The sequence below is a fragment of the Tiliqua scincoides genome, chromosome 3, assembly GCF_035046505.1.
Source record: "Tiliqua scincoides isolate rTilSci1 chromosome 3, rTilSci1.hap2, whole genome shotgun sequence".
In the NCBI taxonomy this organism is placed as follows: Eukaryota; Metazoa; Chordata; class Lepidosauria; order Squamata; family Scincidae; genus Tiliqua; species Tiliqua scincoides.
This window is the reverse complement of record NC_089823.1, coordinates 22493917-22616384: the sequence shown is the minus strand read 5'-3', so window position 1 is coordinate 22616384 and position 122468 is coordinate 22493917. Positions and strand designations below refer to the sequence as shown.

The 122468-nt window shown below is 44.1% G+C and overlaps 1 protein-coding gene across 1 annotated transcript; it reads left to right on the top strand.

Moving 5' to 3' along the window:
* Nucleotides 1–11776: 11776 nt before the first annotated feature.
* On the top strand, nucleotides 11777–71104 carry CRYL1 (crystallin lambda 1). The gene is made up of 8 exons (XM_066622021.1): nucleotides 11777–11886; nucleotides 21070–21177; nucleotides 28281–28407; nucleotides 39164–39325; nucleotides 41131–41325; nucleotides 58288–58393; nucleotides 62969–63075; nucleotides 66805–71104. The coding sequence occupies exons 1-8, from the start codon at nucleotides 11846–11848 to the stop codon at nucleotides 66928–66930; spliced, it is 972 nt and encodes a 323-aa protein (XP_066478118.1). The 5' UTR covers nucleotides 11777–11845; the 3' UTR covers nucleotides 66931–71104.
* Nucleotides 71105–122468: the final 51364 nt, after the last annotated feature.

The following is a 122468-nucleotide window of genomic DNA, read 5'->3' as shown; positions in this document are numbered from 1 at the left end:
ATGAGCTGCTGGAGATCTTTGGCAGAGTGGGTAGTGACAGCTGCATCGTCGGCAAAGAGGAAGTCACGCAGACATTTCAGCTGGACTTTGGACTTTGCTCTCATTCTGGAGAGGTTAAAGAGCTTTCCGTCTGATCTGGTCCGGAGATAGATGCCTTCTGTTGCAGTTCCAAAGGCATGCTTCAGCAGGACAGCGAAGAAAATCTCAAACAAGGTTGGTGCAAGAACACAGCCCTGCTTCACTCCGCTTCGGATGTCAAAGGGGTCTGATGTGGAGCCATCGAAGACAACAGTGCCCTTCATGTCCTTGTGGAAAGATCTGATGATGCTGAGGAGCCTGGGTGGACAACCGATCCTGGTCTCTGCTGACCAGGTCGAAAGCCTTTGTGAGATCTATGAAGGCTATAAAGAGTGGCTGTATCCATAATTACCTTTAAACAAAGAGATGTCTTGGGAAATAGAATAATTTTTTGGGAACATGTTGATTGTTTTGTGCAAATTATTGAAAGTGCACTGTTCACTTGGATATTCATTATTATGGTGCCATATTACATGATGTTGCTTTGCTGTACTTACATAATATGAAATACAATGTAGGGAAACTGGTCTATTTTAGAAGGCCAAATTCTGTGGTGTATCTAAAAAGCATCTTTATGCCTACATCAACAGAAGTTCATCCAAGAAAAGTTAGAAACTTAGGGCCCAATCCTAGCCAACTTTCCAGCACCAGTGCAGCCGCAATGCAGCTTCCCTTACCTTGAGGGTAACTCTGTGACTGCCTCCCCACCAAAGGATGCAGCTCACATCCCACTGCCACCACTGCACCAGCCCTGGAAAATTGGATAGGATTGGGCTCTTAGGCTGCATCCTCGTATACACACTTTTCTGGGAGTAAACCCTAATGAACACATGAAACTTACATCTGACTAGACATTAGCCCTTTTCTGTTTCTAAATAGTTATATGAACTGACATATGAACTATATTTTCACTACAAAAGTGCTCATCCTCCTATTGACTGTATAAGTGGGGGAAAGGTGTCACATTAAAGATTAGCATTTTTATCAAATTCTTTTAAAATCACATGTGAAAGTACTGGTAGGATACCACACATACATTCATTAACTAGGGCCCCAATCCTATGGACTCATTTCTGGTAGTAAGCCCCACTAAAGAGATTAGGACAGGGGTGTCAAACTCATTTCATACTGATGGCTGAATGACATTCATGATGCTTGCTGAGGGCCAGAAGTGATGTCTTAGGCAGGAAGTGATGTCATTAAACAACTCAAAACCAAAAATCAGCACTTTTTCTCACTAAGGAATTCATTAACTACAAATGACAGAAGAGAAAACACACAAATCTTTATCATATTTCAAGATATGGGAGAGCCCAATTTTTGTGGGGCTGCCCTTTTAAGCAGTAACACCTCAGCACTGCTCAGCAGCTGAGAGCTGGATAAAAAGCTTCCAGGGGCTGCAGGCCTTACGTGTAGGTGTGTCAGGCAGGCTGAGGAAGAAGGCAGCTTCTGCTTGGGGATGGTCCCAGTCTGGGGCCTTTCAGGAGGCCTCACAGGGAGGGGGTTAAGTCACCCAGGTGGTCCTCCTCCCTGGTGTAGCCCTTGAGACTGAGTCCTAGGCAGGCGCTGCTCAAGCCACAGCCTTCTATCTCTCCAGTCCTGGCTTTCTACCCTCATGGTGGGCCTCCAGTCAGTTATATAGGCTGCATCCTCCTCCAGCCCCGCCCCTTCCTTACTAAGGGCATAAAAGGGACCCTGCCCAGGGCCTCTCTTCCTGGTGTTACCTCCCTTGTCTTCTCCTTCTCCCTGACCCCTTACTGGGTCAGGTCCTTCTGGCCTCCCACCATCTCCAGGTGCTCTAGTCATGGAGAGGTGCCCTGTCAGCAGGCCTCTCCCCACAAGCTGGGGATGTAGGAGGCTGTTGGGCAGACTTGCCTGAGCCAGGCGGCTCTCCCTCTTGCCTGGCCAAGCTGCCTTCCCCTTGTGCCTCCTTGGCCCCCTTGCAAGGTAAGTCTGGGTCTGTCGGGGAGGAGGGCATCCTGACATTATGTTTGACACCCCTGGATTAGGACTTCTGAATAAACATATATAGGCTTGTACCATTAGGCAGCAATCCTATATGCACTTACCTACAAGTAAACCCCACTGAACTCAATGGGATTTACTTTTGAGTAGCTGTGTAGAGGGCTGCACTGCAAAATATTTCAACTCTTTTTATTTTTATCCATTTAGATCAGCAGTTCTCTTAGATGTTCCCCCCATCCCATTAGTGTAAATCACTGCTGTCCCAACCACACAACTTGCTCAGTTCCAGTTGGAAGCTCCCTTTCTGACAGTAATGGACTATATTAGAAAAGTTATTACTTTAATAAATAGGATATGCAAGGGCAGTACCAATGAAGTACTGTACTGAAAATGCCATCCCTAAGTAACACATTACATTTGTCTAATATTTAACAGAAGTGAACTATGATACCTTTTTTTGGCCCTCCTAAGTAGCAATATTTACTTTTTAACTTGACTCTCTGTTCTCAAGACAGATGTACAAATGTTACATTCTGCTTTGCTTCTGTTTCTTGAAAGTACAGTTTATTTTCACTTTTTCACCTTCCCTTTTTTCCTTCTCTCAAAGTAAAACGTCTGCCCACTATCAACAGAAGCCAATAGAAGAGTGGCTGATCATAGGTTTATAGCAATTTGTAATAGCTGAACACATAACATGCTAAGAACAAACCTTTTTTGATTTAATTTTGGAAAAAGTATGCCTGCTAGTGCAAGCATATGAGGCATGGCAGATCTGTGATTAGAATCTCCCATGTTTTTGCTTAAAATGAAAAGCAGTAGAAGGAAAATTAGATTGGAATTTAACCCTTTCCTATAGGTTATTTTTCCCAGTTCAAAATTCTTTCCAGCACTGCTTGCCTCATGAGAGGTACCATACCGGAAAACATGATTAAATTGGGAAAGTGGTGCTAGGAGAAGTTTTAAATAATCTCTCCTACCACCATGATTCTGGTCCAATTCAGACAACACTCCCCATGGCTACTTTCAACAAAAACACTGCAAGAGAACCTCATCATTGATCTCCAATTCTTGTTTTCATGTGTTTTCAGTTATTCTTTTTTCCCCTTTTGAGTTAAATCTGAAAAGGCTTACTTTTTGCATGCATTAGAGCAGGGGGTTGTCAGACATAAGGCCATGGTCAGGATGTGGCCCCCAGAAGCTCTTTATCCAGCCTTTGGGCTCTCCCAGCACCACTGTCAGCTACTGAGCTATGCTGAGGTGTCACAACTGAAAGGGAAACCCAAATGATAATTGGGCACTCCCATATCTTGAAAATATAATCAAGATTTGTGTATTTTCTCTGCTGTCATTGCAGGTAACAAGTTCCTAAGTGAGAAAAAGGAGCTTGTTTCTGATCATGACCTGCTTCATTAATGCTAGTTGGCCCTCTAGATCAGGGGTCTCCAAACCCAGGCCTGGGGGCCAGATGCAGCCTGCGGCAAGCCTCTATCTGGCCCACGGCCAACCTCTTGTCCCCTGAAAGCCTCTGGCCCACTCAACTGAACATGATCAGAATTGTGCTCTGATTGTGTCTGGAGGGTGTTCTGAGGGCCAGAGAGGTGGAATGAATGAGCCCATTCATTCATTTATTCACTCATCTAAGTTCCATCTCTAATTTATTTATTTAAATTTTATATTTAAATTTTTTTCTGGCCCTCAAAACCATGCCAGATATTTGATGCGGCCCTCTGGCCAAAAAATTTGGAGACCCCTGCTCTAGATTAAAGGAGTTTGATACCCCTGCATTAGAATAAAAATTGCTTTTTGTCAGAGGAGAGGCCCTCAAAGTTACTTTTCTGCTCATACTTGCAAAGTGCAAGGAGGCAAGTCCCAAAGTAATGACTTATAAAACAATGCAACAGGGAGTCACTGCTGCTGTGATGAAATTTTATAGCTGCTTCTGCATATCAGGAATGTCGGTTCCTACACCTGCAGTGTTACCCAAGGCAGAAAGAGAGAGAATTACCCCATCTTCCACATGTGATTGGAAGGAAGAGAGGCCTGAGCAGTGCATTAATCTTGCAGAGATGCAGTGGGCAGCATCTGGGCTTTATTTATTTAAATTAAATTAAATTAAATAAATAAAGTCACAAGACAGAGTATCAGTTCTCTTGAAGTGCTGACTGAGAATGTGGGGTGTTCAGTAATAGAGCATGCTAAATAAAACATGCACGCACGCACACACACTTTTTAAAAAGTGTACTCTGAGCTCTCAACAAAATTGAGTTCACTAGGACTTATTCCCAGGTAAATGCATATAGGAGCCAGCCAGCAATGCAATCCTATACATGTTTACCTGGAAATAAATTGCACTGTGTTCAATGAAGCCTACTTCTAGGCTGCATGATTGCAATCTAGGAAAGTGTTTTCTTACCTGCTGTTGCATTTTTAAAAAAAATTTAAATTGTCTGCTTTGGTGACAAAAGGAGACTTAGAGATGGCAGAGAAATTAAATGAGTTCTTTGCATCTGTCTTCACGGCAGAAGACCTCGGGCAGATACCGCTGCCCGAACGGCCCCTCCTGACCGAGAAGTTAAGCCAGATAGAGGTTAAAAGAGAAGATGTTTCAGACCTCATTGATAAATTAAAGATCAATAAGTCACCGGGCCCTGTTGGCATCCACCCAAGAGTTATTAAGGAATTGAAGAATGAAGTTGCTGATCTCTTGACTAAGATATGCAACTTGTCCCTCAAAACGGCCACAGTGCCAGAGGATTGGAGGATAGCAAATGTCACACCTATCTTTAAAAAGGGTAGGAGGGGGGACCCGGGAAACTATAGGCCGGTCAGCCTAACATCTATACCGGGTAAGATGGTGGAATGCCTCATCAAAGATAGGATCTCAAAACACATAGATGAACAGGCCTTGCTGAGGGAGAATCAGCATGGCTTCTGTAAGGGTAAGTCTTGCCTCACGAACATTATAGAATTCTTTGAAAAGGTCAACAGGCATGTGGATGCGGGAGAACCTGTGGACATTATATATCTGGACTTTCAGAAGGCGTTTGACATGGTCCCTCATCAAAGGCTACTAAAAAAACTCCACAGTCAGGGAATTAGAGGACAGGTCCTCTCATGGACTGATAACTGGTTGAAGACCAGGAAACAGAGAGTGGGTGTCAATGGGCAATTTTCACAATGGAGAGAAGTGAAAAGCGGTGTGCCCCAAGGATCTGTCCTGGGACCGGTGCTTTTCAACCTCTTCATAAATGACCTGGAGATAGGGTTGAGTGACGTGGCAAAGTTTGCAGATGACACCAAACTTTTCCGAGTGGTGAAGACCAGAAGTGATTGTGAGGAGCTCCAGAAGGATCTCTCCAGACTGGCAGAATGGGCAGCAAAATGGCAGATGTGCTTCAATGTCAGTAAGTGTAAAGTCATGCACATTGGGGCAAAAAATCAAAACTTTAGATATAGGCTGATGGGTTCTGAGCTGTCTGTGACAGATCAGGAGAGAGATCTTGGGGTGGTGGTGGACAGGTCGATGAAAGTGTCGACCCAATGTACGGCGGCAGTGAAGAAGGCCAATTCTATGCTTGGGATCATTAGGAAGGGTATTGAGAACAAAACGGCTAGTATTATAATGCCGTTATACAAATCGATGGTAAGGCCACACCTGGAGTATTGAGTCCAGTTCTGGTCGTCTCATCTCAAAAATGACATAGTGTAAATGGAAAAGGTGCAAAAGTGAGCAACTAAGATGATTATGGGGCTGGGGAACCTTCTTTATGAGGAAAGGCTACGGTGTTTGGGCCTCTTCAGCCTAGAAAAGAGGCGCCCGAGGGGAGGCATGATTGAGACATACAAAATTATGCAGGGGATGGACAGAGTGGATAGAGAGATGCTCTTTACACTCTCACATAACACCAGAATCAGGGGACATCCACTAAAATTGAGTGTTGGGAGAATTAGGACAGACAAAAGAAAATATTTCTTTACTCAGCGTGTGGTCGGTCTGTGGAACTCCTTGCCACAGGATGTGGTGATGGCAACTGGCCTGGACGCCTTTAAAAGGGGATTGGACAAGTTTCTGGAGGAAAAATCCATTATGGGGTACAAACCATGATGTGTATGTGCAACCTCCTGATTTTAGAAATGGGCTATGTCAGAATGCCAGATGCAAGGGAGGGCACCAGGATGAGGTCTCTTGTTATCTGGTGTGATCCCTGGGGCATTTGGTGGGCCGCTGTGAGATACAGGAAGCTGGACTAGATGGGCCTATGGCCTGATCCAGTGGGGCTGTTCTTATGGTGGGAAAATGCTGAACATTTAGATGCCCCAAATGGAAAGTGAAAGGGCAGGAAAGGAATGTTGTTTGCAGTCAATAGCATATGGCAGGGGTCCACAGAAACCTTGTTGATATGTGCTTATCTCTGGTCTATCAGAGTAAATATTGGCTGTTTCTTAGCATGTAGATGTCACTTTCACCTTCCTCTGTCTCATCAGTGGAAGAAAGGAACTGGTTTGTGTAACCTATCAGTACACAAACGTTACCAGATTTTTGATATTTTTTGTAATAGATCAACACAGCTATTATTTTTTTTCTATGGGATCAGGCTCTCTACTGCTGGGACACAATAAGTAGCCCCAAACTCTTTATTATATATTGTCCAGCTCACTTGCAGCAATGAGTATTGGAATTGTAACGAAGTAATTTTGAATGTTTTATTATGCTATTTGAAATTTGGACCATGGATTTAATAAACAGGATAGCAGGTATCTTTCCTTTGGAATCTTTTCAAAAAATTTACCACATAAAGATAATTGGAATCAAAAGTACATAATCCTTAATACAAGAAAAGAACAGCAATCATGTTCTGCCTAAACTTCACCTTTTGAAAGACTTGCATCTTGATTTGGAAAGAAAAAATGGGCTATTTGTGTTAGTATAGCTCAACATTTGGGGGGGGGGGTAGAATTTGGGTAGAATTTCAAGAAAATAGAAATTTTCAAGAAATTCTACCCTAGCAAATAAGAATACAGGAATACCTTGAGACTTTTGTTTCAGAAATTCCATGTTGCACCTAGTGTGTGGTTAGTGCCTGGTGGGAGAAAGCCAATACACAACAGATTGGAAAAGTTAATGATCTTCATTGTTCCGTAAAAGATAGACAGTATGTCCTGCAAATGCCTTAGAGCCCAATCCTGTGGTCCGTGGCACAGCTCCGTGCCGCAGACCACAGTTGCAAACATGCCGTAAGTCACGTTTGCGGGGCTCACTGCCGGGGCTCACTGCCGGGCTCCCACTGGAGCTAGCCCAGCAACAGCTGGAGCTGGGCTAGCGCATGGCAGTCGCCCAGGTTCCGTGGAATGGGAGGCGGGGGTGTGGCCAGGGGCGTGGGGGAGGCGTTTCAGGGAGGGGGAGGTGTGCCAGGGGGTGGGTCGGAGGCATCTGGGGCGGGAGGGGGAGAGGCGCATCCGCAGAGCTGAGCTCTGCAGGATCCAGGGCGCTCGTGGAGGGCTGTGCGCCCTACATGAGCGCCTTTACTTTAGCGCCGACCTTTTGGTTGGCACTAAAGAGAGTAGCCCCATTGCGGGGCTGCTTCCCTTATTTGGGGGAAGGGGACGAATGTCCTCTCCTCCCGAGGTGCCTCCTGCGGTAGCGCGGGAGGTGCAGGATCCGGTGGGAGCCCTTCACGGGGCTGCCGAGCCTGGGTGCTGTGGGCAGCTCAGGCTTGGGCTGCCTGGGCGCAATCCTAACCCCTTATGTCAGTGCTTCCCAGCACTGACATAAGGGTAATGCAGCTCTGAGGTAAGGGAACAAACATTCCCTTACTTTGAGGAGGTTGCCATGAGTGACACCCAACTGTAGGATGCAGCACATGCCCCATTGGCACCACTGTGCCAGTGCTGGAAAGCACTGACATAAGGGGTTAGGATTGCATCCTTCAAGTACAACTGCTCTGTCCTGAGCAGAGGTACAAAGTTTTTCTACTTATATATACCCATATATCATGACCATATATGGGTATGCCTCTCATTCAGCTCAGGGTGTTACCTCAGACCAGGGGTGTTCAAAGTTTTTGGCTGGAGAGCCACATCATCTTTCTGACACTGTGTCGGGGGCCAGGGGAAAAAAAGAATTAATTTACATTTAAAATTTGAATAAATTTACATAAGTTTACATAAATAAATATATTAAAGATGAACTTATATGAATGAATGAATGTTTTGCAATAGCTCAAGGCCTATAAAAGGCCTTGCACAAAGCAAGACTGGCCTTTCCTTTGCTGCCGCTACTGCATCACAGATGTGAAACAGCAAGCAGTGGAGGAAGCCCTCATCCCACAGCTCACTCGAGAGGTCAAACAGTTGCCCTCAGGCTGAGAACAGTTGCGTTGGGCTAGTGCAGGCTCCAACAAATCTCTGGAGGGCCAGAGGCTCATTGGAGACTGGGGGCTCCCTGAGGGCCGCATTGAGAAGCCTCAAGGGCCGCATGTGGCCCCAGGGCCAGGGTTTGGGCACCCCTGCCTCAGACCATGACCATATAAGATCACCCCGTTTTACCCCAGAGATAAGTTATCATTTCACATTTCTCACTCAAACCATCATTCTCCAACCAGTTTTCCCAGGTCTTCAGCCATGTGTTGAAACCCTTGTGTCGCATAATCTTTACATAACCTTGCATAAACCATAAGTCCTTCTTTTCAAGATGGAGTCTTTTCTCAACATGGCATCGCTTTGGTTCATCCAATACTTACATTCACCTGACTTGCATTGCTGTGCTCATTCTGCTGTTTCAAATTATAACCACATTCCAAATTCCATCCATGTGCTTTCTTCTTTTGTCTGATTTCATCCAACATTCCACAATGTTCATAATGTTTTTATGTTTATTTTTCTTTTGTTTCTGTTTATTTAAGTTTCTGTTTATTTACTGTGTTCTACAGTACATAGGTTACATTTTTTGCTGGCCAAAATAACTTTGTAAGCTAAATAAGGCCATGCTTTGCATTTATCTATTTTTTACTTTCATCCATGCTCTGGTCCCTAACCAGACAAAAGTGCAAGGTATTGCTGTATTTTTTATTTTTAATTATTTTTTTTTTAAATTACAAAAAATAGAATTGGCAGCCCAGTCCACAACTCAGGGAAGATGAAGTACTTTGATTTAGATAGTTTTAAATCGGACATGTCTACAGAATTGCACAGGCTTATTCATTATACTTTTACAAAATATAATTTTGGCATATGGGATTTGGTGTTTCTCAAATTTCATGAAAAATCATGCCACTAGTTGACTATACATTCTGCACTCTACACACTTGACCCAAAAACCTTGTTGTGTATCTGCTTGCCATCTCCTTCCCTCCTTTGCCAACTCCTATTCCCATTTTCCCTCTGGGTCTTCTTTAGTCTGATATAATTAGGCCTAGAGCAGTTGAAAACTTATGACTATGCAGGGGCGTAAACCACATTTTGAACCTTGGCAGTTGACAGTCTTCCCTCCTATTACTAATGAGTTGCTGAAAACTCCTCGGGAGTTGGAGGAGCTTTCTAAAGCAAGATTACTAGCAATATTTACAACTGGGCATCATCACAGGAACACTGGCAAGTACATTGGCAGGACTGATATCATCTCTGCAGAAAAGATGACAGATTCTGCCCCCTGCAGTGCTGAAGTGAAAGAGATCCAAGAAAGAAAAAAGCTGGCAGATACTGACTGAGCAGAGGGCAGGAGTGTCTACCTTTATTTCTATGTTTACAAAGGAGGGAGTTTCCAGATTACGGAGGTGGCTTAGCCCTTGTGGTCCTGTAGAGGCCCAATTATTCCTGGCATGCTGCCCAAAGCCAGAGACTGAGCAAGAGGTGGCTGCCACCCCAATCACTTGCTTGCCTGTGTTCTCCCTCTGGTGTTGTAATGAAGGGGACTGGGCCCAAGTGTGTCTGCAGTACTGCCCACAAAGATGATATGCAAACAGACAGACACAGCAGCTACTTCATCCTTCAAGGAACTGCTGCCTCCTCTTGTCACTGATTCATGTGCACTCTTTGGGTAGCCCTGCTGGGCCCAATCCTGTTTGCCATGCCATTCAGAATAAGAGAGCAAGCAAGCGGGCAGAGGTGGTGATTTCTGTCACTTGCACATGTGCCCTTTGGACATCCCACCTGGGCTCAATTCTCCCTGTTGCATTACAGAGACCGAGTGTGCACTATTAGGCAGACCACATCATCTTCTCCAGACCCTCTGGGTTCAATCCTCCCACTGCGCCACCCAGTGGGAGAAGGCTAGGACAAGCAAGCAACAACAGTATCTTCCGCCACCTTTCCCTTGTTCACATGTGCTCTCAATGTGGTCAGCACTGTGGTTGGAATCAGGCCAAGTGGTCCCAATCCTCCCCATTGAGTCACTTAGGGTGCAATCCTAACCAACTTTCCAGTACTGACATAAGGACAATGCAACTCTGAGGTAAGGGAACAAACATTGCCTTAACTTGAGGAGGCCTCCGTAACTGCTCCCCAACCGCAGGATGCTGTACTTGCCCCACTGGCACAGCTATGCCAGTGGTGGGAAGTTGGTTAGGATTGCACCCTTAGAGAGGGAGGTCATGCCAGTATATACAGTAGTGATTTTCACTCTTTTTCATATCACTGCACACTGGCAAGGCACTAGAATGGTCAAGACACACCATCAGTATCTTTTTAACAATTGACAAGGCACACCATGCTGCCAGTGGGGGGCTCACAATCCCCAATGGCTGGAGTAATAGACCCTCTCCCAAATTCCCACAACACACCTGGAGACCATTTGCGCCACACAAGTGGACCATAGCACAGTGGTTGGAAATGCCTGATGTACAGGCAACAGCTGATCCTGTGGCACTGGGATCATTTGGGAATGTGACTGTGTTTCCATTTTTGCAATACATTTTTGCAATGTTACTTTGTTTCCATTTTTGCAGCACAGTCTCAGTGGGGAGGGGAGAGAGGCATGCAGGGAGCCATCAAGCCAAAGTCAGGGCACCCAGACTTTGAACAGAATTAATGGCTTTGAATAATTTCTGGGCTTTGAACATTTCTGGTGCCTCTCCCACTTCTGTATGCATAAAAACATAAGAAGAGCCCTGCTGGATTAGGCCAAAGGCCCATCTAGTCCTGCTTCCTGTATCTCACAGTGGCCCACCAGATGCCCCAGGGAGCACACAAGACAACAGACACAACCTGTGGCCTCGTGCCCTCCCCTTGCATCTAGCAATCAGAGGCAGCCTGCCTCTAAAACCAAGAGCTTGCACATACCTGCTATGACTTGTAACCCGTAATGAACTTCTCCAGAAATTTGTCCAATTCCCTCTTAAAGGCATCCAGGCAAGATGCCATAACTACTACTTGTGGCAAGGAGTTCCACAAACTAACTGCACGTTGGGTAAATAAATATTTTCTTTAATATGCAACCTCCCCCCACCCTCCCGACTTTCTTCCACAGGGAACCAGGAAGAAGGAAACACTGTAATGTGTACATCCTTCCTTCACACTTCAGCTGAAGAATCCGGGTGACTGGTTGTTGCGCCCGCCCTCCCCTTTTTTCCTTTGGACTGGGACACCCCCGGACTCCGGAGACTTCGGCAGCAGCTGCCGCTTGGGCCTCCCGAACAGCCAATCAGAACTCGTCTTTTCCTGAGAGCCAATGGGAGCCGCTCCCATTGGCTGGGGTGAGGAGGGCGAGTTTCCCTTTAAGTAGGAGGTGGTCCTGGCAGCCCAGAAGGCGCTTACTGCTGGGATCTCCTCCTCCTGCTGTGGTGGGTGCAGCAAGTGGTCCAGCAAGATGAATCCTATACAAGAGGGACGAGTTGTGATTGTTGGCAGGTAAATCCCTTGAGTGGCTCCTCCTGGGCACTGTGTCTGGAGGGAGAGCCCAAGCCTATGCATGTCTACTCAGAAGTAAGTCCCATTATAGTCACTCCCAGGTAAGTGTGGGTAGGATTGCAGCCTCAGGGCCCAAGCTTAGCATGCCTACTCAGAAGTAAGTCCCATTAGAGTCAATGGGGCTTACTCCCAAGTTAGTGTGGATAGGACTGCAACCTCAGGGCTCAAGCCTAGGCATGTCTACTCAGAAGTAGGCCTCATTATAGTCAATGGGACTTACTCCCAGGTAAGTGTGGCTAGAATTGCAGCCTTAATACCCCCAGGGGGTGCTGCTGGTGTTAAGCAGAGCAGAAGTTGTATATTCCTTCTGCAAATGGCTGTGCCAGCAAAAGAGAGAAACATAAGAGAGTGTTTCTTACCTGGGAGTAAGCCCCACTGACTATGATGGGACTTACTTCTGAGTAGACATGCATAGGATTGGGCTCTCAGTGATTGCCCACTGGCACCTGTTGCTGCAGCAAGGTGTTCAAAACAAACCAGTAGCTTTCCTGAGAGTAAAATAGAACACTTGGCTATAAGATTCAGTTATATATAGCATCAGCTATATATACACATTGCAGTACAGAGAAAAGCCTTTATAAGATTGGTTGCTTCTGCTTGTAAAAAAGAAAACACAATCTTACTGGACTACAAGCTTGAAAAGTTGTATAAAACAATAAATACAGTAAAAGTTGTACAGAACAAGAGCACTGCTATAGCCTTTGCTAAATCATTTTGCAACCATGCATGCACAACTTCTTTGTAGTGACTTGCCTCAAATATGAGACATCATAAATATTGTATAGTGTATTACCAAGGCAAAGTTTATGCACCTGCAGGAAAGCATGGTTGCATGCATTGCTCATAAATAGATGAACTTTTTCTGCAAGTCGGCTACAGTTAATTGATAAAGCAATGGTAAATTGTTACTGAAACTAATGCAGTGCTGTATTAAAACTTAATTTGATGTGTACCATGTATGTTTCTGTTTTCCTTTTATTAAAAGATCTGCTGTGCTCTGTGGTTTTAAAAAATTATTATTATGGGAGATTTCAGTTCTGTTAATCATCTAGCCTTATTCTTCAAATGAAGGGGTTTGAACACAATGGCTACCCACACAGTAGGACTTGGAGGTGGGAATTGTGTTTTGGAGCATGTGTATTTAAACTGTCACATGATCTTTGGTCAGGACATGGGCTGTACTTAGTTATGCATCATTCACCAATGGTATGTAGAAGTAAGGTCGCATTTTGCCTAAATGGTAGGACCAACTGATAAACTAGAAACTGAAAGACTTAAGCTAGCATAGAACAAAGGTCATTCACCAGTTCCTTCTGAACCAGACTGATGTGATAGTCAGATAATCTGAAGAATATTAGAGTTTGGGTTATGAATTGCTATATATGTGATGGCAAACCAATAAAGACACCTTTATAAGCCAATAAAATACTTTATTCTGGATATTGAATATATGTTAGAATAAAACAATACAGTAGGACAACATCTAACATTAGTAACATGCATAGAGGTTTGTCCTAATTACTCATCTGAAGTTTACTGTTAACCTGTTACGAGAACAAACAGTAGACAAGTGTTAACTGTCAATCATTTAAAATACAACTTTTAATTGTTTCAACCCTACTGAAATCAGCAAGACTACAGTGACCATCAGCTTTCTCTTGTGTCTGTTGTGATAAAGGAATTTATATAAAGTACTTCGGGGGGGGGGGATTTAAATGTGTTCTGTAAATTCATCATTCAAAAACTCTTATATGCATGTTTGCTCAGAATTAAGTCTCATCATATTCATTGGGGCTTATTCCCTAGTAAATGTATTTAATGCTGCAATCCTAAAAGCTTTCTGTAAATGTTAATTAATAGAGTATAGGTATACATTTAACAGTATAACTGACTGTAGTTGGTTTTGGACTGATGTAGTTTTTCTTCTGTCAGTGCTGATATATAAACTCTATCTCAGCACTTCATGTTAAGTATCCTTCTAGTTTTAGACTTCATGCTTTTATATCTTTTGGTTTATTCAGCAACATTTGTCATGTACTTCCACTTATTTGTTCCTGTTAGTTCCACAGCTGACTGATAGCTTTTCCTTTAATTTTTTTTCTGGCTTTCTTTGTCAGTGTTCTTGGGCCATGTGACTTCATATCACTTCTGACAGGCACAGGGTTGATATTTAATGGCTTCCTTATGGTTGTCCTGGCAGATTTGCAGATGCATAGTAAATATAATGTCACAGTGGCCCAGTTGTGACTCTCTTGACCAAGCCTGTGCTTCCCTTACGTGTCTGGCTGAATCAAACTCTCCCTGGTTTCTTTAACCAATGTTACTGATGACATTTAAACCAGAGGACTTTGGTCTGATATACTGGTTCACTGGGATCTCTTAAGTCACTGTTGTGGAAAGCTGATTTAAGAAACCAGGAAGTGATCCTTGCAGCTTGTATGGGGGGAGTCATACAAAGGAAGGGGGAGACAGGTGTCAGTTTGCTTGCAATTCAACAAATTTTTTTTATTGGATTGTCTAACAGGGACCGTGTCTTGCTTCTCAGGTTATTTCCCTCACTCTTTTAGTTGAGTATTGTGAAATTCAACTCACAAAAATGCAGTGGGATCTCTTGATAAACTTGGGAAAGTGAGTGTAGGCTTGAATCCAGAGAGCCGTATCATTAATGCAAGGGAGGTTTGGACGTGTTTTAGATGGAAGCTCCCTACCACATGGCAAATTCTTTTGAAACTGAGGGGAGTCTGATTTGTCACATGGCTTAGAGAAGGGTGAGGTCTGCCAGGAAGAAAAATCAAAAATCCCATAGTGGAAGTCCCAAGGCCGCAGTAGCATCTGAAGTAGTTCTTCCTTGAACTTGGCCTCCTTGCTTAATGTACAAGTAAGTTGACCCTTGAACTCCAACTTATAAATGCTTACTTGTCTGTGGCAAGTAAACATCTCAAGGCAAACAGGGAGGTAAAATTTTGTAAACTTGATATTTTTTTCATATTTTTTAAGGCATTCAGTTTGGTATAAATGCTTCATATGTATAAGTGAGCAAGCCAATTTAAAAAAAAGTCTGTATGTGCAAGCATGTAAATTGTTGTAGCCCATTTCTTTTCTTGAAGACAGAGAGGACAGTTGCTTAACTATCCCATTGGAGTAAATGGAACATGTGTGCATCTGGTTTTAGAAGATCCCTGCTTGATCAGACCAAAAATCCAGTATCCTGCTTTCTGCAGTGGCCAACTAGATACCTCTAGGAAGCACACAAGCAAGGCATGAATTGCCAGTTCTCTGTAGCTTTGGTTGAAAAGTGCCCATGAGCATATGCTGTATAATTGTGTGTTCCTTTCCATGTTTGTTCTGTAGCAAGTTGTTAAAAATGTATATCAGGCAGCAGTATCTTTTTCTAGCTTCTGCTTAGTGAGAATGATATAAAAATATGCTTCTGGAAAACTTCTCAAACCTTCTTTCACTATAAAAGAATACAAGTCCAACCTTGTAATACACTGATTTGACTCGACACAAATAGCCACTGCAAATGAGAAGGAATGTGGTGATCCCTGGAAAAGGGGAAAAATTTGTTCCTTTAAAGTTACAGTTTAAAAAATTGCTCCTCTTACTGTTGTATTGAGGCAGTCATTCCATTCTTCAGCTGAGCCATGCAAAGGCTGGGGGTCCTTTGCATTTCTAATTGCTTACTGCAATTAGAATTCCCTGTAATTCCCTACTACAGTAAGAAAAGCTGTTTTTAAACTGCAATTGTAAAGGGATGCATTTTTAATTTTTAAACTGCTTTTATTTAACACATTTTATGGTATTGGCAGAGAGTTCCAGAATCAAACACCTGCGGATGTTGAGGCAAGACTTTATTGCCTCAGGGGTGTCCAGAAAATGGCCCTGGGGCCACTTGCAACTGTCAAGGATTCCTTGTCTGGCCTGCAGGGAGCCCCCCACTCTCCAGTGAGCCTCTGGTCCCCCAGAGACTTGCTGGAGCCCGCATTGGCTGAACGCAACTGCTCTCAGTGTAACTGTTCAACCTGTCGTGTGAGCTGCAGGCCGAGGGCTCCCTTCGCTGCTTAATGTTTCATGTCTGTGATGCCGCAGTGGCAGCAAAGGAAAGGCTGGCCTTGCTTTGTGCAAGGCCTTTTATAGGCCTAGAACTATTGCAAGACCTTTATTCATTCATATACGTTTCATCCCTAATATATACATTTATGTAAATTTATTCAAATTTGAAATGTAAATTCCCCCCCCCGGCTCCCAACATACGTAGTGTCAGAGAGATGATGTGGTCCTCCTACCAAAAAGTTTGGACACACCTTCCTTATTCCATTAGGAGCAATGGAAGAGCAAGAAACCTGAAAGTGGGTCTTTAAGTCCCACTTTCCATTGTTTTTTTTATCCACTGATTTTTTTAAATCCACTAGGGCTTCCAGAACGGAACCCCAGTTGATATACAAGGGACAACCTGTAATAATAAAAGCAGGTTAATTGAAAGGTGGTTTCATTTTTCATGACACATTCTTGCATTTAAATTCTGTCCCTTGTGCAGACTGTCTGGCTATAAAGTATATTAAAATTGTGGGAGTATTCTGTATGTTTCTGTCAGTGACTTTCAAGTGGCGACACCCGCACACTTGAATTGCCCTGATTATATATTCCCCCTCTCTAGTAGATTTCTATCTTACTGCCCTGTGTTGGTCACTGCATTAGTCAAAGGTGGGGTGGGCAAAACATTTCTGTTTGGCTGGGAAAATTAACATTTCAACTGTGAATAAATTTACATAAATGACTACATTAGACACTGAACTTATATGAGTGAGTGACTTTTACTGAGCTGATTTATAATACACTTGAGAACTATAATATAGGCATGTAGAACCACATGAGATCTATGAACTGTAAAAACACAGTGAAGCACACGGCAGCACAGTGAAAACATGCAGACCAAGCCAGAATCACATGGAGACATAAATTGGTCAGAAGCAATTGGGGGGGAGGTAGGTAAATTATTACCTAGGAAAAAGCAGAAAACACATGGAGACTATAAAAGGCCTTGCTCTGACTTGGCCCGCATCTCACATCTGGTGGTCACGACTGGCAGTCATGGGGCAGAGTGGGCTCCAACTAACCAGAGGCTCATTGGAGACTGGGTACTCCCAGTGAGCCAGATTGGGAGTCCCTGAGGGCCGAAAATGGCCCATGGGCTGGGGTTTGCCCACCCCTGGTCAAAGGCATCAGCTCCAGGAAAATCTGTTCAATTACAGGGGACTGTGATGACTGTTCTTTTTGCCTGGCCCCCACAGCTTGTAAGCAGTCTAGTATGCATTTTATGGTGTAATTGAAGCGAGTAGTTCAAAAGGATTGTGATACTGAAAACTACTATGTAATCATTTTTATATGCATAATGCAACTGATAAAGAGCTGGATATTTATCCAGATGCATCTTCCCTTATATACTACCTGATTAGCATGGGTTTGTCCTAAGCCTCCACTTATGATAGAGCTCTTATTAACCTGCATAATTTAAAAAAATGAACTAGACTTGGGGAGGGTTTTAATGCTGCATGTTGAATGTCTTGAACCTGTTTATAGACTTATTGTTACCCGCCCTTGGTCTGTTTTTGGGAGGGGTGAGGAAAGGTGGGATATAAATGCTGGTAATAAGCAAGACTGTAAAACACTCCTGACATTCAGAGTGGCCTGTTTGCAGAAACCTGATTCCATGTTTGCATTCATTGCAAGTCATACATTAGTGCCTAATATGTACTAGGTGTTGCTCAGAAATAATAATAAAAAAAGCCAACACTCCTGAATCAATCCTTGCCAGATTATAATCTAAGAACATGAGACAAAAGGAAAGAGGAACTGGAATGGAAGGGAAACTTTGCACAAATTGGAAAAGCAGAAAGAAGGATGGAGTTGGAGAACATTAGAATTAAACTTGGAAGAGGGAAGATATAAATAAGCTAAACAGCACATCAAGATGGAAATGGAGAAAAACAGAAAGATGAATGTTTTAATATTTTCTTAAAACGGAAATGGAGAAGAGGCCAACTGAGTATTTTAAAGAAAGACAGTTCCACACTCAAGGAGTTGCAAGAGTGCAAGAACAGAGATAAGAAACAGGACAAGGGAACAGAGGTTTAATGGGAAGACTGGTATCTGATGAACCAATGCTGAGAAATGCTGAAGAGGAGACTAGAGAGAAGGCAACATAGATAAAGAGCTTAACAGATTAAAAGGCTAGGGGATGGTGTTTAAACTTGATACAGAAAGTTGAGGGAGACATGCAAAGAGCTTTAGCTGTTTTAGCCGAACAGGAGCAGGTTCGGCTAGACAAGATGACAAGGCAATCAAGTGAGCTTAGTAGTTGAGCAGGGGATTTGACCTTTGCTTTATTGTGTCAGACAAACAATATAGCCACATTAGCACTTGGACCCTGTGGCATTGCTTGGGAGGTGCGGGCCACACTGGGTGACGTGTGCAGGGGGGTTGACACCACTACTCATCAGAATTTTTAAAATCTTGGTATTTTTGAATAATACAATCATGTTATGCAATTGAGGTGTATTTTCATGCAGAATGCAATGAAAGAAACCACATTGAAATATCTCTATTCTATCAAAAGTTATAACCAAAAAAACAATGTGGGCAAGTTGATGGTACATCACCATACCCACTGCTGGGGATTTCGCCCTGCCCACTGCATAGGAGAAGGTCCATCATAGGAGTGATGCACTGGCCTCCCACACCAGGTGACGCAAACCCTAGTGAGGCCACTGCTTGGACCACAAGTGTGAGCAATGGTTTGGGTCTGAAATGGAGTGTGGGATGGGATTTTCCTCTTCATTTGAAGGAAAAACATTGGACTTGGCAAATAAATAAGAGCACCGTCCTGGTATGTTCTGGTGCAATTGCTGCTTTTAATACATAAATGTGTCGGATTTCTTTCTCTATAGCTGAGGATTCAAGGGCATAGAAGAGTACTACAGTGTGTGTGTGTGGTTTTGGGCATGATTTTTTTAAATAGCTTTCAAAATATGTGTATAAAGTAGAAAAATATGAAACAATAGAATAGAAATAAGAGGAGCAAGAACATCAGGAATTAATCAGCAAGAAAAAAAGCAAATTTCGCTATACATTGTGTGTCTGTTATCCCTGCTTGCTGGTCTCTTTCCTTTCTGTGTGTCTCTCTCTTTGGATTGTGAGCCCTGGTGATCAGGGACCCGTCTTCTCACTCTTTCTAATGTATCATGCACGCAGATGATGTACATATCAAGATAGTATCAAGATTTTAGCAATTGAGGACAGAACAGTTACTTCCGAGACTTTTATAAAGTTCACGTACTGAGCTGGGTTGCTGTCACAAATGCAAAGCTTCTGTACTGTTTCTTGTTTGTGTGCTTCTAATTGATCTTTGAGATGAGGTCAAAGTTATGAGAGTACAAAGTTAACTGGGCTACCCTCAGTCAACCTCTTAGTAATGCTTAGTTGTTTCTTTGTAGGGGAAAAAAAGAGGTAGTAAATTTCTAGTTCTTTCTGGTTTTGGTGATACTTTTGAAAACATGGAGATAGTATCAGCATAATGCTTCTGGATGCAGTCCAAAGTGCCAGTTAGAACCCTGAAAGCCCTAAACTGCTTGGTTCAAAGGACCACCTTCCTCTATATCTGTTGCTTGAAATTTTTTCTGGGGAGGCTCTCATACCGGTCCCACTGACGTCTGATATGCACCTTCCAGAGGACATGCAAGAGAGTCTCCTCAGCAGTGCCTCCTTCCAAATGGAATTCTCTCCCTCCTTCATTCTTTCAGGAATGGGTGAAGACATTTTGGTTTTGGTGGGCTTTCCCTGAGCCCTTTTGATCCTTGATATCTTTCTTTACATAAGAACAGCCCCACTGGATCAGGCCATAGGCCCATCTAGTCCAGCTTCCTGTATCTCACAGCCACCCACCAAATGCCCCAGGGAGCACACCAGATAACAAGAGACCTCATCCTGGTGTCCTCCCTTGCATCTGGCCTTCTGACATAGCCCATTTCTAAAATCAGGAGGTTGCGCATACACATCATGGCTTGTACCCCATAATGGATTTTTCCTCCAGAAATTTGTCCAATCCCCTTTTAAAGGCGTTCAGGCCAGTCGCCATCACCACATCCTCTGGCAAGGAGTTCCACAGACCAACCACACGCTGAGTAAAGAAATATTTTCTCTTGTCTGTTCTAACTCTCCCAACACTCAATTTTAGTGGATGTCCCCTGGTTCTGTTGTTATGTGAGAGTGTAAAGAGCATCTCTCTATCCACTTTATCCTTCCCCTGCGTAATTTTGTATGTCTCAATCATGTCCCCCCTCAGGCGTCTCTTTTCTAGGCTGAAGAGGCCCAAATGCTGTAGCCTTTCCTCGTAAGGAAGGTGCTTTCTCCCTCTTGTCTTTTCAATCATTTGTTTTTTGGCTGGGTTAATTTGTGTTGCAAGTTATCTTGGATCTTGTGGAAATAAAGGGTGGGTATAATTTATTCTAAAAGATTTTAATTTAATACTTCAGAGGGAGAAAGGGAACTTCTGATGCCTCCAGCACACTGTACAATCTTGTGTTGTACGTTAGCTAAAATGTTAGGGATAGAAAATGACTAAGCCAACCTAAACTATAGTTGGTACAACTCTACAGGTGTACTGAACTCATTTTGAACATAATATGTATAGTTTTAAGTTAAGAATTTAAGTTTCAAATTTTATTATGAATCTTCAAAATAGTACCACCATATGTACAGGGTTTCTGGTCAACAGGGCATGAACTGGGCACTGCCTATGCAGCATAAACCATCCAAAGTCACCTGAAGAGAGAATATCTTCATGACCCACCAGTATATGTTCACCTTGCCCAACATTTTCTCTCACTGTGTAAGTTCAGAGTTCAGGTGTTAGTTGCTTTGTAATCTGTTGGCTAATGGTCCTTTGTTGGGTTGATTGAGTTTAAAAATGCAGAGTGTACTTGTATGTATTGGAGAGGGTGGGTGTGGGTGTCCAGATCAACAAATGGTCAAATAGGAAAATCTGATATTTTGAATAAATATCCCATTTTGACCATGTGATGCCAATGATAACAAATATATAATTGTTTTCTCTTCTCTTATTAGTGGACTCATTGGGTGCAGCTGGGCCATGGTATTTGCTTCTGGAGGTTTTGAAGTGAAACTTTATGATATTATGGAAGAACAAGTAGTGAAAGCCCTGGAGAAAATTGGGTGAGTCCTCTAACTTCTTCTAGCTTATAAGATTCATCAGGGTACTATTTTTATTGTCCAGTTATTGGATTTAGCGTCTAATTCTAGTTCTAGGTATTAGTAATTTTTGTTGAAAAGCAGTATAGAAATACTGCTAATAACACAGGCCTACAAAATTGAGGGTCAGAAAAGTTTTTCCCAAACTTTATGGTGGTTTGAAATGAATTTGGGGTGCCGATTACAAAAATGGCATCCGTTTTGCCCTATCACATCTAGTTTTGGAGATATAGGATAGCCTCATTAGTGAATGTTTCGAGCAGCTTTCTCATTGGGAAGTCATGGTGTAGGCTTCCTCATGAGGAGGCTGCTTGAACCATTCACTAAAGAGGCTATGCCGTGTCTCCAAAGATGCGATAGGGCAAAATGGATGCCATTTTTTGAATCGACACCCCAAATATGCCCAGGAATTGGTGTAACGTTTAAGGAAGCAAAATGTGTGTTGGCCTGTGTAATAATTCTGAATAGAGAAAACTCACAAAGAAAACAGTGAGGACTTTTCAAGATCGATTTGGATAATGTGTTGATCATCTGTTTCCGTGATAGGAATTTCATGTAGGTCTTATCTTCCTAGTGATGGGTACTGATGAAAAGTGAGTTGCCATTGCGAGTTGCCAATGGAGTGCTTTTTGGATTCCAAACTTTTGTAGGCCACCTTTCATCTTTGGCCTCAAGGCAGCTTGTAACAGTTTGTTTCTGTATTTAAACGTAAACATTGTCCCTGGCAATGGGTCCATGTCAACGTACTTGCAAGAGGCCACCATCTTATGTAAAACAATTTGTCTGCCTACGGGGGTGCTAAGCAGTTAGGAAAGGAGATGGCTGGTTTCTAGGCTGAATGAGGAAAGGGGAGGGAAACTCTGGAATTGGGGTGGGGAGGCGAAAGCAGAAATATCTGCTGAGGTACAAAGTTGCAGCACAGACTTGCTATAACTTGAACAGTGGTTGTAGACAAGGAGGGACTGCTATGTTATATTTATTATTGTCTGTGGACCTCTAATATGCCAATAAAGGTTTACCTAAGTAAATAAGTAAGACAAGGAGGGAGCCCCTTGACAGGCTGTAAAGTGCTCTTGGTAGGGGAGATTGTTTCTTTGCACTTGTTTTAGAGCGGGGGTGTCCAAACATTTTGGCAGGAGGGTCACATCATCTCTCTGACACTGTGTCGGGGGCCAGGGGAAAAAAGAATTAATTTACATTCAAAATTTGAATAAAATTACAGAAATGAATTTATTAGAGATGGAACTTATATGAATGAATGAAGATCTTGCAGTAGCTCAAGGCCTCTAAAAGGCCTTGCACAAAGCAGGGCCAGCCTTTCCTTCTCTGCCACTGCTGCATCACAGATGTGAAACAGCAAGTAGTGGAGGGAGCCCTTGTCTCACAGCTCAGGTGAGAAGTTGAACTGTTGTCCTCATGCTGTGAGCAGTTGCATTGGGCCAGCATGGGCTCCATCAAGTCTCTGGAGGGCCAGAGGCTCATTGGAGACTGGGGGCTCCCCGGGTGCCTGATTGGGAGCCCCCGAGGGCCGTAAGTGGCTCCTGGGCCAGGGTTTGGGCACCCAACAACAACAACAGTATTTATATACCGCTTTTCAACAAAAAGTTCACAAAGCGGTTTACAGAGAAAATCAAATATCTAATGGCACCCCTGTTTTAGAGGGTCGGGACATTATTCTTACCCTAACAGTACTAGAAACTATGATCTTCCTTGTTCTTTGGAGTCCTTGATGGATCAGTTGAGGCAGAAACCTTATGATGTGTTGCCAGTCTGTTGAGGTGCTGGCACAGTGTGTTGCTAAGAAAAGTTTGCCTCTTACAAGTCTGATGTAAACTGGAAATGATACAAGCTTAGCACCACCTTTGGTTTAATAGAGATGTGATCTAGACCAGAACTTGAATGCTTTCTTAGGAACTGCCACTTATCACATGTACTTAGTAACTGGTGCTAAAGTGACAACACAGGAATGGGGGAGAAGGGAAGGCATGTTGAACAGTGGTAAGCTGAAGTTGACCACTGATGCCCTTTGTGTGGGCCGTGGCCTATTTGTTAAACTTACCAGCAGTTTGTCAGCTTGATCTAAGAGTGAGATGTGAGAGCGTGTCCTGTGTGTGGAAAATCTTGAAAGTCAAAAGTTATATGCCGCCCCATTGTGCTGATCCAGTGGTCTCATTTACTACAAGGCACCTTAATATTTTCAAATGTCAGGAAAAAGTGAGGCAAGGGGACAACCTGTAGCAGTAAGCCACAAGTGTGATTGACCTGTCTAAATCACTGTTTCTGCATGATATCTCTAAGCAGAAATGGGATGAGTAAAAGCAAGTTTTAATTTATTACTTATATACCCCTCTTTTCCATCACATTGAAGGTACTGTCAAGATGGCTAATGGCATATACTGAAACAATATCAACAGTATCAAAGTTTAACTTGATCAAGCTAAAACCTTCATTGGAACTAAAATAAAACTGGTAATAGAGACAGATAACCAAGTAAAATCAATGGAAAGCCAGATGCAACAAGTGTGAATCTTGTGTGTGTTTGCCTCAAGAGTGATACTGACTTGGGGCCCAATCCTATCCAACTTTCCAGCACTGTTGCCTTAAGCCCTGAAGTAAGGGAACAAATGTTCTCTTACCTGGAGGAGGCTTCTGTGACTGCCCCACACTGCGGGATGCAGCACATGGCCTGATGACACAACTACATTGGCTCTGGAAGTTGGATATGATTGGGTCTAAAGTCAGCTGAATCTCTTGGAGTAAGAAATCTCTCAATTTAGGTCACTACCAAAAAGACCTTGTCCTTGCCAGTTTTTATCAGTGATGGGACACACAGCCTCTGACAAAAAAGCACTTCTAACATCATCCCATTTTTATCAACCTCTTAGCAATTGTTATGATTATTCCAGATTCTATCACCCACCCACCCCACCCTCCAAGAGCATCTGGTAATACAATATTCTTTGCAGTGTCAGAATAGCCTTGTATTCAGAATAATAAGCAGAAAAACCAAGCACACAGAATACTTATGGAGAAAGACTCAGCAAAGCAGTTTCATGTTTCTGAATACTTGGTGGTAATGCATACATCACTTATTTGTTTGAACAGGAATGTGTTATGGTATTTGTTTCTGTAGAATCTTTTGATTTGCCTTGGTGCTAGGCAAACCTATCAGATTAGCATTTCATTCTGACGCCTCTAGCAGGCTGTTTACTTTGACTTCCATTTTTGAAAAGCAAGACCGTATTTAATTTCCTTGGAGTGGTGTAGCTATGTGCTTTGAGGCTATGTAAATTAATTTTATTAGTGAGGTAATCTAAACCAGTGTTTCTGGCAGTGCACTGTGAGGCAAGACACCTAGTTGCCTTTAAGGCTTTGCTGTGTATTTATTTATTTTATTTATTCACATTTTTATACCGCCGTTCCTCCAAAGAGCTCAGGGCGGTGTACACAGCTGCTCCACTCCTTTTGTCCTCACAACAACGCTGTGAGGTAGGTGAGGCTGAGAGAAAGTGACTGGCCCAAGGTCACCCAGGAAGCTTTGTGGCTGAGGGGGGATTTGGACCTGGATCTTCCAGGTCTAAGTCCACCTCCCAAACCACCACCCTGGCTTAAATGGGATTCAGCACCCAATCTGGTTTTGCCCAGTTAATTAGGGCGTGGCTACACAGGTGTTCAGGTGGTCATGCTATCACAGCTGTTTGCAACCTGCCCTGAACCAACTGTTTGCAAACAGGCCTGCCTGTGCCAGAGCAAAGAGCTAACGGGGAGGAGGAAGTGGCAGCTCTGTGGTTGTTCCTCCATTGGCACTCCTCTTTCCCCCTCTCCTTTTGCTGGCTTTTGAGTGTGAGCAGGAAGAGTGGTGGCTGCAACTTCCCCTTCCCCTGGGGGCTGGGGATAAGAATAGGCCCTCAGTTTGGCTGTACTTGTCCTAAGAGGCGACTAAACAGCCACCGGGTAGATGGGACTCATTAGCCTGGGAAGGCAGCTCATCTGAGAGAAGGAAAACTCTGATCCCAAACCTCCACTGCCTTGTGGCTACATCCAGTTACGGAAAAGGCTTCAGGAGTCAACCTCAAGGCAAAATCTGGAGCTGGAGTCCCTGAGGCAGTTCATGGCTGAACACAGTTATGTTCTGGCAACTCCTGCCTCTGGAACCAACCGTATTGGCTTCTGCCTTTCCTTTGGGCCATTTCAGTGATGTGGAAAGGGGGGATTTGCTACATGGGAAACAGTCTATCCTCCATATCTACTTTAGCCAGGCTTCGCGCACTGGAGAGAACCACCATTCAGAGCGCGAAACCCTAGTCTTCCAAGACTGAAAGATGCCAACTGCTTGAGTGTGAGCTGGAAGAGTGGTGGCTGCAACTTCTGCTATTGTCTGGAGAGTCAGCCAACAACAGAATCTGCCACCACTAAAATGTCTCACTTGTTCCCAGAGCCTGTGGAACAAGCAGGAAGGATGTGTACACACACGCTAGCAAGTGAGCACAACTCAGTTGGTCCCCAGACATGCAGCCTTGAGTGCAGTTTGGGAATTCTGTGCAGCCTTTAAACAGGGGAGTGCTAAAGTAACTAACATGGGGAATTGCAAAGAATGATTTTGATGATCCAAGGCAGAATATGCAGACCTTTGCTTGCCGAAGCAAGACCTTTGCTTGCCGAAGGTCCCTTGTTCAGTCCTGTCCCTTAAAAAAACAAACAAAAAAAACCGCCCTGTCTGAAACCTTGGAGTGCCATTCTCAGTCAGTATACATTGAGCTGCATGGATTGATGGTCTGCCTTAGTATAAAGAATCTCTATGTTCATGATCAGGGGTCTCCAAACCCTGGCCCAGGGGCCAGATGCGGCCCATGGTGAGTCTCTGTCCAGCCCGTGGCCAGCCTCTGATCTCCTGAGAGCCTCTGGCCCAGTTTGACCAAACACAACTGGAGTTGTGCTTGTGGGGTAGGGGAATGGGGGTCCATTTAAGTGCTTGGAGTATTACTGGACATTTGAGCCCATTTATTCATTCATCTAAGTTCCATCTCTATTGCATTTATATATATGCAATATACATATACAGGAGACCCCTGTTCATGATGAATGTCAAGGAACCTGTTTTATGGTCTGTGGGCAAGAAATTTTCAAGCACATTGCATGAATAAGGATATCAGTAAAATGCAGGCATTACACCAATTAATTTCACTTCCAGCTAATTGCAAAAAACGCAATATCTTAGCAGTTCTAAAGGGCTGTGACATAATGAGGGGGAAGAGTTCCATAGTTTATATGACCAGGTATGATGTGTACATGCACACGCTGATGTGTTTAAAGTGTATAATTTTTGTTCCTTATGTTATCAATTGGCATTCAATCGTTTGGTCAATGTACAAGAAATCTTACTGTAAGAAAAGATAACCCCTGCTCAGATAGAACTTACAAGTTTCTGGGAAAAGAGGGGTGGGAAATGTGTTCTGAGAAAGAACATTGTACACCTTAAGACAGATATGAACTCTTCATGAGACTGCAATCTCTGCCTTGCAAGATGGTAATACAGTATTTTGGAAGAGGGTATCTTTGAGCTGGTAAAATGCAAACCAAATCAACTCCTCCTGAATGCAGTCATTCTACAAATCTATTCTGATTTCAAGTTCAATCAATAGAGAGCATAATAGCAAATTATCAGTCTAATTTAGTGAATGTACTGTAATTGAAATGTATTTTTCTTCAAAAGAGAGTGATAATTTACTATTGAACTCTATATTCAGAGTTGAAGTTCTTACCTGCCTTAAAACACTTGGAAACTATTTTAGTTTGTGTCGCACTCTGACTTCATTGTACTAATGGTCACGAAAATCTAGCACAGGCATTTTTAAAAGGAGGTGACCCAATGGAGGCTTATCTTTTTGGTATTGTGTTGATTCATGGTCCCTATCAAAGAGATGTTTTAAACTTCAAAATTAACAATCTAAAGCTTAGGCATTTATCCAGTTGAGGTTTGTACATTTTTGTACAGACTAGGGAGCCCTCTGCTGTTCGTATCACAGCACTAATCATGTCTGTGCCTTTCTCCAGCACAAATCAGAACTGGATTAGGGTCCAGTTTTGGGGACTTGACAGATTTATGCATGAATCCTGTACAAAAAAACAACAGAACTTTCCAGGCCAAAATTTATAGGAACTTAGGTGATTATGGATTTTTACCAGCATAAATTGTGTGACATAAATACATGCTGTTTATTCAATTGAGAGTATAGGTGCTAGGGTACCTGCCTGTGTGATAAGATTTTTGTACATGTACATGGGTAGGCAGAAATATGTCCACACTGAGTCCTCTCGTAAGGGACCTGTAACCTATGATAGTGGAATGGTGCTGCCTTTATCCATGCTGGCCTTCCTTGAGTAGTTGACTACCGTGTTGGGAGTACACACTTGCAGTTGTATGGCTGTGCAGAGCCCCAGGTCTGCACACCAAATCCTGTAGTCCTTAAGGCTCTTGCTGACTACAGCAACATCAGAGAAGCTTGCAGGGTACTTGGTATGCTGTACTTATCTCTTATGTTCTTGGGCTCTAAAAGTCTTGAACCTGGCAATTTTCATACTGTAGTGGGCTATATGAGTAAAAGCCTATGGCCAGCCAAGTTAGTATGGTGCTAGAGTTCCATTGAACTTATTCCATGATATTCATTACTATTTTAGTTTTGCAGTTTAAATAAAACTGAATACAAAGCTTACATTTTATGGCTTATTACTAGAGGCCACCACAGTCTAGCCAACGTCAAATTTCCCATCAAACTACATGAAATGCTAGTCTGGTCATTAGCACATAGCTTTTTCTTGTGTGCAGTACAGGTTGGGATCAGGAAAGTGGCCAGTGGGGGGGGGGTGCTCTATCCCTACACCCATTGTGGTCCTGATCCAGTTTACAATTATGTATTCTGTATGGGGGAGAGAGTTTTCAGGGAAGCCAATGGGAGCTCTTTATCTTGTATTCGCAGGGTTTACACAAGAAATAATGAAAACGTATAAGACCAATTCTACAGTATTTTGTTTTAAAATAAAAAATATTTTAATGTGTTTTGGAACAGCAAACAGCTGAAAGAGCTCGAGAAGACTGGAATGCTGAAAGGGTCTCTGAAAGCTGACCAGCAGCTTGCTCTCATTAGTTGCAGTACTGATCTAAAAGCTGCAGTAGAGGGTGCTGTTTACATACAGGTGAGTTCATGTCAAGTGACCAAAGGCACCCATGAAGCAGATGTTGTTGGTAAACTGCTGAAGTTTTTTCATAAGTTATCAGCTTTGATCATTGAAGGCAATCTAGTGGTTAATGAACGAAAAATAGTGCTGCCTTCTTTCAATCATAACTGACAGCCCTTGCTCTATCTATGAAACTACCTTTCCAATGACATTTTTACTCTGACATTCTTACAAGAGTAAAACTGGAAAAAAGTTAAATTTGCCCTGTGTCACGAGGCTCCCTTTCTTTGGCAGCGAATGATTTTCATTTAATAATGTATTTAAATCTAGTGTGCCATCTGTTTTATCGTTGCAACCTATTTAAACAATCTATGGAATATGCAAATGTTCAGAAGTCTGACTAAAGGAGGTGCTCTTATACAGGGTTAGGATGCCATAGGGTTGTGTGAGAAGGACACACAGAAGATTAAAAAGCAAGTAATTTGGATCCCTCATGGAAGTTCTGTTACAATTGCTACAGTTCCACCAGGTGCAGTTATGTGGAGATCTGAGTTACGGTATTTAGTGAAGTTGGAGAAAGAATCTTGTATTGCATCTTGTCATGCTGGTCCAATGAATAACCCTTGAGTGATGTTTGCAAGCTTCCCAAGTACATCCTTGCCTGTGTAGGGAGACACTTAAAAAAAAATAGTACAGGGACCCCCTTTTAGACAAATTGGAAAAAAAAATCCTTTTAAAATGGTAAATAATAACACACCTTTAAAATAAATCAAGTAAAATAGCTAAGTAGATCAGAGATTAGTAATATCTGCAAGTGCTGCCTTTTTCCAAAATTAGAGGGATGGTGGCACAGGGCGAAACTTCTCAGTAGTGGCGCCACAATTACAGAACTCCCTACCAGGAGAATTAAGATCTACTCCCTCCCTCATGGTGTTTCGGTGAAGGCTTAAAACATTTTTGTTTCATTTGGCATTTGGTGATGGGTTGTATGCCCCCTGTACCTCTGAAGCAGTTCCATGAGTGTAAATAGTTTTTCCCTCTTCAATTGGTTTTTTTTTCTTTTTGTGATCTTATTTTCTTTTTGTGATCACTCCCGAATCGGCCTTTTCAGCCACACTAGACGCTGTTCCAGAACCACCTTTCAGAGCGCGATACCATAGTCTTTCGAGACTGAAGGTTGCCAACTACTACTGATCTTATTTATTCTTATATTGTAAATATGTTTAGATGTAAATTCTAAGCCACCTTGGGCATCTGCTTCAGCAGAGGAAAAGTGGGGTAGAAATCTTTTAAATAAATCTCTTTCAGTTCAGGCAATAGGTGGTGTTCCCAGTAGTGGGAGCCAGTGTTCCTGGAATACCACTGATGTGTCTGAAGGGTGTTAACTTGTCCAGCCTCAGTAGGATGAAAAATCTGACAGGATCTTTTCTGTGGTGTCACAGAAAAAACACAGAAGAGTCAGACTGTGCCCCAAGGAAAACTTTGACCAAGTGGTTATTAATGAAGAAGATACTGCTTCTGTTGGAGACTTACTGGCTTGACCTGCCTTCCCCCCCACCCCGGATTGGAGATCACATTTTAACCTGATTGCAGTATTCAGGGGTCATAATTAAAATGGTATATACTTTCACATTGTGTCATTTGAATACCAGCAGTGCCCCCCCCCACCTGTTAAAAACATGCAAAGTGGAACACTAACATTTACAACCTTCCAAAATACAATAGGACTATATAATTTGGGAGATACATTTTAAGTGTCCAAATTTTTCAGTTGTTTCCAAGCCTTTCCATCTTTGGGTAGAACAGTTAAAATTGTGTTGCTTGCTATAAATTACAGTATTATGTGAATTCTCCATTGTAATGAAATTACCCTTATTTAATTTTCCAACATAATATTGGCATTCCTTTCTTCTGCTCATCCTGGTTTCAGTTTCTGTTATCTTGTCATCGCTTACTATCCACCAACTTGAGCGGGAAAAGTTTGTTAATCCGTTGGGAATAATCCAAGCAAGTTGAGCACTTCTAAGCTCTCTTGAGTAACATCCAGACATGGATGTGAAAAAGCTCCATCTCAAAGGGAGCATACGTACATGGCATTTCTGCTGTTGTCTAATCAGCCATTGAAATCTGGTGCTATGGCCTGCTGACCACTGGGGATTCCCACCTCTGCATTTGTATTTCTTATTTACATTCCTTGGCTGGCATAGCCCCTATAGTCAGTGGCGTCACTAGGGTTTGTGTCACCCTGTGCAGGAGGCTAGCCCTTCACCCCTATGATGGACTTCCTCCCATGCAGCAGGCTGGGCAACGCCCCGATTATGGGCATGGTGATGTACCATCGCCCCACCCCACTGGTGTTTTGGCTATAACTTTTGATAGATTAGAAATATTTCAATGCAGTTTTTCATTCTGCATGAGATTGTGTCAGCTGATATATAAAATGACAGCATTGTTCAAAAATACCAAGATTTTTAAAACTTTAGTGAGTAGTGGTGTCACCCCCCCATGTGCGTCACCTGGTGCGGCATGCACCCCCACACCGCCTTAGCAACACTACTGTCTATAGTTAAAGTGACAAATAAGTTTACGCACTTCTTTCCCCTCTCAACCACTTAATGTGTGAAACACCAAATTCCTGTTCACTAGATGTCTAAATGAAATGTGCAATGTCAGTTAAAAATTGAAACACTTCACATCATGGCCACAATTGATTGAAATGGCATGTAAAACTGCATCTGAAATCCTATAGAGCTGTTGGGAAAGAGGAGTTTCTTTCCTTTTCCTACAAGGGCCCCCTTGCTGTCCTCAGTTTGTATAAGCATACAGTAGTCTGGATGAAGTGATACTGGGATAGGCAGAATACAGGGATCATAGCTTCCTATTTCTCTATCCTGAAGGTCTTCATTTAGGTCTTCCTGCCTGCAGTGGGTAGGGTACAAGTGCCTCCTTCCTGTTCATTGCAAGGTCTCCACTCTGACTCCCCTTCTGCTCAAAGCTGCAGGAGTTCCTGGGGGATTGGTGGGAGAGCTAGGGCCTCATTCTATTTTAACTCACGTGGTGTGATTTAAACATATGATGCTGAGCATATGAGGTCTTTCCTAGCCCTGTCTGGAGATGGGAGGGGTTGAACCTGGGACCTTTTGCACACCAAGCAGGTGTCTTTACACTTGTCTATGGTTCCAGCCCCAACCTGTCATAAAATGGGTTGCATGAAGATTTCAAGCATTTCATGTCCTTGTTAATTTTACATGCCTCTGTTTGATAGCCAGTTTGTCAGCTATTCCTGCTGCCACTTGCTTGCCATATTGTAGAAATACATTCTGATATTTTGTTTATACAACAGGCCTGATAAACTATTCGTTTTCCTAGCACCCCGTTTTTCCTACATGCATCTTAAAGAACTTTCCTGCTTGTTAAATTTGTTTTGCTGCCATTCTTCAAGCACTCTTTTTACAACATGTTATGAGATTATGTTGCCCTTGAAAATGAACTCTGTAGTTTCCCTCTTATAACTCTTTATTTCCTTCTTTTAAAAAAGCACGTGTTTTTCGTCTCTAAATTTTATAGCTGTATAACCTGTCATGGCTTATACTCTTGTCCATTGAAATTATATGCATAACACACTCAGAATGGCCCCAAATAGAAGTGAATACAGGTTCACACTTGCCTTGTATTCTGAAGAAATACTTTCTGATGTAAAGAAAATAATATGTTTAATTACTTATGCAAGCCTGGTCAATGTGAGCTCTTCATAAACCACATTCCCCTCAGGCAGCCCTACCACCTATGCTTGCATCTTTATATTGATAGCTGCACAGGATATGCCTTGACTGTTTGCTCCCCCCCGCAATATCAAATGCTCATTTTTTGTGCCCATTCTCATCCCTTTGTGGGAACTTATATGGCCCACATAAGCTAATTAGATTTTAGTTTGAATTGGAGAAGAGTCTTCTAAAGTTGGCCCTCCTCTGAGCAGAACATTACTGAACTTCCACACCTTGCCCTGAAGCTAATTTCCAGGCCTGAATCTAGTGAACTTGAGTGGCATCTATGCTGTTTAATGCTTTGATCCTTGTAGAAGTGATGAGTGCTCCTTCTGCAGTCTCTTCCCTCCAACATTATGTCCTCTGAGCATGGCCCATAATGTTGAGAGCAGGGATGTAAAACATAAGTCCTGTTGACTGAATATGACCTGCGGAACCTCTTCATAATGTGGCTGCAGAGCTCTGCATGATCAAGGTTTGGAGGTCTCCAGTGCTGTTCTGAGGTCTTGTAAGACCAAAGATGATGGCCAGTAGATTGTAGCAGAGGAAGGAGGGCTGAGGAGTATGGTAGGGAGGAGGGAGGGTAGAAGGAAGAGAAGGAGCAGGGAGACTCTGAGAAAGAGAAACATTTGGAAAGTGGAGGAAGGAAAGGCAGAAGAGAGAAGGAGCTAACTGTATTTTCCAGTAAAGAGAAGGTTGGCTGGGATGAAGGGAGAAGGGCAGGAAAGGTGCTCCTGCGTGGTATTGGGACCAGTGGTGCTTGGCTGCAGCTGCAGAGTCTTGAACCAAAACTTTAATACATTAGACTTTATAACCAATAACCAATAAGTCTTTATAACCAAGACTTTAATATATTAGACTTGATGCTACCATGGTATGTGACTGCATTTGGGGAAATGTTACAGATCTGTACTCTTAACAGGCTGCTATGTATATACTTTATATGATAATGATAGTAAATAGTAGATAGTATCATGTATATGATAGTAAATAGGACTTACTCCTGGGAAGTGTGGGTAGGATTGCAGCCTAGGATTGTTAAAAATTTTCTTGCTTGATAATGTCACTTCCAGTCATGACATCACTTCTGGTGGGTCCTGACAGATTCTCATTCTAAAAAGTGGGTCCCGATGCCAAAAGTTTGAGAACCGCTGTTCTAACGGGTAGCAGCTTGTGAAGAATTGAGGATGAGTATCCTGGTTTTCTTTTTTGGCCAGATACAGGAGATCAGTTCAGAGTCCCAGTTCTGACTGAAAGCACAGTGTTTGTTCAATACACTTTCAGTGCCATTTGAGAAGTAGACGTGGATGACGAAGACACACAACCGAAGAATTTGGTATACAACACAGAATTTAAAAACCAGTATGGAGTATAAAACCAAGATGCTGTAACGTTTCAGGAGTTGGTCTTGGACTGAAAGATCCAGGTTCAAGTCCCTGCTCACCGTGAAGCTTCCTGGGTGACTTTATAGTCATTATCTCTTATCCTCACCAAGTTGTTGTGAGGACAAAAGGAAAGGAGGAACTCTGTATGCCACCCTGAGCTCCTTGGAGGAGGGGCAGTATAAAAACATGCACTAATTGTACCGTTTCTTTATTCAGGGTGCCCAAAGTGGCTTACAGTTCAAATCCAAATAAATTTAAATAAGAAAGCCAAGAGTGACACAGCTGGATGTTCCATCCTGTATTTCTCCTGACTGGTCTCTTTTGTCCTGTCATGCCAGCAAGAGAGAGCAGAGGCTACATGTCATAAAGCTCCTGAACTGCTTCTCCTGCATACTGGGGAGGCCTAGGCCTGGTGTTTATTTCCCAGCCCCAGAAATGATTGCTCAGGTGGGTGAGATTGAGCTCATTATTGGACAAATAAACCAAGACTGGTTTATAGATATGCTGAAGTTATAAATTATATGTTCAGTTCTGAAAATCAGAAGAGATAAATTACGACTTTCAGATCTATAAATTGTAGTCTGCAACAAGAACTGTAATAAATAGAATTATTTAAAATTATTCCAAGGGATTACATTTCAGATCTGCATTTTTCAAATGCAGGCTTGTCTACCCTTGAGTGTTTAGATCAGTGCTTTTCAATCTTTTTCTTTGCACAGCGACTGAGAAAGTGCTTGAATTGTCAAAGTACACCATCTGATTTTGAAAAGGCACACCGCGCTGTCAGCCAGGGGCTCACATCCCCCAATGGCCCTAGTAATATATGGCCTTCCCCTAGACTCCTGTAGCACACTTGCAGACCAGTCACACCAATGTGGTTGAAAATAACTGATTTCGATAATGAAATTATAACATCTGCTTTGTATCTATTTATATACATACAGTTTTAAAATTGCTTGTATTGAACAAGTCTCCAATAGTATTGGGTTACCAGACTAGTATCCTGACAGGTTCCAAACATTATACCACTGCACGTGTACATAGAGTCCTTCCAACGACTGGGAGATTCCCAGATGGAGTTTCTTAATCCTTGACTCTGTGTTTCTTCTGCTATCTCCAAGGACAGGACTAGATGTGATTATTGACATTTTACTGCTATAGGAGCCAGTGAAATTAATAGTCACCTTTGAAGCCTTGCCTTTCATTTGATTCTGTGAATTGCCTGCATTTGCATTCTAAACTTTCAGATGGTAGAGCTGCAATGTAAAAACAAGTGCTTTACTCTCAACAGTGAGAGTAAAGGGGAGCTCTCAACAGTGAGTTGTTTTTGCAAACCAACAAATTGGCATGTCCTAATCGGGTTTTTACAAGGGATGTGGTGACAGGGTTCAGTTAAGCTGAAAGTCAGGTTACAGTAGCCTTATTCAAGTGTTAGAGCTTTGGAATAAGGGATTACTGTTTTGGTGCAAATGAGAAGTATGATTGTCCCTAAAACAGAAATGGGCTCAGGAATATACAGTGTCCTTTAAAATGCACTCAAGCGGACTCTTGACTGTCTTGAACTGGCTTTCTGTACGGTCCCCTATCCATTTCGTGCTTGATCTCCTTTTTCTCAGGGTAAATTGAATAACTTCGGAATTTCTACAGGCTTTGTAGTTGGTAGCAAATGATGAAGCCTGTGATTAATAGCTGATTTTCCCTTTGTTCTTCAGGGATTCTAAGAAAATAAATGCATACTTGACAAGGATAGAAATTTTTATTGCACCCGTCCAACAAATTGAATACAATTGTGCCACTATCAAAGAAGTCCTCGGCAAATTGTCCCTTCAGAGCCCTTGCATAATCATTGTAGGTTTGAGTTTCTAAGAGTGTTGGGCTTCACCTCTCTGTCATTATCTTCTGATCTGAAAGAAAGCTTTGGGTTTCAGGTGGAGAATCTCACAATAAAGCTATTCAGTGCTGCTCTTTTATTTGTTTGAACAAGTATCTACAGAGTTCTTCGTTGTGATTTTGCTAAAGGAAAGTATTTAAATGTAACCACCATGCAAACTGAACTGATCTAGGAATTACGAACAGAGTATTGTTTTGCACCAATAAGGGGGTGCATTTTGTTTGGCTGTGCTGTTCCAGAACATCCCTGTTTATTGCTTTGAACTGCAGTAGTTGCATGACTTTAAACTTAGTAAAATTCCATTAAATGCTAAAATAGAAATGGGTTTTCTCCTGTATTCATTTTAAAATGGTAATCACAATGCCTATTATATGTTTATACTGTAGTTCAAATACACCTGAACTAATGAACAATTTGTTAAATCACAGGACAGAATTTAAAAGTACAAAAACAAAATGCAATAATCCAGTGTTTCTCAACCAGTGGTACTTGAGGCAGTGTGTGGTGGTACCCACAGGACCCCCAGACTCCTGCCACCTAGCAGTGAGCAACACAATGAGACAAGCAGTGGTAGGCCTCTCGGCAGGCAGAGCTCCAGCATGCACTTTCACATGCTTGAAAATCCCTCCTGTTTGCCCTGAGCCTCTTATTGGTGTTTGTCAAGTTGCATCTGGCCTCCCAATCTGGAAGTAACTGGCCATGACATAATTGCTAGTTAATTCTGATGATACTTCCAATAGGTGGACATTGTGACATGGTACAGAAGAGGACAAACATTGAAAAATGCTGCAATAGTACCATTGTATATTTTTATAATTTTATTTAAAATGTAGACAAGAGATGAGGCAGGTGAAAATGTATTTGTTTAGCTTCCTATACATGGGTCCTAATGTAGAAATGGCTTTCAACTAGGTTTTCAAGGTTTAAGAAATTGATCTGTATGACTGACTAATGAAAGCTTTTAGATAGCAAACTTTAAACAGCACGCCAGTTACTGGAAACTGAAAAATTACTGACCTAGTATGGGATGTATTATGCTCAGACAGTATTTGCGTAAGCAAAAGAATGTGGCAACAAAAATTGATATTCCAATCAAAGTATAATTTGTGAGTATAGGACATTGGATAAAAGGGAAAAGGAGTAACAATAAATGAGTTGAGATATTACATGACCACTTGAGCATCTAAATATGTAAACATGGCTGCCTACATAGTTGGAAGCAGTTAACCGTTATCTCTATATTGCTGTGATATATACCACTACACAGACCTCTTTATACTTTTTTTACCTGTTATGACGCTTTCCACAAGTTCAGCATAGTAGATGTGAACTTACACTCTATAGATCTCTGATACTAGCACAACTTTCTATTGTTAAGCTATTTATGTTTAGGCAGCTGTTATTCTTGTGTAGTAAATCCTGTAGTTCCATAGGTTATTTCCTGCCTTTCTCCCTGACAGGCACCCAAGGAAATACAATATGCGGTTTATGCAGTTTGGTTCATCCTATGAATAATACTACTAGTCTGTAGGGTTGTACAGTAGCCCAAGCACTTTGTCTAGAAGGAAGCCACTGATACAGGTTACTTCTGAGAAAAGGTATTCATGAAATAGGATTTGGGCAGTTGATTTGATTGTGGAATGGGGGATGGGAATTCCCTGTGAAATTCACAAGGATCCATCTAAATTTAACCCTGTGACCTTCCACATGCAAAGCATATTCTTTACTATTGAGCTAGGGCCTATCCCCACCATGTCTTCACAGTGACGTCACTAGGGTTCGCATCACCCGGTGCAGGATGCCAGCACATCACCCCCCATGCAGTGGGCGGGGCAACAACCCAGGTGGTGGGCGTGGTGATGTACCATTGCCCCACCCCCACTGGTTTTTTGGCTGTACCTTTTGATAGAACACAGATAATTTGGTCAATTTGGTTTGTTTCATTGCATTCTGCATGAAATTACACATTGATTGATATATAACACGATAGTATTATTCCTCCAAAATGTGATTTTAGTGATTTTGGTCACTAGTGGTGTCACACACACCCCAGGGTGTCAGCTTACTAATACCTTATTGCCGCAGTTCTCAAACTTTTAGCACTGGGACATGTGCTAGAATGACAGTCTGTCCAAGACCCACCAGAAGTGATGTCATGGTGGAAGCGACATCATCAGGCAAGTTAAAATAAATAAGTATAAATTAAAGTAAAACAAATAATTAAATAAGCAGAAGCCAATCCTGTTCCACCAAGTGAATTTCCTCTGTAGTCTGCCTACAATGTTCCCCCCCCCCAAATCAGGAAGGTTTTCAGCCCTACCCAGTGCCCAGTTCAATATAAGAACTTCTGTTTAAACCAGATCACTGTCAGGATCCACCTGGCTTTGCAGGTCTCAAAAAAGTTTATCAGCTGAAGCCTCTGCTTTGATCCTTTTTAGTGGGGGAGGGGGAAGGCTGCCTTCTGGAGCACTTGTTTAGCTGCAGGTACATAGGATCAGGACCATTCTAGTAGCCTTGCACTCTCCTTTACCTGATCTTCCATACCAGCCAAGGCACGTTTGCTTACTCGTGAGTAAACGCAACTGTGAGACTTCGTTTTGCTTTCCATAGGGCTCAATACATTCACCTGCTTGGAGGGAGGGACTTCTTCTCAGGTGTTTTGGGGGGCTGCATTCATTAGATCAGGACCATTCTGGTGTCATTGGATTCCTCACAGCCTGCCCTTTCCGATGGACTAAGGCAAGTTCATTTACTTGCGAGTAAACACACGATATAGCTCACTTTCCATAGGGATCTATGCATTTTTTGTTCTCCAGTTTTTTGGCCATAACTTTTGATAGGAGATATTTCACTCTGGTTTTTTGAAGAGGGGGTACATGATTGAGGCATACAAAATTATACATGGGAAAGATAAAGTGGATAGAGAGATGCTCTTTACACTCTTGCATAACACCAGAACCAGGGGATATCCACTAAAATTGAGTGTTGGGAGGGTTAGGACAGACAAAAGAAAATATTTCTTTACTCAGCATGTGGTCAGTCTGTGGAACTCCTTGCCGCAGGATGTGGTGATGGCATCTGGCCTGGATGCCTTTAAAAGGGGATTGGACAAGTTTCTGGAGGAAAAATCCATTATGGGTTACAAGCCATGATGTGTATGTGCAACCTCCTGATTTTAGAAATGGGTTATGTCAGAATGCCAGATGCAAGGGAGGGCACCAGGATGAGGTCTCTTGTTATCTGGTGTGCTCCCTGGGGCATTTGGTGGGCTGCTGTGAGATACAGGAAGCTGGACTAGATGGGCCTATGGCCTGATCCAGTGGGGCTGTTCTTATGTTCTTATGCATTGCGTTCTGCTCGAAATTCCGCATCCAACGGTATGTAATATGATGGGGTTACTCCTAACCACCATGATTTTAGCGTGTCACCCCCCCGTGCGCGTCACCCGGTGCGGCCCGCACCATCCGCAGCCCCCTAGCGACGCCACTGTATCTTCATACATCTCCAGTACACTGAAGTGTACTCTGTTTTATTATTTATAGTGTGTTTGTAGTTGTTGTTTTTTGAATCAATAAGTTGCTCTTCTTCCACCATCTTTCTTGCCCACAAAGAAAGCACTGCTAGCTCTTTCTTTGCTAGTTTCACAAACTGTTTTGGAAAAATAAATACATGAGAGGAAATTGGTATTAGTTAAAGGGTTCCATCACATTTTAAATATTTATTTTATATTCCAGGAGTGCACACCTGAGAACCTAGAACTGAAAAAGAAAATTTTTGGCGAGTTGGATAATATAGTATCTAATGATGTCATTCTGAGTAGCTCCACATCCTGCCTTTTACCTACAAAGTTGTTCACTGGACTGAAGCATGTTAAACAGTGTCTAGTGGCACATCCTGTAAGTATTTGAATTTGCTATTCTTAAACCTCAGGTTGGAGAGGGATTTAGCTTGTTGAAAACATCCGTGTTTCATGAAAATCTTACACATTTATGTGTATACTTTTCAAGAGAATGGCATGTTGAAGTACTTACCAAAAGTGACCCCTCCCATTGAATCATGACTCATAATGCAGGAGAGTTGTACTACATATGTGAAAGTTGGTGGCGGTATATATCCCACCTCTCTCAGGGGTATATAGCCAGTTGATCTTAATTAATTGGAAAGTAAAAGGCAATACCTTTCCAATCCAATGCCAAGACTGGGCATGGGGGGAAAAAAAGAAAAGGAAGAAGTATATCACTATGCATTCCATATCACCTGGGGAAGTCACAAGCTGAAATTAAATCCAGATAAGACAGAGGCTCTCCTGGTTTGGAAATCCTCGATGCAGGTGCTGGACTATCGGCTTGCCCTGAATGGGGTTGCACTCCCTTTGAAGGAGCAGGTCCGCAGCTTGGGGTCTGCCTGGACTCGCAGCTGCTCCTGGATTCCCAGGTGGCAGCTGTGGCTAGGGGGGCCTTCGCTCAGCTTCGGCTGGTGCGCCAGCTGCGGCCGTACTTGGATCGTGAGACCTGGCCATGGTAATCCATGCCACGGTGACATCGAGGTTAGATTATTGTAACACGCTTTATGTGGGGCTGCCCCTGAAGACAGTTTGGAAACTGCAATTAGTGCAGCCCATGTGGTCACTGGAGCTAGGCGGTTTGACTCTGTCAGTCCGCTTCTCCAGGGGCTACATTGGCTGCCCATTCGTTTCTGGGCCCAATTCAAGGTGCTGGTTTTGACCTTTAAAGCCCTTTACTGCTCTGGGCCAGGGTATCTTAGGGACTGCCTACTTTCGTACAATCCGGCTCGTCCTCTTAGGTCATCAGAGAAGGCCTTTTTACAAGTGCCACCGCCTAGGGAGGTACGGGGGGGCGGCGGCAAGAAATAGGGCCTTCTCAGTAGTGGCACCAACGTTATGGAACTCCCTTCCCCTTGACTTAAGAATGGCTCCCTCTCTTGAGACTTTTCGGTGGGGCCTGAAGACCCTTCTGTTTAAACAAGCCTTCTGAGTTCATGGCCTTTTAAACATCTTTTTAACATGTTTTCTACATCTCTTAGTATTTTTTACAGGCCTGATTCCTATGATCTGCTGCTGTATGCTCCTTTTACCTGATTTTTTATCTGATTACCCTTTTTATGATATTTGTTAATGTTAATGTTTTTATCTGTTTTTTAATATTATGTTTTAATCTGTTTTTAACCTGTTGTAAGCCGCCCTGGATCCCTTTGGGGAGAAGGGCGGGGTATAAATAAAGTTTATTATTATTATTTTATTATTATTAAGCCTTGCCTCAGTTCCACAGTGCCTCAGGTCTTACACTGAAATCACTGATCAGAACTATGAATGAGTTCAAACATAATACTTCCCATAGTTTTCAGCTGCATCTTTCATATGCAAAAAGTAGAAAGTGAAAAATTCTGCTTCTAGTTTGAGGTAAACCACAGGTTGATATTATGAACAGCTATGGGGAACTATGATTTATTCATACCACAACCAGGTAAAGCAAATCTGGATCAAACTGTATGTTCCCTAAATGTGATTTAAATAACAGTTTCTTAGGTTTGTGTGTAGCAAAGGATTAAGACATACTTCAAACCAAAAGCAAAGTCTACTCTGTCCTTGGCCATGAGGGCAGGCTCTTTCCTTGGTTACCTGTTATATGTGTTCACTGACATCTTCTCATCCTTTCTTTTTCTGAAAACGAATTGTGTCCAGGTAAACCCACCATACTATGTGCCTCTGGTTGAATTGGTTCCTCACCCGCAAACAGACCCTTCTACGGTGGACATAACATATGCTCTGATGAAGAAGATTGGACAATCCCCAGTTAAACTGACAAAAGAGATAGATGGGTTTGCTCTGAACCGACTCCAGTATGCAATTATTAGCGAGTCATGGAGACTTGTTGGTGTATGTATGGTTTTCTTCTTCAGCTCTCTTGCACGTACTTCTAGTTTCTATAGACTACTGTAGTGTACGCTTAATTTTTTACCAGTGTCTAAAAGATCCCATATGGTGCCAGTAACAAGGTTGGCAAGTGACCTTACTAGAAGGAATGGCTTACGCTCTAGTAAATTCTGGAAAAAGGGAAATAAACAGAGTTGTCCTGTATGTAATATGAGGAACTCTTTCAAACAATGCCATTTTCATTTTAGCCAGAGGAATAAGGTGAAAAGGTCAGAAAGAGAAGTATTGATTTTCATGTTTCTCTTCATTTCCTGTTGCATTCAGAATATTCTGGGCAAACTTGTAACATTTTTTGCTCATGAAACATTTATGAAAATAATCCTTTGAACAGAAGTAACTTTAGCTTTTTTGAATCCCATCTCTCAAGCTTTGATACAAGACCATAGAGACAAATTTATCTGCCTCCTGCTGGTTTGAATTTCTATCTCATAATCACCTCATGTTAGCACGTCAACATTTACTACTTATTTGCTAGCACTAACTCTGACCTTCCAGCATGACAAGATGATGAATTTCCAGTCCTCTGTTTTGGGATTTTCAGAGTTGAAATGCAGTGGTGTTAGTCTTCTGCACTTCTAGAAAGGGAGTCATCAGTGGCAAGTCAGGAAAAGTGGGATAATTTATAAACAAAGTGGCTTTCATCCCAGTGATCCCTCGTCCAATCCTACATGTTTGTCTTGACATTGTTTGAGTTCATAGGTTATATCCAATGGAGATTAGTATGATTAAGCAGCATGGAAATCAATGAAGACAAGTTTATCACAGCTAACTTCAGTCTCATTGATTTCAATGGTGCTTAATGAATATTCACTTAACTTGGATACAGCCTTATTTGCTTGCTTAAGACATTTTTGGACACAATCCTGAGCTGCAGATAGGCTGGCACAATGGACTTGTGCTGGCCTATCATAGTCGCAAAAGTGCAATAAAGCACTTTCGTGCTGACCGGGGTTAGGCCGGTGCACAGACATGTGCCGGCCTCCCCATACCGATAATGGCCCTGGGGAAGGGGTAAGTTGCGTCAGCCAAGCTCGGGGGAGGGCAGGCAGCGGGTGTTCCTAGGGGTGGGCGGACAGGGAGCAGGCGATGGGGCCAGGATCCAGCAGTTATGCCTGTTCCTGGGCGGCCTGGGGTAGTGTTGGGCTGCTCGGATTTGTGCCACCTCAAGAGGTAGCACAGTTCTGAGTAGCCCCATTGGAGCTACTGTTTTTTTTTACCTGGGGTAAGGAGAAGCAATTCCCCTTACCCTGGCCTAAGCTGCTTTCAGCCCCAATCCTGCCTTGGATGCAACTCAGGCCTGTCGGCCTGCCTGTTCCAGGGCAGGTTAGGATTCTGCTGCATGTCACTTCTCTGGGAAGGAAGGGTTGGCATTCCTACTGCTGGGATGACCCTCCTCCTTGAAGGTAGGATCGGAACCTCGCTGAACGGATACTCCTCCCATGTTGGGGGCGACCTATGGTGTTCTCCAGTTTCATTCCTACCTTCTAGGAATGAGGACGGACCTTTGTCGTGCTCTGGCACAACATCAGTATTTTTCTTTTTTCCTTCCCTGTATTTTTTCCTTCCCTGGAGCAGGGGGGTTGAACTTCCCCCACTGCTTCCGAGGCTCTGAACAGCTCAGAGCCTGCCTGCTGGTGGGACTCAGCGCTGCCTCCCCCCCTCACTGCAAGTGGGCAGGAATGGTGGGTTGAGGTGGCATGGGAGGCTTCCGCCCCCCTCCCCCACGCAGAGCCGGTGACGGACCCATGCTGCTGGCAGCAGCCCCTTCCCAGCAGGGCAGCCAGCAGGAGCACCAGAGCCACATGGTGGGCGCCATCTTGGGCCTTCTCCCCCTTCCCTGTGGGAGGGACTCAGGCCTGTGCAGCCCAGCGGCAGAGCGCTCCGCAGACGTTACATCCCACAGGAGGCTCACCAGGACGGCGAAGCACCCATCGGTTGCCGCTCTCCCCAAGCGGCTGCGGAGCGGCGGCGGCAGCAGGCGGTGGGGTCCCCCCTCATCCGGCGTGACCCCCCACAGACCTCCAGTGGCAGCAGCAGCGGACCCGGTAAGCCCCTGGACAGCGCAGCCACCCCTTTTCGGCAGCGGTGGGCGAGCGTGGGGGGAGCAGGAACGCCACAGCGGGATCATCGCAGGGCAGGCTCCCCCCAGGGGGTTGCGGCGAAGGCCGCCCCCAGGCAGCACCTCCCACGCAGGCTACCCACCCTACCCAACGGGACAGGCCCGCTAGGCAGGGGGAAGCATGGCGGAGGAAGGGTGAGTACCCAGGCAGGTTGAGCTGACCCCCCCACCTTTTCCAGTCCTACAGCTTTGCAAGGCCCCTCCCATGGAGGATGGGAACCTGCTGCGCCTGGGGTCACAGCCCCAAGGAGGATGGGAGGAGTACCAGGACCCACCTGGCACTGTAGTTAACCTAGGGGAACATGGCCCCACCATAAGCCAGTATGGGCCAGTCCAGGGGGGGATGTTTGTGCTGTCCCATGCCCAAATTGAGGACATGGTGCGATGGATCCTGGGGGAAGCCAGCAGCCCCAGGCCCTCGGGGGGGGGCAAGAGGAAGTGTAAATGACCCGCCCATCCTCATCCAGCTCTGATTCCACCTGTCCCAAGAGGGAGGCCCCCCCCCCACACAAGCAGCTTAAGGCCAGGGGTGAAGAGGGCGAGTCACACAAGCCCAACCACCTCAAGTGGACCAGGGAATCCAGCAGGGCAGCCTCCTCGGACCCCTGGGAGTCAGTCACCCCCGACCCGTCTGAGGGCTCCCGGGAGGAGGGGGAGCTCACCGGTGAGGACGAAGGGCCTCCAGAGGAAAGTGGGGGCAAGCTTTTCCCTCTGGACCTGTACCCACGCCTACTGGTCAAGGCCGCAGGCATCTTGGACTTAGGTAACGAAGGGAAAATCGAGACAAGTGAGGCTTCAGAGCCGCGCAGGCCCAGCTCCAAGTTCCTCCATCCCCGAAGGCCACCACCAAGGCTGTGGTTCCCTTTGGTGCTGCCCTTGACACACAAGGAGGCAGGAAAGTCAACAAGGCCAGGCCGACCCTTTTGCTCACAATGCCCTGCATTCAGACCTAGAGGCTCCTTCAGGGACTCTGCCTCCCGCAAACCCCAATGGGCCAAATTGAAATTCTTCCCTAAGTCCTGCCCCCCCGCGGGAGGAGATTCTTCTACCTCTTCCCACAGGGCTGCCAAGCCCACCCACTCCACAAGATGCCGGATCGCAGTCGGGGGGCCTCCAGCACTTTGAGGCATATTGGAGCAAAATCACCACAGACGCCTGGGTGCTGGAGGTAGTGACCAGGGGCTACTCTTTGGAGTTCAAGACCAAGCCCAGGAACCGCTTCTGGAGGGTGCTGCGGTACAAGGCACAGGAGAAGCACCAGCGCATGCGAGTGGCGATTCACCACCTGCTGGACATCGGAGCAGTCGAGCCAGTCCTGCCGGCACAGAGGGGCAAGGGAGCCTACTGCACCTTCTTCCTGGTCCCAAAGAAGAATGGCAGCACGAGATCGATCCTCGACCTCAAGTGGCTGAACCAGTTCCTCTGGAAGCGCCGTTTCAAGATGGAGACCTGGAGGTCCATAGTGGCAGCGCTCACTATGAAGGAGAAAGGGGACATGCTGGACTCTGTGGATCTCTCAGATGCTTATATCCATATTGCCATATGCCTGGACCATCGCTGCTTCCTGCACTTCTGCTATGGATCACGCCATCTACAGTTCCGTGTTCTTGTTTTTGGCCTAACCTCAGCCCCACGTGTGGCCCTCGTGGCTCACTTACGCCTCCAGGGGATTTTCCTGTACCCCTTCCTGGATGACATCCTGATCCGAGCTCCCTCCAAGGCTCGTGCCCTAAGGGACATCCAGATCACCATAGACACCCTTGAGAAAGCGGGGTTCGTGATCAACAGGGAGAAGAACTGCCTGCAACCGAGCCACCAGTTGGTGCACCTGGGCCTGCTACTGGACACTACCGAGTACAGGGTCTCTTGGTCCCCGGAGAGGCGCAAGAAGATGTGGCAACTTCTGGAGACGCTGCTCGCGACACAGCAACAGGATGCGTTGACGCTAGCCAGGCTGTTGGGCATGATGGTGTCTTGCCAGGATGTTATACCATGGGCACACTTCCATGCCAGGGCGCTCCAAAGATTCCTCCTGTGCTTTCAGCAAGAGATAAACATCCACTACAAGACCTCCATTCCTTCCAGGGTCAGGAAGGAGTTGGCGTGGTGGAGGAGCCGCTCCAAACTGGCAGAGGGTTTCCCACTCTGCAACCTGGAGTGGACAGTGATCACCACGGACGCCAGCCTTCTGGGGTGGGGAACCCACACCGGGGGGGGGCAGTCACCCAGGGAGCCTGGTCCAGGGAGGAGTCCCGCATGCACATCAACCTGCTGGAACTCAAAGCCATCCATCTGGCGCTGGGCAAATTCTCCCACTTGATCCAAGGCCAGCAAGTTCTAGTGAGGACAATGTAACTGCCAAGGCTTACTGGAACAAACAAGGAGGCCTATGATTCATGGCCCTACACAAAGAGGCAGCAGCCATCATCACTTGGGCTGAAGCCCATCTCGTAGCCATTCGGGCAGAGCATGTGGCCAGAGTGGACAATGCTGTAGCAGATTGGCTAAGCAGATGACGGATCCTGGAGACAGAGTGGCAGCTAAACCCGCAGGTCTTCAGCCTGGTGAGAGAGAGATTCGGGACCCCACTCGTGGACCTCTTTGCCACCAGAGAGAACACGCAAATCCAAAGATTCTTTGCAAGGGTCTCACAAGAGGGGGCAGAGGCCATAGACACTCTAAGCAGCCCCTGGCCTCAGGGTCTTCTGTACGCCTTTCCACCAGTTCCGCTACTCCAGCGTCTCCTCAACAGAATCAAGCAGCTCCAGGGAGAAGTCATTCTGATCACTCCCAAGTGGCCCAGACGTCAGTGGTTCCCAGAGCTCCTAAGCCTGTCAACACAGAACCATTGGACGTTCCCGCTACAGCAGAATCTCCTGCTCCAGGGCCCAATGATACATCCTCAACCACATCTCTTCAATCTGACAGCATGGAGGTTGAGCGGAGCATGCTAGTCAGGCTGGGGTATTCTGACAGGGTCACGGCCACCTTGCTGGCCTCACGCAAGTCCTCCACTAGGAAGGTGTACTAGTCCACCTGGTGCATCTTTATTAGATGGGCAGATGCTAGGGGGAGTCAGGGCAGTCATGGTTGGGGTAAAGCACGTCTTGGCCTTCCTGCAGGAGGGCCTGGACAAGGGTCTGTCCACCACCACACTCAAGAGACAGGTGGTGGCCCTCGGCAGCATCCTGGGAGCGGGCTCGGGGGAATACCTGTCATCCCATCCTCACATCCGCAGGTTCCTGAGGGGGGTGGCACTACTGAACCCCCCGACAGTACACAGGTTCCCTAGTTGGGACCTGAACAAGGTTCTGGAGGCCCTCACTCAGGCACCCTTCAAGCCTCTGGCCTCAGTTACCATTAGGGAACTCACCTTCAAGGTTCTCTTCCTAGTGGTGATTTCCTCAGCCAGGAGGATCTCTGAGTTTGGGGCCTTGTCCATCAACCCTAAGCTGTGCATTTTCCATAAGGACCAGATGGTACTCCGCCTGGATCCGACCTTTGTCCCAAAGGTCAACTCTCTCTTTCACAGGGCTCAGGAACTGATTCTCCCATCCTTCTGCCCCAAGCTGGTGCACCCCAGGGAGAAGCATGGCACACTCTGGACGTGCGTAGAGCCTTACATTATTACACCAAGCACACTAGAGACTTTAGGAAGTCGGAGTCCCTGTTTGTAACCTACAAGGGCTCCAACCAAGGCCACAAGGCCTCAGCCAGCTCGCTAGTGCGCTGGTTAAAAGCGTGCATACAGCTGGCCTACCAGGCCAGAGGGGAAGTTCCCCCAGAAGGGATCATGGCTCACTCCCTCAGGAGTGCTGCCACCTCGGCGCGTTCAACGGGTACGCATCCCTCATTGAAATCTGTAGGGCGGTGACGTGGTCTTCGGTCCACACCTTCGTCAAGCACTACCAGATAACTACAGCCGCTTCATCAGATGCCGCTATGGGGTGTAAGGTGTTGCAACAGTTGGTGAGGCCGTGAGCGATCCCTCACTGGCCCACCCTTCTGGTTGGCTCTGGTATATCCCAGCAGTAGGAATCCCAGCCCTTCCTTCCCAGAGAAAGTAGGAATTTCTTACTTGAGAATTCCAGTTCTGGGAAAGGAAGGATGGCATTCCCCCCGCCGCTTCTCCAGCTTGGGGGGTTCACTGCTACCTCAGCCTCCCCGCAGGGGGGCAGAAAACCCTAGCGGGATTTCTTTGCATGGTTGTTGGGGTTGTTGGTGGTTGTTGTTAGTTTGTAGTTACTCCTACAGTTGCCTAGGTATCGCCATACTCAACCCTTGTGGTGGACATGCCACAAATCAAGGGCCAGGCCACTGCTGAGAAGCAGGGGGGCATCAGGTCTTTTCCTGCTTGTCGAGTCCAAACTACTCGACCCCAGTCGAGTCCAAACTACCTTCCAGGAGGAGGGACATCCCAGCAGTAAGAATGCCATCCTTCCCTTCCTAGAACTGGAATTCTCAGATAAGAAATTCCTACTTTTCCTACTTTAAAAAATGTACATAGCATAATAAAAACAAGAATGGTATTTACAATAACTGGAAAAGTGATGACTGAAATAGCACTAAGAAAAATTGGTTTTCTAAAAAGCCTGGAGAATAAGAAAAGGTTTTTCCCTGGCACCTGAAGTACGGTAACGTAGTGTGCCAGGCAAGCTGCTCTGGGGAGGGCATTCCACAAAATCTATTTTATTTTTTAATATATTTTCACCATTGCAATGACAGTAAATTAGGCATGTGAAAGTTAACTTCCACTTTGCATGTTGTCTGGGCTCTCATGCCTTTTGATTGAAGTGCGCAGGCTGTTTTGATCAAGGTTAGGTTGCATAAACAAGTTACTTCATGGAACATCTGCTCAGAGACACACCTGTGAATACCAAGTTGTTTCCAAGATGGCTATCCTCACTTAAGTGGAAGAGAGAGGGCAGTTGACTTTTTAATCTGGATTGTATATTGTGATGTTCACATTCGGGCATAAATTATGCTGAAACTCACCATGCATTTTTGGAGAATTGGTGCTAGAGACCTAGAGTTGTAATAGATGGGATACGAAGTCAGCCATTTGTGGTCTTATTTGGAAGCAAGCAATTGCAATGAATAACTCACTGGATTTTCTCTTTTTGGATGCTCACCCATCTATTTGTAAACCATGAGTTATGACTCGTTATTGCTCCATTGTCCTTCTGTTATTGGGTAACAGACATGAATTGCACTGATGTTAGTGGGGTTCATCAGAATCGCTTCAAAGAATCAACTGAGAAATCATAGGTGACAGGTACACTAATGATTCTCCTATCACTGCTTAACCAAACAGGCCATTGGTTACAGAGCAGCTAGACTGTGTACCAAAGGGCTGTAGATAGATGATGTAGTCAAAAGTGGGTGGGTGGGTGGGTAGTCAGGTTCCAGCCAGGGTAACATCTTCTCACAGAAACAAAAAATTCAGACTTGAGAGCAGTGGCCTCACTAGGGTTTGCATCACCTGATGTGGGAGGGCAGCGTCTCACCCCTGTGATGGACCTCCCATACAGTGGGTGGGGCAACACCATGGGAGATGGACATGGTGATTTACCATTGCCCTGCCCTGTCTGGTTCTTTCTCTATGATAGAATAGAGATATTTCGATGTGATTTGTTTCATTGCATCCTGCATGAAATTATGTATTAATTGATGTATAACATGATGGTATTCAAAAATACCAAAATCTAAAAATTTTTGACCAGTAGTGGTGTCACCCGGTGCAGTCTGCATCCATGCACTTCCCTAGCGACACCACTGCTTGGGAGCCAAGACCAGGAGTGATCTTGTACAGTGAGCAAAGACCCTACTGACTCTCCTGGTCACTAGAACCTGGGCATGCTGCAGTTTTCCTTCCTGGCACTTTTGGGGGGGCAGAGACACCTGTCAGCCTATCCCCTTCCTCCTGAGCTGTCTCAGTGGTGCAGTTCTAGTATAAATGGTGGAAGACAAAACACAAGTCACCCATGTGTCCTCCTTCACCCCTGCTTTGTAACTTGTGAAATGACTGTTGTATTACTGGACTATTACTTTCTTCATGTTCTTGCCCTCAAAGAAATATTTGGAAAGCACCATTCTGACAGCAGCTGTTTCCCCCTCTGCTGTTTCACTGGATAAAATGAGAGCAGGGTTGGTCCATGAAGGAATTAATCACAAGGTTTGTATTTGTATGCTGTAAGCATGTAAAGAGCTGATTAGGATTCTGACAACAGACTTTCACAGACACCCTGCTGGCAGTGGAGGCCAGCATTTTCATGTGCCAGTGAAACATCTAATCTAACTTACTAGGAGAAAGTGAAATTTAAACTAGAAGATAACTGATATGTAAGTAAATGAGAAGGTCTTATTGTATTAAAGGGGGTCTCTTTCTACTAGAAAAGAGACATCTTGAAGTCTTTAGAAGAATATAGGTGCAAGAAAATGGATCAGGGACACTGTCTTTTTTAAACTCTTACTATATTTTTATAAACATATAAAAAATAAATTATTTTATAAATTTATATATTTAAATATATAAAATTTTTAAACAGTTGAATAGACTCATAATTCCATTTGCCTGTACCCTCTTCTCAATACATTATTATAAAGAACTTGTTCTCAAAGCATTAATAACACCTTTTTGTCCCCTTACTAGATGGCATACACTGTGTCTTCAGGCTGTTAAAAGAACCTGATTTTCTCACTAGTCCTGATCCCCATGTGTAGTGCACTATCCTGTTGATATGGCAGATGGCCTTGTGATGGGAAAATAACCATGCTACTATTTCTTCCACTTCAGAGAGCAGAGGGAGAGACTGGATTGAGTGGTCTAGTGCTGCCATTGCAGACCTCCATGCTTGTTTTTTTTTAAAGTTATAAAATGGCAGAGGGATGTAGGTAGTTGCATGACATCAGGCTCTTTTGATAGCCGCTCATCATACTTTCATAACCTTTTTCTGCTATTCTTGGTATAGGAATGTCTCCTGTCCAGCTGGAAGCTGTCCAGACAGGAAGACAAGCTGGACGACAGGAGAATTGCATTTTGCCAGTGATTAAAAAATTATGTGGTTTTAGTTCTGGGAAAATGTGATTCCCTACAACACAGGCATTACTGCAGGAAAAGGAATCTGGATGCCAGGCAAGAATGCTTCTAAAGCTATACATTTATTATAGTGTAAATTGCTCATCTGAAGAGTGATTAAGAGGTCAGGAGCAGAACTGAGTTAGTGTGATTGATATCTGCAAGCCACAAGGAGACTGAGGAGAATTACCAGCGGACACTGGTACACTATTTTAATTAATTTCCCCAGTAAATAAAGCTAATATTCCGTATACACAAAGTGGATATTCAATAACATTTTTCTCTTGAGGATATCTGTCTGCTGCAAACAGGACCAATGCTGCTGATGGATAGTCCATTGTAAACTGTAAACAACCTGAAGCAGGTACCATGTCGCACTTCTGAGCAGTCCTTGACACTGGATCTGTGAGAAGGAATTCTGTATCTTGCACATACTGGGTGTCTCAAGAAAATGTACACACATTTTATTATGCTGTAACTCAGACCCATAATTCGCACATATACCGCATATGGTGTACACAGAAGCAGTTGCTTGATGCAGTTTGATTAATTGGTTAATGAATTAGACCAGGTGCTCAAAATGTTCCCCTTTGGCGTTTATACACAGCTGACCTAATTGCTGAAGGGATCTGCAGACCTCCATCAGCATAAGTTTGATGTTTGAGTGTTGCAGGTTTTCTACAATGAAGTATGTGTGAATTAGAGTTCATTAAAATGTGTGTACATTTTCTTTTGACACCCTGTGTATAATCAGCTCAAGGAGATGGCCTGGATCTTGAGAATTATAAGCAATATTCCACTCATGCAATGGGGCTTGCTTTTCCCCTGTCTGCTACTGCACCAGCACCCCTCCTCCAAGGACATCCTGAGGATTGGGGCATCTTCATGAACAGTGAGGAACATGGAAAGAAGGGAGGAGCAGTCAATAGAATGTGTGTGCATGCCTTGTGCCATTCTCACACAAGGCACCTCTGGATTCAGTCTCATGTACAGTCATGAGAATCCATGTACATGGATTCAATCTCATGTACAGTCAATCCACAGTCAGGGAATTAGAGGACAGGTCCTCTCATGGATTGAGAACTGGTTGGAGGCCAGGAAGCAGAGAGTGGGTGTCAATGGGCAATTTTCACAATGGAGAGAGGTGAAAAGCGGTGTGCCCCAAGGATCTGTCCTGGGACCGGTGCTTTTCAACCTCTTCATAAATGACCTGGAGATAGGGTTGAGTGACGTGGCAAAGTTTGCAGATGACACCAAACTTTTCCGAGTGGTGAAGACCAGAAGTGATTGTGAGGAGCTCCAGAAGGATCTCTCCAGACTGGCAGAATGGGCAGCAAAATGGCAGATGTGCTTCAATGTCAGTAAGTGTAAAGTCATGCACATTGGGGCAAAAAATCAAAACTTTAGATATAGGCTGATGGGTTCTGAGCTGTCTGTGACAGATCAGGAGAGAGATCTTGGAGTGGTGGTGGACAGGTCGATGAAAGTGTTGACCCAATGTGCGGCGGCAGTGAAGAAGGCCAATTCTATGCTTGGGATCATTAGGAAGGGTATTGAGAACAAAACGGCTAGTATTATAATGCCGTTATACAAATCGATGGTAAGGCCACACCTGGAGTATTGAGTCCAGTTCTGGTCGTCTCATCTCAAAAATGACATAGTGTAAATGGAAAAGGTGCAAAAGAGAGTGACTAAGATGATTACGGGGCTGGGGCACCTTCCTTATGAGGAAAGGCTACGGCGTTTGGGCCTCTTCAGCCTAGAAAAGAGACGCTTGAGGGGGGACATGATTGAGACATACAAAATTATGCAGGGGATGGACAGAGTGGATAGGGAGATGCTCTTTACACTCTCACATAATACCAGAACCAGGGGACATCCACTAAAATTGAGTGTTGGGCGGGTTAGGACAGACAAAAGAAAATATTTCTTTACTCAGCGCGTGGTCGGTCTGTGGAACTCCTTGCCACAGGATGTGGTGCTGGCGTCTAGCCTAGACACCTTTAAAAGGGGATTGGACGAGTTTCTGGAGGAAAAATCCATTATGGGGTACAAGCCATGATGTGTAAGCGCAACCTCCTGATTTTAGAAATGGGTTATTTCAGAATGCCAGATGCAAGGGAGGGCACCAGGATGAGGTCTCTTGTATCTGGTGTGCTCCCTGGGGCATTTGGTGGGCCGCTGTGAGATACAGGAAGCTGGACTAGATGGGCCTATGGCCTGATCCAGTGGGGCTGTTCTTATGTTCTTATGTAAGTCCATGCAGCCATCTGAATGTGTATTACTTGTTTCACCGGAGGTGCAGAATTGCAAAGGTATTTGAAAATAAGACGGCTAATATTATAATGCTGTTGTACAAATTGATGGTAAGGCCACACCTGGTGTTTTATGTTGTGTTCTGGTCACCACATCTCAAAAAGGATATAGTGGAAATGGAAAAGGTGCAGAAGAGAGCAGCCAAAATGATTACTGGGCTGGGACACCTCCCCTACGAGGAAAGGCTGCAGCGTTTGAGGCTGTTCAGTCTAGAAAAGAGGTACTTGAGGGGGGACATGATTAAGACATACAAAATTATGCAGGGGATGGAGTGGATAGAAAGATGCTCTTTTCCCTCTCATACAACACCAGAACCAGGGGACATCCTGGCGGAGTTAACACTCAGTGCAGTAGCAGGGAACTTGGGAGGACTCAGGGGGGGACGACAAGCTCCTGATTTTAGAAGTGGGCTACTTCAGAATGCCAGATGCAGGAGAGGGCACCAGGATGCAAATTGAGTCTTACTGTCTTGTATGCCTTTGATAGGCCACTGTGAGATACAGGAAGCTGGACTAGATGGGCATTTGGCCTGATCCTGCAGGGCTCTTTTTGTGTTCTTATGACCTCCCAGTGCAATTTCCTCTTTCAGTGTTATGGGCCTGCTCTGCCAACGGATCGTGAAAGGAATGGCTCATGATTCTGAGGCCATGCAGAATCAAGGCAGCTGTGGTTTACATTCCATATTAGCAAACCTGAATTAACAAGCTTTTGCAGTTTCCTTAAGTTTGAACACTGGCTGGAAATTTGACCTCTTTTTCTTATGCTACAGACGGTATTGAAAGTGACATGATGGAATGTGGCTTTCTGAGCTAAGAATATGTACTCCAATTGGAGATTTTTCTTTCTTCTTTTTTTTTTTTTAAAAAGGTAAAAAACACCAGCTCTGTAAATATGTTGCTCAGAAGTGCCTTACAGAAACGTGCAATAACCTGTAAAACAGACCTGATGATGCGCTTGTCCTAACTTGTTTTTAGGGTGTACTGGTTTCCTTGCAAATCTTCCCTGTAGATGTAACTAAACATTGAATAGCACTCCCATTACCTGCCACGTGGGAGAGTTGCTTAGTAATGAACTCAGGAACCTAGGTGTGTTGAGGGCACGCAAGTCAACTTCTACGTGACATAACCAGATTTTAGTTCAGAGTGTGGCAGTTACGTTGTTTGAATGTAATGAGCTTATTCTAACTATACCTTGGAGTAGGTTATTGGATCAGTGAGTATAATCTTCATATTCTACATCCTCACGCTAGTGAGAAGTGCCCAATCTGTTAAAAATACAGCGGTTGAAGTGGTTAAAGCCAAGATCCTCCAAAGTACAGTGGCAGTATCAGTTTTCTTATACAAAGTAAAAAGTGGCACTAACATTTTTCTATGCAGAAATGGTGCTCCTGTTTTTACAATTATCCATTGATAGTGTTATGTGCAGTGGCATCACTAGGATTCATGTCACCCCGTGCACGTGGGTGCAGTGCCTGCACGTCACCCCGTGCAGTGGGTGGGGCAGCACCCCAGACGGTAGGCGTGGTGATGTACCATTGCCTCACCCCCACTGGTTTTTTGGCAGTACCTTTTGATAGAACACAGATATTTCAATGTGGTTTGTTTCATTGCATTCTGGGTGAAATTACGCATTGATTAATATATAACATGATAGGATTAATCCTCCAAATTCTGATTTTAGTTATTTTGAAAACTTGTGGAGTCACACACACACATCAACTTACTAACACCTTATTGCAGCAGTTCTCTTGTTTTAGCACTGGGACCCACTTTTTAGAATGACAGTCTGTCCAGGACCCATTGGAAATGATGTCATGGCCAGAAGTGACATCATCAAGCAAATTAAAATAAATAATTATAAATAGTTAAATTAAAATAAAATAATAAGGGGGAGCCAATCCTGTTCCACCAAGTGAATTTTCTCTGTAGTCTGCCTGCAATAACAACCCCCCCCAAAAGAATCAGTGAGATCTTCAGCCCTCCCCAGTGCCCAGTTGAAAGTCCTTCTATTTCAAGCACTTCAGTACAAAGACCCACCTGGCTTTACAAGTCTGAGAGCCCAATCCTATGCCTGTCTACTCAGAAGTAAGTCCCATTAGAGTCAGTGGGGCTTTGCAGGTGCAAAACAGAAAACTTTCCCCTTACCAGTTCAAGCCTCTTTGTTGGTCCTTTCTAGTGGGGGGGGGGGAAGGCTGCCTTCTGGGGCTTTTGTTGCACTCCAGTCCCATCGGATCGGGACCATTCTGGTGTTCTCACATTCTTTGCCTGACCTGACCACTAGCCAAGGCATGTATGCCTACTCATGAGTAAACGCTAGGTGAGGCTGCATAGCTTCCCATAGGGCTCCATACACTTGCAGCTGGGGGGGAGGGACCTCCTTGGGTGTTTTTGGGGCTGCATTCATTGGATCAGGACCACTCTGATGTTGGAGTCCTCTCAGTCTGCCCTTTTGGATGGAGCAAAGCAAGGTTGCCTACTCACGAGTAAAGGCAGCCACGTGGCTTCCTTTCCCTTCCCATAGAGCTGAACACACTCGCAGCTGGGAGTGGGAACCTCCTTCTCAGGTGTTTTTTGAGGGCTGCACTCACTGGATCAGGACCATTCTGATGTCCTTGGAGTCGTCTCAGCCTGCCCTTTCTGATGCACCAAGGCAAGTGCGCCTACTCATGAGTAAACGCACGATACGGCTCACTTTCACCTTCCATAGGGCTCCATGCATTTTTTCCTTCCAGTTTTTTGGTCATAACTTTTGAAGAAAAGGCGCTTTCTCAATGGGGTTTTCTGCATTGCGTTCTGCTGGTCATTCCGCATCCAACGGTGTATGGCATGATGCGGTAGTTCGTAAAGGTGCAATTTTAGCATGTCACCCCCCCCCGGGCACATCACCTGGTGCGGCCCACACCCCCTAGCGACGCCACTGGTTATGTGTGTTTAGGGGTGAGAAGGTTTATCTGAATTGCATCAAAGATGTCTCTGGCCCAGTGAAGGTCTACCTCATCACGGTGCCTTATGTAATATTGGACTTGCATAAGTTGGGAAGCAAGTCACCTTTTATTTATTTAAAAGATCTCTATCCTGCCTTTCCACCCTTCTAAGAGCTCAAGACTGCTTACATAATAAAAAGACAACAATAAAAACAGTCAATTAAAAAATTAAATGCAAGTGGCCAGTAAAAATCAGTGCCATCCTAGTTTAAAACTCTGTGAAATTAAAAAGCCTTCAGACTTCTGTGAAAGGCCATTTTGAGGGAGAGACAGTCCTGGAGGCCAGAGTTCACAACAGAAAAGGTTGTGTCACCAGTTGCCACCAGCTTAATGTCAAAAAGGTGGTGACTGCCTCCAGGGCCTAGGAGAGGGGGATAAAGGGGGTAATTTGTAACCAGGCCAAGGGCAAAAAGAGGGGTCCAGGAGCCAAAGGAGGGGGCCCAGAAATTTCCTGGGGTCTGACATCTTCCTTACTCAGATTTGTTGCATGTATGGGATGCTGGGGACATTACCATGACTGGGGATGCTGGGGACACTATTGATGCCACATGGGTGGGTAGGCCTGGGCTCCAAAGACTTTTCCAGCTGTCTCTACCCTCCCCTTACCATGCTTTGTCCCTCCCTGCCCCATCCTGCTCACCCATCACCACCCTCCCTTGCTCTGTTTCACCCCCCCCCCTTTGCAAAGGGGCCCAAAAGAAATTTTTTACCCCCTGATAAAATTCCTCTTGGAGGCCCTGACTGCCACAAAGGGACCACCTATGATGACCTCAAGAAATGAGCAGACTCATGTGGTGTCTTGAAAAAGGAGCTGACTCTTTGGGAAAGCCCTTTCAGGAATTCATTTAGGGACAGTTTGGCCCTTTATTTTAGATGTTGTAGACCAATTAAAAGCATCCCATTCTGGTACAGCCTATTTATACACTGATTTTTTTATACAAGGATTTTATACAAGGATTTGACTCAACACGAATGGCCCCTGCAAATGAGAAAGAATGTGCTGATCCCTGGAGAAGGGGCAAAATGCATCCCTTTAAAATCAGTTTTAAAAACTGAACAGTCCTTCAACAACAGCCTCCTTAATGAGAGAGAGAGAGAGAGAGAGAGAGAGAGAGAGGGCAGGCAGCAGGCTAACAATCCATCAATCCCTCTCTCTCCTTCGAACCCCTCCCTCCAGCAAGAAAGAAAGGGATCATTTTGCATTGGTGAAGGGAGGGGCTGAGTGAAGTGCTGATGGATTGTCTTCTTAATTACTCTTATCTTACATCACAAAGGTCAGCAAGGCTGTTTTTCAATCACTGGAGCAAAGAAACTTTGTTTTTTAAATTGATTTGTTATAGTGCTTTTCTTTTAATCCATGTGAGTGCTTGGAAGGGAACCCACACAAATAATTAGTCTCAACCTGTACAGTGTTTCTCAACCAGTAGCACTCATACCGCTGGTGGTACCTGAGGTGGTATCTACTGGTACTTATGAGATCCACAGATCCCCACTACTTGGCAGCAGGACCAGCAATGCAAAACGACAAGCAGCAGTAGGAAGTTCATCTAAGCAGGAAGAGCTGCAGCATGCGCTTTTTGCATGCTCAGTAAAGCCCTTCCATCCATCCTGAGCCTCTTACTGGTATTTGTCATATAGTGTCTGACCTCCTAGTCTGGAAGTAATTGGTGATGACATCATTTCAAGTTACTTCCGGTGGTACTTCCAATAGTTGGACCATGCTAAGTGGTACTACGGGTGACAAACATTAAGAAATGCTGTCCTAGTATGATTTGGATTTTATTCTTTATATCCAGTTTCCAATGCCCAATTTAAAACTTATTGTCCATGACCCACTCCTGAGGATTAAAGAGTCACCTCTATAAACGTGTGGGTGAGCAGTTCACAAATCCTACCAGCTGAATCTTTTGAAAGATAATACTTAACAATACAAGGATAGTTACAATAGTTCAGTTAGTACCTTATCAGTGCATGTGTAACCATAGCTTTGACTCATCTGATCTAAGAAACTATGCAGTTGGTGAAACAGCCAAAGCCGGTTAAAGGCACTTTTGGCTATTGCCAACACCTGATAATCTGGGAGCATAATGTTGACAGTAGCTGCAGAATGGGTTACAGCTCAAAAGCCTATTTAAGAGTGATTGTCCTTCTTTGTTCCAGCCAGCGATATTAAATAAAATGCTCATGTTAATAAAATATAGCAGTTTGGTGCAATTAGAAAACAAGTCTGCATCTAAATGATCTGATTAGTATCATTTTTAATTTGTATTGAGGGATGTAGTAAATTGGGTGTACCATTATCTGTACACCTCTGTTTCCAAAATATTCCTCCATCTCTAAGAGGAAAGTGAAGAAGAAATTTAATATGTAGTTCTGTAAAATTCATAGTTTATATTTTTGCCATAACAGGATGGAGTGATATCTCCTGATGATCTGGACCTGGTGATGTCTGATGGCTTAGGCATGCGGTATGCTTTTATGGGACCTCTGGAAACAATGCATCTGAATGCAGAAGGTATATAATCTTTGCCACTAATATTTAAATATGGGAGCTTTTAAGACACATGATACAGTTTTCATAAGTACCAGCTTAATGGTACTTATTATAATAATATAGTTGGATAAAACCTAAAGTCCTGTTCTCTTTTTACACTTTAATCTTCAGTATTTGTTTCTGAAGAGTTCTAATGGCTACATGTCCCTCTGGTAGATGAATGATGGTAGCTGGCAACAAAAGATACTTCATTAAAGAGATCCTTGTTGCACAGGGTTTAGATGTATCATTATTGTCTTGGCACGGCTGTAGTTTGTCCAAATATCAATCTTGTTAGTCTACCTGTAACGAAGATTGTTCCTTCAGCAAGTGGTTTTTGAATGGCTGCCAATCCTCAACCAGCCTGCTTAAGCAGAAGTATCCTAGAATTTGTTTGTCAGGACCAACATACATGCAATCTACCAAACCATCCTCTAGCCAAATGTTGCACATGGGCATTGCACTCTTTGCAGGCCACGTCTTTGCATTTTGAAGTGCACAGAAAAAACAAGATGTTTATCGGGTCCTTTGTATGGCAGTGTTTGTGACTGGTGGACTGTGTTCAGTTTGGTGAGTCACAAATTGGGCAGGCCTACTCCAGTGCATTGAGAACATTTTGCATGATCTATCTCCACCTGCAGAACCATGAACAGAAAGGCAAGGGAAGCTTTGCCAAGTGGCTTGACTATGTATAGAAAGAAAATGATTCAAAATCTGCTGCCCTTTTCCTGCTTGCTGGGCCCAGATGTCTCATAAGAAAAACTGCTGGACAAAGCAAAGGCCCACGTAGTCCAGCATCTAATTTTCCACAGTGACTTACCAGCTGCATCTGGAAGTTCACAAGAGGAGAGAGAGACACACACTTATCTCCCACCATTACTCCCCTGCAACTGGTATTCAGAGGCCCACTGTCACTGAAGCTGGTGTATTGTTATCAGGACTTGTAGCTGTTGATGGACTTTTCTTCTGTGAATTTGTCCAATCTCCTTTGAAGCTATCCAAGCCAGTGGCCATCACCACATCTTGTGGCAGCAAGTTCCACCGACTAATTATGTGCAGTATGAAGTACCTCCTTTTGTTTGTTCAAAATCTCCCTCCATTCAGTTTTATTGGATGATTTCCCCAGAGTTTTGAGAGAGGGAGAACAGCTTTTCGCTATCCATTCTCTGCTCCATGCATTACTGTATAAACCGCAATTTTGTCCTCCTTGGTAACCTTTTCCCCCTAGCTAAAAAATCCCAAACTCTGAAGCCTTTTTTCATAAGGAAGGTGTTCCACCCCTCTGTTTATTTTAGTTGCCTTTTTGCTTCTTTTCCAGCTTTACAATATTCTACTTGATGTGTGGCAACCAGAACTGGACACAGTATTCCAGATCTGGCTACACTATTGACTTGTGCAGGATATAATATTAGCAGCAGTCTCTTTCTTGGGGTGCAGTCCTAACCCCTTATGGCAGTGCTTTCCAGCACTGGCATAGTGGTGCCAGTGGAACATGTGCTGCATCCTGCAGTTGGGTGTCACTCACGGAGGCCTCCTCAAAGTAAGGGAATGTTTGTTCCCTTACCTCAGAGCTGCATTGCCCTTACGTCAGTGCTGGAAAGCACTAACATAAGGGGTTAGCATTGTGCCCCTAGTCTCTTTATATTGATACCAGGATATAATTTGTCATTTTTGCATCTGCCACTCACGGGTCAATCTTTTCAATGAACGATATACTACAAGACCAACATCTCATTTTTAGTTCATCGTTGACAACAGTGTAAACAGTGTATATGAGAAGTTGAGATTTTTTTACGCCCATGTGAATCATTTTACACTTATTTACTCTGAATTGCACTTACCCCTTGGTTGCCCGTTCACCCAGTTTGGAGGGCTTCTCTTGGAGTATGTCACACTCTGCTTTGATTCTTACCCCCCTGAATAATTTGGTACCATTTGCAAACTTGGTCACATCGCTCCCTAACTCATATGAGTAAAAAGTCGGGAGGGGGAACAAATGCATATGTGTATGCTAAACACTGTAAAGAGCCCCTAGATCAGTGGTTTCCAAACTTTATTGACCTGAGGCTCCCTTGACCTACTGGGCGTGGCCGTGGCTCTCCATTATGGCTGCAATCCTATACATTGTATAGGATGGTGGGTTTTTCAGGAGGATTCTGTGGCTTCCCTGGCTGCTTTCGTCAGCTCCCCGGGGAGCCACAGCTCACAGTTTGGGAACTACTGCCCTATATTGTTTTGTTTCTTTTGTCTACTTACCGTATATGAACTGGTCAAAGGATATTGCTTAAGAGTCTTTACTCTGCCACTACAACCCTAGACAGGGAGAGAACTGAACCTGTGGGCACTGTGCCAGTACCCTTGTGATTACAAAAGAAATGCCAATAGCAAGTCAGAGAGAGAGCCAAATAAGAGAAACATGAGAACTGAATCCTGACAGACAGAAAGGAAGCCCTTAGCATTTTTAACAACAGATGTACTATGAGGCTATCTCCGTGACTTAATATGATAATGGTGGATGTCAATTTTGGGTCCAGTGAGTTTTTCTTCCAGAGTTGGACACTGTTAAAATTTGGCATAGCACTACTGAAAAAAGAAAAAAAGCTATCAGATCCTTCTGGTAAAAAGAATGTGCCAGCAACATAGTGCTTCTAGAACTATTTTCTCACAGTATTATCTTAAAACAAAATGCCTCTTGTGTATTCATGCCTTATCTCCAGAGATTCTGCAGGACATGGTAAGATTATATGCTTGTTTTGGGGCTTTCTGAATTAAGCTCATTTTTTAAAAAATTGCCTGCAAAACAGGTGGAAAACACTGTCTTGGCTTTTTTTATTTCTTCAACCTTCAAAGTCCTTAAAAACAACTCTTCAGGGTAAAATGTGTATATTTCAGTAGAGTTTGTTAGAGGGATACCTGATATGGCCTTTGTGGTCTTTGCCCTGCTGCTTGTTTTTAAATGGCAGGAGCAAGGGTAGGGACCTGGGTGGCAGGTAGGGTGAGGAGTTAACTCTCTGGAAGTGCTCCCTGTTTTATGGGATCCACCAGGTCCAATTGTATGGCTGGCCATGTGTGGCATAAAAGGATCACCGAGCAGCGGCGAGGTAGGTGGAGACATGAGCGGAGGCAGGGACGTCCTGGGGGGGAGGCAGGAGGAGGCATTCCAGGGGAGTGAGCAGGGAAGGAGGTGGGACCAGTGGAGTACAGCTCCACCGGATCCAGAACCTCTGTGTTGGGCTCACCGCCTGACATGGAGGCTCTTGATTCACCACCGACCTTTTGGTTGGGGGTGAATCAAGTAACCCCACTGAGGGACTGCTGTCTTTACCTGGGGGCAGGGGATGAAAGTCCCCTTCTCCCGAGGAGCTGCTGGTGGCTGCCTGGAGTGTGCAGGATGCAGCGGCAGTCATTTTTGGCGCCTCTGCAGCCCTGCACCTCGGGCAGCTCAGGATTGGGCTGTGAGACATTAAAAATTATGCATGGAATGGACAGGTGGAAGTTCTTTTTCCTTTCATCCAACAGCAGAAGCAGGGGGCATCCACTAAAATTGACTGGCAGTAAAAAAAAAGTTTTACCCAGCATGTGATTAATCTGAGGAACTCCTTGCTACACACTGGTGTGATGACACTTTGCCTAGATGCTTTTGAAAGGAAATTGGACAGATTTGTGAAAGAAAAGTCCATCACAATTATAAGTCATGATGAGTATAAGCACATTTTAGAAGTAGCCTATATCTGAATGTCAGTTGCAAGATAAAGAATAACAATTAATAACAGTTGCCTCAGTTGCTTGTATTTATGCTTAGTTGAGAGAGAGAGAGAGCGAACAGCCCAATCCTGAGCTGCCTGGTGTGTGGGGCTGCAGCAGCGCCAATAATGGCTACCCCTACATCCAGCATGATCAGCGGGCAGTGCCGGCGGCTCCTCTGGAGAAAGAGGCTTTTGTCCCGTTCTGCCAGTTAAAGTGAGTAGCCCTGCAATGGGGCTATTCAATTCTACAGTGATCCAAGGTTTGGTGTAGAATTAAGAGACTCTGTGTTGGATGAACAGCCTAACAGGGAGGCTTCGCTCCACCAGTTCTGCCTCTTTTCTGCCCCACTCCCTCCTCCGACATACCCCCTCCCTTCCTTCTCCCTGCCCTCCCCCACCCCGGAACGCCTCCTCCTCACCTCCCCCACACCCCCACCTATCTCTCCATTGCCTGGTGGTTCACGTGAGCGGTGGAGCACCAGTGATCCACTGACACTAGCCCAATGCTGAGCTAGCACTGGTGCTCCACTGACACTGAAGGCCACAAATGTGCCTTATGGCACATTTGCAACAGTGTACACCGGCAGTGAGCCAGAGCCCTAAGGCAATTTTCCAAAGGCTTTACATAAAATCTGGACTTTAAGAACCGAAAATGTTGACTTGGGACAGAAGGATTGGAGTAGTTGACCTATAAGTTGCCTCCCCACTCTGAAATTCTGTGACTTTTGTGGTTCTTTGATTGTACATGTAGCAATTGTATAGTAATTTCTGTCTGGAAGAGGCAAACAAGAATTCGCCAATTCTGTTTCAGGACTGTTAAATTACTGTGAGAGGTATCGTGAAGGCATAATACACGTCTTGAAAACCTTTGGGCCGATTCCAGATTTTGCAGGGGAAACGGAACAAAAAATAAATAAGGTATGTGTGCAAATTGGAATAAATACAACATCCAGAACAATAGATTATTGATTTATCATTATTATTCATACTGTTTTCCACTACTGGCCCAAAAAGTCAAGGGCAGTGTACATAGTCAACCCCTGGTTTTATCCTCACAACAATCCTAATGAGGCATGTTAGACTAAGATGGTGGCTGGCTCAAAGCTCAGCAAGCTTCATGCTTAAGTGAGGATTTCAAAAGAGGTCTGTCTAGTGAATACTCTAATCACTGCACCACACTGGCCTGCACCTGCTTTGGGTATGAGAATTTTCATGCCTGATTGTTGGTTTCCTTCTTTGAAAGCATGAATGCCAATATAGTTTTAGATGTTGATAGCAGCATGGTCAGTCTAGACTTCAAATACATATATGGCAGTTGCTTGTAGCCCGCTGTCACTTCAGATGGCACCTACATAAAGCGACAAAACAATGTATTTCACAAGTACTAGTTACTTTTGTTGTAGATAATTATATGTACCACATGTACATTAAGAGAAAGACAATATGGCTTCCTCCAAAAGCCATGACTTTAAAACACCTTACCCAAAGGACTAGACACTATATTTTGGGTTCAGGTCATAAGGATATTACCAGAAGTGAGTTTAATGCTCAACTTTGATATATCTGGATCACCTCTTTAATTTAGCTAGTTGTCCTAAAGCAGCTCCACATTTGACAAAGGTTCTCACATGGCATGAATCTGTGCTTGGTGATCTTTAGTCAAACATTTCAAAACCCTTTATTCTTTCCAATCTAGGACAATGTAACATTCAACATTCTGTTTCCTTAACATATAATCTTCTGAGTACAGCTTGTCTCGTTGTTGTTATCTCACTGGCACCAGGATTTCTTAACCTTCAAGGCCTGCTCCTGTCTCTATACATTACAAAAGCAGCTGCACATCATCTTATAATTTTACCACTAAAGGTACACTCATAAAGTAGTATCTGAACAAACTGAATTTGCTTTATTATGTCTGAGGAGACAAAAAGAGTTCAAGATGTCAGATGCCTGACATGTACTTAGCGATCTGAAAGACCTCACCCAGGGCTCAGTTTTGTGACTCAGAAAAGTATGGCATCACCCAAGATCAGGGAGGACTGGGGAAAAGATGAACCTGATGTCACTGTCAGGTTTCCAACCATTCGTATGCACCTATCCCACAGGCTTAGCTACTTCCAGTGAGTCAGAGATGCAGGTTTCTTTATAAGTATTATGTATCCCACCATGTTCTAATGAATCCCACCATCTCAAGGGTCAAAGCTATCACTGATAGCTGGGCAGAGTTCTCAGGCAAATAAGCCTCATGTTCCATATAGGTTCTGGTGTCACTCTACCCTACTGGCCAAATGTCCCCTGTCAGATGAATATACAGTTTCTCAGGACCAACTGCCCTTGAGTAGGTGCTATCACACCTTGTAACAACCACCAGTCCTCCAGCTAAGGGGAAGTTGAAGTCCAACTGGGTTAACTTCCCAGCCCTTGTAAATTGAGTCTCCCAACTCCAGAGATTCAAGCCTCAAGGCTCTGGTTCACTTCAGTAGTTTAATTGAGTCATGGAGCTGGATGGATCAGTTCCTTCATAGGCACATAGACACAAGCCTGTAAACGTACAATGGTTTATTTAAAGAATAGAAACATGGTTACAAGTTACATAAAGGCATTTAATTGAGAGAATAAATACATACATGCACAATGATAAAACAAGAAAGCCAAGCTCCTAGAGTAACTTAGTCCCAGTTCTCACCTGGACCTTGTAGTTCCTAAGCCTAGGCAAAGGGAACTCTTCCACCTATCATGTTCAATATCCATGATGGAATAACAAGCAGCTCCTCCTGACCTAGCAACACGCTTTTTTTGTACCTTTAAGATAACTCTTGTCCAACCAGAAACTCAGACCAGCTGAAGCTTCTGGAAGATGATCTCACTGGCTGATGCAATTGCCGGGTAACCACTCTCATCCTTCCCATCTGGAGAATCACAGCTGCCTCTTTTTACTCTGATGAGAGACCTTGGTACAAACATATTTATCACGCTTGCATGCTTGGCTGGTGCAAGGAGGAAAGATAAGAGTTGCTCACTGTCTCCTAACATGTTGCTCTTCCACAGCTGCTTCAAAATGGCTTATGGCCTACAACAGAGGTGGGCAAACTTTCAACTTTAGGGATCCTGGACCTTTAACAATTGTGTAGGAGAGAAAATAGGAGGTGCGTCTCATAGCAGGTGTGAGATGACAAGCTGCACCTGCTGAAATTCCCTCTTCTATACAATTGTTAAAGGTTCAGGATCCCTAAAGTTTGCCCACCCCTGGCCTACAAGATGGAGTAGAGCCTAGTCCGTGATTTTACCACGTTCATCCCATCTTTGGTTTACTATCTTTTGCAGCTGAGGGGTTGTTAAAGAAACAAAAGGGCTCTCTTGGTCTTAATTTAAACAATAAATATGTTTATCCCTCTTTCCTGTTTTACCCTCCAAAAGGGGGAAGCAGCCAATTTAAAAAACCATCAAAACCCTATTTGTAAAACAATAACAAGATAACTTAAACAGCAGATGGCAGTGGCAGAAAATTTTAAATTACCTACTGAAGATAGCAAAGTGTAATTACTTTCTGGTCAGGTTGAAACCCTGCCAGAATAAAATGTCTTCATAAGTTGATGGGATAGCATCAGGAAAAGAGCCAAATGGATCTTCCACAGCAGAAAATTCCATAATTTGGTTGCTATGAAAAGATAAGGTCATCTGATAAGGTCAGATGATCTTATCAAGAAGGTCTGGGGGTGAGAAATTCGGTTACAGAATTACAACCGATGGTCTAAATTAGGGGTGCCCAAACCCCAGCCTGGGCCTTTCAGGGACTCCCAATCAGGTCTGCAGGGAGCCCCCAGTCTCCAATGAGCCTCTAGCCCTCTGGAGACTTGCTGGAGCCCGTGCTGGCCTTATGCAACTGCTCTCAGCATGAGGGCAACTGTTTGACCTCTCGCTTGAGCTGTGGGACAAGGGCTTTTTCATGTCTGTGATGTGGCAGCGAAGGAAAGGCCGGCCCTGCTTTGCACAAGGCCTTTTATAGACCTTGTGCTAATATATTCATTTATGTAAATTTATTCAAATTTTAAATGTAAATTATTTTTTTCCTGGCCCCCAATACAGTGTCAAAGAAATGATGTCACCCTCCTGCCAAAAAGTTTGGACACCCCTGGTCTAAATCCTATCATATACCTACTTTTGGCTCACTCGGGCATGATGTGCAAAAGGGCCTCCTCAGTTATTTATGCAGCCTAGCAGTCGGTAGCAGCCTGTGAGGTGGGAGGAACAGAAGCTGTGACTTGGCAACTCTATGTTCTGAGTAAATGGTTACATACTGAGCTCTAACTGGCTTTTATATTAAATGCCCACTTTGGATTTTGTTTACCCATGATGATTTAGTTCTTTCAGTAGGCATCTCCAGACCAACGCCCTTAAGATTATGCTCATGCTAGCCCACTGCCAGTAGGGAGATAGGGTGTAGCATTGTCAAGGGAGACAGTTTTATGTGGCTGTTAGCATTTTTTTAAAACACTGAGTTGGATGAGAAGAGCTAGCAAGGAAATGGAAAACAGTTGGGTTAAAAATTCTCAAAATGGAAAGGGGGCAGGGAGTAGCCGAGACATCCTTGCTGAACTTTGTCCTGCAATACTACTTTATGACCTGGAATTTTTTTCCATGTTTCAGGCAATGTGCAAAGAAATTCCTGCTGACCCAGAGCATCTGAATGCCAGGAGTCACTGGCGAGATGAGTGCCTTTTACGCTTGGCAAAAGTGAAAAAGGAAATGAAATTTGGGAAGCATCATCTTTAAACAGATATCATCAGGGGTGGGTATCACCAGGTTGCCATTTGAAGGAGTGCATCCCTTCCATAGGCAAAATGTCTGCGTTATGAAAACTGCGTGCTTTCAACATGCAAGATGTGATTGCAAATGCCAGAGACTGCTTGAGCCACCAAACTGTAGTCAGTTAAATTTAGGTGATTCTGTCTGAATATCAACAGAAGTTAATTCCTAACTGATGTCATAAACCCTTTGCAAGCACTTTGCATGGATTTCATTGGAACCAGATAGGGGCATATTTTGATTGTAGATTGCAACTTAAATGGCTTGAGCAATGGGAACTGAAGACAGCCTGCATTCTAAGCAATATCCTGTATTTCAGAACACAGCAACTTCACTGATTGTGCATCCTCTTGATGTCCCTAGTGGTGGTGGTTTTTGTTGGCTTTTGAGTGGATTCTTGTAAACACCTTTAATATTAAACAGTGGTTGAATGGAGGACTGTTAATATTTATTCAAAATGAGGCCTTTTATAACCTTGCTTTGGGATTAATGTAATCGAAATCATGCCTGTATTTGCAGGGACATAGGATCTGAAGAAGGGGGGAGGGGAAACTCTTGGTTCCTCTGGACTAAATTTTGGTCTTATTATCTTAATGTGGGTAAAATACAAGCCATCACACTAGTGGCCTCACTAGAGTTTGCATCACCTGGTATGGGAACCCCCATGAAGAACCTCCTCCCATGCAGTGGGCGGGACAATGCCCCAGGCTGTGGATGTGATGATACACCATTTCCCCACCCCTGCCAAGGTTTTTACTATAACTTGATATACTTCAATGTGGTTTGTTTCATTGCATTCTGCATGAAATTATGCATTGGATGATATATAACATGATGGTATTTGAAAATACCAAGATTTTAAAAATTTTGGCCAGTAGTGGTATCACCCACCTGTGCACGTCACCTGGTGCGGCCCGCACCTCTAGTGACACCACTGCATCACACCACCAATTTATAATCCTCCTGTTCATAAATTTTGAAGCAAGTCGTCCTGTTTGTATTAATGGGCCTCACTTTCAAAAAGGCATGCTTAGCAATATAACATTTGCTGTTACAATGGATTTTAAGTGTTCATCCTGGGAAAATCCACACAAGCAAAAAAACTATATTGGCTGGAGGGGTAACACAGTTTTCAACCTGATTCCACTGGTTGATCTTCTAATTGCAAGATAATTTAAAACGCTGAGATTATTTTTCCCAGTGTAGGCATCCCCCCATATCCACAGGAGGGAGGCTCCAGCTGCCTTTTTGGGTACTTGAAACTGCAAATAGCAGCAAACCCTACAACAAACAGTTTACAAATCACCCCCCCCCCATCCTACAAATGATTTATCTATCTCTGATTGCAACCCTTCTGTTGCTGTCTCCTGTGTCTAGCTTTCTCTATGCTATCTGAAAATGCTAACAGGAAGCAGGTTGGAGGGCTGAAAACAATGTGATGCTAAGTTGTGAACAACTGAGAATTGAAACCATGGATATGGAACACATAAATAAGGGGGTCTACTGTAGTTCCCTTTCTTTAGTTTTTGGGTTCATATTGACAGATCAGTCCAATGGTTTCCAATACTTACAGCACAATCCTATGCATGTTTACTCAAAAGTAAGTCTCACTATGTTCAATAGGGCTTACTCCCTGAAAAGTGCACTTAGGATTGCAGCCTTAGTTGCATTCGAATGTAGCTCTTGCAGCGATTTTAAAAAATAAGTAGTTTGTTCAGATCTAGGTAAACTATGGTTTGTAGTGTCCTCTTGGCATTTGTTGATTTAAAGCAGGGGTGCACAAACCCCGGCCCGGGGAGGTCATTTGCGGCCCTCAGGGACCTCCAGTCTGGCCTACGGGGAGCCCCCAGTTTCCAATGAGCCTCTGGCCCCAGAGAATTGTTGGAGCCTTCACTGGCCTGATGCAACTACTCTCAGTGCGACGGCTGACTGTTTGACCTCTTGCGCGAGCTGAGGGCTCTCCGCTGCTTGCTGTTTCATGTCTGTGAAGCGGCAGCAAAGGAAAGGCCGGCCTTGCTTTTGCGCAAGGTCTTTTATAGGCCTTGAGCTATTGCGAGACTTTCATTCGTTCATATAAGTCCCATCTCTAATATATTCATTTATGTAAAGTATATTTATTCAAACTTTTTCTCCAGGTCCCCAACACAGTGTCAAAGATGATGTGGGCCTTCTGCCCAAAAAGTTTGGACACCCCTGATTTAAAGCTTTTTATCAGCTATCCCAGTTGCATTGCCTGTTAAACCCTTGTTTGAATTCAAGCTGCACTCAGACATTGGACACTTAACAGGGTTTATAACCCTGAATGGGATGTGTTGGTTGTTCACTATATTCCATAGTCAAAATTTAAAGAAAATACACTACCCACAGAATATATGCAGTGTGCAAAGTGTATAAACAAAAAGTACAACAAATAAAATACACATGTACACTACAGACCATTGAGTTAAACATTGTGAACAAATTACCAGTAATTGTGGTTTTCTCACACACTCATAGCTTTGTGAGAACTCTACCATTTGAGACACCCACATGGACTTGGAGGCAACATGCCAAAGGGGGACACAATCTCAGAGCTTTAATATTTGTCCCGTTCTCGCAGCCACTTTGTCCCTTCACACCCAAAACAACTGCAGTAGGAGAGAGGAAATGGTGGAAAGATCATGAACAAGTTGGCACCACAGCCCAAAAGTTCTTGGGTGCAATGATGCCCTGAAGGATTTTTCACTGGCAACGAGTGATATTACATTTTTAAAGATTGCTGTGAAGAAACAGATATGTTGTTGCAACCGCTGTTGATTAATAGCTTTGTGAGGTCAGCATGACTGGAAGACTATATCTGTGAGACAACTGTCAAAGGTCATTTTTGGGCCAGCATATAGGGAAATGAACCCATAACCCCTGCAGCTAAAAGCAGAAGTTGATATCCATGGCCTACAGATTTGGGGAGTATACTTGTGGGTCTCTTGCTACACAATGTTACATCAATTGTAATGTAACAAGAGACCCCCCTCCAGGGACACTCCCCAACTGTGTAGGCTATAGAATATCAACTTCTCCTTTCAGCTGCAAGGATTACAGGTTCATTTTCCTGACTGTAGTCTTAAAAGATGACCTTTGACAGTGGTTTCACAGATTTAGGCTTCCAGACATGCTGATCTCACAAGACAATCAACAGTGATTGCAATAAGATATTCGTTTTTTATAGCAATCTTTTAAAAATAGTACCCCTGTAGTTGCCAGTGAAGATTCTTTTACTGAAGGAGTATCCTTCCTGTCTTTACAGATTTTATACGCAGTAGTTAACTGGAGTTTAAAAGGCAGCCTGATCCTAAACTGCACTGGTGCAGCCAGGCTCCATGCCCTGTGCTGCATCCAAAGCAGCTTAGGAGACCGCTCAGGTAAGGGAATATTTTTCCCCCTTACCCCAGGTAAAGTCCCAGCCACCTTTATGGGACTTCTCAGATCCACATTATCTATATAGCTGGGGCAAATCTGGGAAGCCCTTGTAGGGCTGCCTGGCTTGGGGTTAGGATACAGTGGAGGAGGCTGCTGCTTGACCCCACCCCCTTCTGAGTCGGATCCTCCCCCTGTTCTGCCCTCCTCTGCCCAAAAACACTCCCTCCCCACCTCCAACCCACCCCCTTGCCACCCTCTCCCAGCCCCCCCCCCCCAGCACACACTTACCATGCCAGCTGGTATAGCCTTACAGAATGTTTGCTACACTCTGGGCTGGTGTGGGGATGGCCATTCTGGCCCCAGTTAGGATTGTGCTGTGAACTGCATCAACAGTTTCATATGGGTGTGACATTCAGACATGTAGTTGCAGTATATACTGAGTAATAGTATTCAGAAACCTGGATAACAGGTGAAGCTCCATGGTATCCCAAACTTTTAATTTTGTTAACAAGTTTTGTTCTTCATCAAAATGATCATGGTGGAATTATAATAATATAATTCCTTTTAAATAACTGCCATATGATTAATTCTATTTACTGAAATGTATGTGGCATTTTAAAAAACAACACATTTTGTTCTAACTTGTGTGCCTGCCTTTGTTCGGAAATCACTGAATCTTTCTTACACTGTTAATAGCTGCATACATGTGCTTTGCTTGTTAATAAACAATAGTAATGAAATCTCTTACATGCTTGTGTGATAATTTTATGACAATATTCAACTTGAGTCTGAGATCACCTCTGGTAGATTCAGACAATGCACTTTGCCCAATGTGCAGTGTATGTGTCCATTTACCATATGCTGTGATCTGTGTGAAACTAGGTTGTCTGCAAGGGTCTGCTGAATGGATGCTGGTAAAGCCTGCAGTTTGGTGCAGAATTAATCAATTAATGGGCAGATGCAATTTAGTAATTGCATAGGCTTTGGATGCTGATGACCAAACTGGTGTCTAGCGTAGAGTGTTATGCCCTTGTAGAAATGCCTTGTAGAAATCCTTGGCAAAATAATGGAAAGCAAGTTCCAGAATCTATTTTTGTTGAATGCTGGACAAAAAAAGGGAAGTATTGCATTGCAAAATAGGCCAGATTAAAAATCGTACTCATGATTATAGAAAGTATATTGCCTAGTTCAATGGTTCTCACATGGTTAGCACCTGGACCCCTTTTTAGAATGAGAATCTGTTGGGACCCACCAGAAGTGATGTCGTGACTGGAAGTGACATCATCCAGCAGGAAAATCCCATTTACTATCATTGTTAAAAGCATATGCATATCACCCTGTTAAAACTACAGGTCTGTAACGTGTCCCCAAATGCAGTCACATACCATGGCAGCATCAAATGTAATATATTAAAAATAAAATATTGAAATGAATGGGGACCCACCTGAAATTGGATCATGAACCACCTAGTGGGTCCCGACCCACAGTTTGAGAAACACTGGCCTAGTTAATTACCTATATTACCTTATTGGTTAAACCAATAAGAGTTCAACTTGGAGCCAAACTAGATGTGACATTAAACACATCATAATCTAGTTTGGGGTCTTTAAAATTGTAAAATAGCAACTGTTCACAACTTGGAACAGAGGCACAGAACTAGTTTTCCCAACTGAAAATAACACCCCCAAAATAACGGAAGACCCTTGAACGTGCTATTTGTTGCAAGGACATCTTTGTGGCCTCATAGCAACCTGGAAAAAATTTATAGTGAGGAATTACTATTTAATTTTTTAATATTGAACCCTGCCTTTCCCACTGAGAAGCCCAGGAGAGTTTATGTCCCAATTTAAAAACAATAACATATAAAACAGACTCCAAAAAAGCAAATTGGCAGCTAGCTACAAGAAAACTATAGAAAACATAAGCAACAAGACAGTAGAGTCAGACATAACCAAACCAAGTTTTAACTTTAAAAAAAAAACAGCCTAAGAACTTAAGACTTATAAAAAATGAAAAGTCTTCAAGGCCTTCTAGCATTCTAACACTATGTATGCCATAGTCCTGATGTCTCACCAAGTCCTGATCTCATATAGGTAGGTGTTCCACAGACTGGGCACCATGACAGAGATGTTATCATCAGTTACTGTAAACTGCATTTTCAGGGACAATGGTACTTGCAACAGGGCTTCCCAAGATTGCTTCAAAGGATAGGCAGACTCATATAGGGAGGCATTCCTTCCAGTATCTGGGTCACAGGTCATCAAGGGCACTTTGAATTGTTCCTGAAAGGGTACAGGCAGCCAATATGCAAGTCTAACGGGCATGGTATGGTCACACAGCCTGCCTATCCAAGAGTACAGCTAGGTCCAAGAGTACCTGTTGCTTCAAGGGGAGTGCAACTCCATCTGGAACAAGTAGTCTCTCCATTACAGGAATGGCAGGTCTTCTGACTAAAGGCACCTCTATCTTGCACGGATTTAATTTAAACTTTTGAGCCCTCATGCAGGCTAGCACTCCTACCAGATAATGTTCAGAACTTCTACAGCTTCCCAACCATAAACATGGAAAAGAGAAGCAGAACTGGGCATTGTCCACATACTAATGTGTACACTCCAAATCCCTGTATGGCTTCACCTAGCAGTTTCATGAAAATGTTTAAAAGCCCCAGAGACAGAAAAGAACCCTAACAAACTCTGTATACCAAGAGTCAAGGTGTTGAACTGGAGTCCACCAGCACCACCATTTGGAATCTACCCTGCAGGAAAGATTCCTAATTTCATCCTTGCAAGGTGTTCCTGAAGGATACCATGGCTGATAGGATCAGAAGTCCCTGAGAAGTGCAGGGCTAAGCACTCCATTTCTGTATCACAATCCTCACCCAGATTTGGATGCCATGTGGCTGCTAGTTTAAGATCCCCCCCAACAGGACAATGGTATGTTGAATACCGCAACTAATTTGTTCCTTATATCAAATGCTACCAACAGTTGATAGGATGGCATTGTTGAATTGGCGTGTTCTTAAAAACCGAGCAAGAACTTTTTAGAACTTTGCAGTCAGTCACTTTCTCGCAAGCATTTTATATAACACAGATAGGTCAGTTGTTTTGGTACTTTTGTGTGGCTGGACATGACATATCTGGCCTTGGGTGATCTGATGCCATGAGCAAAATAGAAAATGTCACATGTCCTTCTAGTCCTGCATCTTTTACTTAGACTGAACTATTTATTATTATTATTATTATTATTATTATTATTATTATTATTATTATTATTGTTGTTGTTGTTGTTGTTGTTGTTGTTGTTGTTGTTGTTGTTGTTGTTGTTGTTAACAGTATTTATATACTGCATTTCAACAAAAAGTTCACAGAGCCGTTTACAGAGAAAATCAAATAACTAATGGCTGAACAATGCTACTTTCACCCACACATTCCCTTCACCACACCTGCCAACTTCTCACTTTGCAGTTCCTGTCTCTTCTCTGGGTCTCACAGTAAGTTCTGTTCTCTGAATGTCTCCAAGTATTGCCTAGGCTTCAAACACAGTCCTAGTCTTATTCAGTTGTTTACCTACCTCTTTCTCAAAAGTGGTTGGCCTCCTTTGCCTCCTTACCACTTGATTGCCCATCAAATTTCCCCCTGGTTAGTAGACAGATGCAGTGGCGTCACTAGGGTTTGCATCACCCAGTGCGGTAGACCAGCACATCACCCTCATGATGGACCTCCTCCCATGCAGCGGGGGCATGGTGATGCTCCATCATCCCACCCCCACTGGTTTTTTGGATATAACTCTTGATAGAATAGAGGTGATTAGCGTGATTTATTTCACTGCATTCTGCATGAAATTACACATTGAATTATATACAATATGATGGTATTATTTGAAAATACCAAGATTTTTAAAATTTTGGCCAGTAGTGGTGTCCCACTCCAGTTGTGTGTCACCTGGTGTGGCCCGCACCCCCCTAGTGATGCCACTATATAGATGCCTCTCCCTTGATGTGTCATTGGAAAGAGAGAGTCTCACTCATTTGTAATTGCTGCAGAGAGGCAGCCTCCTGTGGATGGGGGTGTTGAAAGAGAGAAGTTGCAGTTACCAGCGTGGCAGCATGCTCATATCCTATTACCTTCCCAGCCTCACTGAGTGGACTACCCAGATCCACTCAGACTTGCACCAGCAAAATCGCTGATGCAGGTACCAGTAGATCCATTGGGGCAGTGGAGGCTTATCCCAAGGCGAGGGAACAAATGTTCCCTCAACTTCAGGATACCCCTGTGACAGCCCAGTCCTGCAGGATGAAGTGTGCACCTGGACATTGTGGCTGCAGGGGGGGGGGGGAAGGGAGATTTCAATAGGATTGGGCTGTCAATCATATTGGCCAAAAAGTAAAGAAACTGAAGAGCAATTCACTTGTGTGAACAAAGCAATTCCTTGAAACTGCTGTACATTCTTATGGAATTGACCCATGAATGGGTCTGCATTTGAGGCTTGTATTTGAACTAACAAGATCACTGTGAAACCTGTTAAGTGACATAGAACTCCTCCAATAGACAATTCTTGCTTCTAGTGGGTTTCCACTTAATCCTTTCTGGGTGCAGCATCTGATAGTGAGTGATAAGTGCTGCATTCATGGAAGATTACTCTAGCTGCTTTGTCCTGCTCTCACTAGACAGAGCACCCGGAGGAGAAGTGGGATTTCTACTGCCCCATCCCTTTCAGAAGAGGGACAACGGTGCGTCTTTCCACAGCCCATTCCCCCAAGGCTGAAGTGCATGAGAGCAGATCCTCTATGAGGTAGGACATCACTGCTTTGCAGGGGAAATCAGTACATACAGATTCTGCAAGGAGATAAAAACCACACTGGATTCTGCTACTAAGGAGGATGAGGTTGATGTGGTTCAAGCAATAGGGCTACTTCTAAGGTCACAGTTTAGGCTCTCTTGTTTTCTCTTGCCTGTGTCAAAAAAAGGCACAGCAGTTCTTTCACTCCTGCAGCTTCCCAATATCAAAATGTACTTCTGTAGATGTGACAGTGGACTTTGTTGAGATAATGCGGTTGTATCAGTGAGCACTATTACTTTCCATGTCTCATTTTTTCCATTTCTACTACTGGTCTCTTATTGCACAGATCCTACACAGCTACTTATTGCTTGCAATGTAATGTTGATAGCAGGTTTCCTTCACCTAGTATTAAAGGTATTCCTTGGACCTCTTTACTGAGGTACCAGAGTGTCTTACTCCAAAGTAACACAAAATACCAGAACAAAGCTGAACATACTTTGACCCTTGAAGTGGGGTCAGTTTCCTCAAAGTTAAAAATGAAAATCTTTTACAGCTCTTCTTATCATGATTTCAAGTACCTTTTTAAAAAGATGACTTGAAGCTGCAGTTTTACACAACCCATACTAAGTATGTAGAATTGGTGGGCCCTCTATGACAACCCTGTCATAAGGCAAGATATTTGGTATCTAAAATAAAAACTTAGGCAATTTACTCTGTTTCTGCATTGCTGCTGTTACTGTTAGGAATGTGATTCTTAAGTGATTCTTAGGGCCAGATCACATATTGCTGCAAATGTGTAATGTGAACTTTTGCTATTTGTTTAATTTTTTCTAAGTAGCATGCCAGGTGAAGTGGCATGAGATCACAATGGAGGGTTTGGAGTTTTAACTCTTTGCTTCCTGTTGCAGTTCCCATCCTGATCACACCCCCTCCCCCATGCACTACTTTTATTGGAAAAAAAATCTTTCATTGGCTTTCATTGATTACAAGTGATTTGGCCCTCAGTAAAGCGATTGCAGAAGTCCAGGAGCCAAGAAGTATATGGGCACTGACTACATCTCAAGAGCAAACAATTATTTCCTGTTCAATTAAATGTCAATAGGCTGATGAAGGATTAGGGAAGTCAAAGACAGATATGGCATTGCCCATAAGTGTTGCATTTTAACTGAACTGTCTCTAGTCCATGTGGTCTGAGAACACTGTGTCTTTAATGTAGTACGTTAAAGTAATGTAGTACTTTAAAGTAATGTACTACAGTACATTAAAGTAATGTAGTACATTAAAGTACTGGACATTTGTATTTTGCAATATTAATTATAAGTCTAGGACAGGGGTCTCCAAACCCCAGCCTGGGGCCCAGATTCGACTTGCGGCGAGCCTCCATCTGGCCTGCAGCCAGCCTCTGATTCCCTGAGAGCCTTTGACTCAGCTGACCAAACACAACCAGAGTTGTGCTTGTAGGGTGAAGGAATGGGGGTCTATTTCAATGTGTGCTTTATTTCTTGGGCTATATTGGTGCTTGGAGAAATGCTGGACGTTTGAGCCCATTCATTCATTTATTAATTCATCTAAATTTTAAATTTAATTTTTTTTTCCAGCCCTCGACACAGTGCCAAATATTTGATACAGCCCTTTGGCCAAAAAAGTTTACAGACCGCTGGTTTAGGACAAGGGTCTGAGAACTAACATCCTTTACAAAGCAAAATGATACTCCCAGACTAAGCAATTTAATGAAGCAATTATCCAGCGATGACAACACAGTCTGTCCTAATTGCCATAATTAATTCTATTCTCTTTTTATATCCAAAATGAAAAATTGAGTGATTTTGATCTTCCTTGACAACTAGGTATTTTTGCAGCACAAATTTGCAAGGAACTTTTCCTGAATTATAGATGTTTCTCAAGAGGCTTAGTGTTTAGGTAATGATACTATTTAAAATACATACAACATTCTATGGCCAGATCTTCAAGATCTGCTGAACTTAATAATGCCATTCGTTCCTTTACGTATCACTTTACAATTATAACATTTTACCAGTCGAAATGTTAGAATGTGGAAAGTTCAGCCAGTTCAGTTCAGTTTAGCCAGCGTGTGGCATAAACTGGTGTGTTACAAGTAATCTTGCATCTTACAGAACAGTTCCACCAAAGATATTACTAGAGACTTTTTAAGCCATTTCTGCCCAATGTTGCATATACACAACAGGGATCAAATATGTACACCTGTGGGCTAGGCAGAAAATTAATCTTGATGTATTTGAACATTAAATGGCTTAGTCCTGGCAGATTGGAGAAGAGAAAAACTGGCCAACCAGGCATTCTGCTTGTGTCTAGTAACTGATTTATGTAGCAAGCTTTCAAGTGATTTGCAAATTTGTGCACTTTCTCCTTTTGTTCCATCACCATTGTGGATGCAAAGTTGTAATTCCATAGCATCATTGATGGAAAAGTGACTGCTCTTGGGTCAAAAATGTTATTCTGCTTTCTTTCTAGGAAAAAAAAACAGGTATTATTTGTTCTTCATATGTTATTATTCAGTGTATGTGAGATTATACGAGATTATATGTCTCGTACATGAGACATCATCAGTACTCTGATGACTTTTAATTATGACTCTCATTTTCATCTTGCATTCTCAGTGCTCACTTAGCATTCTCCCATTTCAGTGAGTTGACTGAAACAGAATCTTGACAAAGCTGAAATAGTGATGAATAGGAAAACCTGTGATGGCATTCAGCCTTCCTTGGTCTCTCAGATCCACAGTGTGAATACATTATTCATGGGCTTTACAAACATTCATGGGCTCTAAACCCCAGGTTGTGAGATTCTGGAAAGGCCTTTCACCAGTCATCTCATTTTCTTTTGCTTCCTTTCCCTGAAAATGACTCCCCATAATTGCTATTGTTAAGAACATAAGCACATAAGAAGAGCCCCGCTGGATCAGGCCCTAAGCCCATCTAACCCAGCTTCCTGTGTCTCACCAGTGGCCCACCAAATGCCTCAGCAAGCACACAAGACAACAAGGGACCTGCATCCTGGTGCCCTCCTTTGCATTGGACATTCTGAGGTAGCCCACTTCTAATCGCTTTCCCGTTGTTCGGTAGAAAGGTATACATTGCAACAGTGGAAAAAACTTCCACTGACTCCAGTTGGCCCGGGGTTGGTAATTGAATTTTTTCCCCACTTCAAAGACATTGGAATTTTACTTTTCCTGGATTGCTAATTTAATGATTTGAGAGTGACTATCATTTCTTCTTGACGTATCTTGCCATTAAAATTTCTGCCAGAAAATGTTCCACCCTTACAAAAGGGAGACTTTACTTCTGTAATTTTGCATGTCACGTTCGGAGCTTTCTTCATAAGAGAGGCTCAAAGGATGAAGGATTTTGTTTTCATTGTTGCTCTTCATCTTGAATAGCGATCATTATCTGAATGATTTGTTTTTCCAACCTGTGTAAAAAGTTGATTTAATCTTCTGCATTCTTACTCAGCAGTAAATCCTACTGTGTTTAATGAGGCTTGCATCCAGGAAGTTGTACATAGGATTGCTATCTTAAACACTGAATTTGCCAACTCTGCTCTTTGGTGGCACAAGTTTTACCAAGGGCCAGAGCCTTGAGATCAATCCTCCTGGGCATTCAGTGACAGCAGTGCTGCCCAGCGGAACATGTATTTAAGTGTCCATGACTGCTGACATCATGTTCTGAGATCCCGGAGATTCTGTGGCTGGTTTGATGAGGCACAAAACCTTTTGCTTGAATGGCTACTACGCTGTAAGAAAGCCACCTGCCAAATGTTTAGCTGATAAAACATAGTATCAGCAAGCAGAAATCACAGTATTGTTTATTTGTTTAACTATAGGTTATGACATAGGTTATGACATAGGTTATAGGATGCCTCCGACGCATTCTCGGCATCACCTGGCAGGACAAAGTTCCTAACAGCACAGTCCTGGAACGTGCTGGAATCCCTAGCATGTATGCACTGCTGAAACAGAGACGCCTGTGTTGGCTCGGTCATGTTGTGAAAATGGATGATGGCCAGATCCCAAAGGATCTCCTCTATGGAGAAACTTGTGCAGGGAAAGCGCCCTACAGGTAGACCACAGCTGCGATACAAGGACATCTGCAAGAGGGATCTGAAGGCCTTAGGAGTGGACCTCAACAGGTGGGAAACCCTGGCCGCTTGGAGGAAGGCTGTGCAGCATGGCCTCTTCCAGTTTGAAGAGACACTTGGCCAACAGACTGAGGCAAAGAGGCAAAGAAGGAAGGCCCATAGCCAGGGAGACAGACCAAGGACAAACTGCACTTGCTCCCAGTGTGGAAGGGATTGTCACTCTCGAATCGGCCTTTTCAGCCACACTAGACGCTGTACCAGAACCACCATTCAGAGTGCGATACCATAGTCTTTCGAGACTGAAGGTTGCCAACTAAGGTTATGACAAGTTAGAACAAAACATGCTTACATTAAAATCAAAAGGGAACTAAACAGTCGGTTGCCATAAGAACACACATTGCAACATTATTTTTCTTACATTTACAGCTGTGAACCAAAGGAAGCCACTTTTTCCATTACATTACACTTTATGCCATTTAACAGAAATTCAATTTTTTATATTTATTATTTATTTATTTATTTAATTTCTGTACCGCTTTTATGGTGTACATAAAAATAAAACTTTAAAATGAACTATTCAAATAAAAACCATAAAAGCCATTAAAAGAATTTAACAGATAACAATAAAAGAGTAGATTAAACTGTCAGCAGCATAAAAGTTAAGAAGTCCTTAAGGAGGCCAGGCAAAACAGATGGGTCTTCAAACCCTGCCAGAAACCCTATATTGTACTGAAGAGGCTGCCTCCAGATTTTCTGGCAGCTAATTCCAGAGGCTTGATACCATAACCAAGAAGGCCCTACACCTCATTGCCATCCCCCTGGCTTCAGATGGCAGAGGTACCCTAAGAAGCGCCCTCTCTGATGACCTCAAGGGACATGCAGGACAATATGGGTGAAGGCGGTTCTTGAGGTATCCTGGTTTTTTGCAGGTTAGGCTAGTAGTCCTTTATGGAATGTAAGCTATTGAAGCATTTAGCTCTTAATTTTTCATACAGCACATTTTGGAATGGTTGTCTTCCATCATGAACATCATAGAACTGAGGTCTGGTTTGCCAGTTCTTTCGCCTATCATGTAGGGTACACATTTGCACTTTGCATGCGTTTACTGCATGGAGTCAGCTATACAGGTTGCCTCCATATTGGATGCCAGATGATTCCCAATAAAAAGGAATCTAGCCATTTAATAAAACATTCCATGGGAAAACCTTCCTCGCTTCACAGGAATCTGGGGAGTAGATGTCAATGCTCGACCCAGGAATCACATGTTTTAGTTGCAGTAAGCTGGAACAGCTTTCATCATCTGAACCTGATCATTGTCATTTACTTATATATTATCATGAACCATCCGTCAAGCGCTTTCAGTGCAACAGATCAGAGGACAAATGGAGGTGAACCCTTGAGGAAATGCTGGTGAGTTGACAGCAGTACCTTCACAGCATATCAAAAGTAGGCTGTTTGCACTTTGTCTAATGTGGAAAAATATGGGTATTTTGGTAGGTTGGTCCCTCATATCCTTTGAATGTGTCCCACTGGTGATAGCTTGGTTGGTAACACTCATAAAATACAAACCTAAGTGTGCTACTTTGGAACACAACTCACTGGAGTTTTGGAGACTACTGTTTTTCCATTTAGGAATTTATTAATATTTAGCCTATTCTCCTTGGAGGTTCTGGTCATTTATTCTGACACTTCTTATTTCTATAACAGGGGTGTCCAAACCACAGCCCAGGGGCCAAATCCAGTCCTCGGGAGGATTTTATCTGGCCCCCTGATGTTCCCCAGTCTCTCAGGGCTAAAAATAGGTAACTCAAAAGGCAGACTTCCTTGTACAGGTCCAGCCTATTTATGCACTGATTTTTTATACACGGATTTGACTCAACATGAATGGCCACTGCAAATGAGAAGGAATGTGCTGATCCCTGGAGAAGGGGAAAAATGCATCCCTTTAAAATCAGTTTAAAAAAACGGAACAGTCTTTTAACAATAGCCTCCTTAATGATAGCGAGAGAGGGTAGCCTGCTGACAATCCATCAATCCTTCTCTCTCCAGGTGACCCCTCCCTTCCCCCTGAGTAGGTGAAAGAAAGGTAATCACTTTGCATTGTTGAAGGGAGGGGCTGAGTGAAGCGCCTTTCTAAGCTTAGAAGACGACTGATTGATGGATTGTCATCTTAATGACTCTTATCTTACATCACAAAGGTCAGCAAGGCTGTTTTTAAATCACCAGAGCAAAGAAACTTTGTTTTATAAATTGATTTGCTATAGTGTGTTTTTTGCCATCCATGTGAGTGCTTAGAACGGAACCCACGTGAATAATGAGGCTCAACCCATATATACCGCATTCAGCCACTAGAGGTGCCGAATGTAATGTAATGAAATTATTCCATTCCATTGTGTTACATTCAGCACCTGTAGTGGCTGAATGAAATATATACCTATGCTGAGAGACCTGGAATATAAATATTAATATAATGTTAGTTAAACTTAAAACGGAGCAGAAACTGAGACAAAAAAGTTTGAGATTTGCATTGTGGGTTGCTTGATGCTTTTTCAAAATCCAGTCCCCTCTTTTCCTGTGCAAATCAATTTTGCCTCTACTCCCCTACTCCTTTCACGCCCACTCACTTATTGTATTCAATCAAACTCTCAGCACATCAGTCCTCCATGTATTTATTACTTATTTATTTTCCGGCCCTCAACACTGTGTCAGATACGCGATGTGGCCCTTGTGCCTAAATGTTTTGAACACCCATGTTCTATAAAGTAGCTTTTAATCCTGTTTTAATTCTGACCCTATATCAGATTCCCAAAGAGCAGCACTTAACCTTTCTGAAGGCTGCATTTCAGTTTCAGCTAACTCCAGCTAAAGCTCCCTACTCTTGGTTCCGCCCTTCTCACCAGCTGATGGATATGACAGTTCAAAGGTAGAAGGGATTTTCAACCACTAATGATCCTTAAGATCAGGGTGAGTCCTGATGAGACTGAGAGAAGTGACTGCTTCAAGAAGCAGGGTGGAGGCAACAAACTGCCTTGCAGCCAGCACCTGCCACCACCTCCCGCTGCCATGTGCCTGAAAGCTCCACTTTGCAGTCTTTCCCATCCTTTTCTTGCTCACTCTCCTTGAAGAACAAGTGAGAAGAGGATGGCAAGTGTGGCTTAACCTCTTGAATATTAAAACAACAGAACTGGAGAAAGAGGAGGAGGTAGCAGCTGCTATGATCTTGATCAATCTCCTTCCAGGAAAGCAAATGGGAAGAGAAACCACTGCTACTGCCTGCCCTCTACCTGCCCACTGGATCTTCTAAACTGGCCAGATGGGCAGAATGCCAGGAGTGGGAGAGGTTGCAGACCCTTTTCAATCTAGCTTCAGGATGGAATCAGCTTTGGATTTGTTGATGGATAATCTACTCTAGTCCATCTTTATTAGTTCTGCTGGATCTGGATTCCCTTACTATGATGGGGCTTGATGGCACCGTTTTATGAGGCTCTGGACCTTTGTGAACCGCATATTTCAAAAGGTGGTGGTTGAAGGTGTCACGAACCTGGGCGAATAGAAGCTTTCACAAGCTAGGCAATTAGCAGGGCAATAACCAAATCACCCTCTAATTACCCAGCTGGCTTCTGGTTACTACCAATTGCTCTCTCAACCCTAGGAGCTCACAGACCATGCATACAGGTCAATTTACAATTGCACTCCAAAGCCTTAACTTCCCAGACAGAATACCTACTCGGCTTGCAACAGGGTGTCAGGCACACTTAATGGGCATCAGGGTAGTGTAAGACCAAGTCACTGGAAGCCAGTCCTATTTACCACCCGCTTCCCCCTTCCATGATTCCAATAATCCACACAGCTGTAAATAGATAGGACTTATTAAAGGATAGAAATAACATTGGACAGGCACTTTATTTAAACATACTGTAGATTTAGAAATTTAAAGAGAGCATACAATAAACACCATTAAAATAATAAAAACTAACTCTCACTCATCAAAAGTCTCACATTAATAAATCTCAGTCCATCGGCCGGCCCTGCTGCAATCAGGGTCATCCACCTTGGAACAGAGCTGTCAAAGCAGAGACCACACAGGCCAGAGAAGAACTAAGACAAAGGAAGTTCCTAACAGGTAACTCTTATACCAAACTTGATTTCAACAGCCAATTAGAATCCAGGATCAATTGAATGTTCTAGTGGTGGACATCTGGCAACTCACTCATGGAGGGTCACCCCAACCAACCTGAAACCAGCATCTGGAACAGATTCATAATCAAGGTGTCCTTGGCCACTCAGCCACTCTGGGAACTGCTATCTCTAGAGATGAGGGCTGGCCACTCCCACATCTCTCCAAGAAGCTAGCTCCTCAAGAATACCCTAATGAACAACTTTCTCACAGCTGCTTCTGGCTAGCATGGCTCCAGGCAGTGAACATGACTTCAGGCAGAGGCCTATACTTTGCTTTTACCCAGTTTTGCCTTTTCTGTGACAGGGGGCTCCTGTTCAGCACCTTGGTCATCAGTACCCCTCAGGTACCCCATGAAATCACGAAGGGATGCTCTGTTGTGAGTGCTGCCTCCTTTGGAGATGAGGTTGACTTCTAACAGGGCCTTCTGCTCTGGTGTTCGGCCTGTGTTGTCCCCACCCATAACCCAATGATCCAGTTTCTGCTTCTCTCATTCTCCAATATTCTGGCTCAGTACTCCCCCCCTCTACATTTCCTCTTCCTCTTTCTCTCTCTCTCTCTCTCTCTGCCCCCCTCTTCCTTTTCTAATCTACAGTTCAGCATTACACGACAAAATTATAGCACCTTTCAAAAAGAGTTCCTTGTCTGGCCATTTTGAGAATTGTGGTTTACTATAGAATCTTTTGACATTGTATTTCTGTTCTTGTCATAAATTGTTGCAGCTGTATACTTTCTGGATTGTTCATTTATAGAGCATGTATGAGTCATACAGATGTTATTTTCAACTATTGCAAATAATTACAAGCAGTACAGTAAATGTTCAGAAATCAGTAATCTATTGCAAAGGCTGAAAGGGGCTATAGGTGTGGTTGGGAACACTTTGGGATTCAGAACTGCAAACATGTGAACTTAAATCCACACAGACCCTTACGGATTCATGGACCTGTGGTCCATTGACCACAGGTGGTCCACAAGACTCTGAGAAGTGGTCCACGAAGTCTCAGGAAAAAATCACCTTTGGTCATTTCCAGCATCTTGCCAAGCAAGCGCTCTCTCACAGACCACCAGAGATGGTGGAGAACGGACTGTTCACAGCCAGCACTGAAGTGCTTGCTGCGGATGGTCCATTCTCCACTTTTTCTGGAAGTCTGTGTGGGAGTGCTGACTTGTGAGATACTTTCCCAGGGACCACTAGATAGGATGGAGACACTGAAGGCTGCAACTGTGGGTGATCCATTCTCCACCCTCTCTGGTGGTCCATGGGGGAATGCACACTTGGGAGATGCTTCCCCATGGACCACCAGAGAGGGTGGAGAACAGATAGCCCACAGCTGGCATTGCGTGTGGTCCACGATGATTCCAATTTTTGCCTCAGTGGTCCGTGGGTGCCTAAAGGTTGGGAACCACTGCTGTATAGAAATACCTCTTGAAAATAATTACACATGTAACAACTGTAATAGTCATCTCTGCATCTTATGGTCTTAAATTCACAGATTATGTTTGGACCTTGGCCAATTTAGAACACTGTGTAGCATTATACACCATTTATGAAATGAAAGGAGCATCATAATTGCATATATTTTCATGATCTGCCAACCAATATATGCCATGACTAAATAAAAGATTTAAAAAAAAATAGTCGCACATAATACAAAAAGAAGCCACACCACACTTCCTGGGAGTTTCTTGTAAACAATGAGAGGCACAACTGTATACAGATTAGTATTTTTAACCCATGTAAAAAATGCAACTGAAAATTTATAAATTTTTTTAAAATTTTAAGATAAATACCACAACACATAACATTGTTACCACCACAACAAATGTTTTCTTACCTCCATGAGTGCTCCCCCACTGCAGGATGCAGTGCACACCCCATTGGCACTACTGCATCAATGCTGGAAAGTTGGATCGGCTTGGGCCCTCAGTCTAAGGTGCACACCATGAAGGGCAGGCAACAGTTCCAGTTGCATTCATACATTGAGAATTCACCAGTGGTGTAGCTAACGATCCTGTTGTCCAGTGCAGGACGCAAAATGATGCCCTGGAAGTGATGTTACTTCCGGGTTATGAATTCATACTCACTTTTCAAAAAGTGAGAAATAAAAAATGTGCCACGTTTTGTTTGGCAGGCAGCGCTCGAGTCCTGCAGCTGCCTTGCAGTGGGGGGGAGAGGAGGCTATGGAGAAGCAGCCAGCTCGCTCGCTGGCTCACAGTGGGTGGGGGGGGATGAGGACTGGGGGCAGGCAGGTGGGAGGAAGCCGTGCCTGACTGACTGAGGCCCCAATCTTATACACATTTACCTGGGAGTAAACCCCATTGACTCTAAGGGAACTTACTTCTGAGTAGATGTGCCTAGGATTGGCTTTGAGTGAGTTCATGCAAGAAGCAGCGGTGGCTGTGGCAGGGACACGTCTCCTTCTCCTTCCCTCCCACTGCTGCCAGGAGCGAGGTGGAGGCGGTTGCAGCCCTGCAGAGGAAGCTCCCTCGCCTCAGTGCACCTCAGTGTGGTGGATGTGGGTTCTTGAGTGGGGGGGCTGCGGTGCCAGCACTGAGGTAGCCCATGAAGATCTCCCCCAGTCAAGGTCTGGGGCAAAGCAGAGCTGGCTCTTCTTGCCGGAAACTTTCCCGCTCAGCTTCTGCCCACAGCTTTGCTAAGGGTGGGCGGCCTCCACCACACCCCCTTTGCTTTCCCTTCCCACCCAAGTGAGAGCAACCCAGGTGGGGTTTCTCCAACCTCCCGCCAAGGGGCTTCCCTCCGCCCTCCAAACTGCTGGAGGCTGCTGGGGGGGGGTAACAGTGTAGCCCGTTGCTGCGTGAACAACTTGTACTTGGCTGCACGTGGTGATCACAGCGGACAGCTGTTGTCCCCCCAAGTCATGCGTGGAAGTTGTTGCCCCCCTAGCTCCTGATGTTGCTCCTCCCGCAGCTGTAGCCCGGTGCATCTGCTACCCCCTGCACACCCTTAGCTACGCCACTGGCATTCACACATCTTCAGTTTAGAGCTGCTCACACCTAATTCTTCTAATTCTAAAAAGCTTCTATGCATTTAATATCTATTTTAATTTGAAAAGTTCTTTTCCCATCACAATACTGCCACAGTGGGAAAAGATGAACGTTCTGAACTTCTGTTTGCCATGAAACTGTAGGACCCTCTTTCAAGACCAAACATGAGTGGCCACTGCTAAATGTGCCTACTTTGTGTAAATTGGATTTTCACATAATATAAACTCCATTGTAATATCAGTCATGTCAGCCCACTGTGATTCAGAGCATGAATCTTAATTCTTTGGAAGATCCCAACCAAGATGCATGTCTGATGGCTTATTTTAAGCACCTGTGCCAACATACATCTACCACACCCTTTTCTCAGCTATGTTGATCTTCCATGGAAAAGTTAATTAGAAGACACAAAGGTCTTCTCCAAATAAGGGAACATTTGTTCCCCTATCTGGGGGGTAAACCTCCATTACCACAATGGACTACCTCAGATCTGCACCAGCTATTTTGCTGGCACTGGTCCAAGGTTGGTCAGGGAGCGGCAACAGGGAAAAATGGGATAAAGATACTGGCATAAGTCACTGCCACTGGTATCTGCTTTGTTCCACTCCATTACATTCCCCTCCGCTGCCAGAAGCTCCCCCATTCGTCTCTCTCCCTGCCTGTATATTTTCCATTGTGCCCTCTTCATATGCCATTTATGTGATACAGAAATCAAATACAAATGCTTCTTTCTTGGTCCATGATTTCAAACTACATGACAAAGGGCGCGATCCTAACCGACACATAGGCCGGCATAAGTCCCCCAGGAGGGTCACAAACGTGCCATAAAGCACGTTTGCGCCTCCGTGAGAGGAAGCCGCATTGGCACATGTAGATGCGCTGATGCGCAGAGGCTGGCAGAAGCCTACCTGGCAGCTTCCTCACTGCCGCTTGTGTCAGCGCACCCGCACCAACACAAGCGGCAACGGTAGGCGTGGGGAGGCGTGTGGGAGGGGGTGTTTCTGGGGGGGGCGGGCGATGGGTGGCCCCAGGGGCGGGCACGTGGGGAGCCAGGAGCGGGGCTGGGACCCAGCAGTTATGCCGGACCCTAACCCCCGTCCCTGGGGAGAACTGAGCGGCTTTAAGTCGCTCCGCTCTCCTTGGACTTGCGCCACCTCCGGAGCTTTTCCTTGCCCCTGGCTGAGCTGCTGCAGCCAACAAACCTGCATTGGATGCAGTGCAAGCCTCCTGGCTTGCCTGCTCCAGCACAGGTTTGGATTGCGCCCAAAGTCAGGAATTCCATTAACAATATTTACATATTCACTATGCAGACAGAGCAACCCTGAAAAGCAGTTAAGTAAAGCATTTATGTCATTGCATTTTCCAAAAGTTTTATTTAAAATGCAACAAATTCTGCAGTCTTTTCATCAGTTTTCAATAATCTGCAATAGTTATCTTATCAGATAGCTGTAAGGCTTTCCTTTCCCTTCCTTACTTTAACAGCCTCAGCCGTGAGACTGTAAGTTTATTATCACTTTTAGTTGATAGTTTCATCTTGATTCAATGTATGCTCATAAAAGGTGAAACTTTCAAGAAAATCTATCAAAACTAAATCAAACACATTTCCATTTTATGAAGTGGGAAGGGAAGGCAATCTGTTTCATGCAATGATTACACAGGCCAACACATATTTTGCTTCCTTAAACGTTACACCAATTCCTGAGTATATTTGGGGTGCTGATTCCAAAAATGGCATCCGTTTTGCCCTATCATGTCTAGTTTTGGAGACATGGTGTATGCCATCCTACACCAAGGCCATGGTGTAGCCTTCCTCATGAGGAAGCTGCTTGAACCATTCACTAAAGAGGCTATACTATATCTCCAAAACTAGACGTGATAGGGCAAAACGGATGCCATTTTTGGAATTGGCACACCAAATTCCTATCAAACCACCATAAAGTTTGGGAAAAACTTTTCTGACCCTCAATTTTGTAGGCCTGTGTTATGAATGTACAACATCAGTTATCATGTTCACAAAGCAGAACAGGAACTGGGTGCCCAATCCTATCCCCTGCTACACTATATCACAGCAATTTTCAACCCTTTTCACCTCACAGCACGCTGAAAAATGGCAAGGCACACTATCAGTTTTTTGACCATTGACCATGTGACCATGGCACACCATGATGTTGTTAGGGGCTCAAATTCCCCAATTGCCCTACTAGTAAATGACCCTCCCCAAACTGCTGTGGCACACCTGCAGAACATCAGTGGTACACCAGTGTGCCATGACTCAGTGGTTAAAAATCACTGCTATATCATGTAGCCATGTCAAAAAGGTGTGCGCTGCATACTTTGATGGTGGTACAACCTGAAGGCAAATGGGAGGTAAGTAAAAGTTTGTTTTACTTACCTCCTTACTTACATGTGGAGGTAAGTGAAAAAACATTTTTAATTACCTCCACATAAGCCTACAGGCTGCCTATGGGTGGCCTTGGACATAGGCCAGTCATTTTGATGGCATATATCTGAGGTGAGGAAAGGGGTGAGGAAGTTTTGAAGAGGTGATAAGATCTGATGTGTCCACAGGATCCACACCCTCCTTTCCCCTCCCTGCCCCCAGTTCCTCTCCCAACACACCCCATTACTCATTCCCCAACCATGAACTACCCCTGTGCTGCCTTACTTGCACAGGCATAAATCGCCAACTACAGCAGCAGGTTGCTGATACTGCCACCACTTTGCAGCAGAGGCTCGAAAATGGCTACCAACAGCATCACCAACAGCGGGGCAGAGTCCGATGCCATGCATCTTATGATAGGATTGGGCCAACTGTTGTCTAATGAGAAACCTAATTCATGAAACTGAGCCATGTTGTAGCAGAGACTACAAAGAATCTTGTATCATTCTAAAGACAAACCAATGTCTCTCAGTGTGCACTTAGTGCACTTAGGTTGGCAACCTTCAGTCTCGAAAGATTATGGTATAAGCCTACAGCACCCGGTATTCCCAGGCGGTCTCCCACCCAAGTACTAACCAGGCCTGACCCTGCTTAGCTTCCGAGATCAGACAAGATCAGGCATGTGCAAACTTTCATGAACTATAGTAAACTGCATTATATGCAAGTGACAAAACAGTAATTTAATTAAAATTAGACAAATACATGGTATTTACTTCATCGTTACCCCACCTTCTGCAATGGGTAGGCAGACATTACAAAACACAATGTTGTGTATGTTAGTCAACAATGTAATAATTTACAAGTACAATACTATGTATGTTTACTCAGAAATAACTCCCATTGAGTTCAAAGCTGTTTACTCTCAGGTAAGTACATATATGATTGTAGTTCTGAGCTACCTGGTGCTACCAATTATACATGTCTACCTGAGCTACCAATTCTGAGCTACCTGGTGCCCAGAGCTGCAACAGCACCAAAAATGGCTGCCGCTGCATCCTACACGCTCAGTGGGAAGCTCCAGTGGCTCCTCAGGAAAAGAGGACTTTCATCCCTTCCCCAGGGTAAGGCAAATAGTCCCACAATGTGACTACTCGATTCTACAGCGACCCAACGGTCAGCCTAGAATGAAGAGCCTCCATGTCAGGCCAGCAGAGGCTCAGGATCTGGTGGAGCCAAGTTCCAGCAGTTCCACCTAACTTCCACTCCACTCCCTCCCCCCGGCATGACTCCTCACCACCCACTCCCTGCCCTCTCCCTCTGCCCTTCCTCTGCCCCAGAATGCCTCCTCTCTGCCTGCCCCACCAAACTCTCCACTGCCCAGCAGTCCATGTGACCGTCGAGCTGTGGAGCACAGGTGTTCCACTGGCACTGAGGGCCACAAACATACCTTATGGCACTTTTGCAACAGTGCATGCCGACTGTGAGTCAACGTGCACTGCATAGGATTAGGCCCTTTGTGCCTAATCCAGTGGTTCCCAAACTGGTGAGCTGTAACCTACCAGGGGAACCGGAAATGGGGATCCAGGGGCATTTAAATTTGCCTAGGGGGGGTCATGAAGTCTCCTGGAGAGTCCTCCTATTGAGGTCCTCTAATGGAGTATGGGAGCTTTGATTGCAAACCAGAAATGAGCTCCAATTGGAGCTCAGTGCAGAAGTGGGAAAGCTAGTAGAGGGGGCTGCAACCCTTCAAAACTGCACACTGCATAGGATTAGGCCCTTATTGCCTAATCCAGTGGTTCCCAAACAGGTGAGTTGTAACCTACCAGGGGAACCGGAAATGGGGATCCAGGGGCATTTAAATTTGCCTGGGGGGGTCATGAAGTCTCCTGGAGGGTCCTCCTATTGAGGTCCTCTAATGGAGTATGGGAGCTTTGATTGCAAACCAGCTCCAATTGGAGCTCAGTGCAGAAGTGAGAAGGCTAGCAGAGGGGGCTGCAGCCCTTCACAACTCCTCCAGGTACATTTGCCCCTGGGTCCCCATGGTACCGTGATTGCTGCAACGCTGTCAGATCACATCCCCCACTCCCACCCCACCCCTGCAGCAACTTGGAGACTTCCCAACTCCCCCAGAGGAGTTTGGGAACCCCTGGCCTATCCAAATTTCCAGCACTGATGCAACCACAATGCAGCCCCAAGGTAAGGGAACAAATGTTACCTTAAGGAGGTCTCTGTGACTGCCCCCCTCCATCAGATATAGTGCCTTCCCCATTGGCATAGCTGCATTGGTGCTGGAAAGTTGGATAGGATTGGGCCTTAAGTCTTAAGTGTAAATACAAATATTTACACTCCCAGTCCAGTTAAACAAGGTTACCAGCCACAAAGTGTCCTCCCTAACCCAGAAGTATTGAATGTGTTTTTTGTTCTTCCTCCTTATAATGCCTTTCTTCCTAACTCATTGCAACTTTCCAGATAAACAATACACATTTCCAAATAACAAGGCAATTTTCTCAGGCTTTTCATTTAGCATTGATAATTACCTTGGGAGAAGAAAGGATTTCTACAGCCTTTCCCAAGAAACACAATCACTTTTTCAGGCAATGTTTTTCATTGTAGTTATTTGGACTTTTTTGGGGGGAGGGATTGGATAAATACAGGATTTGATAACTGAATTCCGTACAGTTTCATACAAGATGGACATTTTAATGGGCATTTAAAATTGGCTTGCATGCCATATCCTTTGACCTACACTAAGGGTAGCTCTTGGGATAATCTGGATTGATTTTTGGGCAGGCCAATCTGCAATACAATTCAGCCCATTTTCTGACTTTTAGCTGGTATAAGAACTTTGACATCAGCAGCAATAAATGTGTTAAAATCCAGGTTGTTTCAGATATTGCACTTTAAGGTGTATCCAATAAACATTTTCAGTCTATATGATTACAAAATAATCACATGCAGCCCTTAAGAGCCCAGTCCTGAGCTCTCCAGTGCCAGCGGTATGAGTGTACTGCCAGCACTGGGTGTTATAAATGTGTTGTTAAGCACGTTTATGGCACTCTCCATGCAGGGAGTGCTGGCTCAGCGCCAGTCAGCACTGGGCCCAGTGCCAGATGGATGTTGTGCGGAGCAGGGGAAGAGCTCTGGGTGGCAGTAAGGTCTGTAGGGGCAAGGGATGGGTGGGAGAAGGGCAGGGTGAGAAACCAGAGTGAGAGGGGGGTGGGACTGGCAAAGTGGCAAAGCCCAACACAGAGGATCTCAAGTATGTGCCAGCAGAAGCCCCATTGTGGGACCTGGGTCTTTCCCTGGGGAAAGGGGATGAGACTGCCCTTCCCCTGGGGAGACCTCCAGTGGGCCCAGCAGTGCCGCTAGATGCAGCGGTAGCTTCTGCATCCATTTCTAAACTTCAAATCCAGTTACACTTTCCAAACTAGGCACTCAAAATGTCCTCAAAATACTTAAAATCATCCACCAGGGCAGGGGTCTCTAAACTTTTAGGCTAGAGGACCACATCAAATATCTGGTATGGTGCTGAGGGCCAGAAAAATAAATAAATTTTAAATGTAAAATTTAAATAAATACATTAGAAAACCTCAGAAAGCCTAAGGCCTTCAGATGGACCAAAAACGTTGCTTCTGGTTTTTCAAGAAAATCATGATGTGATGTTTAGGCCTTTAGAAGGCTTTCTGAGGGCAGGCACACGGCCTCCCCAGCCCTCAGAACACCCTCCAGACGTAACTGGAGCACAGCTCTGGTCACATTCGGTTGAGTGGGCCAGAGGCTTGCTGTGGGTTGGATAGAGGCGTGTCGTGGGCCACATCTGGCCCCTAGGCCGGGATCTGAAGACCCCCCGCACCCCTGCACGTGGGGGTGGGGTGGGCGATCGAGAATCCTGTGAGAAGTAAAGAAAAATGGTTTCCTTTTCCTCTGCTTAGGCCCCCTGATGACCTATGGGTCTTCTTCTACCAATATAGCTGGCATAAGTCTGGGGAGAGAAAGAGCACAGGGTGGGCTGGAAAAAGGGGGATAAGTTTCAGCATGTGCATTTGTAGCCAAGATCCATCCCTCCACCCCATCCTCCCTAATTCACTCAGAAACGTCCCCTCCCTGCCTACAAAATGCCACCCTGCCAACTTACCTGCCCCGGCAGGTCTTCAGTCCACACCACTGTAGCTTGGATGCTATTGTCCCTTTCTAGCAGTGGGTCATACTGGCCCACCAATGGTGAGCTATGCATGCCACCACAGGGCCTTTTATGGTACTGAGACACTGTCCCACTCTCAAAAATTGGGAGATAGGATTGGGCTGTAAATGATACAAGCAATTGTGACAAATTGATTGTTCTGATGTTGCCAATAGAGATGCTGTATAGAGATGCCAATAGAGATACAGGCAGGGGCGTGTTGGAGGTGGGGTGGCCCTTTATGTTAAGGAAGGGATAGAATCCAGCAAAGTAGAGATTGAAGGTGGATCCGACTCCACCGTAGAATCTCTGTGGGTTAAATTACCAGGCTTGTGCAGCGATGTAATACTGGGGGCGTGCTATCGTCCTCCAGACCAGAAATCTGATGGGGACCTTGAAATGAGGAAAAAGATCAGGGAGGTGACAAGGAGGGACAGGGTTGTAATCATGGGGGACTTCAATTATCCTCATATTGACTGGGTCAATTTGTGTTCTGGTCACGATAAGGAAACCGGATTTCTTGACATGCTGAATGACTGTGGCTTAGATCAGCTAGTCACGGAGCCCACCAGAGGACAGGTGACTCTGGATTTAATTTTGTGCGGTACGCAGGACCTGGTTAGAGATGTAAATGTTACTGAGCCATTGGGGAACAGTGATCATGCTGCGATCCGTTTTGACGTGCACGTTGGGGGAAGAATACCAGGCAAATCTCTAACAAAAACCCTTGACTTCCGACGGGCGGACTTCCCTCAAATGAGGAGGCTGGTTAGAAGGAGGTTGAAAGGGAGGGTAAAAAGAGTCCAGTCTCTCCAGAGTGCATGGAGGCTGCTTAAAACAACAGTAATAGAGGCCCAGCAGAGGTGTATACCGCAAAGAAAGAAGGGTTCCACTAAATCCAGGAGGGTGCCCGCATGGCTACCCAGCCAAGTTAGAGAGGCTGTGAAGGGCAAGGAAGCTTCCTTCCGTAAATGGAAGTCTTGCCCTAATGAGGAGAATAAAAAGGAACATAAACTGTGGCAAAAGAAATGTAAGAAGGTGATAGGGGAGGCCAAGCGAGACTATGAGGAACGCATGGCCAGCAACATTAAGGGGAATAATAAAAGCTTCTTCAAATATGTTAGAAGCAGGAAACCCACCAGAGAAGTGGTTGGCCCTCTGGATGGTGAGGGAGGGAAAGGGGAGATAAAAGGAGACTTAGAGATGGCAGAGAAATTAAATGAGTTCTTTGCATCTGTCTTCACGACAGAAGACCTCGGGCAGATACCGCTGCCCGAACGGCCCCTCCTAACCGAGGAGTTAAGTCAGATAGAGGTTAAAAGAGAAGATGTTTCAGACCTCATTGATAAATTAAAGATCAATAAGTCACCGGGCCCTGATGGCATCCACCCAAGGGTTATTAAGGAATTGAAGAATGAAGTTGCAGGTCTCTTGACTAAGGTATGCAACTTGTCCCTCAAAACGGCCATGGTACCAGAAGATTGGAGGATAGCAAATGTCACGCCTATTTTTAAAAAGGGAAAGAGGGGGGACCCGGGAAACTATAGGCCGGTCAGCCTAACATCCATACCGGGTAAGATGGTGGAATGCCTCATCAAAGATAGGATCTCAAAACACATAGACGGACAGGCCTTGCTGAGGGAGAGTCAGCATGGCTTCTGTAAGGGTAAGTCTTGCCTCACAAACCTTATAGAATTCTTTGAAAAGGTCAACAGGCATGTGGATGCGGGAGAACCCGTGGACATTATATATCTGGACTTTCAGAAGGCGTTTGACACGGTCCCTCACCAAAGGCTACTGAAAAAACTCCACAGTCAGGGAATTAGAGGACAGGTCCTCTCGTGGATTGAGAACTGGTTGGAGGCCAGGAAGCAGAGAGTGGGTGTCAATGGGCAATTTTCACAATGGAGAGAGGTGAAAAGCGGTGTGCCCCAAGGATCTGTCCTGGGACCGGTGCTTTTCAACCTCTTCATAAATGACCTGGAGACAGGGTTGAGCAGTGAAGTGGCTAAGTTTGCAGACAACACCAAACTTTTCCGAGTGGTAAAGACCAGAAGTGATTGTGAGCAGCTCCAGAAGGATCTCTCCAGACTGGCAGAATGGGCAGCAAAATGGCAGATGCGCTTCAATGTCAGTAAGTGTAAAGTCATGCACATTGGGGCAAAAAATCAAAACTTTAGATATAGGCTGATGGGTTCTGAGCTGTCTGTGACAGATCAGGAGAGAGATCTTGGGGTGGTGGTGGACAGGTCGATGAAAGTGTCGACCCAATGTGCGGCGGCAGTGAAGAAGGCCAATTCTATGCTTGGGATCATTAGGAAGGGTATTGAGAACAAAACGGTTAGTATTATAATGCCGTTGTACAAATCGATGGTAAGGCCACACCTGGAGTATTGTGTCCAGTTCTGGTCGCCGCATCTCAAAAAAGACATAGTGGAAATGGAAAAGGTGCAAAAGAGAGCAACTAAGATGATTACGGGGCTGGGGCACCTTCCTTATGAGGAAAGGCTACGGCGTTTGGGCCTCTTCAGCCTAGAAAAGAGACGCTTGAGGGGGGACATGATTGAGACATACAAAATTATGCAGGGGATGGACAGAGTGGATAGGGAGATGCTCTTTACACTCTCACATAATACCAGAACCAGGGGACATCCACTAAAATTGAGTGTTGGGCGGGTTAGGACAGACAAAAGAAAATATTTCTTTACTCAGCGTGTGGTCGGTCTGTGGAACTCCTTGCCACAGGATGTGGTGCTGGCGTCTAGCCTAGACGCCTTTAAAAGGGGATTGGACGAGTTTCTGGAGGAAAAATCCATTATGGGGTACAAGCCATGATGTGTATGCGCAACCTCCTGATTTTAGGAATGGGTTAAGTCAGAATGCCAGATGTAGGGGAGGGCACCAGGATGAGGTCTCTTGTTATCTGGTGTGCTCCCTGGGGCATTTGGTGGGCCGCTGTGAGATACAGGAAGCTGGACTAGATGGGCCTATGGCCTGATCCAGTGGGGCTGTTCTTATGTTCTTATGTTCTTATGTTCTGTATTAATAGCAGGATCCAGGTCAGACCTCGGCTCTGGACACACTGCTTTCTACTCCAATCTCCAATGAAAAGGCAGACATAATAATAACATAGGCCTACAAGATTGAGGGTCAGAAAAGTTTTCCCCAAACTTTATGGGGTTTGATATGAATTTGGGGTGCCAATTCCAAAAATGGCATCAGTTTTGCCCTATCATGTCTAGTTTTGGAGATATAGTATAGCCTCTTTAGTGAATGGCTTGAACCATTCACTAAAGAGGCTATGCCGTTTCTCCAAAACTAGACGTGATAGGGCAAAACGGATGCCATTTTTGGAAACAGCACCCCAAATACACCCAGGAATTGGTGTAATGTTTAAGGAAGCAACATGTGTATTGGCCTGTGTAATCTGCATTTGTACAGCACTTTCAAATGCTCAAAGTGCTTCACATGAATATGATTTCAATCCTGTAAGGTATGTAAAGGCAACTGGGGGGGCTAAGACCGGACACAAGGTTTGCCTAAGTTTAACTGGCGAGTCCAAAGTCCCAGCTCATGGTTACCTCTGTGCTGCACCAGCATTCTGGTTACTGAATGGAAAAGTACCCTCCATGTGTTCAAAGCATTCTCTCGAAGGTTGATGACTTCTTACGAGGGGGTTTCTTGAAAGATAGAATGGGAAATTGCTTGCCTGTGAATACCACTCTTCAGATTTTGTGATTAACAATCTTCTCTCTCCTTTGGGGGGGTGGGGTGGGGCAGGAAAGGAAGTGGTAATAAGTAATAATCTGTCTGAGGATACAGTGCTATAACCACTTTCCTGGGAGCAACCCCTCTGAAAACATTGGAACTTACTTCTGAGTAGACGTGCATGGGCTTGTGCTGTGAAGGTTCCAATGTTTAGCTTTGATGAGGATCTTTTGAAAACATCACCTTCACTTGGTGCAATGGAGTACTAAATAGTCTGAGTGAAGTTCAGGCTCCACAGGTGTTTATTAAATGATAGTGAAATAGGGGATGTGAAATGGAAGTGTTCAAACACCTTGACTTGAACCCACAAACGTACCTGTAACCAATGAAGCTGATGTAGGATGGGAGCAATATGCTCCCGTACTAGGAACATACATCTTGTTCCAGTACAACACCCACTAGGACCTGTGCTGCAGCTCTTTGTACCAACTCTGACTTCTGAATGCTCTTCAAAGATAGCCCCAGGGCACAACTGGGCAGTAGTAGGGTGGCCGGTGGACAGATCGAACTTGAGAGGGGATGGGGAGCGGCAGAGGCTGCTGCTGAAACTGCTTTCCCCCTCCCAAGCCACCCAACATGAGCCTCCTTGAACATAAGAACAGCCCCACTGGATCAGGCCATAGGCCCATCTAGTCCAGCTTCCTGTATCTCACAGCAGCCCACCAAATGCCCCAGGGAGCACACCAGATAACAAGAGACCTCATCCTGGTGCTCTCCCCTACATCTGGCATTCTGACTTAACCCATTTCTAAAATCAGGAGGTTGCGCATACACATCATGGCTTGTACCCCATAATGGATTTTTCCTCCAGAAACTTGTCCAATTGCCTTTTAAAGGCATCCAGGCCAGATGCCATCACCACATCCTGCGGCAAGGAGTTCCACAGACCGACCACACGCTGAGTAAAGAAATATTTTCTTTTGTCTGTCCTAACCCTCCCAACACTCAATTTTAGTGGATGTCCCCTGGTTCTGGTGTTATGTGAGAGTGTAAAGAGCATCTCTCTATCCACTCTGTCCACCCCCTGCATAATTTTGTATGTCTCAATCATGTCCCCCCTCAGGCATCTCTTTTCTAGGCTGCTGAGGCCCAAATGGGAATTTTGGTTCTGTTCCCAGTAAACAGCAGATGCAGATCTGAGGAGACCCATTGGCACCAGCAGGAATCTACCTGGGGTAAGAGAACAAACGTACCTCTACCCTAAGGAGACTCTGGTGGCTGCTCTGGCCTCATGGGATGCTGCAGCAGCCATTTCAGTGCTGCTGTACCTTGTGGTGTTGCTGGTGCTTAGGATTGGGCTGCTTGTAGCTTGCTTTTCTATTTCACTTGAATTGTATGAATCAGAGAAGATCTAAAATATTTAGGACCTATCAGCACTAGCAAGTGTTGTTATAACAAAGAAAGAACTCTTCAAAAGGATTTTGTCTTGAGATATGAAATGTGATTAGCAACTTGATAAGAAAAACAAGCACCTGGTCTTGCCTACTCTTGCAAAACTGAAAGGAAATTATCCTGTTACCACTATCCAGTAACAGTTCTGAGACTGGAGCCAAGTGTACTTAAGCAATACAGTACAGTGGCTTCTACCCAAGTAAGACTAATTCTGCTTCAGAATAGAAATATAAAGAGGCACTAAAGGAAATTTTGACTTACTGACCTGGAGATTCTTCATACGAAGTTTTGTTGCATTCATTCACAATAGCAAAAATTCATCCACAATAGCCAAAGACATGATTTGCATCAGGTGTGAAATGTGCACACCACAAATATATGCATACTTGCATAGATTTGGTTTAGAGAGTAGATCTATGCATGCCTAAGTACAGCTGAAATCAGTGGGACTTAAAGATACAGTTAAACACTAAAGTATCTCTGAATTAAATGAGTTGTTTAAACAAGCTAGACATGACAGAAGATCCAATGATTTAAAATTCAGGTCTGTTCCAATTATGAACGGAAGGAAAAAACTGGTTTTTAGAGCAACAATGTCACATAGAATAAGGGGTGTAAAATCCTCCCACCAACACTACCCGTAGCTTACTACCCATAGTTTATTTCTCTGTAGTCTGCCTTTCTATGCATTTTTTGTCTTTGGCAGAATTATGATACCAGAAACAATTTTGAATGGGAAAAAGTGCTTGGGGGAGTGGCTATTGAGTGGTGAGTGGTAGGTTTGGAGCGTTCAACTTCTCTAATTCATGCCTTGTCTGTTTTTTAGAACAGAACCTTGTCTGTTCTAAAAAAATTTCCTCCCCTTTATACCAGAGTAAACCTGGATTTAAACAGTCTGCTGCGGTCATGTCTAATTTGATCTAACATTCTCTGAAATTTTCCCCACATTTGTAATATGATGCCACACTTACTGGAGATAAATAAAAAGTATCATTATGAATTTCCCACATGATAAAATATCTAAACCTCTGAATATGTATCACATTATTTTATCTCTTCCTTTCCAGAGAAGCAATTATTGTTGGCGTAGGGACTTTCGGTTTTAATAGGAACACAACCATGCAATCAAGAAATGTGCAACATGATCTCTTTCAAAATCTCCTCCTCATTATGACGCAGTTTGGGCACGTCTTAAGGGAAAGCATTTTATGAAGTTTGCTATCATGTCAGGAGAACTGTAGGTGTCATGTAGTGGGTTTTGATTCCAGTATTTGGACTATTTTATTTTTCATCATTATTGCTTTGAAAGATGGACGTGATAGTCTGCAATCCTATACACCCTTTCCTAGGAGTAAGCCCCATTGACCACAGCAAGTCTTACTTAAGAGTAGACATGTATAGAATTGCTCTGTCAGTCTTCTTTGCAATGAAACCAATGCAATCTTGGTCAGAAGTTCTATTAAAGAAACACAGGCTACTCCTTTATACTGAGAGAAAAGAATTTCAAATACTTTGATGAGAATTAGCAGGGCGTGATCTTAAATCAAAAACAAAAGCATTGAAAAAATGAATGGACTGAATAAATGCAGTGGTGAATAATCACATGCTGTAGACATGAATAATCATTGTTCAGTTGTAAGAAATATTTGGTAATCCATGCTATATAAGGAAACAAAACTGGGTGTTAAGATGACCAGTTATGTAAACTGGCATTAATGATGACATTTTATTCTGCTTTACTCAGCACTGGAGAGTCCCCCAGAACTGTACACTGTATATATTTGGACATTTAAAAGAAGTTCATTTAGAAGGCAATGAAACAGATAACAAGGATCATAATCTGTAAGAAAAGAGTAAGAATTGCTATGTCCAGATGGAAGCTTGACACAACAACTGTAGCACTAACTAGGAAAAGGAAAAAAAAAAAAAAGGCTCTCTTGAACCGCAAACCAATTATCTTGGCATTTTCTAAAGTTGTAGGTTTGGCCAGCCCACCAGAGCAGACCTTACTAGTCTGAGTGAGTACAGCAGATTCTAAACAGCAGATTCTAAACAGCATACATAAAAGGATACATAAAACAGCAGATTCTAAACAGCATACATAAAAGGATAATACATACTAGGCTCTAGGAATGTCTTTTCCCCAGAAAATGAGACACAGGGAATGCTAGTATATCTGCAGAGAAAAAGATCTCATTGAATAAAGTGAATGGGTAAAAAGGAGAGCAAATTTGATTAGTGGTTCTCACACATTTAGCACTGGGACCCACTTTTTAGAATGAGAATTTGTCAGTACCCACCAGAAGTGTTGTCATGACTGGAAGTGACATCCAGCAGGATAATTTTTAACAATCCTAGGCTGTAATCCTACCCACACTTACCCAGGAGTAAGTCCCGTTTACTATCATTGTTAGTAAGTAGCTTGTTAAAAGTACAGGTCTGTAACATTTCCCCAAATGCAGTCACATACCATGGTAGCATCAAGTCTCATATATTAAAAATAAAATATTGAAATGAACAGGGAAATTGTTCCCACCAGAAATTGGCTTACAACCCACACTTTGAGAAACACTGAATTAGAGTAATGAGTATCTTGAATCTATAGGTGGCCTATAGTTCGTAGATTATGAGACTGATGTATCACTTTGAAGAGTTACCAGAAGCATGCCTGGAATTTACATGTAACATGAAAGAATCTTGTATGACATCTTAGGGAATATTACCACCACAAACACAATAAAACAAATACAATAAACACCACAATGGCAATAAACACCTTCCAAGAGGAAGAGAAATACAAATGTCTAAATTCTTAAAGTTTCTGCAATGTCCAGCTTAATACGTGCTAGCTACTCAGTGTAAGCAGGGTAGTTTATTGGGTAGAAGTGCCTTTAAAGTAGTAAAATACACAGAAGCATGTGTGCAGTGGAAGGGAAACGAGGACTATGCAGAGATGCGGAATAGAAAAGTCCTGGAAGAGGAAGGGAAACAATGTCATAGCAAAAGATCTGATAGGAACAAGAGTGGTGCATTAAGGTGAGTCTGTAGCAGCAGTAAGCAAACCCAGTTAAGGCTACAACCAAATGTAAGCTTACCTGGGAATAAATGCTAGTGAAATAAATGGAACTTACTCCCCTACCCAATCCATCACAATTCTCCACATGGTGATGCCCGCTTTACCCTGTAGGGGAGTTTCAGCATCTGGAATTCTCCTTGGGTTGGTATATGCATAGGTTTGCAGTGTAAACCAAATAGACATTAGATCAGGTCTGGGAGAAACCAAGTAGCACAATGAGAACAAATCAGGCAACAAACAACTAAAGAAATGTATTTTCTAAATCAGCATGGCTCTTCCATGCTCTGAGCTAGCTAACAAAAGAACAATAGTACAACTGGCAGTGTTATCTAATATGTCCAATTGCAGCCTTACTTTTCTGATGGAAAATAATTAAATTTTTATCATTATATAGAGTAGGAGAATTTATTAAGAGAAGCTGCCAGCCTCTTAAAGAAAGTAGAACTGGAGTGATAAGCCATTTTGAATGTCACTAAGTAACATTCCTGCCTGATCAGTCCTTTCATTTCAATGCATGCAGGGAACATACATGTGTACAAGGTGCTGGGTACCTGCCAGAAGGGCACAAGCCAGTAACATGGTTATTACAGGACTGATAAGAGGCCTCAGTTCCTCAGCAAATAATTCTGATCAGACTGATTCCTGCTTGCTATGAAGGTGAGAAAATAGCAAGAGCAGGTGTTATAGAATCTATTAAAATGTCATTAATGAGACGAAATGCCCACTTTGCCAACAACTCCCCTTTTCTTGTCTGATATTTGGTCTATGCCCAGCTTTTATCCCTTTATGCCTCTATCTTTCCATTGTTTGCTTTACTAGCCCTTTACTATATGCACTTTATGGATTTACCTACCTGGCTGAAGTTCATGTGGCAGGGAGCTGGTTGCCACACCTACCAGATCACCACATTGTGCTACTGTGGTTTTCTTAGGTTTTGTAGCTTACTGATCATCTAGAACAGGGGTGCCCAAACCCCGGCACTGGGGCCACTTGCGGCCCTCGAGGACTCCCAATCTGGCCCTCAAGGAGACCCCAATCTCCAATGAGCCTCTGGCCCTCCGGAGACTTGCTGGAGCCCGTGCTGGCCTGATGCAACTGCTCTCAGCGTGACGGCCAACTGTTCGACCTCTTGCATGAGCTGTGGGACGAAGGCTCCCTCCACTGCTTGCTGTTTCACATCTGTGATGCAGCAAAGGAAAGACTGGCCTTGCTTTGTGCAAGGCCTTTTTGCAAGACCTTCATTCATTCATATAAGTTTCATCTCTAATATATTCATTTCTGTAAATTTATTCAAATTTGAAATGTAAATTAATTCTTTTTTTTCCTGGCCCCCAACACAGTGTCAGAGAGTTGATGTGGCCCTCCTGCCAAAAAGTTTGGACACCCCTGATCTAGAGGAGGGCCTTTCCCAAAATAACCTCTTTCTGTGTGGGATTCCTAGTCTTGGGTAGTGGCAGTTAAAAGACTACTGTTTTCCCAGTAAATCCAACTCCTCCCATTAGAAGGGTGAGTTGAGACTGGAAAACTGGGGGCCTGTCGTTATCTGCTGGGCCAGTGATTTTCAATCTTTTTCATCTCATGGCACACTGACAAGGCACTAAAATTGTCAAGGCACACCATGCTGCCAGTGGGGGGGGGGCTCATATCCCCCATTGGCTCTACTAATAAATTACCTTCCCCCAGATTCCTGTGGCACACCTGTGGACCACTTACAGTACACCAGTGTGTCACAGCAAAATGGTTGAAAATGGCTGGCTAGGCATTGTGCCTGCTTGCCCTCAGTTCCTTTCCTTCACATTATCTTTCAAGATGAAAGATGATGAAGCTAAATAGGCTCTTAGTAATGTGACTACACTGAAAAGAAAATGGTTGGCAGCCATCACTGAGTTTATTGATTTTGCTAGGCATAGATGACAGGTAATCTGGAGGTACCTATCAGTTATCCATCCATCTGTCCGCCCATCTGTACATCCATCCATCCATCCATTTATAAGCTGCCTTTCTACCTCTGAAAAGTCCTCCAGGGTGGCTTACAACATTTTTAGAAAGTTCAATACAGTAATAAGATTCTCAGGCCAATGCTGGTGTATGAATTTTTTATGACTAGAAAGTGAAGTAAACTCTGTTATGTTGCATACAGATGGAAATAACTTGAATAGCGAGTCTGCTGTGGATCTGTATCCTCCCGTTTTGGGAGGAAGTACATTCTTTCTCAGAGAATCAAGCTCAGGAACAACTGCCTATTTCTAGCAGATAGCTGTGCAGAGATCCTCTAGCCCAGGGGTGTCAAACTCATTTCCTACAGTGGGCCAAATGGCATTTATTATCCCTGTTGAGGGCCATAAGTGATGTCATTAGCAGGAAGTGATGTCATTAAACAGGTCACAATCAGAAATAAGCACTTTTTCTCACTTAGGAACACATTTGCTGCAAATGACTTCATGACAAAATATGCAAATCCTGATATTTCAAGATATAGGAGAGCCCAATTATCTTATGGAATGCCTTTTCAGCAGTAACACCTCAGCACTGCTCAGCAGCTTAGCGCCCAAGGGCTAGATAAAAACGCGGGCTGAATCTGGCCCCCAGGCCTTTTGTTTGACACTCCTGCCCTAGCCCTTGTGACCATCAAGACACTACACACACACACACACCACACACACACACAAAAAGCAGTATTTCAATGTAGAAAAAAAATTGTTTGGCTTCTTTTTTTCTAAAAGGACACCCAATAAACAGATTACTATCTGCCAACCAGCTTGAAGCATAGGGGAGGGGCAACACTTAGCCTTAGATCTTAGCCCAAGTACTTGTGTCATCAGAGGAGAAAGACCGAGAAAGCAGAGCTCACCTTGCAGTAGAAAAAGCATTGGCTCCTATAGGTGGATATGTCTTTGCATATCTTTTCACACCTTTGATATACTTTCTATGGCCTTATTAATGTGAAAATTACTTCAGAGCTTCGATCAAAAAGAAGTTGCTAGGAATGCACAAAACATTTGGCTCTTTGCATGTCATTATAACAGGTGGCCACTGTGGCTAATAAACAGGTCTTTCTTAACCTACCGAAGACTTTGTGACACTGCATGTGGTCATACGATAATTATGCAGAAAAGGAAGTGACTCTGTGGGTGTAATTTCTGGGCTCAGTAGCTTTTCATGTTGGCAAAACACACTTGGCAGTGTGTGCACAGGGCTCTTGGTACACATGTCATAGCCTAAATGCATCAAGATTTTGCAATAGCATTCAATATCATATACAAATAAAGCAAACTGTATTTATATACTAAATACACTCACTGAGATAGCATAAATAATTGCCTCTTCTTAATTTTTACCAAAGTTTGAAATTAACATTAAGTACATACAGAACATGTGCTAAAAATAAAAATCACTTTTAGTCTTTTTTTCATCCCAGAAAATTCCACAATCATCAGCTGAAACGGCAACAAGTCTGAGGATTTTCCTGGAAAATAACATAAACATGCATGGTTCTGAAATATTTATTTATTTAATATTTAAGCCCCACCTTTCCTCCCAGTTACTTGGGTGCCCAAGTAGCTTACAGAATTCATAAAATCACAATGAAAATGGTACAAAAGATAAAAGACCAGAAATAAAAGCAAACAGCATGAATAAAAACATTTAGGGTGCAATCCTAACCCCTTAACCTTAACCCTCTTTCCAGCACTGGCATAGCGGTGCCAATGGGACATGTACTGCATCCTGCAGTTGGGTGTCACTCACAGAGGCCTCTTCAAAGTAAGGGAATGATTGTTCCCTTACCTCAGAGCTGCATTGCCCTTATGTCAGTGCTGGAAAGCACTGACATAAGGGGTTAGGATTACACCCTTAATGTCCCACCAAAATACATAGATTAGAAAATCCTTGTATAAGCAAGGTTTGGTGCTTGATACCCCGGGATATCTAGTGTTGATTCAACTCTATGTGGAATTAAGAACTGGGAACCAAGAACCAATTTCAGCCTCATTTGCCATGTGGGGCTGAAAAACACCCCACTCTGGAACCCTGAAGAGCTACTGAGAGTGTGAATATCAAGACAGAAGAGCCAATGGTCTGATTGAAACCCAGTCTAGAAATTACCCAATGAGATGGTGAGTTGAAGTGGTGGAATTCTGAACGATTTTTCTTCAAACTGCAGGCAAGGAGATATGTTTTTGAATCTTCACCCATGCAAAAAAAAAAAAACTTCTGTTTGTAGTAAACGAGCACATTGTAGGAAAGTTTAGCATGGACTTTTCTGTACTTTTTGCATGGGGAGAATTTAAAAATATACTTCCCAACTTGCAACCTGACATTCAGCAGTTCAGAATTTTATCATCTCATCTATAATGTATAGATTGGGTCTCATCAGACTTGACCCAAGACAAGCTGGTGCCTGAAATGGCACCCTGTATATTGCCCTTTTGTGCTCCCTTTTTTTGGGTGAGCACATAAATGCATGCATGTGAACAACCTCAACCTCCTCCATCTCCCATCACTTTTTCATAACTGGGTGGAGAGATCCTGGGATCAGAACTTCTGCCCAGTCAGGTTTGAAGCAGCAGGCAGCTGAGGTGGATCGGAGATGCTGTGATTATGACCATGCCTACCACCCTTTTTCTGATCACTCTCTTAAGAACAGTCAGAAACAGGATTTAAACGGCCACTACCTTCTCATCTTCCTCACTCCCAATGAGATGAAGTGCAAAGTGAAGGGGGCTGTGACAGGGTGGAACAGCTGGGAAGACTAGGAGGCGTAGGTGGCAGGTACAGTAGCCAGCTTTTACTTGGCCTCGTTAGTGGGCTGGCCCTCATCTCAGTGGGGCAGTTTCACAGTTCATTAAGGGTTCCTCCATTCAGGGCAGCTTCAAGGGGTAGGGGGAAGCAAACTGGCACCCACTTAATGCCGCCTCCGACCCACCACCTGCCTGGTCACTCCATCTGATCCCCGCTGCAGGGCAGGGATGTGCAGCGGGTGGGGAGGTAGGTGAGGCAGGGCTGCCTCACTGAAGTCCTTCAAAAAGCACCACCACAAAATGAGGCATAACACACAGCAGTGGCATTTTTCGAAGGACTCCAGTGGAGCAGCCCTGCCTCACCTACCTCCCCATCCACCACATGTCCCTGCTGCAGTGCTGCTCCATCCTCTTCTTGCTCATCTACGGACAGCTGGCCTCTTGCTGCCACAAATCATGGCAGTGAAACTGAAGGAGAACAACATAACCATGGCTGCAACCCTGTCCCAAATCTCTTCCTTGGAGGGAAGCCTGCCACCAGCATTTGCATCCTCTCCTCCTCCACTGCCCAGAACTTCTAAATTGACCAGGCAGGGCCCAGAGCCCCCCCACCTTGACTTGTATAGAACAGTGTTTGTCCTTAACGTTTGTCCTCTGCTGTACCACTTCACATAGTCCACCTATTCAAAGTACCACCAGAAGTAACTGGTGTTGACATCATTGCCAGTTACTTCTGGGTTGGGAGGCCAGAAGCAATGCAAGAAACACCAGCAAGAAGCTCGGGGGCGGGGGAGAGCTTTTTCAAGTGTGGAAAAGCATGCTTTGGAGACTCTTATGCTCTTTGTGTTGCGTTCCTGGTCTTGCTGCCAGGCGGCAGGGGTCCAGGGGTCCTGCAAGTGCCACCAGACACCACCTCAAGTACCATTGGTGGTGGAGATGGGGGTGTTTGAACACCCCAAAAAGGGTGGTGGTGGAATTGGAGCAGTGCTTGGGCTGGACCTGTTTCCCCACCTCCTGAATTCAGGTACAGCAGTGGTGTCACCCCAAAGCATGGGTGGATCCAAGGGGGGGCCTGTGGGTGTGTGGCACCCCCAAATGTCACACCAGTGGGGAGCAAAGTCGGGCACCAGGGGAACACCCACCCAGCAGAGCTGAATTGGAATGGTAAACCAGGTCTACCCAGCAGGTAGACCTGGGCTCTAAATCCAGGCAGGAGCCTGGGTCTCCCTGCCCACAAAAGCTTGGCCATGGAGGACATCAGGTCAACTGGGAGCCCAGATCTACCTGCCCATCAGACAGCCACAGAGACCACCAGAAGCCCAGGTCTACCTGCCAGGTAGATCTGGGTTCCAAGTCCAGGTGGGAACCCAGATCTACCCAGCCAGCAAACAGGCATGGAGACCACAAGCTGAGCCACCTGGCAGGCAGACCCGGGTTGCCAAGTGTGGGCTGGAGCCAGGTCGGGGCTGCGGTGTTCAGGGAGCGCTCCTGCCCCAGAGGTCCCAGTCGACGAAAGGCATCAGCCCCCCGCTCAGCCTGAGAGGCGGGAAGGCGCCTTCCCGCCTCCGGGCAGCCGCTTCTCCGCCTCCTGCGAGCGCGTCGACGGGAGGCAGGTGGGGGCGCGGTTAAAAAGCGCCTCGGCCGCCCGCGGGGAAGGATTCGGAGCCCGGACGGTCGCTGAGGAGCTGCGGGACAGCTCTTCCCCAGAGAGGCCCCACAGCCGTCGGGACAGCCTTTCCCGCCCTCCAGCCGATGGTGCGCGGGGCTTGGCGGGGCGCTGCAGGTGCTCTGACCGCCCCCAGACGCTGACAGGTGAGACTCCGCGCGGGGCCCTGGCCTCGCAGGGGGACGGGGCGGCTCTCGATGGACGGCCCTGCTCGACACCCTGCGGCTGCTCTGGAGGTCCCTCTCGCTCCCCCCCCCCGGAATTCCCCCATCCCACTGTTGGGATGGAAGGGGGGCTGTTGGAAGAAGCCTCTCTGCACTTTCTCAGAGGCACTCTTCCACATTGAGTACTATGGATGTTCTTCTAGGGCTGAAGACAGAGGAATTAAGGCTACAATCCTAGCCACGCTTTCCTGGGGTTAAGCCCCATTGTCTATCATGGGGCCTACTTCTGACATGTTTAGGATTCAGCTCTACAGTTGCAATCCACACTTTCCTGGGAGTAAGCCCCATTTGCTGTCATGGAACTTACTTCTGAGTAGACATGTTTAGGATTGAGGTCCAAGTATCCAATCCTATACATATTCTTGTAGGAGTAAGGGCACAATCCTCTCTGCATGTCTACTCAGGGGTAAGTTCTAGCCTAGCACCATTTACCTGGGAGTAAGCCCCATTCAGTATCATGGGACTTACTTCTGGGTAGACATGTTGAGGAGTGAGCCTCCAAGACTGCAGTCCTTTATATGTTTTTGGGCACCATCCTCTCTGCATGCCTATTCAGAAGTAAGTCCTGTTGTGTTTGATGTGGCTTACTCTCAGGAAAGTTTGGCTGGGATTGCAGCTGAAGTCCCATTGAACACAATGGGACTTATATCCAAGTAGGCATGCATAAGATTGTGTTGTAAATTAATCAGATTTTTGGATGCAAATTATTAACCCTGTTCTGGGTGAAGACTGGCAAGTCCAGGTTTAACTTTCCTGGAGGAAAGGGGCAACTGAAAAGGGATGGTGGTGGGAAGACTAGTCAAACTTATAAAGAGTTCATGGCTACTGCTACTAGTTCATGGCTACTAGCATCCAGGCAACTAGCCATGATGGCTAAATGGAACTCCTGTAATATGACTAAAGACCACATACTGAGAACAAGCAATAGGGGAAGGCTGGTGCCAGCATGCATTGCTTTGGGGCTTTCCAGGTGTACGTGTCTGACTACCACTGGCAATGGAATACTGGACAAGATGGAAGGTGTTCCCATTTGCTTCTGCTGGGATTTCTTTGCAGTTTTCTCTCATTTAGTGGCATGTTAGTCTGTTCTACCAAATGCACACACAACACTTTAAAGAATTCGTTGCATTGTGATATAACATTTCTTGGAGTAGTCAACAATATATCTGGTGGTTTTTAAGATGTTACAAGACTTAAAACAAACAAAAATTATTCCTTAAAATATGACCCAAAAGTTTTAGGCAGAGAAATAATTCTTCTTACACTTCTCGTTTTTGGATTTTCTATTCCACAATAGCAACCCAATTAAGTTTTTGTGGGGCTTTCCCTTTTGGTGATTTCCTTTATTTAGCATAGTCATTTGGAATTAAGAGGATAACGTGTCCGGTCTGACTCTTCTCCAAAAATGGCCTGGGCTGTAATTATCTTGCATGATAGGTTTGGTAAATGTGGCGTTTAGGAAAGACCTCTCTGTTATTTTGGAATCTGTTTCTTCAGTTACTCTCTTGCTTCCTTTTCCTCTGAGCTCTCACCTGACTGACCATGATGAATCCAAGGAATGTGTTCTTATGTGTTCATAAGTAACAGAAGGTTAATTTTTGTTAAAGAGGATAGATTTATTTTGATAAGGTAGGTTTTCTTTGATCAAGCATTAGAATGGGAGTCAGGAGATGTCTATTGTTTTCTCCTGCCATATACAGAAATCAGATCTTAGATAAATCAACTAATCTAGACCATAAAATTGAGCTCTTAATGCCTCCTTCAGAAGTCCATTGAGGGCACCAGGATGCAGGTCTCTTGTTATCTGGTGTGCTCCCTGGGGCATTTGGTGGGCCGCTGTGAGATACAGGAAGCTGGACTAGATGGTCCTATGGTCTGTTTCGGTGGGGCTGTTCTTATGTTCTTATGTACTAAAGTCATTACTGTTTAGGAATTAGCCTGCCTGGTCCTCAAATGGTAGCTCTGTTGACCTTGCCAGGAATGCATTTACACACCTAATATCATTTTGGATTTTTAACCTTGAAAATTTAGGAAATAAAGCAGCCCAGTTTAGTGTAGATGGATTCACATTTCTTTTCCACTCCTACCCCTCTAGTAATTGCATCTAGTTTTGTTTTTGTTCAGTGGCCACTGCTTCACATCTTGCCTTGTTCGCATGGTCATGTAATTTCCTCACATATGTACTAGTATCTTGCTTCCCATACTTTGTATAACACTGGTTACCTCATATCTTGCATTTTGCATGCAGCACATTTAACATATCAAAAAAAATTGTTATGAACTTGAAAATGTAGGAATTCAAATTCCATTTAAGCCACTACCTCATGGAATAGCTTTTGGCAAGTCACTGATCCTGAGACAACAGAAGAAGCAAAAAAGAATAAAAAATCTCATTGCATAGTTGCAGTTTAGAAAGATATTGCTCTGAGCTGATCAGAGCTCAGAGATCAATATAAATAATTGCCCCTTTCACTCTTTGAAAAGATGGTCAGTTAGGTCAAACTGACAGCTCCAATCATATGATGGATGGTGTGTCTGTCTATATAGCAAGAACTGCTGTCCTTGCAGTCCCACATGGTACAAAAGTGATTTTGTTGTTAGTTTTTTTGCCCTGTGTAGTGCCCTGTTTCCACAAAACCCCATCTGGAAGGTTCGTGAAGGTCTCTTTTGGCACCCTAATTGCCTTGCTGGATCAGGACAGATGTTTCTGTCTTGGCTCTCCATCTGTAATGTTGAAATAATAATAATTAATAATAATAATAAAAATTAGGTATTAATAAGAGCAGTCTACCTTTCATAAGAAAGTTCTTGAAAGGATGAGATAAGGATTGGAATGTTTTCCCCAACATGTCAGATATTATAGAAATGATTGATAAACAGATGTTGTAGCCCACTCTTTCAGTCTGGAGTAATAATTTCCCTGCAGGTCTGAAGCTTTCCTGAACCCAATGCTCCTTCTGGATGCCCAAGAAGTGATCATGGCTCGGGGGGTGGGGGCATTGCCTAGTTTAGACCAATATGCCAACTGTGTCCTTACCTCAGTTAGTCAAACTTAGCTATAGTTAAGCTAAGCTAACTTTACATCAAAACTGAATGTCATAAGAACATAAGAACATAAGAACAGCCCCACTGGATCAGGCCATAGGCCCATCTAGTCCAGCTTCCTGTATCTCACAGCAGCCCACCAAATGCCCCAGGGAGCACACCAGATAACAAGAGACCTCATCCTGGTGCTCTCCCCTACATCTGGCATTCTGACTTAACCCATTCCTAAAATCAGGAGGTTGCGCATACACATCATGGCTTGTACCCCATAATGGATTTTTCCTCCAGAAACTCATCCAATCCCCTTTTAAAGGCGTCTAGGCTAGACGCCAGCACCACATCCTGTGGCAAGGAGTTCCACAGACCGACCACGCGCTGAGTAAAGAAATATTTTCTTTTGTCTGTCCTAACCCGCCCAACACTCAATTTTAGTGGATGTCCCCTGGTTCTGGTATTATGTGAGAGTGTAAAGAGCATCTCCCTATCCACTCTGTCCATCCCCTGCATAATTTTGTATGTCTCAATCATGTCCCCCCTCAAGCGTCTCTTTTCTAGGCTGAAGAGGCCCAAACGCCGTAGCCTTTCCTCATAAGGAAGGTGCCCCAGCCCCGTAATCATCTTAGTTGCTCTCTTTTGCACCTTTTCCATTTCCACTATGTCTTTTTTGAGATGCGGCGACCAGAACTGGACACAATACTCCAGGTGTGGCCTTACCATCGATTTGTACAACGGCATTATAATACTAACCGTTTTGTTCTCAATACCCTTCCTAATGATCCCAAGCATAGAATTGGCCTTCTTCACTGCCGCCGCACATTGGGTCGACACTTTCATCGACCTGTCCACCACCACCCCAAGATCTCTCTCCTGATCTGTCACAGACAGCTCAGAACCCATCAGCCTATATCTAAAGTTTTGATTTTTTGCCCCAATGTGCATGACTTTACACTTACTGACATTGAAGCGCATCTGCCATTTTGCTGCCCATTCTGCCAGTCTGGAGAGATCCTTCTGGAGCTCCTCACAAGCACTTCTGGTCTTTACCACTCGGAAAAGTTTGGTGTCATCTGCAAACTTAGCCACTTCACTGCTCAATCCTGTCTCCAGGTCATTTATGAAGAGGTTGAAAAGCACCGGTCCCAGGACAGATCCTTGGGGCACACCGCTTTTCACCTCTCTCCATTGTGAAAATTGCCCATTGACACCCACTCTCTGCTTCCTGGCCTCCAACCAGTTCTCAATCCAGGAGAGGACCTGTCCTCTAATTCCCTGACTGTGGAGTTTTTTCAGTAGCCTTTGGTGAGGGACCGTGTCAAACGCCTTCTGAAAGTCCAGATATATAATGTCCACGGGTTCTCCCGCATCCACATGCCTGTTGACCTTTTCAAAGAATTCTATAAGGTTTGTGAGGCAAGACTTACCCTTACAGAAGCCATGCTGACTCTCCCTCAGCAAGGCCTGTCCGTCTATGTGTTTTGAGATCCTATCTTTGATGAGGCATTCCACCATCTTACCCGGTATGGATGTTAGGCTGACCGGCCTATAGTTTCCCGGGTCCCCCCTCTTTCCCTTTTTAAAAATAGGCGTGACATTTGCTATCCTCCAATCTTCTGGCACCATGGCCGTTTTGAGGGACAAGTTGCATACCTTAGTCAAGAGATCTGCAACTTCATTCTTCAATTCCTTAATAACCCTTGGGTGTATGCCATCAGGGCCCGGTGACTTATTGATCTTTAATTTATCAATGAGGTCTGAAACATCTTCTCTTTTAACCTCTATCTGACTTAACTCCTTGGTTAGGAGGGGCCGTTCGGGCAGTGGTATCTGCCCGAGGTCTTCTGCCGTGAAGACAGATGCAAAGAACTCATTTAATTTCTCTGCCATCTCTAAGTCTCCTTTTATCTCCCCTTTCCCTCCCTCACCATCCAGAAGGCCAACCGCTTCTCTGGCGGGTTTCCTGCTTCTAACATATTTGAAGAAGCTTTTATTATTCCCCTTAATGTTGCTGGCCATGCGTTCCTCATAGTCTCGCTTGGCCTCCCCTATCACCTTCTTACATTTCTTTTGCCACAGTTTATGTTCCTTTTTATTCTCTTCATTAGGGCAAGACTTCCATTTACGGAAGGAAGCTTCCTTGCCCTTCACAGCCTCTCTAACTTGGCTGGTTAGCCATGCGGGCACCCTCCTGGATTTAGTGGAACCCTTCTTTCTTTGCGGTATACACCTCTGCTGGGCCTCTATTACTGTTGTTTTAAGCAGCCTCCGTGCACTCTGGAGAGACTGGACTCTTTTTACCCTCCCTTTCAACCTCCTTCTAACCAGCCTCCTCATTTGAGGGAAGTCCGCCCGTCGGAAGTCAAGGGTTTTTGTTAGAGATCATCAAAACTATACATCAAAACTATACATCAAAACTGAATGTAATTCAGCATTTCTCAAACATTTGTTCCCCACTGTACCACTTAGCATGATTCAACCATTGGAAGTACCTCTGGAAGTAACTGGTGATGACATCATCACAAGTTACTTCTGGTTTGGGAAGCCAGATGCGATGAGACAAACAGAGATAGGCTCAGGGCAGAAAAGAAATCTTTTCCGAGCTCTCTAAAAGTGCTTGTTGGAATTCTGCCTGCCTAGCTGAGCTTCCTACTGCTTGCCACATTGGTCTCACTGCCAGGCTCTGGGGGTCCTGCGAGTACCGCTGGACACTATCTTAAGTACCACCTGTGATGAGTACCACTGGTTGAGAGACACTGCTGTAATTCAATAAATAGCCTGCCCTTTGGTGACCATTTGGAAATTTCAGCTAGGCTAGAATGCAGCTGTACAAGTAGTGGCTGGGACTAGGCAGTTGACTTGGTCATGCCACCGTTATACCAGCTTCCTGGGCTGCTAACTTATTTCTGAGTGCAATTCAAGGAGCTAGCAATTATCTTTAAAGTCCTATAAATAAATGATTCTCAAACTTTCAGTTTCCCAAGCCCTTTACACTCCTAAACAGAGTCTTGAGGAGCTCTACCAGTGCATGCACAGAGTCTCAGAGAGCTTCAGAGCACCTGCAAATGTGAAAAGTGGCACAGCACTGAGCAAACGGTGGCCACCTATGGTGTGCTGTGAAGGCCCTGAAAGGATCTCATGGAGCCCCAGTGCTCCTAGGAGTACACTTTGAGAAATGCTGCCCTATATGGTTGGGGCCAGTGTATCTGAAGGACTACTCTCCCTGAATGAAATGGTCTGTCATTTCATAAGGTCAACTGGAGAAGCCCTTCTGTGGGTGCTGCAGCTGTCAGAAGTTCCGTTGGCAGCAACATGAGGGAGGGCCTTCTCCCAAGTGGCATCTGAAATGTGGACCTTTTCCTTAATGGACCTGAAATGTGGTCTGAAGTCCTTCCCTTCCAAGGCTGGTTGGCCCCCTCTCTGCATGCATGTACTTCAGTGGCATTTGAAAACTTTTCTTTTTCTTTTTCATTGTGATTTAGGTTGACTCCCTTTTTTGGGTGAATTCTTTAATTCATTTTCCAGCTAAGCAGCAGTTATAATTTTTTTTCTTGTTTTGGTTTTCTGTCTATTTTTTTAAGCGTTTATCCAAGCTTTAAGCCTTGGTTGAGGAAAGGCAGAGAGAACCTCTGTTAGATGACAAAAGGCAGTGTATAATATTGCTGATCCTACCATCAAAAGTTGTTCTGCTTCTGCTGACCTGATGTGGCATGCCAAATGTTCCCCTCTCTTACCAGAAGGTGTGCCACCCTCTGCTTTTCCCTCTCTTCAGTGTTCTAGCTCAGCGCTCTCTTCCATTCCACATTTCTGCATCCTCTTTGTTCCCCTCTTCCAAACCAGGAAACGGGTGCACCTCCCCCACCAATCTACTGCCTAAAGTGACTACTTCAGTTGGCCTCATGGATGGGCCAACCCTGCTTCAGGCAATTAAAAGTATCTCCATTTGAATATCTCCATAAAGATGTCAGGTTTTCTGCAAAATCTTTCTATAAATATTTAGCAGACTTCCCTTCCCCCTACTCTTCTTGGGAGTAGGGGAGCATAGTGGTAGGGGACATGCTTTGCATGCAAAAGGTCCTGGAGGATTTTAATTTTTAATCATCATAGACAGTATGGATCTTGATGGACTAGTGTTCTCATTCAGTCAAAGGAAGTTTTCATATGCCCACCTCTACAAGCTCTAGTACCTCAGCAAGATGTACATATACTAGAGTTCTGTATTGGATACCCTGTTTGATCAATAAGACCCAAGAACATCTAGAGCTGGCCCAAAACATCATTAGCAGGGTGCCAAATGCTGCCGCCTTTACCTGGTGATGTTCCAGATTCTGTTCCTGAATTGAAAAAATATAGCAGGGGGCAAGGTGGAATGTATCTCTTCCACACTTCCTCTTCTGCTCCATTCCCACTTTTTCATTTTAGGGAATGGGGGAAGTGGCAGTAGAGGCAAGCAAGCAGGCAGAGGTAGATTCAGCCAATCAACTCAGGGCCCAGTCCTATCCAACTTTCCAGCACCGGTGCAGCCACAATGTAGCCCTAAGGAATACCTTACCCTTACCCTTCCCTTACTTGGAAGAGGCCTCCATAACTGTTCCTCCACTGTAGGATTCAGTGTACACCCTGTCAGCATGGCTTTATCAGTGCTAGAAAGTTGGATAGGATTTGGCCCTCAATCAGCCTCATGGATGGGCTGGCCCAGAGAACAATTTTTGCTGTCATTTCCTGCTTAGTAGTTCAAGGAGTGCTCAATACATTGAGCAGTTATGATGAACATCTCGTATGCTTCTTATAGAATGTAGCATATTCTTCTTGTAGAATTCTTATTCTTATAATGTGTTGTGTTCTGATTTGTTGTTAGTTTCCAGCAAATGTGCAGTCCCTTTGAACACAAAGATGTATGCCCTGGCTGTATATGACATATCAAACAAAAACAGCCCGCAAAGTAAAGGCAATAGCAATTAACTTTAATTTGTGACACACCTGGTCTGACTTTTTTCTCTCTCATGGTGGTGAAACAGGTTTGCACTGTAAAATCACTAGGCCCGTTCCCAGGAACTTCTGTCACCAGCCTAGCATAAACTATGCACTTATTCATTGCTGATTAGGAAGTGAAAAGTGCTGCTGTTCCTTGGTCACTGTGATTAACTGATAGGAACAAGAATAATCCTATCTTCTATTACGTAGCTAAGCAAAACAGTGCTTTGAGGTCTGTAGGAATTTTTCTTGCTTAAGGGAGCTAGTCCTTAGCTTTAGTTGGCAATAAACTGAAACCTCAGAAAGGTGTATCCTATCTCCTTTGCATAAAGACTAACTCATCAGAGCCTCAGAAACTTAGATTGATTTTTGTGCAGACCATTCTAAGATAAAAACGGCAGGTTCCCTTTCTCCTTTTTCTAGCAGCATTGGAAGTCACTCCTCAACAAACCAGAAACTGACTGGAGCCCTGACCAGATTGGCTGCATCAGTGGAAGGCTGGGAAGAGCAGCAGACAGGTGGGGGTGGAACCTGTCAGTTTGCTGCTCCTCCAACTTTGCTGCACAGTGTTTTGTTTTCATATTGCTTCATGGAAAAGACAGCCCTACCTTGGAGGTAGACTAGCTCTCCATTCCCATACAATATGAGTTAGTTCAGTTTCTAGGGTTCTACATCTTCAACAGATCAAAGACTGAACCAGCTGCATTTAAGGCATGGAGCCAAGTCAGTTATGCCCTAAATTCCGTATCTATATTTTTTTGTTGCACGAACCTGAACATGAGACTAAGAAGATAAATTTTACTTGGTTAGCATGAACAGTTAAAGAGCAGACTAACAACGTTTAAGAAGAATACCAGTTAACAAAGTATGAATATTACAAATGTGGCATTGGTTTGGAAATGAATGATAGACAGAGAAAGTAATTTCATGTATGAAATGCACTTTAAAATTAAGTAGCAGAAGGATGTTGATAAGCTGAAGTGGGTTCAGAGAAGGGTGGCCAGGATGGGGAGGGGTCTGGAAACAAAGTCCCAGAAGAGGCTGGTATATTCAGCATGGAAAAGAGAAGACAAAGGGGATATATAATAACTGTCTTCAGGGTTTTGAAGGACTGTCATACACAGAAGGAGAAGGAACTACTTGCTTTCAGTAGTCCTCCTGAGGGGAGGACTAGAACCAGCCAGCCGAAATTACAGGGAAGTAGATTTAGGCTGGTCATAAGGAAGAATTTTCTAACTGTTCAGAGCTACCTGGCAATGGAACAACCTACCTCATGCGGTTGTGGGGAAATGCTGAGAAACTTCTTTGCAGAAGTATGTATGAAGAAGAAAAGAATGTGTTCCTTGGAGTAGGGGATCTTCAATAGTAAATGTTTAGCAAATGGGCGGATTAAGTACACATCTCCAGGCTTTGGTGTAACTTGCAAGCAGTTCATTATAATTTAATCTAGAAAGTAAAATATTATTTTTTCATCTGTACCTTTTAGTTAATCAATACTCCAAGGAGTCTGCTGTTTCCCAATGGCTAGCTGTTTGCATCTTTGCCCTGTTTACAAAAACATGTAATAGTCAAGCCTAATCCATCTACAAAGTGGTTATGAGGTTTTTCTCTGTTAGCTTGTATTATCTTTTCTTTATCCACACTGAGCATAGTTGGATATCTGTGTGAAAGCTGTGTACATCGTGGCAGAGTATAAGTGCTCAGCAGCATATTAGGGGGGCAGTCTGATTATCTATTACAAGATGATGGCAGTGGCATAGTGATTATGGCACTAGAGTTGCCATTCTTCCATCTCTCCCTGTCTGCAGTGTCAAAAGGGAGAGAGCCAGGAAGGAAGAGAGGTCATGAGGGGAAGAGCTGCTCTAGCCAACAAGCCTTCACTCTTTCTACTTCCTCTCTCCCTTCTCTGCCTTTTAAAGTGTCAGGGATTGGCAGTGAGGAAGAAGGCAACAGGATGAAGAGGAGGGAAGTAAACGGGTTGCATGACTAATCGGGGCTAATGGGTAGTGATTGAGGGGGATGCCAGATACCAGAGAGACTTCAGTTGGGCCTGGTCTCACTCATGTCTGCCTCTCCCATTACTGTTAAGGCACAGGAGCATTCTTTCAAGGTATATCAAAGGCTGAAAATAAAACAAAACATAATGTAAAAAAGCAGAATATATATAATTTTGATAGAAAACATCTGTATAGAAAGCACAACTGGAAAAATTCCTTATGGCCTCTCTTAGAAATTTTATATTTGGATCTATATTTTGAATCAGCCCTGAATAAATGCATGGCATTTTAAATGTGCAGGTATGATGAAATATTTCTGAGTTGTTAGAATTGGAAATATTTCAGATCTAATGGCAAGACCCTCCAAATTAGTGAGTCTCAAGAATACACTTCTGTCCAAGTCTGTGCACCAAATGGCACATTTCAAATTTTTCAGGTACAAAATTATGTTGCCTGATATTGGATTTGCCATTGTTAACCTCTGGTACTAAAAGGTATTCTGATCCACAATACTGCTTGTCAGTTCACTTGGAAACAAATTGCTGAACTAACCTGCAAACAGGATATTGACAGTCAAGTAAATACCCCTGCTAATTGGCATAAAGGCACTTTTTCAAATGGTGCTCATCTGCTATTCAGCAGGTTAACTAGCCCTCAGGACAGTGTATTTTCTAGTGGCCCTTTGCTGGTGTTTCTTCTGTGTCTTTATGGATAGTGAGCCCTTTTGGGACAGGAGACCATTTAGTTAGTTGATTTTTCTTTGTAAACCACTTTGTGAACTTGTTTTGTTGAAATTATGATTAATGATAATGATTAAATGTCAGTCATACCTAAAAAAGCCATTTTCAGGCCCATGTAAATTATAACGTGTGCACAATAAATGCATGTTTTCAACTGCATGTATCAGATGGGTAACATCACAGTTTGGCTGCAACCCTGTGCCACCTATGCATGACAAACATGCGTGACTCACCAGGTAATGTGTGAAAATCAGCCCTGAATATTAGCTGTTGCTAACCAATGTAAAGGTTGGTGGCTTCTGTTCAATAGCATTTCTATTTAGGCAGTTTTGAGCTGTATGCTCTACATTCTAGTATGTTCACCTGCATGCAAAATCAGTATTTGAGAAGTGCCTGGAAACAATACAATGTATATAAAAAATGCATCATTTTGGAGGTGTCCCAAGGCTGGGCAGCCCAGTCCTATCCCTGGTGGCTCCACTGGGTGCAGCAGTACCAAAATGACTACCACTGCATCCAGCTGCATCACTGAGGCTGCTGGAGGTTGTCCCCTTCTCCCAGGGAAAACCCCAAGCCCCATTATTTTGCCAGGGTAGACTTGAGAGACTCCATGTTGGGTTTTGCAGGAAAGCCCCAAGCCTGACACGGAGGGTAGGATACTGCAGAGCTCCACCAGTCCCACTCCCTCCTAGGCCATTTCCTCTTCCTGCCCCATTTTGTCCACTGTCCCCCTCCTCTCACCCCAAAAATACTTCTGGCAGGTGCTGACAGAAAAGAAGAGGGACCCTTGATGAAATTCACAAACTTACTCTGATTCTTCCTCCTATTTTAGCCAAAACATGCCCCGCCCATCCTTCTAAAATAGTAGTTAAAGGGACCTACACAAAAGGACAGGGCACCTCTTCTGCCTTGCTTCTCATAGTTTAGCACTGTTGAGTGTATAGGAATATACTTGTGATCTTGGAGAAGTTAGCAACATTGCTATTGTGATGAAGCTCCTAAGCTTACCCTGTATAAGTTCTGCATGTGTACTGCCCCTAAGAATGTGAATCAGACTAAAAACCAGGTGTGTCCTGGTTTCTGTGGGGATTCCATTCTGGAAAACCCCCGTGGTTAGCTGAACTGTGGATACCAAGGACACCCCACCCTCCAGAGGCATGGGAGCTCTGGTCTCCATACCTCCAGAGAGTCTTCTGAACCTCTATAGGCCTCGGAATGGCTGTTTTGACTGGGGGGGAAAATCACTTGTGGCTTGTGTTTTTTTTGTAAAACTGGAAGTGATATTTTTATGCCTTTATAAGGCATTATGAAGGCTGTGGAAGCCCTGGAGGGATACAGGATCTGCAAAAAGAGCCCCCCCCCCCCGCTGTAACTTCAAGAGTGATGGTGACACAAAAATTGTTAATGCTTTGGAATCCAAGATAGGCCTAGCGATAAAAATGTTCTACAACAAAATTAAACTTTTTTCATGGGATTGGATCATCCAGTCATGTTTCCTGTTTCTAGCGTTTGTAAATACAATGTTAATAAGTAGGTAATTTTTCTTTGACTCTGGCATAACTGCAGGGGCATATTTTATTTTAATAAATGTGTAGACGCATGATGTTGGAAGGTAGTTTTAGCAATGATTCTAACATTGACTCAATCGTGATTATCTCTGAAGTGTTTACAAACGTATAGGCCAATACCCAAAGAAATGGAAAAAGGAGAGGCCTTTGGAGATGGATTGTTGCCTTTTTAAACAACCCTTGATGCTATCTAGCAACCCACTTCTGCAAGTTAGAGTTTCAAAATCTATTTGTGATATGGCATGAGGCCTACTCTTAAAATAATAGTCCAGTGGGTTTACCTTGAGATCTTTAAGAAGATCCTAAAATCATAGCCATGGGTAGTAGGAAATGAGTAACCAAAGATGTTTTCCAGTATGAAGTGAGAATGAGTTCATCCTAATTTTTCAAATATACCATAGAACATGGTACAAACAGTGTTCATATATCTGTCCGTGCACATAGTATGTTATTCTAGTTAAGTTGATTTTAGCCAATTATTCAAGAGTTAGAAACTTGGTTAAAATGCAAGTTAACGCTAGTAGAAATAAGGAAGCAGTACATATGCAATAAAAATTATTGTGAATGTTGCATTAGTAATCTCTAGCCAACACATTTCAGTCTCACAATGAATGCACTTTAAATTGATGACCTAGAGAGCCTATAGTTTTATTATATTGAGCACCATTATTCTAGTTTGATTGGAAACATCACATATTTATACTTCATACTGTGATAAGACATTTGAAAGGCTGCCAAATTAAAACTCAGTCATGAGGTTTGTCCCCTGTGGCTACAGTCTGACAAAGCTGCAGATTTCTTTGCAGTTTCCCATTCAGTCACTTCTACTGCTGAAGAGGTAATTTGTATTTAAGTTGAAAGTGTGTCGTCTCTTAAGCATTTGGTGCCAAATCTTCAAAGAAACCATTGACATCAGCATTTTTGTTTTGGAAAATAAGACAAAAAAACTGGCAATCCAAGGGTTTCTTTGAAGAACTGGGAACCTCCAAAAAGAGGAGCAGGAATCATTGATGGGATCACAGTTTAAAAACTGGTAAACTATAGCAAGATTTTCATTACCATTATTGTACCAGGACCGATGTGTATAATTTCATTATGTTGGACCATAACCGGCATGCTTTCTTTTCTAGCAGTGGTTTCTGGTGGGGCGGATAGTTTGCTGGGAGGAATTCCATCTGCTCAAAAGGCTAGATTGGCTGCTGTTAATCTTCTAAGTACAGTTTCCAGGTTCTTAGAATCTGTACATTGTTGTAGGGATAAAACGGATCAAAGGAGGATTTCCTGCCACTGAAATCAGTGACTTTCAAGTGAAATCCTATGCAGGCTTACTTAGAAGTAAGCCCCACTCAGTTTAATTGTGTAATGGATTGCAGTCTTTGTCATCTTTGAGGTAAAATAGTCATATCTGAGTACTACTCGAACCTCACTCCTGAATTATATACTGTTTCAGATGCAGATAGAACACTCTTTGCATAATACATGCTGGAAGATATATTCCTTTTATGTTTAGTATGTTGGGATGCAGATCAGCTATCTGTTTTTGGATCATAGGGTGCAGAATATCACTGCATCCCCAATCCTCACATACTGTGGAAATGGACACCAGTCTTGTCCAGTGGTGTTGCAAATGAGGGGTGGGGGTAGCCCGCCACAGCTATCAGCCACAGTTGGGCATCTGAGGGCTGAATCTATTGAAGCTGAGGGTGAGGAACAGGTGCGGGGAGCAAATCCCCAGCAGCCTGCCTCACCTCATGCCCCAGTTTCTCATGCTGCCTTTCTCTTCCCCATCCTGGTGGAGTGGGGGGGGGGCAAAAATGACACAACAGTGTTTAAATCTCCCTTCAGCCATGAAGCTCATGGAGTCAGCATTGATCTCTTGTCCTCTGGCTCATTTCCCCCCCCCTACGGTGCCCACACTCTCTGCCTCTTTAAGGGGTGGATACTCATGGCTTGAAGGGGCAGGCTGTCGCCCCCTCCCCAGATCCGGTGAGGCTTGCACCTGTGCAGCCCCAAGCAGCAAAGCCGAGCCATTCTGGGTTGCCCCAGCACTGCACGCTCTTCTCCCTCCAGTGTCCTGGGGCTGCGCTGTGAGGAAGTTGATCTCTGTCTTCCTCTGGCCCTTCCCTCCTCAAAGAGGCAGAGTGTGGACACAGTATATGAAGTGGAGAAGGGCCAAAAGAGGGCAGAGATCAACCCACTCTGATTTTGGGGGGAGGGGTAATGGTAACACAATCCCCCTTCAGTCGTGAAACTCATGCACGACTGAAGGGGGATTGTGTTATCACCCCTCC

What these genes read in the sequence shown, in the direction of transcription:
- CRYL1 (XM_066622021.1), top strand. Translation starts at nt 11,846, where the DNA reads ATGAATCCTATACAAGAGGGACGAGTTGTGATTGTTGGCAG. An exon ending in AAAGCCCTGGAGAAAATTGG is followed by an intron (nt 21,178 to 28,280) that starts GTGAGTCCTCTA and finishes GTTTTGGAACAG; the next exon opens with CAAACAGCTGAAAGAGCTCG. An exon ending in AGTCATGGAGACTTGTTGGT is followed by an intron (nt 41,326 to 58,287) that starts GTATGTATGGTT and finishes TTGCCATAACAG; the next exon opens with GATGGAGTGATATCTCCTGA.